The sequence below is a fragment of the Anopheles moucheti genome, chromosome 2, assembly GCF_943734755.1.
Source record: "Anopheles moucheti chromosome 2, idAnoMoucSN_F20_07, whole genome shotgun sequence".
Classification (NCBI taxonomy): Eukaryota; Metazoa; Arthropoda; class Insecta; order Diptera; family Culicidae; genus Anopheles; species Anopheles moucheti.
The window spans coordinates 43802157-43941936 of record NC_069140.1 but is presented as its reverse complement, the minus strand read 5'-3'; the positions used below and the strand labels follow the sequence as shown (position 1 = coordinate 43941936).

The 139780-nt window shown below is 43.3% G+C and overlaps 16 protein-coding genes across 21 annotated transcripts in view; 6 read left to right on the top strand and 10 right to left on the bottom strand.

The window, feature by feature from the left end:
* Positions 1–3971, bottom strand: part of LOC128307106 (uncharacterized) — a 7741-nt gene extending 3770 nt beyond the window's left edge. Inside the window, exons 1-3 of the mRNA XM_053044836.1 lie at positions 1493–3971; positions 988–1107; positions 839–919 (exon numbers count right to left, since the gene is read on the bottom strand). Coding sequence (XP_052900796.1) covers positions 839–919; positions 988–1107; positions 1493–3166 — 1875 coding nt within the window. The 5' untranslated portion in view covers positions 3167–3971. The remainder of the gene's footprint in view (positions 1–838; positions 920–987; positions 1108–1492) is intronic.
* Positions 3972–4374: 403 nt separating this feature from the next.
* Positions 4375–8296, bottom strand: LOC128310339 (uncharacterized). Of its 2 annotated transcripts, XM_053046962.1 has the most exons (6): positions 8112–8296; positions 7633–7796; positions 6000–7550; positions 5457–5926; positions 4759–5374; positions 4375–4724 (listed from the first exon to the last, which is right to left on the bottom strand). In XM_053046962.1, the coding sequence occupies exons 1-5, from the start codon at positions 8280–8282 to the stop codon at positions 4782–4784; spliced, it is 2949 nt and encodes a 982-aa protein (XP_052902922.1). In that variant the 5' UTR covers positions 8283–8296; the 3' UTR covers positions 4375–4724; positions 4759–4781. The 2 variants fall into 2 exon arrangements, with proteins under 2 accessions (XP_052902922.1, XP_052902921.1); XM_053046961.1 differs by having other exon boundaries at positions 4375–5374.
* A 624-nt stretch (positions 8297–8920) lies between these two features.
* Positions 8921–19867, top strand: LOC128307532 (regulator of gene activity). Of its 2 annotated transcripts, XM_053045407.1 has the most exons (9): positions 8921–9025; positions 10164–10324; positions 11351–11517; positions 13498–14103; positions 18323–18545; positions 18627–18944; positions 19046–19250; positions 19329–19493; positions 19605–19867. In XM_053045407.1, the coding sequence occupies exons 4-9, from the start codon at positions 13501–13503 to the stop codon at positions 19828–19830; spliced, it is 1740 nt and encodes a 579-aa protein (XP_052901367.1). In that variant the 5' UTR covers positions 8921–9025; positions 10164–10324; positions 11351–11517; positions 13498–13500; the 3' UTR covers positions 19831–19867. The 2 variants fall into 2 exon arrangements, with proteins under 2 accessions (XP_052901367.1, XP_052901368.1); XM_053045408.1 differs by lacking the exon at positions 10164–10324 and having other exon boundaries at positions 8924–9025.
* A 525-nt stretch (positions 19868–20392) lies between these two features.
* Positions 20393–24965, bottom strand: LOC128310131 (centrosomal protein of 152 kDa). The gene is made up of 3 exons (XM_053046684.1): positions 22614–24965; positions 21640–22533; positions 20393–21550 (listed from the first exon to the last, which is right to left on the bottom strand). Exons 1-3 carry the CDS (start codon positions 24792–24794, stop codon positions 21347–21349), a joined length of 3279 nt encoding a protein of 1092 aa, XP_052902644.1. The 5' UTR covers positions 24795–24965; the 3' UTR covers positions 20393–21346.
* Positions 24966–25519: 554 nt separating this feature from the next.
* Positions 25520–29276, top strand: LOC128297924 (O-phosphoseryl-tRNA(Sec) selenium transferase). Of its 2 annotated transcripts, XM_053033640.1 has the most exons (5): positions 25520–25636; positions 25701–25830; positions 25909–26823; positions 26886–27130; positions 29193–29276. In XM_053033640.1, exons 1-5 carry the CDS (start codon positions 25520–25522, stop codon positions 29274–29276), a joined length of 1491 nt encoding a protein of 496 aa, XP_052889600.1. The 2 variants fall into 2 exon arrangements, with proteins under 2 accessions (XP_052889600.1, XP_052889601.1); XM_053033641.1 differs by lacking the exon at positions 29193–29276 and having other exon boundaries at positions 26886–27175.
* Positions 29277–69555: 40279 nt separating this feature from the next.
* Positions 69556–70293, top strand: LOC128309825 (putative uncharacterized protein DDB_G0288537). The gene has a single exon (XM_053046307.1). The coding sequence runs from the start codon at positions 69556–69558 to the stop codon at positions 70291–70293; it is 738 nt and encodes a 245-aa protein (XP_052902267.1).
* A 5267-nt stretch (positions 70294–75560) lies between these two features.
* On the bottom strand, positions 75561–76258 carry LOC128296895 (general odorant-binding protein 72-like). Its single transcript, XM_053032418.1, has 4 exons — positions 76078–76258; positions 75948–76000; positions 75819–75854; positions 75561–75755 (listed from the first exon to the last, which is right to left on the bottom strand). Exons 1-4 carry the CDS (start codon positions 76256–76258, stop codon positions 75561–75563), a joined length of 465 nt encoding a protein of 154 aa, XP_052888378.1.
* A 734-nt stretch (positions 76259–76992) lies between these two features.
* Positions 76993–79247, bottom strand: LOC128309815 (uncharacterized). Its single transcript, XM_053046296.1, has 5 exons — positions 78534–79247; positions 78352–78472; positions 78177–78285; positions 77292–78108; positions 76993–77214 (listed from the first exon to the last, which is right to left on the bottom strand). Exons 1-5 carry the CDS (start codon positions 79245–79247, stop codon positions 76993–76995), a joined length of 1983 nt encoding a protein of 660 aa, XP_052902256.1.
* A 2772-nt stretch (positions 79248–82019) lies between these two features.
* On the bottom strand, positions 82020–84223 carry LOC128309805 (uncharacterized). The gene is made up of 5 exons (XM_053046285.1): positions 83972–84223; positions 83735–83894; positions 83407–83669; positions 83195–83327; positions 82020–83131 (listed from the first exon to the last, which is right to left on the bottom strand). The coding sequence occupies exons 1-5, from the start codon at positions 84221–84223 to the stop codon at positions 82020–82022; spliced, it is 1920 nt and encodes a 639-aa protein (XP_052902245.1).
* Positions 84224–85121: 898 nt separating this feature from the next.
* Positions 85122–88923, bottom strand: LOC128309796 (uncharacterized). Its single transcript, XM_053046274.1, has 7 exons — positions 88891–88923; positions 88514–88586; positions 87023–87072; positions 86764–86813; positions 86253–86303; positions 85799–85864; positions 85122–85528 (listed from the first exon to the last, which is right to left on the bottom strand). The coding sequence occupies exons 1-7, from the start codon at positions 88921–88923 to the stop codon at positions 85525–85527; spliced, it is 327 nt and encodes a 108-aa protein (XP_052902234.1). The 3' UTR covers positions 85122–85524.
* Positions 88745–90091, bottom strand: LOC128299308 (40S ribosomal protein S3a). Its single transcript, XM_053035226.1, has 3 exons — positions 89713–90091; positions 89249–89558; positions 88745–89124 (listed from the first exon to the last, which is right to left on the bottom strand). Exons 1-3 carry the CDS (start codon positions 90051–90053, stop codon positions 88966–88968), a joined length of 810 nt encoding a protein of 269 aa, XP_052891186.1. The 5' UTR covers positions 90054–90091; the 3' UTR covers positions 88745–88965.
* A 96-nt stretch (positions 90092–90187) lies between these two features.
* Positions 90188–90840, top strand: LOC128299309 (mitochondrial import inner membrane translocase subunit TIM14). Of its 2 annotated transcripts, none has more exons than XM_053035228.1 (3): positions 90188–90272; positions 90337–90576; positions 90651–90840. In XM_053035228.1, exons 1-3 carry the CDS (start codon positions 90270–90272, stop codon positions 90762–90764), a joined length of 357 nt encoding a protein of 118 aa, XP_052891188.1. In that variant the 5' UTR covers positions 90188–90269; the 3' UTR covers positions 90765–90840. The 2 variants fall into 2 exon arrangements, with proteins under 2 accessions (XP_052891188.1, XP_052891189.1); XM_053035229.1 differs by having other exon boundaries at positions 90227–90277.
* A 330-nt stretch (positions 90841–91170) lies between these two features.
* On the top strand, positions 91171–92091 carry LOC128309367 (single-pass membrane and coiled-coil domain-containing protein 4 homolog). Its single transcript, XM_053045735.1, has 2 exons — positions 91171–91316; positions 91520–92091. The coding sequence occupies exon 2, from the start codon at positions 91580–91582 to the stop codon at positions 91760–91762; it is 183 nt and encodes a 60-aa protein (XP_052901695.1). The 5' UTR covers positions 91171–91316; positions 91520–91579; the 3' UTR covers positions 91763–92091.
* A 207-nt stretch (positions 92092–92298) lies between these two features.
* On the top strand, positions 92299–93247 carry LOC128309366 (uncharacterized). Its single transcript, XM_053045734.1, has 2 exons — positions 92299–92773; positions 92841–93247. Exons 1-2 carry the CDS (start codon positions 92606–92608, stop codon positions 93066–93068), a joined length of 396 nt encoding a protein of 131 aa, XP_052901694.1. The 5' UTR covers positions 92299–92605; the 3' UTR covers positions 93069–93247.
* Positions 93248–93507: 260 nt separating this feature from the next.
* Positions 93508–94610, bottom strand: LOC128309365 (S-adenosylmethionine mitochondrial carrier protein homolog). Its single transcript, XM_053045732.1, has 2 exons — positions 94391–94610; positions 93508–94308 (listed from the first exon to the last, which is right to left on the bottom strand). The coding sequence occupies exons 1-2, from the start codon at positions 94457–94459 to the stop codon at positions 93511–93513; spliced, it is 867 nt and encodes a 288-aa protein (XP_052901692.1). The 5' UTR covers positions 94460–94610; the 3' UTR covers positions 93508–93510.
* Positions 94611–97555: 2945 nt separating this feature from the next.
* LOC128299769 (protein tramtrack, beta isoform) lies at positions 97556–118805 on the bottom strand. Of its 2 annotated transcripts, none has more exons than XM_053035842.1 (4): positions 118533–118805; positions 109892–110351; positions 108420–109569; positions 97556–100005 (listed from the first exon to the last, which is right to left on the bottom strand). In XM_053035842.1, exons 2-4 carry the CDS (start codon positions 110027–110029, stop codon positions 98873–98875), a joined length of 2421 nt encoding a protein of 806 aa, XP_052891802.1. In that variant the 5' UTR covers positions 110030–110351; positions 118533–118805; the 3' UTR covers positions 97556–98872. The 2 variants fall into 2 exon arrangements, with proteins under 2 accessions (XP_052891802.1, XP_052891801.1); XM_053035841.1 differs by lacking the exon at positions 97556–100005 and adding an exon at positions 104234–105888.
* Positions 118806–139780: the final 20975 nt, after the last annotated feature.

The following is a 139780-nucleotide window of genomic DNA, read 5'->3' as shown; positions in this document are numbered from 1 at the left end:
ACTACGTGACCATCCGGTCATACGCAATAACTCTGTTTTTTATTGATCGGAAAGAGATCTGGTGTAAGGTTTTTTATATATTTAGCAGTGTAACGTTGTATTCCTCAAGGTCTTTCATTGACCTTTTTCCTCTTTAGCCCACAGTAGTGCCAGGTGTGAAATGAAGGAATAAAAGTGAACAACAGCAAAAAAAAACAACACGCAAAAAGGAAATTCAAACAGATGTTTGATCACTCCGTGGTTGAGTGTTTTTGCAAATCTTTTGGAAATGTCTGAAGCGCTGCACAAGAACGATGCAATGGCGCACAAACAGTTACACACAATTCCAATAAAATACGCACGTAGGCCACACGGCTGCTAATACCGAATGGAACTGAGCAACAATGACAAAGTGTTTGCATTAAACGATGGTCCGGGAAATAGGATGGAAGTAATGTGAAGATGCGGCAAAACCAACGTTAATACCATAACCTGGGCTAACGAACCATTCGTCTGTGGGGTAAATACACGAACGAGGAAGGTTATTTTGTAAGGGAGATATAGGAGAGAAAGGTGTGAGCGAAACAAAGATGGTGAGAGAAAGAGACCGCTGACCAACATCGTGCACGTGCGAGCTCACGTACGCATTTGGCAGCATGTTGCGCGACATTAAAATGTTGAGCAGTTCTTCGTCGCTACAAACGGATGCGCGTGTTCGGCCGCACGTGCACGTGCGGGTTTGGTGGCTACGCAGGGATAGCTTTTCCCGAGATGAAACCAGCCAAAACAGCAACATACATAAGAAAGCCAACCCGTTCCGTTGTTTTTAAAGTTCAAGTCCCATCACAAATACACATACCTTCGTTCGCTCTTTGATGTTATATCGCCCAAGTTTGCCATTGTTCTTCATCCGTTTGCAGTTGGTAATGACGGCGTCAACCTGCAGATGTGTCAGCAAGAGCGTGTTAAATATCTGAATTGGATGATTATAACATGCATTATACTTACGCGATTAATAAGATATCCTATGCTGCTGCAGCCTGGTTCCTTTCCACCAATCCAGGTAATTTTATCTCCTCGTATATGGCGTAAATTGTTTCCACCGCGGTTCGACACTAGCTGACCGTCCTGTGGAGGTATATTAAATGCATTCTTAAAATCAAAATGGCAATATTTAATAGAATTTCAGTTCAAAAAATGAACTCCTACTCGTAATCACAATGTAAATGTGCATGTCTACATCTAACCGAAGCAAAAAAAAATATTCAAGCGGCCAGCATTAAATGGAAGATAAGATAAGACGCCTTACATACAATTTTATACATCAGCAACGTCGTCATATAAAATACTTTTGAAATGAAAAGACTTTTTGACAAAGTTTACAAAGGCATATGAAAGAAATATAACTTAGTGTTGGTTTTGGGGAAATTCCCTCACACTAATTCTAAGCGATTCTACTCATTTGATAAAATGCACAGCAACTCCTAAATTGCAAACCTGATAATGTACTTACCCGAAACACTCCGGACGAATACATTCCGGTCACCTCGTCCAGCACTTGCAGACCGCGTTCCTGGCCAAGAAAATTGTCCAGCACACACACCCCATACTCATTCATATCCCGTATCAAACTGCGACAGGCTTCGTCCAAACTGTCACTGTCCAAATCGAACGCACCCTGGGTGGCTTCACCGCCAACTGAACTCATAACACCCACCGGTCCCCCACTAACATTAACACTCAAACCGGAAGCGGGTTTTCCATTCGTAACACCATGATTGGAAATTTGCAATGTCCTTCCCTTACGTGCATCCTGCTTCGCACCACCCAACAGCAGGGCAGCATCACTTGTATCCACCACTTTGGACAGAATGGGTCCATCAACGGCACTATTGGCCTGTCGGAACAGTGCGGCCAATTGTTGTTTCTGTTGCTGAGCTTTGGTTGTCCGCTGATCAAGCTGTGCCTGCTGTTGCTGTTGCGGTTGCTGTAGCAACATCACGCTACCCGATTGTGCCACCTGCATTTTGGTCGTTTTTCCACCGTACGACGGATTGTCTCGATCGTGCCCGCCCTGCACGTAATCACTTTCACAACCGTCACTTAGCACAACAGGGCCGTTTACAAAATTGTTATTATTGTTCTTCTGAAACGCAACCGCGTCCTGGCTAAACTCACTGCCAAAGTTGCGATTGTTGTTGTCCGTTTTCTGCACGTCCGCGATCACAAAATCCGACTCGAACAGTTGTTCCGGTGGCAGATGCTGTTCGGTACCGTCAAACACGTTAAGATTGTTTATGTTGTTGAGAAAATTGTTCTCATTCAGTATATGATCCACATCGAGCTGGTCAAGATCGGCGAGCTCTTCGGCAGACGCTAGCGCATCGATCGGGAACAACTTTGAAACTGCGAGCTCGTTCAGAAATTCATCGCCACTGTCACTACCATCGGACGCTATCATCGGTTGCTGCGTTCGCGCGCACGTCGTCTCTGCAACACCCGGAGTTAACAATCCCCCACCGTCATCGATGGCAGCAGTGCCAACGATGGTTGTTTGTGACGGGCGGGTAGAGGTGGATGCGATTGCAGCAGACGCATTCTGATCAACGGATGGCTGTGTGAGTGAAGGGTGCGCAGCGATGTTTACATTTGACGGCTGTGGCAGCAATCCACCGCTGATGGTAGTTGTACTGCAATCCGGCAGTAGCATTTCTGCACGTACACAAAAACTACCGTCGTCTGATGGTTGCGATGGCATGAAAACATTCGCCAACTGCTGATTTGAAGTCGGTTGCGGTCCTTCAGTTAAGGCAGCAGAATATACTACTGCTGCACCACTTAGGGTTTGTAGATTCTGCTGTTGCTGTTGCACTGAAGCGGCCGTTGGCTGTGGCAGATGATGTATCGAGCGGCATTCGGTCTTGTGCACCTTCCAGTCGATTCGCTGATGGTCAACCGAACAGTAGTACGCAATCTGGCAACGGCTACATCGGCGAAGCCCTTCGTTCACACCACATATCCTGCACTGGTGCTGAAAGTGACGATGCTGCTGTACAATCATGTTCGGAGTGATGGTTTGCTGCTGGTTCGCTTGCAAATAGTTTGTGAAACGATGTGGACCGCTGGCGCTATCTTCCATTGCTGTTGTTCCTGCGATGGGCGTTGATATGGGCCTTCTTTCTGGCATATATTCACCAAGCACAGAGAGACACAAACTAGCTCTAAACCCTTACCTATACACGCAGCACGTTGTTATGCTGCTAAAAAACACACGGAAAAGAAAACTACATACATCTTGACGTTTCTATCTACAACCCGCCAGGCACAGTGGGTACACTACTCACAAAATATCCACAAACAGCTGCCAGACGAAACGATTCGGATCGTATTCAAACTTTGTTGCTATTGTTTTGATTATCCAAGCAGCCAAGTGGATTCGGTGGCCTTGTTTGACATTTCTCGCTTTGCTGCACACCAACACTCCCTATTCCGTTTACACTGTTGCACTTCCTATGAGTGCAGAGACTGCACTATTCACACACACACGGGAGCATATAAATACTCTTTCTTTCCTCACTTTCTCCACGACTGTCCGGCACCGACCAGCCGAACAGTTGACCACAATGTGGCAATTTCACAATTTGACCGACAACGACCTTGCACGCACCACGCAGCCTCATTTGACTGGTTGTCCGTTCCGTATGCGTACCACTCTGTAAACTTCCGGCCTGATGTTGCTCACCATTTTCCACGGTATTACGCATCCTCAGAGCTCAGCGCTTTGCGGCCACGAGCATCTTTGAGATGATGGTGTCCTTTTGCCAGAGATATCGTAACGCAACATAAGTGACAGCGGCACCAGCAGCACTGTTGTTTGTCAATGACTTTCATCTTCCACTAATCACGCGCGGCACATACACTCGCTCGTAACCCGTTCCGCGATAGTATGGGCTGAAGATAACAGCAAACAGCAGGGCTCCTTGGAAGGAAGTTCCCCCTATTCGTTGCTGAAGAAATGACAGTGCACTTGAACTAATTTTTCGCCATCCATGCGAACGGTCTCAATTTCGCAGCACAGCCCCGACACCGTAACCAGTGCAGAAAGCAGGAAAATTGGATTCGATGCGTATGTGTGCGTGCCCTCGCTCTTCGCTGCAGCATTGCAGGGTTCGCATGTGGGTCGTTGCTTGCTTTTTTCGTATAAAACGATTCAGTTCAGTGCTGATTAACGGCTCTACAACGGTTTAAAGGGCAAGAAGTAAACAAAATACTACTAACCTTACTAGTAACAAGACATTCCCCACACTGTCGGTTTGCCAAGCAAGGCGTATTTTACCCACGACAAGCTTCATGTTCTCGCTTGAAATTAAATTCTTGGACACCGGTTCACCTGACATTTGACGATTCTTCCTTACGACTATTGTTTATTTCTTTAATTTCATTGAAAATTCTACTACGACTCGATAATCACACGACACACGGAGTGTTTGTGCGGTGCAGTACGCGTAAAACCGATCAATGTAGCTGCGGGTTCCATTTGCTCATTATTGCGCACCGGTTTTTGTCGCCTTTTCCTTTTTTCACAGTCCATTTTAGCAGACCACCTACAACAGTCAACCGTTTGTTTGTTTGTTTGTTTTGCATTAGTTTTTGCTTGCTTCATCTTGGAGGACTGAGTTTCAATAAATAATACTTATTCCAGGTTCTCTCTCTCTCTCTCTCTCTCTCTCTCTCTCTCTCTCTCTCTCTCTCTCTCTCTCTCTCTCTCTCTCTCTCTACTTCCGTTGTGTACTTCCCTTTCATTAACTACTTCCTAAACACGATAAACCACCGCTTAGCTTATTATAGTGCAGTCGATAAATTCGCCGACAACCGGTTGAGTATGCGAGCAGGAGATTATTGCTATTGGCGGTACTAACGGAGCCCAACGACGACATCGGTGCGTTTCCAGGTAGCCCGGGTGTTGCTACATTGCCCGTACCATGATGCAACTGTTGCGACGTCAAACCTGTACCACTTCTACCACCACTCCCAGCAGGAATCGCTTCTTGCTGTGGATTGGCTGTGATGTTCATCTTTGGATTGGTGGTGGTACCATTGTTAAGTGTAGCGAAATTGGGACCCCGTCCGACAGCGGACGATAGTTCCCGTGTGGGCATTTGCATCGCCGTAGCCGATGTGTTGGACGCGGTGGAAGTGGAGGAGGAAGAGGATGATGAGGGAAGTAACATTCGCTTCGCATCCCAGATTCGTATCGTGCCGTCCGCACATGACGAAACAAAATGACCACTGTCCTTGCTCCATGTGATGCAAGTAATGGCCGCTGTGTGATCTTTCAGCTCTGTCAACTGCGAACCGGCCGTTAGGTCGAAAATGCGCACTCGATTCTCCTCCCCTGCAAGATTCAAGAAAGGTTTACGTGAGGTCTAAATGTACCGGTAGTGATATAAATGCAGTTTCCCGTCGTAAAGGCTTACCTCCTGCAGCAAGATATTTCCCATCAGGGCTAAAGCATATCCTCTGAACCGGTTGCCGACAGTCGGTAAAGATACGCAACAATTTCCCGGTGGTAACACACCAAAGCCGCACAGACAAATCAGTCGATCCAGTGGCTAAATAGTTCCCGTTAGGATGAAATGCCACTGTATCGACATCCTGTGTATGGCCAACGTACATTTGCAGTGGAAACCGACGATCGGTAGACCACAAGCGTGCGGTTGTGTCACGTGAGCCGGTAGCAAAATACAGCCCAGTAGGACTTTCCGCGACACACCAAATCGGATGATTGTGTCCGCGGTATATTGCCCGGCACGTATAGTCACTACCCGTCCAAGCACGCATGGTACAGTCCCGTGAAACGCTTACCAGCAGCGGACTGGACTCGGAGAAGAGAAGATCCGTGACGGCATTGCCGTGTCCGCGCAAAGACAATCCACCAGTTTCGGAGCTAAAATGATATTTAAACAACATTAAAAAATGAATAAAAACTAACACAAACAAATAACTACCATGACACATACAAAGTGTTTTCCAAGCAACGATTGTCGAGAAATTGCTTCCAGCGTTCCCGTTTGGTAAGTCGCCGTTTATGTGGCGGTAGCAACCTATTCCCTCGCTTGATATCAGCTGGTTTACGCAAATCGAACATACTATCTATTCCATCGTCCAGTAGTGACGTGCCGTCTTGGCGGTATCTGTCCCCTTCCGCTATCCGGTACTCCGACTCGTCCGTTTCGTTGCCACCATTGCCACCCTCATCATCGGATTCATCCGATTCACTAAATCTACTATCACAGGAAGTCACATTCCAACAGCATTGCCGATCGCGAAAGCTGGCGTACGGCTTGCGGCCCATCTGGGTGCTACGGTTAGTCGACCAGAGCATAATGGTGGAGTCTTCGAACCCGCTCGCAACATGGCAGCAACCGGCATCGATCGCCATACTTGTTAGCTGTTGGCCAACGTTATCTAAGCTGTACACGCACAGTGGCCGCTGATACATGGACAATTTTTCTGCACTTTCCTGCAACCTTCGCAACCGTTCCTGACTGTCCATTCGCGGGAATATTCCATCCATACCAATGCTACCAGTAACCGGTTCGTCTGGTTGCTGCTGTTCTGAAATACCACTCTGGGTGGCTTGCGTGTCCTTAATACAATTACCATATTCGTCCTCATCTTCATCTTCACCGAGTGTTGCCGAACTGATCCGATCGTTCGAGATCGTACCGTTCTCCGCATCGAGCATTTTGTAGCGCAAATATCGCGCATTAAAACCATTCAGCAAAAGATAGCGTTCGTTTTCACATTCGGTATGTTCGGTGAAATCATACTCTGCTTCGGTACGTTTCGATACGCCTTCCGTTTCGGTTTCGTCTATGTCCATCGGTAGGCTACTGCCGTTTAGCTGCCCGTTTGAAGAGTTCGATCGGACAGCTAGTGAACGCCTGATCGTGGAATTCAGTTGTGCAACAGCCGTAGAAGTGTCCGGCTGACAGTCTACAAAGTTCTTGTCGTCGACCGTATCGAAGTAGAACCACGTGCGCAACGTTTGCAGTATAAGCGAATGGCCATGTTTGGCCAAGTACTGACGCATAGCAGCAATAGACTCGGAACGGAAACGTAACTGTGTTTGACAGGAGCGAAACTGCACCAACAGTGGTTCACTTTCGCAGTCCTGAAACCGTGCGATTTGTGACAGTTTATGGATCAATCTTCGGTGCGATTCGAACCGTGCCGAATCTTGGAACCGTACGGGCGAGAAAACGATGGCTGAACTGTGCACAGCTGCCGATGGCATTAGCGAACTCACATCTGCTCCGAGCGGCAAACCGTCAATGGTGCCGTTTAGTTTCTGCTGGTTCAACATGAGCAGCGGCGATGAACCAGCCGGACCGGTGATAGGTTCCACCCTACCCACCAACGGTGCATGTTTGCGCAGAAACTCGATTGCCGAGCGCCAAGTAACCACCTTCAACATCTCGATGTACAGATGGCATAGCAGCGGTGGGATAATCTCATTCAATTCCGTACGTATCGGTTCCGGTTGGCTTCTTACAAACTTGGCGAAGCTGTTTGGAGCAATTAAAAGTAAAACATGATTAATGATCGTGCCCGAGTGACGATTTTTTATAGATGGTTCTTAAAGCATACTTGGCAAAATGGGCTTCCACTTGGGTTATGTTTGAGTTTAGGCAGATGTTGGAGTACAGAAAACTGTTCACCATCGATGTATCGTTTTTGATGGCAGTGTTCATCACAATTTGCTCAGTTGATTGCGTGAGGATGAGATCCGACTTTCGGTAACGGTCGTTAACCTGGCAAACAGTAAAACGAACAATAATCAGATACATGCGAATCAGCAAAGTAAGTCACTACAGAAAATTTGCTTCTTGGTGTAAAATGCCGGGAATCAGCGAGCACCGCTGCGCTCCGGTTGCAGTCGACTCCAGGATTTAGGGTTAGCTTGAGCGCTAGATTGAACACCGCGCACACACTCCACTGTTCGGTGTACCCGGCGTAACAGGATCGATCAATTTCAACCCATAGAAACGAAGCGGTTCTTTGGTGGCGGAAGCAGGTTTATAAAGGTAACAGTACTCGGAATACCGCCACCCTGACGTTACACTTACACTGTAGTTGCGCGCTTTCAGATAGGATCCGACAAGGCTGCGAATCAGATCGGTTTTGGATTTGCGAGACTTGCTGGTGCTTCCGCTGTTGCTGCTGCTGCTGCTGCTGCCGCTACCGCCACCGCTGCTGCTATTAATTGTCGTTATTGTTGATCTTTTCGCATCAGCCATTTTTCCTCTGTGTGTTTTTCCATTCGTACTAACAAGAACCGCACAAAACAGAAATCCGGAACGCGGCTGGGCAAGAGGCAAGAGAGAAAAAAACAGACAACTGTCAAACCATCAACTCGATCTCGAAGTGTGTGCGTTTGGTTCAGGCTGGTGCATGTGGGACAATTTTTGCTAGTCGCGATTATTGACGTTTTGACACTAGCTCTCCCCAATTCATGACGAATGTTTAACAAGAAAAATAAATGACCGTTTATCATTGATTCGTTTGCACATATTACATTAAGCTGCCAAACTGCGGTTTCTTCTAGAACATTATGCATAAGTTGGTGTGTAGTGATATTGTTTAGTGGATAATATTATCAAATATGACACATGATTTTCTATTTGACAAGGAAATAGCAAATTTCGATTCGAAACAATTTCAAAAAATCTACCAAACGGGTATGCTAATTTATTTTACACCATTTCTCTAATTTTATATTTAATTTTCACGCTTTTCATACGCGCGAATAAGAAAATTCCACATTCAACAAATTTCGATGACTTTATGCTGTCAAGCTGTCTGTCCATTCTGTCGACTGGCGCCGTCCACGTTGAAAGCTCCGCGATGTTCCCTGAACAACAAAACGTCAAAGCAGAAGCTTTACTGAAAGTGGAAAGAGTTTCTCAATATTTTACGCGTCCAAAGTGTTACGTTTTTGGGTGAAAATACCTTGCAAATCTGGTGCAAATTGTTATCGTAGGTATGCACAACCGAGCATTGAAGCAGTTAGCACGAATTAGGTTCCGTTAATGCAGTGAAGTCGTACCCACAAAACGGGAACCAAATCTCCTTTCTTTGCACCAGTGAGTTCGTTGTCTTCTTTCGGGTAGCGCTCCATCGAATGTTGTACATAGGTGTGTGTATATGAGTGTGTGTTCCTCGCAAAGCTCAGTGAATGCAGCCTTCACGTTTGGTTAGGGCTGCGCGTCTACCTCTTGTGAAAATGTTTAATATTTCCTACTGGTAATCAATTACCATCCAGCCAAGGATATTCGTCGGCGCTACACGTCGAAGGTTTGCACGTAATCAAAATATGATGATCATCTCAAATCGCATGACCCCCGTATACTGTTATGCAGTTTCGCTCTGTTTATACGGTGTGGTAAATTACTGTAATTATCATATGTATGTATGCTCTCAGTGGCACTGTAAATAGTGAAACAATATCGATATTGTTATTGGCAGTGTGATTGTTGCTTGGGCAAAACAGCTACGAAAGGGGTTTGTTTATCCCTGTGCTATGTGCATAAAGAATTATTATCGCGCCATCTTTTGTTATAGGAATTTAGTGTACCCTATTTCATGAATTTGACCCTTACAAACTATCGCCTCGATTTCGATGGAGCATTCAGACAAATTCAGTCAGAATCAGATATCAAACAAATGTTATATAGGAAATGTTATATAAAAACTATAGCGAATGATACAATTAACTTTTGGGTGGTTTTTTGCCACCTCCAGCATTACAGACAAAACGGAGCAAACATGAATGAATTGGTTGGTGCTCGGAAGAGAAAGATTTTACACCCCCAATCGATGTAATCCCTCGCAGGGTACGGTGGCTCTTCGCCCTCGATGTATCATCATAGAATCATCGCACATAAAACCGGTTCGAGCAAAGCTGCACGCAGGCAACCCGTGTGGGGTCACAAATACATGCCCACCAAAATCCAAGGCTAATGTCGATTTTGGCCCCGTGCGTGCGTTACGCGATTCGTCTTCATTTCGGTTTCTAAAAAATCGCCATTCGGCTTTGTTTACTGTCTCTTTAGAACGAACGCCAATGTAATTGCAAACGTTTAACGGCACCATTCTATCTTTTCATTTACACTCGGTAGGCGCGAAGTGGCAATCGTCGGCGACAGTACGGACGCGGACTAGCAGCAGCGCATGATATCAACATAACAACGAACTCGACGCAAACCCTTCCTTTGCCGGCAGTGTATCGTACACATACACACACACAGGCGCACGTTGGGTTGGATTCTGATTTGACGAGGTTGGTTTGCCATTTGGTTAAACGAAATTAATCAATAATATTTCGCGCGCCTGTTAACGTGTGTACTTGCAGTGGCGATGCTCGTGTGGTGCGAAATCCTATTCGATTAACTCTCGTTTGCTGTGTGATAGCTGCTATAGGTTCAATTTGATGAAACGTTTCCAAATGATGTCAAAAACATCGCACGGCAGCAGCATAATAGTTCCAGGAATAGTTAGATAAACAAAAGAAACAAAAGACCAAATTTATATCATCGTTTGTATACACAAACCCACACTCATATATACAAACTGCCGTCTGCAAGTGTATGCGTGTGTGTGTGTGTGCGCGCCCGCGCTTGAGTTTACACTAGTGTTGGTGCATTTGTGTATGTGGTGGCAGTGTAGAAGAAGAATACGAAGAAATCGCTATGCTTTCTCTCCTATACGCAGCATAAATAACCTGCCCATTCAAGGATTCTTGTTGCATTGCTCGATTCTTCGCAAAGGTGTAAACGGAGCACCGTATGTATGTGTGACGACGGTATGTGTGCACTTGTGTGTAAAACAAAAAATTCTTTCCGCAACATGGTTTTTATGTGATTTTCCCACCCATCCTTTTTTCTGTGGGAAATGAGTGAGCATAAACCATTCATTCTCGCTCACACTGCCAGGATAACCTCTGGTCCGGCATCACCCAATCTTTCCCAACCGTCGCAGGTTGGCTGAAGGAAGAAAGGAAAAAACAGCAGTCGTGCTGTGTGGAAAGGAAAACTGTGTGTCGCGGTTCGGTGTGTGTGTGCAGGTTGATTATTTTTCCTAAGGAACTTCGCAAGAAGTAGTAGAGCAGAAAAAGAAGAGTTTTACATTCACGAGTTGTGCATAAAACGTTCTAACGACGAGAGTAAGATTAACAAAAAATGGACGCGTGATGTGGGAGTTTGTGGTGTTTGTTTCCGCGAATGAAGCATATCATAGCAACCACGGGAAAACATTTCCGCCAACCAAGAATTCAGCGAAAACTTCATTATTTGTTTTACATCTATAGGTTTGGCTGCCGTGTTTAAAATAGCTTTACACCGTGGGGGCAATCAAGGGGCTGGAGCGCACTGCCACTGGACGACAACAAACGGACACGAAACCAGGAAGCGGAAGCTGGACGGATTTAACGTGTACAGGATACAGATTTTTATGAATCGTGTTTACGAAAGTTAGGTAGGTTGTTCATTATATAGTGCAATCATTACCGCCTAGTGTTGTTTTCATTTTAGGAACCAGCTAAAGGAATGACAATAACATTCGTGTGTTGTTGTAGTGTGTATCAGATATCAGATAGAGAAATCATGTTTGGCTAACAGCATTAATATGGATACAGATAGAAAGGAGAGAAAGAAGGAAAAACAATCTGCCGGATAACGGTACACCGTATTAAACTGGGAGATGATAGCTTCGTTCTAGCGAGGATAGCATAATCTCATCAACAGTATACTTTCGCGCCGTCGATACCATCGTGGGAAAAGTGCGCAAAGAGATGCTGGGAGATATAAGGGACGGCTCAGGCATAGAGTCTCGTATAAAATTAATGAACCACAAGCCCTCATTAACTAACGCATTTTCCACGAAGCCACTAACTTGTTCTACGTCACATAAGTGATATTATACAAGCATGAATTTTTCTCTATGGCACATTAAAAAGAGGGTTTTTACATTACCCTACAAAGCAAGTGCAATCTGTGAAGATACTCAACATAATTTTATGAATTCGTGATAATAATTGTTTATAGCAAAATAGACAATTAGTTAATGAAATTATGAAAAATACGTATGCCGTTTTGCAAAAGAAGTGTGTCAGAATGGGTAGGATCAAAAAGGCGTCAAATTCAATTGGAAATCAATTATGGGAGAATAATTGTGTACAGTTTCAACAAAGGAATGATAGAAAAAGAAATAAGGGATAAACATGTCTCCTAGAAATCGTCAATATCATGTTGTGATGTTTGTTGGATGTTTGTTGTCTAAATATCTGCCTTCCGACATGATACGACTTAAATATAGTGGAGATCATCCTTGGCCCACAACACCCGTAGAGAATATTCTGATTATTACAAATCTTAAGAATTCATTGTTCTCCTCGGTAATTATAAGTAAAAATCTACAATGTGAATCATAGACCAGCCCGACATCGAGTTACTTAAAAAGGGATACATTCCCGGCAACAGAAGCGAGGAATCAAATCATAATATCATTCAGAGTGACGATATATGCTGTGCCTGCAGAATAGTGCTTTTATGCCGATGCCGATGCCGTTGCATAATTTGCATTTGTTTTGTTCGGTACTGTATATAAAGCTTAGAGGGCATTTTGTATTTGCTCAGTATGCCATCAGTGAGCAACTTGAAATGAGATGTTCATAGCATTAATGAAGAAGAAACCTTATTTTTAATTGGTACACAAACAAGAAGCTAGAACTGGCAGCCAGGAATGATTTAGTGTATTATATTAGCAGCTTGTAAATATGGGCTATGCATTTTTTGTCGATTGTCTTACAACACTAATGGTATGTTTTCCTTTTTCTTTTCTTTCCATTTAACACAAATATATGCAATCCGCCAATGAACCAAATGCTGGTGGCTAATCTTACGGAAACAATATCTGTGTACATTCACTCGATGGATGGGTGATTTGATCGATATTGTTGTATATGATAAACGAACCCCTAATACCGTTGATGATGGCGATGGATCATATTGTTGCAATTTCAAATCATCTTACAACGACCATCACACGATAAAATCCCAAACCAACCAAAATCGAACCGAAAACTAAAACCAAACGGACATTACTGATGCACACAATTGCTATACGCTGATCGTTTTATTTTTTTCTTTTTTTTGTCTTTTTATGATAATGTTGTGTTTCGATTACTTCGATTACTCGAAACAACACGCGCTTGTTTTGTATTTCATTGCCGCGTGACTTGTGATCGTATATTCTATTTCGTTTTTTTTCTTCTGCTTTGATTGCGTTTGCATTTTTGATATCGATTGCGTGTTCCATTACACTCCTTTCCATTACCCACATGACCGTACATACATTGTACATCGATTGTTGCGATCACGATAACCTAAATCCGATCCCATGCCGTATGGTGGATGTATTTGTCTGAAAACGCTCTGAATCAACTTTGGCAAACAGGTTATGGCAAACTTAAACTTCCAACAACCGCCCAGAAGCATACCGAGCAGTGTGTCCTTAAGTGGGAGAGGAGGAGGAGGAGGAGGTGGGGGAGGCAATAGCAGTGTGGTAGGCGGGGGTGGTGCCGGAGCGTTCGGTAGTGGTGCGTTGGCCGGTGCCGGAGGACATGTTACCCCAACGTCCGGTATGTTTCCTTCGGTGGTCGGTGCAAGCGGTGGCCCTTTCGGACAGAATGCCACCACTCCTTCCCAGCAGCAGCAGCAAAGCAATCAATCCTCTTCGTCGGTGGCACCGCTCTCGCCTAGCTCGAATGGTGGCAGTGGAAACCGGTCGGGTGGTGGTTCGGGTGTTATGGGTGGCACGAGTGGACCAAACGGAGGCGGCGGCGTAGGCGGTGGTGCGGGACTCGCTAGTAACGGGCCAAATAGCAGCCAGCAGCAGTCACAGCAGCTGTCGTCCACTGGCAACGCCTTGTCGGGTGGTGGCCGAAGTAGTAACCTGTTCGGTGCGGGAGTTGGCGGGCAGCAGCAGCGTGGCGGGGCTGGTAGTGGCACGGGAGGCTTCGCGGACCGAAGGACACTGTCCGGGCTCAGCGGTACATCGATGGTAAGTGATGATGAAACTAATCCTAATGATGCAGTTAATCCAACACACCTTCATTTAGCACACACATCCCACTATGATTAGGCACACGCATATCTTCTGCCGCTTTGTGGTTAGTCATTTAAACATTTAAAAATGCTCACGGTACCTTCTTACCGTATAAGATTTGATTTGTATTATTTTATGTTTTTCGAAATGAACAACCCGAGTCTCATGAACGTCAAGCAAAAATTAGTTCTCTCACTTTGCAAATGTGCTGTCGTCTTAGCTTCGATGTTGTAATGCTGTCTGTTGTATGGTTGGAAGATTATTATTATTTAATTTCTCTTCTATGGTTTGCATTGCTCGTTCCTTTCATTTACTGTGTAATTTAACAGTTCATCCATGGATACTTATATTAAATTGTTGTGTTATGTTTGGTTTTTGGTTCGGTTGGTTGGTTTTGGTTGGTACAAGGGATGGGATAAGGGTTTCTGTTTGTATTTTACTTTTTTTGTCAAAAAATTCATTCTACATGTTTGTTTGTCTTAAATGGTCCTGTGTATTTTTGCGTTCTTTTAATCGTGTTCCATCGTCATCTATGACTTATTCTACGGGGTTGATTACTTTATTATAGGAGGTATTGTAATTCGACGGGGTGATGACCACCCGTGAAACGGGTGGCGATGAAAACGGAATTTATTGAAAAAGAAAATTATAAATTTATGATAAAACCTTAATTCAACTGTTTGTTTGTTACCATTTTCATGCTTCAAAACAAAGTATTTGGTCTACATTGGTCGACGACTACCAAACCCGGTACCCCCCAAGAATAACACCTCCGATTGCAACCTGTGGCTGATTGCTGATCTGTGGACATCATAAAGCCCACGTTGTTAGAGCTAGAACGAAAACGATATTATTCTTTTAAATATCCGTTCCTGTTATCGCACGTAGAATTTTAGTATTGTATTTTATATATAGTTCAAAAATATGTTTTGGAAAAACATCAGATTGTTTGATGCGAAACAGTCATTTTGTTTAGCATAAATGAACGACTACGTATGATGATAGATAAGGTTGTGTAAAACCCAAAAACTAATATTGCGTTTAAATCGGACAATTCGTTTTTGAGTTATAGTGTCCACCAACATGAAAGTAAGCAACTTTTGATTGTCTGATAAACTAAAGAATCCAAAAAATACTACATTGTTTTACAATCTTTAATGTGGTAGATCGTAGAGCAGCATGCATTTTGTAGAACTTGGCGTTGCAGCTCATGTTTCAGTTTCAACCAATGCGTAGGCATGCAAATTTACTATAATAAGTTGTGTTTGTTGTTAACATAAAGGTAACCATGTTGAGTGGGGTAAATAGATAAGTAAAGTTCGCACTACGATCCTTAAGAACGGCGTATATTGGATTACCCCAAAATTCTGGCCGTGTGTTGCATTTCTTTGCCTGCGTCCTTCGCTACGTTTAGGAGCAACTTTTTTCGAGGTAGAAGAACAAAAAAATGACAACAACCAGACCTGTCCAGCAATGATGTACTTTTTGGATTTAATTGCTTTTATGCGGATGGTTTTAAGCATCGATCATAAATCGTTCAGTGTACCTGTGCCCGTCGTATGTCGTTATCCTGTCCCTGTGTGTTCACAGTCACATTTAATTGCGCCCGATGAAAGATTCTACTTTCATCATTCGTTGAAGATCAGATATAGGGAGATGAAGCAAGCGATCGCGATACGTATGCTGCGCCATTGTATGTTGCGTTGAAACAAATACACGCGCCGAGAAGAGCGGTGATCAACCTTTGCCGGGAAGCATGTGTGCGCAAGCGATGCATACATTTACATAGTGCGACCGCCACATACCCGAATTCCCTACCCTGCGATGTTGGCCGCGGGCGACGCATCTGCTTTCCGTATTTACGCAAAAGATTGAGAGCATTTCAGTGCGCGCAGAGTCGCGGTGCGTGTGCGTGATGATGTTGTCGCGGGTGCATTTGTGTTGTGATGCGCTAGTCACAGCGGCTAACATGACGCGAGACCGCACTGTGTGCGTGCTTTGTTGGGAAGAAGCGCCCGCGCATGAAGCATTTGTGTGTTATTCTCGCGATCTTCCCGCTGGTGGTGCATGTTTTACTCGCTTTTCAGAACCAATTTTTCACGGGTTGTGCCTAGATGCTGTGAATTCGTTGTGTTACGTCCTTTAATGGACATCCCTGTGTGTTTAATTTGATTAACTAAACATCTCGATAAAGTTAGAAAAAAAACACCGCTCTGGCTCGCGGATTGACCACATGAGTTCAATAAATGCATTCTTGCACAGACCGGAACCTGATTCACTCATCAAAACACTGTTCCCCACAAGTGCGTTTAGAAGCAAAACAAAACGCATCCAAGATCGTGCGCGGTGTGTAAATGAAATAAAACATAAATACGTCTTCCGTTTCGTTGTAACAGACGGTAACAACGGAAAAGCAGAAGCATAAGATTATTCCGTACCATCTCGCCTAATCTTGCTGCGCAGTTTTTTAATTTTGTTATTAAACGCGCCCCGTGTTTGTTGATGCGCGCGCGTGCCTCGTGCGTTTTGTTCGCTGTGCGCTTGTCTTCATAACCTAGCTTTTATTTACACCCGCGGTTGTTTTGCTGGTATTTTAGGACGAACCACACTTTCTCTGTGTGTGCGTGTGCGCGATCTGCACTGTCAAAAACAATTTTTGCGAAGGCGAGACGCAGTTTAGACGAAACCTTCACGCAGAGCTGTATCCTTGCTTGTTTGTCCCGGTCTCCGTGTTTGTGTGTGTGTATCGTCATCCGCTCCTTGTGGGTGATTAGAAAAGCATTATTCGTCACTTTTCCGGAAGCTTCCGGAAGTTTTCTGTCGACTACTGTGATTGTGTTGTGCTGTACTATTGTTCGTTTAATGAAGCATGTGCTCCACTCTGCCAAACGGAATGCCACACAAAGGATACTACCATCAGCGGTCGACACCTGTGCCTGGTTCAACCAGTGTAGCAACCATCGGTGTGGTTAGCACAGGAAACACTCTAGTAGGCGAAGGCAATGTAAGTGACTCATTGGAAAAATGGTAAAAGAATATCGTTGGGACGATCGAGCCGTGCAACATAAGAGCGCATGGATCAGTATTATGGAATACCGGAAGTGTTGAAGATGTGTGTGTGTGACTGTGTGTGTACAAATAGCTTTTGTAGGTGGTTTAACCAGAACGATGTAGATTGAAAGTATGGCGTCGGTAGTACGGTGGTGTCTCTCACGGATAGCAAAAATGGTGTTTTAGTAATAGAAAAGTATACATAAGTGGCGCTAAATCAATGTGGTTAATGTTTCTAATGTTCATCGTTTGGAATCAGATTTGGAAGTTTTTCTGTGGTGCGAGCAGTGAAAAGAAAAATAACTCACAGTGTACTTTGTTTCCTTGAATCTATGTCTATTACTACAACGTTTCATTTTATCTGTCCTGTACTCGTTGAAGTAAAACTTCTCGAAGAACTAAAACAAAAAACAAAATTAAAACCCCTGTGTTTATGGTGTGTCTCTTCCAAGCACTTTCTCCATTTTTTTTTATGCCATTTTGCATAGACTTCTAGCAACGCTTCCTATCTAGTTTAGTCTTATACCAATTTTGAATAGTTGAAAGTTCCGAGAATTGGCCAAAGTAAGACCATTTCTAGGAATATCGTTGGTTACCATGGTGGGATAAGAAAAAGGGAACCCGGGATTATTCAGTCACTGTTACCCCGAAGAATCGCTCCAGTTGTTGTATGGAAATCCTCCACAAATCATTTAAAATATTTACAGCTGGCACTGGCTACTATTGAAGAAAGCAGTGCCTATACAGATAAACCAAAAATACGGTGAAAATCATTCCCAGGAACAATTGTTTGATTGTGTCTCATTACAGATTAATAAGAGCGATCACCTCGTCGTTCCATTTACTGTCACTGTAAACAAAGTAATTTATGTAAATAATGGTAATTATTTTCTGGCTAAGGCAACCAAAATTGAGCTTATTTTGCTTGGTTAATTTCTGATTATAATGGCCGAATAATTTTTCCGATGTGTTTTTGTTGATACCAGGAATACGCAACAAAAAATAAATTGTGAATCATTTAGCAATAGCTTTCTTGTTTGTTTGGTTCTATATAAAGTGATATCAATATTTTAATCATATACATATTCGTTTATTGTTTTATTTTCATGCACCTTCAACACAGTCCAACATGGTTTCGTTCATGCAGACGCGAGGATACGGATCTCAAAGTGGGAATAGCCTCAACAACTACCACGGTGTGTTCGACGGTGGTGCGGCCGAAACGGTTACTCCGCCGCTGCTCGATCTCTCCGAGTTTCCTTCGCTCACGAACGCACGCGGCGGTCAAAACGATCAATCCCTGCCGCAGTCGAACGCGTTGCAACCGCCGGGCAGTAAACCGTACGGTAATGTTTTACAACTTCTGTTTGATCTGTACCCCAAAAAGGCCACGGAAGACTAACCTTTATCTCGCTCACTATTTACAGTTGGCATGGTAAAACAACCGACGTCCGAACAAATTGCGTTTACGATGTCGAACGAAGACTTTCCAGCGTTGCCCGGCACGCAGAACGCCGAAGGTAGCCAGATTGGTGCGGCCAGCCAGGGTCTGCAGGGTGTCCATCATCATCACCATCCGGACCATCACGGCGGGACGGACAGTTTGGGTGGCAAGGGTGCGGGCGGCAGTGGACCGGTGGGTAGTGCGGCAGGCATGGGCATGGACCTGCAGAGTGATTCCGGCAATTCCAACATTAACATGGACAAGGGGGCGATGAAACGGGGCGTACAAACATCACCCAATGGTTAGCATTTGCGGAAACAAACATTTCCCTCGGAAAAAAATATCTTTTGCTTATCGCAATTCGTGTTGCAACCCTCTTTACGCGACTTTACTACTCTGCAGGAACGGTAACAAACATCCCTGCCAGTATGGTGAACAACCAGTTCGGTATGGTGGGTCTGCTAACGTTTCTCCGGGCGGCGGAAACGGATCCCAACCTTGTGACGCTAGCGATGGGCCAGGATTTGATGGCGCTGGGGTTGAATCTGACCGCGGCGGAAAACCTGTACCCGTGCTTTGGTGGCCCGTTCGCTGATGCGCCTGCGAGGTAAGGACTTGTTGCTAGCGTATCGTCCCTGATCGATTGATTGTGTGTGTTAATTGAACCCCCTCCTTCTCGTCATAGACCTCAGGATATCGACTACCCTGTACCGCCCGAGTATTTGATCAACATGTCAATAAGGGACAAGCTGTCGAAGCTAACGCTGCAAAAGTATAAGGATGATCTATTATTTTATTTATTTTACACGAACGTTGGTGATATGATGCAATTAGCAGCGGCTGCCGAACTGTAATTCAACCCTTCCAAGCCCAACACCTATCTGTTTGCATCGCGCTAAAGTTTTCTTCTTTTCTTTTCTTATTTCGCTTACCATTCCACGCACCACACACACATACACAGGCACAGTCGGGATTGGCGGTATCATACGGAGGAGAAGGTGTGGATAACCCGTGTGCCCGGCATGACACCGTACGAAAAGAATGGCACAACCGAACGTGGCACGTACTACTACTTCGACGCGCAAACTTGGCGACGAGTGCCAAAAGAATTTCAAGTGGATACAGTGAAGTTAGATAAATGTCCAAACATAAGTGCTTACGTTACGATGAGTGGACAGCCTGTATAATATTTATTAATTTGTAATTAAACCAGAAAATCACGGTCAGAAACTTTGCGCCTTTTTGTATTTGTATGTTTTGGGTGAAGTTGAGGTGTGATACAATGCCGAAAAAATACATAAACAGTGACGGTAACTGGTTACAGCTTGACGAAACTTTTGCCAGAGAAAGTATTCGCGATACATTCTGTTTTTTGGATAGTGTCCCAGGCTCTTTAAAATTGTATACTACCATATGGGCAACTAACAGAAGAATAATAGTTTTAGTGATTCTTATTCCATCATTTTACCATATAACGGAAAATTAGATGTTTCTTGTATTTAGGAAACATTTTTAGGTGGATAAGTACGGTACAAGCCTGAAATAGGCTTGATAACCATTATGGGGTCTCTGTTATTAGCTGGTATGCTGAGTTAACAGAAGGGAACACTACCTCATTGATGATGTTGCGCACGCTCTCTGGCTTTCCAAAATTATTCTTTGTTCTGGAAATGATAACAAAAATGTGCCAAAATAATATTGAATGTTTTATATTTAAAGGGTAGTTTTTAAAATAATTGAATCATCTATTTATTTTATTTATTTAACAACAATTTTAGTTTTGCGCAACTTAATTTCGAAAGAGTGTTGCGTTGGCTCATGCCGGGCTTAATGTATCGAGAATTTTTTAGCACTGTGTGGAGCTGTTCAAGAGCATTTAAAAAAGTTTGTTTTTATTCTTTATGCGACAATGCCAAGCGCATTTTGGAGGTAAAGGTTGTTCATAGCGATCAAAGACTTCTTTTTTGTAAGGGAACTTAATCCGTAAAAAAAACTATGTCTGAACAGGAAATTTACGGACCTACGTGTTGCGCTTTTTCGACACGGATTATCTCCAAACCGAATGAAATTGCCTTCGATTGATCAGAGGGTACGACCGCTAGTGTCATAGAGAACTTTTCCTATTTCTCTGTAAGCAGTTGCTTTGCATGATGAGTGAAAGTCAGAGAGAAATAATTTGGAGGAAAACAACAAACATGATAGAAGCAGAATACATAGCCTTTTTACTTTCAACAAGACTGTTTAATAAGCGATTAAAATTGCGTGTTTTACTACATTCTGTATAGAACGCTACTTGTTGTACTACAAGCACAAGGCAGTGTGATTGTTAATAGAAAATATAAATACTATTGGCAAAATACTTTTATCATTGTCTCCCCCCACGCTTACATTTGGAGCACTTTATGGTGTTGTCAAGCGTTGCATCTCTTCATACACTTTCATAAACTCTAGGGTCACCGATAAGCATCTATTGTAGATACTTTCGGTTTGAAGCTCGCATCGCGTGTCCTAATCATCGCTTTGTTTTAGACCTTCGTCAACCGTTGCACCGACTTCCAGCAATATTTCTACCCATAAAAACGAACGGAGGAAAACCAAAAACGATTATTTATCCGTTTTGTTGTAAGGCAGTTTGTTGTTAGTATATACAATAATATCGTCATGATTTCGTTTATACATTCTCATTAGCCTAACGATTGCAGTTCATTTTAACTTTTCCGCCCCGATACGCTGAAGTTTCAATTCGTATTCGGCTTCCAGTGTTGCCATCCTTTCGCGCAAGCTTTGTTCCTTGCTTTCCAACGTTTCCTTCATGCGGGATTGAACCTTTTGTAGCGCTACATTATAACCCTCTTTGATGCGATCGTACTCCTTCAGCATGTGCTGTTCCTTATCTTCCGCATATTTCTAGTAAATGATGCAAAAAGGAAAAGAAAAACAGAAAATGTTACTTTTTAGACTCTCGTACATAAGCTCAGTTGCTTTGGTTTTGATACCTTGTAGTTGAGTGCGGTTTTCTTTGCAGACTGATGCTTTTCTGTCACCAAATCGAGACTCTTCTGGTACTCTTCTTCGACCTCCTTGAACCGATCGTTCATTTCCTGTTCTCTCTCGTGGAACATTTTTCGTTCGGCAGTGATCTGAACAATCAGTTTTTCCATCGATTGCCGTTCGCTGGCAACCAGTTCCCGTTTTTCCTGCAGCTCACGCTCGAGAAACTGTACCTTCTTCTGTCCATTCGCGAGCTCCGCCTTGTATTTGCCCATCAGCTCCGATTGCTTGTCAAACAGCGAGCGTGCTTCCGTGTCCTTTTGTGCCAGCAGTTCGGACATCTTTTCACGCTCCGTCACAATGGCACACTTGAGCACATCAACCTCCTGGTTGCGTACCTTAAGCTCAGCCACTCGATCGTACAGTTCGTTCTTGAGCGTGTCGATGTTTTCCTTGAACCGATTAAACTGGGCGAGGAATTTTTCCTCGATTTGGTTAACCTTCCCGGCGTACACCTTGGCCACCTCTTCGCGCACCTTCTGTTCCAGCTCACGCAACTGGCGCCGTGTTGCGGGATCCTCGAGTGGTGGGGAACCACCGATCAACTCATCGTCCGTACCGACGCTCTGATCGCGAGAAGATACTTTCCTCGGTGAAGTGGCACTATCGCACGTGGTGCTGGAGGAGTTGTTTGAAATTTGGGTCCGAATGATCTGCTCGAACTGGGCCGCCTTTTCCTTCAGCTCGTCTAACAGTTGATCGCGTTCTGCCTTCAGATCGAGCCGTTTGTGGAGCTCGCTTACTGTCGCGTGTTGATCGTTTAGCTGAACAGTCAGTTCGGCAATTTCACGCAGTTGTGACGAGCAGCTAGATTGAAGCTTCAGATTTTCTATTTCTAACTGCAATAAATAAACAAATGGTGAAATAACCATTATGATAGATGAAGCATCCCCGCAACCCACAGCAATTCCTCCCTTACCTTTGAGATCTGTGTTAACCCATCAATGCACTTGGTGCAACTGTTGCTTCCAGTAGCAGCAGTGCCTTTTCCTTCTCCCTTTTGCGTGTTACTATCCGTGCTGCTCGCCATTTGCTTCAACAGTTGCTCATGGTCCGTCTTCTCCTTGTCTAATAGTTTCGCCAATTCGCTCGCCTTCAGTTCGGCCAACTGGAGAGCTCGTTCGAGCGAAACGGCCTGCTCTTGCAAAACCGCAATCTGTTTTGCACTGTCCTGTGATCGCAAGGTGGACAGCTCCCGGCCGAGCTCTTCTTTCGCTCCGCACATCTCTATGTACAGCCGTTTCAAACGATCGCACTCTTTTTGGGCGTCCAGCAGAAGAAACTTTTGCTTTTCCACTTCCAGCTTTAGTGCAGCAACGGAACCGGTTTCGTTGGTTAGCGTTACACACCGTTCGGACAGCTGTTTGTTTTCACGATCCAGCAGCTGGATCCGTTCGTCGGCTTCGAGCTTTGCTTGCTGTAGTGTGAAAATCTTATCCTCGAGAAACGCTTCCTGTCGAAAATCGCCGCTCGATCGTCGACGGTTTGCGCCACCGCTACCCGTAGTTATCGATCGTTCGTTATTTCTCTTCGAGCTCGTTGTTTCATCTGCTGTTAGCTTTTCCAGCTCTTGTTCTAATATTCTACACTTGGAAGCGAGCCGGAATGCTTCCTCCTTATACTGGTTCATCTGCACCAGCGTTTCACTTTCGTCCTTTTTCAGCTGATCTAGCTCGCGATCTTTCGCCTGCAGATTTGCTTCCAGGTGCCGTATTAGATCCCGCTTCTCCTTCTGTCCCGTCATACAGACGCGGAGCTCATTCTTAAGCCGTACCACCCGATTATCGCTATCTCCACCACCATGATCACGCAAGCTCGGTACATTATTATGTGGCGTGCTACCGATCAGATTGCGCTGCGCAAAGGTATACCCGCCCGTGGTTGTATCAGCATTGAATGCCCTTTTGTCACCGCCCGCGGGTTCTTCCTCTTCCCCTTCCGGCTGCTGACCGCAATGCATTATGCTATCCATCAGTTCAAGTTCGGCATTCGTTTTCTCCAGCCGATTAGTAAGGTCGTGTATGGTTTGCTGCATGCCAGACTGTTCCTTCTCAAGCGCCTGAATGCGATTGCGCAGTCGCAGCCTTTCCTGCTCGAAATCGCCCTGATTTTTGCTCTTAGACAGTAGGTTCGAGCACTGGCGCTGCGAGTCCTCCAGCTGAACCTGCAACCGTTGCACGGTTTCCGACTGCTCCACCAGCATGGCTTCGCGCGATTTCTGTAGTTCACCGTAGCGTGCCTCTAGCCGCCGGCAATCCTGCTGCCGTTCGTCCAGCTCGCTGCGCAGATTGTCGATCTGCTGCTGCATCATCGCCACCTTTGCGTTGTGCCGTTCCTCCGTCTGCTTCAGTAGTGCGTCCGTGTGGCGATCGGCTTTTTGGGCCGAATTTTGCTCCAACATCCGGTAGCGGTGCAGACTGTCCTGCAGCATCATCGTTTTCTGTTCCAACTCACCCACGAGTTTCACATTTTCGTCCTCCAGGCCGGATACCTTTGCGCGTAGCTTTTCATTCGTGTCTTCAGTCTCGGATATCTTTGTCTTGCTCTGCACCAACAGTTCGCGGGTCTGATCCCGTGTCATGTTAGCCCGATCCTTTTCCGCTTGTTCAATTAGAAGCTTCTTTTCCAGCTCACCCATTTGCTGTTCGTGTCTGTGGCGCTGCTCGTACAGTTCTCTCGTAACGTGCTCCAGTTCACGGGTTTTCGACTCGAGCAGTAAGCGTAATTCTCGTGCAGCTGCACCACCGTAATCATTCATGGGATGCACTTGCCCCACCTGTTCGGCTGCATTCATCAGCGGAATTGAGGACATTGCTGGCAATGGGACAGGCGGGGCTGATGGCCGTTTGCTGCTTCGCCCGGTATCGTCATCGTCATCACCATCGGAGTATCGATGGGTGAAGGAATCAAGCGTATCGTTGTCGTCACATTCCACATCGTCGAATGCATTTTCCAGCTCGTTAGCCAGCTGCTGTTGAAGACGCTTTTGATCCTCGAGTATTTCTTCCTCCTCCTGGGCACGCTGCTTTTCAAGTGTACTGTTGTTAAGGTTGATGCTAACTCCATCGTTGAAAATAGATACACCCGGTGGTCCGTTCATGGTTTCGATGCAGCACTAGTTGCAATAGCCCAATTTTACAATGTGGATGCGGATGTCGAGCGCTGACGAACAGTTTACGATCTGCAGCGAAACATTTTGATAGCTCGCTTGCCGGTCAAAGCAACGTTCACGAATTTGCGCAAAGTAAACGATCTTCTACAGCAGTTCGTTATGCACGCGTTCGACCTTGAACTTTGGGAGAGGGAACACGATAATAAATGACCGGAATGTTTCCTATCTTCTAGCGGGTGAAGATGTAAACAAAAGAAAAGTATTATTGCTACTCGTCCTGGACTTTTGTTCTCCCGCTGCTCTTCTTCTCGTTGCTTTTCAAAACTTTGATCGTGTATTTTACGTCAAACTCGCGTCCTTTTGTAAGCAAGGTGGTTGGAGTGGTGATAGAACCGAGGTTAATACAAGCAAAAAACAGTTAGGTTCATAAATGGGCGTTCCAACCGCAAAAATAACCTGAAATATGCGAAAAATTTTAAAATATAGTATGAGATATGCTAAATTACTACGAACGGAAAGAAATAGTAAAATTATAATCGTATTTTTCCAAGAATAAATTTCTACGCCTTGAACGTAGCGTACTGCTCAGCCCTGACACTTTAGCCTCCTATGTGACAGTACTTGAAATGAAGTAAACAAACATTCACCAACTTGTGGTCAGCCGGTGTTTTTTACCGGTTAAATAAAACACTCGAACGAGCTATTTCATTCCAATGAATGATACAACGATAAAATCTATTGCAAAGAGCTTGGTTCCTGAAAATTATTTGAGCTTGGCGAACGATGCACGCGCGGAACGTGATAAAGCGATCAAACTACTGCTTGAAAAGGTATGCCATTTACCCCTATAGAGTACATATTCCAACCACTCACTGATGAATCTGTATTTTGCAGCGTAAATTGCCCGTTTCGGGATGGAGTGAAACGATGATTGAATATTTTGTTAACGAGCTAGCGTTGCTGGATAGTAATAATTTTCCTTCGCGGTGCGGTGTAGGTGAACGGGAAGGACGTGTGATTTGTGGTAAAACGGATCATCCTCTGGAGCAATCGCTTTATGCCTGTTCCCATTAAACAAACAGATTTCTTTTTTGTCTTGAAGATCTCGTACGCCGGAGGCATTTTAACTTTTCCCATGGAATTGGACGTTCCGGAAACTTAACCGATGCACAACCGAAAGCGGCCGGTTCCACGATCATGGCCAATTTAACCAATAGCCTAGTGTGTGATTGGATCAAATCGATTGGTGTTCCAAATTGTAGCAAGGCTATCGTTATTCCTTTGGCTACTGGCATGACCATGATGCTTGTTTTGCGAGCAATTCATTCCAAAAGGCCAACCGCACGATACATCCTCTGGTCTCGGGTAGACCAGCAGTCCTGTTTTAAAGCCATATTAGCCGCTGGCTTGACGCCAATCGTTATCGATAGCTTGTTGGCACGGGAATGTAGTGTAACGGAATCGTCACATGCTCAGGATGTTGATTCCAAATTTTCTACTGATCTTCCAGAATTTGTTTTAAAAATTAAAGAACTCGGTGCAGATAATATCTGTTGCATTGTGTCTACGACAAGCTGTTTTGCGCCACGGAGCAGTGATGATATAATCGAGCTGGCCAAGCTCTGCAAAGTGCACGACATTCCCCACATAGTTAACAATGCTTACGGATTGCAAAGCTCATACTTTACTCACCAGTTAAATCAAGGCGCCAGGATGGGAAGAGTCGATGTGTTTGTTCAGAGCACGGATAAGAATTTACTTGTTCCAGTAGGCGGTGCGGTAGTGGCAGGATTTACCATCGATACGGTTGACGCTGTTGCTCAGCTATATCCTGATCGTGCTTCCGGTGCGCCGTCGTTGGATGTACTTATGACACTTTTATCACTGGGCAAGAATGGCTACGAAAATCTAATGAAGGAACGAAAGAAAGCACACGAGATGCTTTTGGAAGGATTAACAAATCTTGCCCAAACTCACGGTGAACGCATTTTACCCTGTCGCAACCCGATTTCTATTGGTGAGTTTAATGCTGTATTTTAGTACCTACTTAGTATTAATCCAATTCTGCTTTCATTGCAGCAATGACGCTTGCATCGTTCGAAGGGAATTCAGACCGTCTGGAAATGATTGGTTCCATGCTACTGAAGCGTGGTGTATCCGGATGTCGTGTAGTGACCACCGCCGACAACAAAACTATCGATGGTAACACTTTTCTTCGATGGGGATCGCATAATTCGGGCGCATGTGTGCCTTATCTTACGGCGAGTGCCGCGCTGGGTATTAAGCCACAGGATATAACAAATTTCCTAACCAAGCTGGACGAGGTTTTGTGTAAGTATCGCATAAAGTATACAGGTGATGGAAATTGAAGAACAATATCAAGAACTAAACTGATTTCTCAACAATCTTAAGTATTGGTTGGTCTGGATTACTAATTTACCGATTTATTTATTTACCGAGAAGAGAACAAAATAATGATACTAATTATGGTAAAGTTTACTGAAAGAACTGGGAAAAATAGTAATAATCGAGTATTCTCACTATACGTAACTGTTCGGAACAATCACCCAGTTTCTGGGAGTTGTAACATTTCCATCCGAATCCGGTGAACTTTATTAACCATCGCCACTATCCTCTCCATGCGTACCGAACGCACTGATGCTGAACAAAAGCGCACAAAACAATGCGCACACACGACTGTAAGCGAATGCCCCACTGGTAAACTTCTGCCTCCCATTACCGTACAGTCCGGTATGCGTGCCTACGTAGAACCTTCTTTTTTTTTTCATGTGTTTATATATTTCTTAACCCCTCAGTAAAGTTGCGTCTTCAATGCCATTTTAAGTTGCTTCGATCGATCGCGTTCCAACACGGCACAGCTGATCCATCCACACACACACACAGTGAACTTTTTTCGCCCTTCCGATAGGGGGCCACTCCTTGATGGAAGATCGTGTATGGGGTTTTGTTTCCCCTATTTTACCCTCCCGGTTCGTACATCAAGTAGGCAAGATGAGAGCGGCAGAGACACGTTGCTTTTCACCTCATTCCATGGGGGTGGAGAAGGGGGGAGGGTTTCGATTATTTCGATCGGACAATTAGAACCGCTCCCACTTCCGGGCGTACCGTATGACGGTTGTGTACTATACGGCGTTTAGTTTTGCTGTCTAGTCCAGCGTACTTCATGGTAATCGTTTAGCTTCACGTTGGCACCAGGTAAAACGGGTTTATTTGTTTGTTCCACTTGATATGGCGGAAAATTATTGAAAATTCTAATAGCCAGCTTAGCTAATATTTTTATAGAGAGTGGCTTTATTCGTTAAAATTGTTTTAAGGGCGCAATTTTCCACAAATAGATGACAGTCCTTGAATTTCTTGTGTAAGAATATTAGCTTACTTCTAATGTTGCGCTAAATGAAACTTTTCAAAAGAGTGGTAGATCAAGCACCTTCAGGTCCTTTTTGCCAACTGAAGACCGGGGGAAGATGGAGATCTTTGATAATTCATGATTTTTCAGAAATCATTAACCTACGCAATAGAGATTCAGATTCATTCATTAAGTTCAAAGATTAATTTAGATTCTTGAATCTGAATCAAATCCACCCAACAGTACTTAATTCCCAATATTAAGTTGATATAAAAGCAAGTATAATTTTTCCGGATTAAAATATTCCTCTTACGGCACAATTCTTTAGGTTAGGTTTAGGTTAAATTCAAAAGGCAATTTATACGCTTCCGGTCGGTGCGGTCAGAAAAAGCAGAACCCCTGCGACGATTGATGATTCTACGCCGGTAACGATCGGCTTAACGCCAGCCATCAAAAAAGGCGCCCGTCGGTTTGTCCACCCTAATGAAGATTGATGGATCGATCATTCTGGACCTGACCGCTTTGATCCTGGGTTGTGTTGCAATTTTCCCTCCTGGAATCGTTTGCAATCCTTATGTAGCGAAAGGACCTTCCTGCTATAGCAGAACGATGACTAATTCATTTGTAGCTAGATTAAAGATCATGCAAAAGGTGTTTTGTATCGTGTTAGTTGTGTGCATCTGCCTTACTGTGTAGCAGAAAATGGTGTAGGAAATTTTATTGCTCACTTTTTTGTTTGAAAAATCGCTAAAGGGTATCCAAAATTGCAGGACACGCGTGCTGTAGTATCAGCTTTTGAATTTATTCAAAATTGCTTGGAGTCGCACCAAATTGCTGGAACTGGTTCTTTACTTTTCAGTATCTTACGGTAATGTACTACTGTGTAGAAGTATACCGATCATGCGAGATGGTATAGATCATATAGAAAGTTTATAATTCCCTTTCTTTTTGCTGGATCAATAACAAAACTGTTCCAAAAGCCCATTGAGCGCGTGCTGCAGCTTCATTCCTACCGTTAGCCTGTTCTGCTTTCCAGGTACTACAATATTTTAATGACACGTGGTACGATCATCGTTCCTCGTTATCGGCTATTAAAATTTTGAAAGTCATTAAAGCGCCCGACGTCCATTGGTGTACAAATTACAGCGCCCGGAGAGTGTAGTATGGTGTGAGAGCGCCCGTGCATAAAATGTATCCACCACACCTTGGAGAAGATGCACCTGCCATCCGGATTTTGGACGTTGGTATCGCGTGCCCTTTGCAACATCAGGTGAGCACGCTAGTAACCACATTTCACAGGCACGTTCCTCCAACCGTGGACGATTTGCAATTTCATCCGAGCTATTTCGGAGAACGGCGGTCAGATGGAAAAGGAATTATGCACCAAAAAAAAAGACACATCTTCGAGTTTATTAAGCTTACATCGCATAAGCTTTCAACGTGGTGTGTCTTTCCATCGTAGGTGTAGCACACAGGCAGGACATTTCTGTTTTGCTAGGGTAAACTTTTGTAAATTCCTTTGCCTTTGATGTACGGTGCGTTTCGTTTTTTTTCGTGTGTGTTCCGTTCCATCTGCCGAACCGATTCCATTGAAACAGGTTCGTGTTAATCATATCGACACACACGCACACACCAGCTCTCGATCGCAAATGCCGCGTACCCGAAAGCACAATCAATTTCACCAGATCGATCTGGCGAAAAGTGTCGAATCTTCCCGCTCGCTACAAAACCAGAAACACGTAAAACTGCTGCCAGCTGCCCAGTGTTGTACAGCAATCCGGTGTACGATTAATAGCGTTATGATAATTGACCGAAAGCACCATGTGGCTGCTGGTGCCGCTCGGTTCATTCTGCTGGGTGCAATTAATTTTGTCACCGTATCGTGTGCCAATCGTGGTTTTGGAGGTTTCGCTTGTTCGCGAAACAAACATAACAATTAAAAGCGAACCAATTCCACCGTTATTGCGATGCCAGGTGTTTGATTTGTTTGTCATTTCTTTGTTAATTAATTAAGTGATTGGTTTATAGAGTGCGCCATAAGAAGGTGGCAATGATTTAGATTTTTTAATCATATTAGAACGAACTATTTATTATTATTAAAATTGTTATATTACGTGATATATTTGATTAACAGTGTTGTACAAAAAACAACAACAAACTGCGCATTGCGTGTTTCACGACACGCAAAAGGGCTGGTTAAGCTTTCAGGACGTTTTTTTACGTCAGGATGATCTGTATTTTTGTTTTATTATTTACCAGTTTTTTCGTATCGTTTTTTTTTTCAAATAATTACTCATTTAAATTATTTGCAGAGGAGAAACCCTTCACACGCACATGCACACCTTCCTTCCGTAATCGGTTTGCGGTTTATTCGGTATTCTTTTTGGGATCGCTTCGGGTGGCTCTTCTACCGTTGCACCGCGAAAGCTACAGCAACAAGTTGCACCATCTTCGGTCCCTTAACTTTACGTTTTACGCGCCCTCGAAGATGCCGGCAGCTGCAGATCAGTTTTTCCCCCTTCTGTGTTTTGTTTTCATTCTGCCATCCCCAATCCTTCAAGCTGTTGCCAGCAAAGCGAAAGCGTACCGAGTTTTGTCCCGACACTGCGCTAAGGGTCGAACAGTTTTCTCCGTGGTCTTGTGTTGTTTTTTTTATCCTATTGGGCCGAATCGTTCTCTTTCTTACCTTTCCTGTTTAATGGCAAGCAAAAGCGATCGAGAAGACTGTTTTTTCCCGGTTTCGTTTGTATGTACTGCTGGTCAACCTCAACTCCCGGTACCCGGTGGTTGTTGATTTTAACGAAAAAAACATGGTTGCAACCCTCCCTCGTCCTTGATTCTGTCCTTTCAACGCGATCCTCTACCTTACCTTTCGGTAATGGTGGTGATGATTATGATGACGGTGGAACCGTCTGCCGTATGTTTAAGTCCAGGTCCACCAGGCACTTCCTGCATCTGTGTTACCGTGGTCCAACGGACTCGCTAGTTGCTACATGTTGCTTCAGTAAGGACGGGCCTTTTACAAGCGCCATCTTCAAACTGTGGCAGCGCTTACAGACGGATTGCTTTCGAATGACGCCTGTACTTGTGCTGCACCCAACTGATGGATGTGGGTTCAAGGGAAATGGGGTTTCGTGTGTTAGAATGATAGCACTTCCTACTAATTCTTCCGCTCCTTATATCCAGGCACTTTAAAACATGGATAACTCTCGGACTCGTTGATCGGCAGACGGGCGATCAGTAATTTTAGGTTTTTTTTGTCGAGATCACGAAGATCTAAGCGTTATATTAAGGTCAGGACAGGTGGATATTTGGTTCGGGAATTGAATAAGGAATAAAGGCGTCTTCTGTGGGGAATTACATTTTTATTTCATCACTCAAAGATATGATAAACAAGATATGTTATATAAAGAACAATTCACAATTTTATTTCCAAGAATAGGTCACTCAGTAAATTGTTATTACTATTCATGAGTTTCTGTCAAATCCCGGATTCTTAGCCAAAGCAGCCAAAGTCTTTTGAAGCAGTTGGCGTTTGTTAAGCCATTTTCAATTGACAACAATAAACGTAGTTGTTCCACATCAATGATCATTAATATTGTAGATCGTTGCATTTCCAATGAATAAAGTTATAAGGAATCCCATTTCAGATCGATGCAAGGTGTATTTAAAGGCAGTATTTTCAATTGAATAAGAAGCATCCGACTTCCACATACGAGAAATTAATCCTGCGTCTCGAATAACTCCTAAATAGAAAAATAATCCTCCTAAATAGTCTGGTTTATGGGTTTATGATTGGCCCATTAAGAGTAAGATCATTGAGTAAAATCTGTACAACGTGGGGAAGGCTATGTATTAAATAGATTTGATGGCAATGGTGTGGTATCGTTTATGTTCAAATGGGTCATAAATATCAAGACATGTAACTTCCACATGGTTTTCTTTTGTGAAATTGCGGCTATCTATCTGACGATATTTTATGATGAAAAGTAACACATCTTGTGATAGCTTTTATGTCATAATCAGGGAACTAAAGAGCATTGCAGTGCAATACTTCATTCAATGCATCCAATTCATCATCCAGCTATTCAGCGACTCGGAAGATGTTATTGCACCTTTGCACTGTTTGACATCTGTTCGGAGCCTCGTGGTGGCCAGCTGTTTTAGGATTTTATTTGAAGCAAAACGAAACACGGCGTACCTATCGATCGAGTGGCAATTTTGTCGTAATTTTTGCCTTTCCTTTCCAAACCGTACCAACCTTGTTGTTGAACATCTGCCACCGGTACGGTCAGGCGCCCGAAGCACAACCTGAGCGAGGATCTAGCAAATGCATTCAATCGATCATTTCGCTTTTGCTCTATCCGGCAATGGGACAGTAACACCCAATACTCATCGAGATGATCACTCTCGCAACCCGCACGTGAAGTGTGTCGCAAATCTGTACGATCTCGGCGGAGGCACACGCGGGATGTATGCGGTGTATTCTTCCAGCACTCCGTTTTCCAATCTACAAAGCAAACACGAAACCCTCATCCTGGGCTTTGGCACCAACAAAAAAAAAAGAAGAACCTTAAATTTCGTTAGATACCTGGTCGAATCTTCTTGGTGCTTGGGATAATCCGGGGAGATGAAAATCTGGTACGAAGGTGGTGTTGGGAATGTTAGAAATTTGATCCTCCGGTCTGGTTCTTTCAAGACATCTTCAGCATCGCCACGGCCAGAAGTACCTCACCTACCATTGGCCTATCGGAGGCTTACCGTGATCCGCTCACTTGGCCAGCATCCCGAAGCATCCTTAAGCTATTGGACCGCATCGTGTCCAGCAGGATGATCTTCAGGCTGTGGATTTACCTTCGGAGCAGGCGCAACAAAATCAAAACAGGCAAACAAAGCCACGGACTCCAGGAAAACGGTAACACGAACCGAAACCGAGCATCTAAACCAGGTACGCGTATGAGATACCAAGTGCAAGCCGAGGTACGATCGAGGGACACACTTTCGGGGAGGATAACAGACAAGCGCGAGGATAACGGATATCGCTCGGCTCGTATTTCCAGGTGTTTTCTTTCCTTTTGAACTAACTGCCATTGGGAATTCTGAAACGCAGCACCATCGTCCGTTAGAAGGACCCCGTGAAGAGACGTGATGCCAAGAGGACAGGTTAGGCGTGGTTCTGTACCTTGTATTTATGAGACCACCGCAAAGGATTTCTGCGATGGTCTTGTTTTTGCAAGCTCCCGTACGCAAACGTCCGCTTGGGTAGGATTCCGGTTCTTCTGTTTAGGGGATTGGTTGATTTAATTTTGCGCTGTAAGCGTACCGAGGTCTGTGTTGCTGTTACCGGTTCCGGTACGCTCTGTTGCGGATTGTTATGGTCCTTGCCGTGCGTATCGTACGGTTGATGAGGTCCTGTTTTGCCGCAAACGCAGCTATTTTCCGACAATCAATCGTTTCCATTTCGTCACAGGTTTTGTTTCTCTTTTCATTCGCTTCTTACTCTAACACGCATCCTGGAAGTAGTGCGTTGAGTTTGGGTACAAGCACAGCTAACTACAAAATGTTATGCTATCATTTAAGGATGCGGCCTTGAATTTGATTAATTGACCTTTCAAATTACAATTAGACACCTAACACAATTACTGAGTGCAGGTAAAGACAAAGATTAGTTAGCATACATTAATTTTACCTGTGTTTCAAAGTTAGTCTTTTTTCTTTTATCTTTTCTCGTCTTTGTTGGCAAGTCTGACTCTGAAGTTCAACGGATTAGTGTTTAACTCAGCATATTTATTCATCGCATTAATTCGTTTTTGATGTAAACTTTTTTATTATTCAAGTAGAATTATAAAACTTTTAGAGATTATAATAATGAGCTTTATTTTTATTTTCTGGCCTAATGCCCTAGGGCTCTGCCAATTGTTATTTTACCTACTTTATTTACTGCCTCTAAAGGCAGTCCGGACATAATCGAACCGGATTGAAAATAGAGTTAACACGTAATCCCAAACATAGTCGGTCGTGGCATCAAATTTCACTTAAACAGTAATTTACATTTCTATAGAACTATCTACCAATTCTTGTACAATATATTTTTTCCAACGCTTTTTGCATGTGTTTGATGCAATTAAAAATATGTCAAACCATCTGCATCGATCTGTTTAAACAACATTTGGATTGGAAAACATTTAATAATGTTGCAAATGTTTCTTTTTCTATAAATTTTAAATTTCCTTTTTCAAAAACACCGTGCTGGTTTGTTGTTATTGTTTAATCATTCAATCCATTCTTTCCTGTTTGTACCGGAAACAACGATCTCCAACATCTAGCACCACTAACGATCGTACAATTTTATGCTTCCAGTTTTTGAAATCTCTAACCAGAGGGACGTGGACAAACAATCAAATCAAAATTAAGGGTGTCAACTGTGTATGCCTTCCCGGGGTCGTCCTTACGAAATGCGACCAAACGAAACGGAACAGCGAAATGTTCTCAAATCACCTGGAGGATCATTCAATTGTACACCGTTCGGAGAGTGGTTCTCCTAGGGGTTTTGCTGCTGTGTGCTGGTGGGAACACTGAGCATAACCCAATCCGGTACATGCCACTGATGGGCCTACATGAGCCCTTTGTTGCAGTTAGGGCAGTACAACTATTGTACGCGTTCGGAAGTTCTACCAAGACAAACGATTCATTCGGGCATTGGGCGTCCTTACGGAGGATACCGAAATTAGATTGCAAAGCAGCTTTGTGGATCAATAAAGGTTCACTTTGGCTTCTACTTAGCGGAGGGTATGAGGGACCCTACCGTACGGATCTTAACCTGCGTGTATGAACGCACGTAAAGAAGCAACAAAAGCGAAACAAAGAAAAAACCTCTTCCTTGGGCCTTGTGCTAGCAACGGAAGAGCGTATATAATATGTAAATTTCGACCATTCTTATGATAAATTGAAACTGACATCTTCTCCGACTAAGGGTTTTTGGGATCTTCATATCGTATACGTGAGGCAATGAGGTGGACTTCTGCATGCGTTTCCGTTCATTTTGTGTTCCGTCATCGTACGCTACATAATCCAGCCCGTGTTTTTTTTAGTGTATTCGCGGGGAGCACATGAAAAGCAGTTTTTTTTACGATCACTTTATCAGTCTCTTTTTGTACATCGGCGAATCTCTGGCTCTCGAAACGAAACTAAAAAAAAAATGGACAGAAGCATCAAAATCGAACTCATAAAGGATGTACCAGCAAAAGGAAGCTGCTCGTTTCTCACGATCGTCTCTGGTAACACGAACGTACCCATCCCTCCCAAAGGAACTCGCTTTCACGTGTCAAGGATTGTCTACTATTGGGGCAAGGAAAGCAGCACAATAAGGCGATGCGTTGCGATAGAAGTACGGCATGGATGGTGCGTGAGAACTTACTCCTTTTGTGGCTCCTTCACGTGGCGCGGGACATCAGATCGCAAGATCGCTAGGAGCATTGTGTCCTGCATTGTGGCAGAGAGCGCATTTCCTTTTCTCGTTCACGTTACACGCTTCGGCGCGTTTCGTACACGAATGTTGTAATGTTTTGTGGTGCATATTGCAGCAAGAGGAAAGCCCAGTTGTTTCTTGGGCCCGAGCTATGCCGAGTGGTTCGTATTGTATGCTTTGTGTGGCCGCTGGGGAGAGGGATGGTTAAAGGTTTACGCATACACTTTTTAACCGGGCACAACCTGGTAGATTATGGTTTCGGGTTTTGCTGAATGAAGCCCATCGGGGTATGAATGAGTATGAAGAACCACTATGAATCTCTGCTGGGGAAACCGCCAAGATGCATTCCACCGCACCGGCTTGTGTTTTTATTTCTTTCTTTTTTTGCGCTGTTGTTGTGAATTGCACGCACAGAGCAGTATTAAATGTAGGAAATGCATCGAATGTGTTATTTGTGCTAAGGATTGAAGGGAAGGTATGTTCCCTCCCATTTTACCTACAAAAGCCGGTTCCATTTTTAGGTGCATTTCTTTCCCACTTCGGTAGACACAACTTTCGTCACACAACGTGTGAACTATTTGATGAGCTATAAATTGTGTGGAACAAATGGTTGATACGGTTTAAAATTGCCCATTGCGCTTCTTTGCAATTTATTAGCCACCATAAGTTTACATAACTCTCTCGCTAATAGCATTAAAAGTAATTACAAAACGGTACAGGAGGAGATTTATTATATTATTAATGTTAAATTAATGAAAACATAATTATAATTGTGTTCCAAAACTATAAAAATATATTAAAAGGGTTTTAAAATTTTAGTGGTCTTTGTTCGAACGCAACTACGATTTGCCGAGATAGATCTTAAATCCTTTTCATTTGCCTAAACTTTAGCAAACTGAAACTAATTCTATTTAAAGTTTTCTAAAATAAAATATTAAACATTAGCTTTTAGTATGACACGTACACTGTTCACTTTAACATTACAATTGTTGCATTTGATAGCACACAAGTCAGATATCGTAGTGTAGATACTACATCTACTACGGTAGGTATACCGTACAAACAGTATGAAAGTTTAGTAAGTAATTTTGATAGTATTAATAACTATTTTTCATTTTATCTGATCATTCATCTGATGATCACCAATTAAAGCAGCCAAACAATCGTATGTGAGGTTTGCTTAATCAAATGCAACAATTGTGATATTAAAGCGGACATTACGACGTACGAAATAAGACAGTTGCTTCTAAGTGCTTTGCTGGTTTATCAACAATCAAGCTTTGAATATTGATTTGAACTCAAGTTATTGAAATGATACGTCAGATTCTGTGGGATTTCTTATGTTATCAGATTTCCTATAATTTTGCAGACAAACTTCATAAAGCAAGTTTAGATATTCAGATTGTTCAGGGTCATTCCCGAGATGTCACCAAAGTAAAGAAATAAATCTGTGTCTGTTAATGCTTCAACAGCTGCAAGGACTCCAAAGCATCCAAACATAATACCATTCAAATTATTTATATTTCCACTCTATCTTACCCCCTTTTCTACCGATGGCCCAATAAAGAAAGCGCACAACGCAACCCCGTCCTGGATCAGTGTTCAAAACTGTGCCGGCAAAATTAAAAGAAGTTTTGCACGTGCGTAGCTCTAACCGTGTACCCCTTTCGCATTACACCCGATGTTTCGTGCCATTTTGCAAGGACTGTGTCCGTTGTGGATCAAGCGCGTAAAAACAGTGAGAGATCAAGAAAAATAGGGACAGTTTGTGTTTGGAGGTCGTAGTGTAGGTTTTTTTTGTGTTTCTTACCTCGTAACGAAAAATTCTCACTTCCTTCCTTGATTGAGCAGCACGCTAGTATGCTAGAACGAGACCCAGTCACCGGGAGGGAATCAATTTCCCATTCCAATGCGTCCCGGAATGTTTGCTTCATCTTTTGAAGGGTGAAATATATGCTGACCTTGAAGCGTTCGTTTGAGCTTCGCGTATGCGCAAAACCCGTACAGCAACCCGTAAACTAACGTGGTGCCGGTTACCGGTCGGGGCGCGTTCTTCCTTTTTTTTCAAAGAAACAACATCCTTAAAACGGGAAACGGTTTCATCGCATCGGGAAAATTATATCACCACAACAAAACCCCGTAACTGTACGCGGTCCTCGTTTCGATATGATTTTGATGGCACCAGGACGCAATGTGGCCGGTTCGGTAGGATGTTCTCGGTAGGATCGCCTAAATTATGCACAGCTCACTGACTCATGCTCATGCTGTGAAATGCTGTGGGATTCCTACTTAACGTATCGTGAACTGTACTGTATGTAAATTGTTTGAGATTGTTCTCCTATATGGTCATTTTGTAACAGATGATTAATTTGTAATACGACATAGGTGAAATAATGCAAAGTTTTTAAACAGAGTTTCAATTCAATAACACAACTTAACCATTCCATAACAATTTACTTGAATAAATATCTTCATTTTTTTAATTATTTCATGTTAAAACCAAAGAATCTTCTATATTGTCATCGCCTTAATCCTCACACACGATTTCTTACGCACAGTTTTAAATAGGATTTTACGCTTCAAATCATTCGTTTGTAGAAACTTCACAAAAGAAGATATGCGTCTACCAAGCTGTATCCCTAAATCCCTCCCATTGTAGCTGACCAATTTCACAGACCAACACTGTTTAAGCATTCCAGCCCCTTTCACATGACAATTGTTCTAAACTTTATCTTATACAGAAGGGAACGTTAGCATGGGAGTTAACAATTGCGGAAGATTATTTATTGGTCATGCATTTCTCATTACACTAACGCTGCTTAGCACCTATCGGTTATTGTTGGGTATTTTTGGCTATAGCCGAAAAGGATCGCCCGCTCAACGATCGGTCCTGCAATGGGAAATGAAATTGAGAAAGTTTCAGTTTGGTTAGTGTGAAAGTGCTCTGTTTTATTCCCATTTTCCAAACTAATAACCTAAATCATCGCACAACGACTGATTCCCATGATGATCGATGATAACTGAACGATCGATTTTACGATCTGTTCACGGGTTATTTTAAGGCTGTGGTTTTATGTTGATGGTCATAAATTCTAACAAACACCACATAGAACACGCTTCCGTGTATGTGTCATTGGGCTAAACCAGTAGCCTGAACGAGTATGAAAGCATCCCCTCAGTAGGGATGAAGATTATTCTACCAGGCCGGAGGTAAAAGGGCAAACGTTTGATTGCAATCGTATCGTTTGTACTCAAGTGAATCACAAGCTGAAACCGTCGTGTGTTCCGTCCTTAGGGGAAACGAACACGCAGAGACCGATTCAATCATCCCCTAGCTGGCGGAACGGTTTTATTGCGCAATATTTTATCGCCCTTTTTGACATTGAGATGGTGTTGGGAGGATTGTGTTGGAGTTAGCTACTTTTATTTATTTTCAATGGAATTAGCGAGTATTTCAAAACTTTTCTTTAAGAATTACCACTGAAGTGTGCAACAACACAGTTCGTTATGATCTGGAAATGATCTTGTTGGGAAAATATGATACCAACTGCCGGTTACTGTAAGAAAGGATTGGCTGTAAATGTAAGCATCCCGCTACGTTACTTAGGACGAGGGATGCCTGCAGTGTTACAAATACCATCGCCCGGTAACGAGCACAACAAAAAGCAGCAGAACGAAAAGTGGCTAGTTGTGAAAGTGATTGGAAGACCGCCTGAAGAAAGGGTTTAGGGTCTGGGTAGATCGAAAAAAAGGATTCAGGAATCGGGTACGGCGATTATCACTGCAGCCATTGTCAGGCAAATGAGGTGCTAATTAATAGTGCACATTCGTCAGGGTAGCCCCCGTTGTGTACCTTTACATCCTTTTAGGTAAACGAAGCATCTTAGATCATTGATTGTATGATCGCTCTCCCGTACGAAGGATTCCAACACAGGCACTCATTTACAGAACCGGATCCCTTAGTCTCCTAGAATTTGTAGAACTTTTGCAACAGAAATATGGTCTTCTGTTTAAGAATCCCTACCTAGTGAGGGGTGATACATTCTGACACACGACTAATAACAGTGGCATTGCGGAAGGAACTTTTAGCAAATAGTCAGATTAGTAGAAAAGGCAATGTGTTGCTTGAATTTTATTTTAATCATAAAATAGCAACTTAACTTTAATCCGAATTAGTATAAAAAGAGTTTCCCAAGAAGTGAAGTTATTCTTACATATTATCAATTAAAAGATTTTGAATTGAACTCACCATTTTCAAGGGGGTAGTACATTCTAGCAACTTAGATTGATCTAGACGAAAATTGTCGGAATTCGTTTAAAAGATGATACACAATTTTAGTACATTGTTTTCTGACTATATTTTTTTTAAATTATACATTGTGCAGTTCCTTTGCTCGCTCGGCGGATTTGCTGATAAACTTTCTGCCATCAAACGTAGAATTATGTGACAAATGAACACTAAACATCATTTTGGTATTAAAAAATTCAGCTCTAAAGTCTAAAAATTCAGCAGTGTCTAAAATACAAAAACGGACATAAATGCTTGCACTGAAGAGTCACTTTAAGGAGAAATAAATGGTTACGTGGGGTGGCTTAAAAATTTATGCAGAACTCACTGCGGTTAAATCATATTTGTTATATAACATCTTGCAGCTTAAACTATTTTGCTAGTTAGAATTTGAGTGAGTCCTCGCAAACACTGCATTGCTTTTCAACATATAAGATTATATTGGGTTATCTCATGCGAATAAAGTTTACGATACAGTTAAGTTAAGGTGGTAGAGGTGTACAGAGTGTACTACCCCGTTAATGCCCCTCTTTTAAATTATAGAGACGTCATAAAACAAAAAAACCCGAAGCTGAAACGAAAACCGAATAGTTTTTTTTCCAAATGGACATGACCTTAAACGTACTATAAAACAATGTTTCGTTGCTAAGGGACGTTTAGAACCGAGTTGAGACTAATAAAGATGGTAACTTTCTTCCTTGTTACGTTTTCTGTATGACCTTACCGTCGACATAATACTAAAACTGACATGAACTGGTCCATGCAGAATATGATTTCCGGCAATTGCTTCCATAAACTTAAATTCCCAAAAATTAATTCCACCAATAAATGCTTGCTTCTCGCTCGTGTAGATCATATGAAGTTTTGTCCCATTTGATGATTTATGGTCCAATAGAGTGGATCGTTAACTTTTTCTCCCAAACACTGCCGCTTCGGTGCGTTGGCTTTTAACAGGGGGCAAAAGGATCAAAAATGGAGTGCGTAGAATGTGTGACCCCCGCACAGAGATGCAACACCTTCAGGAACTATGCTCGTGCATGCCAAACGAGATCGGCTTTATGGCGGGGGTTTTTATAACAGCAAGAAAAATCCTCACCTACAGCATGTCCCGACGACCTGAGCGACCTGAGTGAACATCCACTGGGGTACCATTAAAAGAAAGAGGCTGCTATATTTCCTTATGCACGCGGATGGATTATTGTTCTTTTGTGCGCATTTATGCACGACAAGCAAGCATATGCGACACGTATTTTTGTTGCTGTCGAAACGAAAGGGGTGTGATAAGTGAACAAATGAAATCCTTCTGCTTTTCTGTGTGTTTAACACGATTCACTGTGCATTTCGAAAGTCTCGAATGCCTGTACGTTTAGCAGCTGTCTTTTTTATTACATATTACACACTCATAGGTAGGCAGAAGCAAATTCCAACCGATCCACGTTCAAGAACATACTACATCACACAAACATTCGTATACAAGCATGTATGCATCAAGGTGGTAATAAGAACTAACCCTTTCACGCATTGGGCAGGTGTCGTCATTAGTTGTGAGCCTTTCTGGCATTTAACATAATGAGAATTCGTCCCAATGTGCCGTTTGTGATGAAGTGCAGAAGTTGAACTGTTTGCTAATAGCTCAAAGGAATTTCGCTTGTTATGATTTTGTTTTTTAAATGCATAATTGGGTTTTTCTAAATTAGAATCAAATACATTTAATCATACCCCAATATTTGATATTAATGTCATCATTTTCATCTTCTCTTACCCCAAAAATGGTTTTTGGTATCCGGTGAAATGCGTACATGACGATCGTTTGGGCTTTCGATGGACACCTTTCCGTTGCTTCTGCAACCGGCACCAGCAGTTAACTTCACCCTCTGAATAACCTTATTCCGGCCAGAACCGGAGAGGCACGGGTCGATTATGCAACTAATTGGTCGGTGCCCGGTGGTCGACGATATGTGCCAGAAGTGTGTTATGGCCAATCAACCATGAAATGGAATGGCCACCGATCATAACACGCCGGGGCCCAATAATCCATCCGAGTGAAATGGTCCGGTACGATCGGAAGTGTGCGAGCTTTCAGCATGGGCCGGCAGACCGTTGTGTGGCGCCAAACGGTCGAAGGAAATTGTAAATGATTAATTAGGCACGGCACACGGACATGTTTGACCCGATACCATCACCGAGGGCTTGCGATGCGGTGGTTCAAACAGGTTCGATACGATATCGCGGCATAAACGGGCGATCGGTCGATCGTAACGATCAGGAAAAATGTTGTAATTAGATCATTCGAAAGAGAAGTTCATGCGTTGCCACCTTTTGCAATTGTGACCCTTTCTATCGGAAATAGCTGAATCGCTTCATGGAAGGGTCGTAAATATTTTCTTTATATTGTATTGCTTACTTGTTGTACTACTTAAATACTTATACGATTGTTTCGTATAGGTTTAGTAAATTTTTTTTTCTGTTCTTTTCAAGGGGTGTTTTGGTAATGTTTGATGTTTTTACTCTGGTATTGGTATAACCACAATTCAACCGTGCTGCTGCATACTTATTCCAGCCGACATGCTTTTTCTTCTTTGATATATATCTTCTTTGAAAATTTGGATATTCAACGAAACAAAAACCCAAACCAAAGCCAAGGTGCATTAAAGCATGGCGGACCAAAGTCTTCCAGCAATTGCACTAAACTCCAAAAAAAACCGCACACACACACTTATGTCGCCCCACGCAACATTAAACAGAACAACCGTGCATATAAAACATTGGATCGTAAACCTGCTCACCTGCATAATTCCAAGAAGTAATATGCTTTTTTGTTTCGTCTTCACCCGCTAGCTGCTATCACAATGCGGTTTTTTCTCCAGACTCCAGGCAGCCCCATAGCGTACACCTTCGCGCGGTGCGTTCCATTTGGCAGGGGCGCAATATCCTCCAATTGGTAGAACCGACACCGAAATTGTACCGTGGCCATGATCATAACTTTCAGCAGTTTGCTTTTCTTTGGGCATCTTTTCTTACAACCCTTCTGCAGCGGACTCATCGGACCGTTGCGATCCTCAGCCACCAGGCAGGGAGGGCAGGGCAGAAAACAGTGCACAAAGAAAGCATCGATCGTGTGTTCCCGAATGCTCCACCCGAGCCCCGGTGATGGTTGCGTGCCCAGTTTGGTGCGGCTCAAATTTGGCCCTTGTGTCTTTAAGCCACCCTTTGGATGAGATAAGAGACACGGCAGACCCCGCGCGCGCTGATCGGTATGGTACGGCATTATGTTCGAGCGGTACGTTTAATGTTCTGTGTTTGCTGCCGCACCGAGTAGTAACAAACACCTTCTACGGTGAGCTGTCGATTAGTGTCGGTGTTGGTAGTTGTCTTTAAGCAGTTGACCATCGCCGCCCAACTCGTAAGCTTTCCGAGACAACTCGCCTAACACGCTTGGTGTGAGTTTACCTGTCTAGAGAATGGAGAAGATAATAACATAATAGTATTGTGAGGCTTGGACAGCATATGCACTTTTCATGTTATTGAAACAGTTATCTTCAATAGCAGAAAAAGGTCTCCGTTTGTACAGGAGTGCTAGTAATAAAATGGATATCTAACGTTAAAATATATTACATTTTGTAAAAGAAGATACACATTGAAAAATATTCGTTTACTTGATACTTGATATAGAACGATGAAGATAAGTACTACCAAAAATCTCAATATTAGCAAGAGAAGGACGTAGTTACCTTTGAGTTATTGTAAAACTATCGTCAATACGAAATATTGAAGTTATCTATACGCAGATCTGTTAATAATAGGCTTATTATAGGCTTATAATAGAAGATATAAAGGCGTTTTAACTACCCTCAATAACAGTGGCCTCCACTAACCAGTGTTCTAAATATCAATAATATCCGTATGGGTTCACTGCTTCCCTGAGCGCTACTGTTCTTTAGATATCTCAAAACCACATGGTTCCATTATGTTTCAGAACAATTCAATGTTTTTGTCAACGGACAATCAAAACATGATGAGATGAGTATTGTGATGCCAGTTCAGATTACTAGTTTGTTACGTCATTTGTTTAATATACATAACTCCTACATTGACATAACTGACACATAACTCCAAAGCCCAATAGGAAACGATCTCCTAAACAAAACGTTTAATTCATCAACTTCTAAGATTTCGTTTAAGTAATTGATATACATAATGATGAAAATCCGAGCAGGAACACTGCCTGATACAACACCGATGAGCAAGTAGGATTGTTCAATAATAACTAGAATAAGTTATAAGTTTTAATAATAGTAATAGTTACACTACCTCAAAGTTCTATGCTTTTTGAGGTTATTTTTTTATCAAAGAGGTCTCAATTTTGATTCAAATGGCCAAAAACTGATTATCGAATGGCGAGATCCAACACTGTAACTGTCAGATGGGAACATAAAATTAATGTCAGTTTCACCATAGGAACCTGCCAGATATTCAGATTTTTCCGGTATTAATAACTCATAAATATCAAGTTAATATATTAGCTTTTTGCAATATTTTGGAATATCTTCTCAATTTCGTAGAACATGTTAGTAGATCGAAATTCATTCTTTGGGATAGTCCCAGGTACTTGGGGAATGTACATCAACATAGAGTCCTTGGATGTTTTTAGACTCACTCCTATTTTTTCTTGGCTGGTTTGTAACTATTAGCGACTGTTCTCCCAAACTAATTTGTCTTTGGGCTCTTTGACATTACCGAAACGATGCACATGTATTAACTGCATTAGTTCTACATCTAGGAAACGGAATATGATATTTGGGCCGATATACGATTTAGCCTTGACAAACGTTGTAAAACCTTCACTTTGACTTTGCAGCAGTGAAAGCACGGATAGGTACCCAAAATACAAATGCTTGTACTTTGCCTGGTGCGAATTATAAACGGTAATCGTAATTTACTCTTGTTCGTAAGCTGTGCCACAATATATGCCTGCAGAACCTTTTCTACAAAGGATTTTCCTCCCCGTAAAGCTCATACTGTGCTGCACTGTGTTCCGTTTTTATGGAACACTCGCCATTAATCTTGCCCTGGGCATCCCATTTCCATCTCGGAAAACAGGTACCGAGCCGGTACTTCGGAATTGTTTCCTTTGTGCTGAAATAAAATATTGTAAATATTCTATCTGCATGCAGTTTTATAGTCCCTGTATCGTGTACGCTAGCCTTGCCGAATGCCGGTTTTACTCAATAATCCGCTTCGGTAAAATTACCCGTAAGGGTCGGATATGGTATGCTGCTTCAGAAAAAGAAAAACACATAACGTATTCCGGTACCTGGTGGGCACCTTTCCCTCTGTCTCCCCGGTGGGCATTGAATTGTTTTCGGAATAAATTGACTTCGATATTGCACGGGACGACCTCCAAAAATTAAGCAATTCCACATGCCAACATTCGGCAAAGTCAAATCACAGGCAACACCCACTTTCTAATCTATAATCGCATGAGATGAAAGGTAAGGTTTGTGCCATGGTAAGCATCACAGGTGCATCTGATGGGCTCGCTTGACAGCCTAGCTGCATGTGCATTTCGCTACTGGTGGCCCAATCACATGCTGCTCGGCCCCGCTTGTTCCGTAAAAGATGCTGCAAAGGTTTTGTTATGAGCCCAGTGGAAAGTTTCAGAAGTAATTAAGGTTTCACCTTGTACCTTGGTAGCAGCAGCTAAGCTGCTGCAATGCCGATTCCCGTAAGGTTGCAAGATTGTTTCAAAGAACTCTCATCTCGTCAAATCTTATCGGCTCTCGCACGTCCACCCCATCGAATTGGATCGTCCACCAAAATAACGGGACTGCAGATTGATCTGCGGGATCTTTAATGGTTGGAGGTAAAAATCCAACCCCAGCCTCCGCGTGGAAATCGTTCGTTTTCTTGCGCTGCACTCGGCAGCATCCGGCCGCAGACACTCACCGGTTAGTGTCCGAATACCCTGCACTGCGGTAAATCTTTCTGATCTGATAATTTCCTTCGATTTTCTTCGACCGCCTTCCGTGGCAAGTTCTGCACCCTGTAACCTGTAACTCATTCGAAGGTTTGGATGGATATCAGCAACATTCACCGCGTCATCATCACGGCCGGGAACAGTGTGTGCGCGCGCGTCATTATCGCATCTTCAACACCGGGTTCATTGGCCAATGTCCATGGGTCCATGTTTGGACCAGCGCACTATTTGTTGCAATTGCCGTTGCAACAAATGCTGCAAAGAAATAGCAGTGATCGTGAAAAATAAAACTGAAACATCAGCGAGACCAGCTGACTTTGCTGGTTGAACGTTTGTCGGGATACACCACAACCATAATCATTCGGTGCTGGTAGAATGTTAAGACAGTAAGAGAGAGAATGTGTACCGCGGGAAACAATTTGGATCCGTGTTGCATATACGACGCAATATTACAGCTCGGGCCAATATGGAAAAAGAATTCTACATGAATTAATGATTATTAGTTGTTTAAGAACCCCAAACCAAACCCGCTCAATACAGTATTTAAAAAAACGAACTAACAAAATGAATGCTTAATTTCTTACATAAACTACGCTACGAACAAACATCCATGCTCTATAACCATGGTAAACCATTAAACCGATCGTCGTCGATCGACCCCCGTGTTGTTGTCTTTACGTTACGCAAAGGATACGTGGATCAAGATTAAACCCCAATTTCTGGGCTCCAAGTTGCTGTTACTCTGCCCCAAAAGCTGCTGCTTCCCAGCCGATCGTTTAGCTGCACAGCCCCAAGAATGCAGGATAATAATGTGGGTACGCTAAACATCTGCCTCAATAAACAACGAACCGACCCGAACGCAAAGTGAACACCAATTCACCTTCAACCGAACCCGAAAAACAAAAACCAACCCGTAAACTTGAACATTCGCAAACCCGACCCCGGCTTTTGTGTACGCTGCATGGGGAGCTTCTTTTTTGTTTTTGGGGCTGGTTTGCCTTGGAGAAAGATTCTTTCGCCGGGAGCCTTTTTACCCGGACCCTTTTATCCCCAGTAATCGTTAGCAGAGTTGAAATAATATCCTCTACGTTACCCCGGTAGTCTCTCTACAACAGGTGAGAAGAGTGGGATATGTACGGGTCCCCTTTTCAAACCATTCAAGGCCCTCGTCAGAGACCCAGAGATCCAAACGTCCTGGGATCATTTTGGTTTGGTTGGATTGGGTTTAGGATCTCCACTCCAGTGTTAGGTGAAATCGGTGTGTTTAATGGACCGGTTATACTTAAAAAAAAATAAGTTACCCTATGCTAGCTTATTTCCGACAAAAAACTGTCTAATTTTCGATTGGGTTTGTTTAAGAAGGAACATTTCTTGTTTCTCAAAGATTACGATGGACATAAACATATTACAAACATTATAAGAACAAATCAAGTCTAATACCGTTGTATTCGTGCACTTTTTATCCTGTGCCGGCTCGTCTATTTCCGATTGATCGTTCAATCCACCCTGACGAAATTGTGTCTTCATATTATTTTCTTAATCCCATTTTACCGTCACTTTGACAACTTCGAAAAGAAAATCACCCTAAAAATGCTTCTGTCAAGGAGAATCTCTCCGAAGCACATCAAAAGACTGAAAGAATGTGTGGCGCAACAAGTGACGAACCCGCGCCCGAAAAAAAATGGTGCTCTTGCCCACAGTGGGAGGCCCGGAGGCAGATGGAGGAGTAATTTGGCAATGGAGAAACCTTGCACTGACCACCGGCTGTTGCTTGCTTGGATCCACTGGACAACTCCGGGCAACAAAGGCTGCTGGTCGATCATGAAGGAAAACCCAATCCGCAACAGGATGAGCCATAACTCTTCGGTTGATTTACTTTCCATCGCATGGTTGATCTTTTCATTGCATCTCAGAATGTTGTTCACGTTTGTATTTCTTTTGGGGAAAAACCTTTTTTGCGGAGGTGTATTTAATAGTTTTGTAATAATAGTTTGCTAAACAAACGAAATTTTTATCCTATCGTTGTTATTAAAGTTTTTTTTAATGTAACATCAGTAGAATTTATGAAACTGAATTTATTCCATGTTATCGTTTCAACGGCATTGAAGCAATATGTTAAAAATTTCATGCCACTTTAATTTATTTTACTTTAAATTTGTTACTACCACAAATGTTGTACCACAATCAAATCATCAAGTCGCATTGAATGGAACAAGGGACAAGGTGGATTAGGTTGGATCCCTTTTTTCCAGGTCCCAGCGTCAGGTGTTTCCGCTTTATTTATTTTTGTTTTGTTCCTTTATCCTCTCCATTGAAATACTCGCTCAACAGATTGTTTACTGGCTGATATCCTAGCCGGTCTGTTGGGGAATGCATTACGACTTCCGTTTGACAAGAGCTTATGTAAAGATATGTAAAATTTTTAGATATGTAGCTTTTATTAAATTTCGAAGCATCTGGCAAGGTAAATGGTAAGACTGTTTTGAATTCACATTGTTTCTTTTTCTCCTTGAAATGTTTCATGAAACAAACTTGAGGTCCATCAGAAGCATCTTTTGACCAACGGTACAATAAAGTTGCCGTTCGCGGTATACTGGAGTCTGTGCAAAAGTGAACAATTTAAGCCCGAGAGTGCACTTTCAATTCACCCATGTTTTTCTTCGAGACAAGAACTTCTCCCTGCCTCCTTTACTGTCCACAAAAGGTGGATAACTATTCAACCGTAACGAATGATCGCAATCGACTTCTGCTCAATATCGTGGATTGATTGCCTGCTCTCTCGCTGTTGTGTGTGTGTGCTGCTGCTGCTCTGTAGAGTCTCATTGCAGCACTGCAAACTGCAATTGACGTGGCAAGCCGGGGAAGAATTTTCTCGATTTGTGTGTCGAATGTGACGCCGTGGCTGTACCGATCACTAGAACAAATCGAACTTTACTTTGTTGGCCGTGTGCATCATCCAGTTATAAAAATAAGATCCTTTAAAGTAAAATTCTTTTCTAGTCGATTTGTTCAAATTTAGTAGAATGAATTTTTTGTTTGTTGGAACAATTACCAACCGAGGATCATTGTCCAATTAAGAGCATCGTTTTAGAGACCACTTCACCAACCATCAACTGTACAACTGTCTAAATCGCTTTACAAGAACAAGATAATACGCCCAAAATACATTCGTTTGGTTGAGTTTTGCTGAAGACAGTTAACATATTTGGGCGTTTGTGCCCGGCAGGCACCGCCACACACTTAGCATAGTAATTATTTCGTAAGATAATTTCCAAAACAAAAGCAAAAAATAACCGGGAAACCTCCAACAGTACTGATGGCGACGCCAAACCAAACGACCGACCGATTGCTGAGGGCCCTTCCGATGTGGACCTTCAGGGCTATGTAGCGTCGCGCTATTTGCTGATGCTTAAGCTGGCTGCCACTTAAACACCAAATTGGAGCCACTGCAACGAGTTCCGCCGGGCGCACAAAGACTAAAATTATCCTTCAGCAGCATTGATTGCAGCGAAAATGCAATCAATGGATGCTGCAAGTCGTTGGATTCTGACAAGAGAGGCAGACGTTTCTGTGTGTTGTGTATATTCAGGTGGTACACAGACCAGTGTGATGCATTTCCCTCGGTTTCGCTTGGGGCTTGAGAACAAGTTTAACAACGGTACCTGATGTTATTCGTAAGGTGTAGAATAACGTCTTGAATTTCTTTTTGTGACATGAAACAATTTTTGGAAGGAAAACGCACATTTTAATCGATAAACAATGATTTTTAAAACACCGCGCATTATCTATATATATTTGAACAATGGTTTTTAATATTTGTTCATTTTTGCCATATGTTTTGGTTCTACATTTTATGAGATAATGATAATGCCAAGCTTGGTATTATAGTACCCCTAAGCTGCACAGTAATAAAATAACCCTAGAGTTGGAAATGACCAATAGACGATGTAACCTTTGAATGCTTCCTGCACTTCGAAACCCAAATATGAAATTGCAATCATCTACCATAAACAGGGTGTAAGGGAATATTTTAATCTCCATAAAACAACTAGCCGTGTAGTTATGTTGTCTAGTAAGTTTTGAATACACTCAACATATTAATGTTGTCAACATTTTTGTAGTAATAAACGTGGCTCGCTGTACTTAGTAAGGACGAAATATCTTGTTCAGGATAAAACACGTTCGTTCCTGTTCAATCGTGTATTTTGATTCGGTCCTCTTTTTCTTCTTCTTCTCGCCATCTTCATTTTACCAGACACGGTAAGCAACAGATGGCAGTTGATTTACTCTTAATTTTCCCCTTTCTAGGAGCTAACAAAACCATTCCCTGTTCCCTGTTACTCTCCCAGCACTTCGGCCAAGGATACGACCGGCAACATGGAGCAGACTCGTCCAGCTAGAAATGAGAAAAAGATAAAAAAAAAACAAAACACAAAAGCAAATGGATCGCAGGGCAAGGAGTGACACACAAAAGCAGGCTCAGGTACTTGCGCACACGCACGCACGCGCGCGCGCCCTTTTGTGCTCGCTTTCAGCGTAGCAGCTGCTGCTCTTTCCTAGACATTGCTCCCGGTTGCTCAACAAAGGAAGTACATTTCCTCCGGTCACCTCTTCTTTCCTAGTATGAACTTACTTCTTCTTCGCCCATGCATGATCGCCGATTTTGGCCACGTGTCGTATGTGTGCTGCGTGTTTTTTTTTATTTGGAGCCAAAACAAAACAATTTCGGTTGCCATTTTCCAAGCGTAAAGAAGCCAGACATTCCGTGAAATGGTCCGATTATCATTCGTCCACTATGACCACACCGAATAATGCATCGATTGTGCGTGATCGTCTTCTGTTTCGACAGAACTTCATTTGGAATTTGTGCAAAACAATCGAATCCTTGTTCTGCGGTGCCCCAATGCTTGCTTTGTTTTTCAATTTGCTTTCAAACTAAACAATAGTTTTCTTTCCCGGGATTGCAAAAATAATATCAACAAAGGGGGCTAAAGAGATCTATTATGCGTGTCATCACTATAGCGATGTGTTCTAAAATGCCCTATTTTCGTGTAGCGTGTGTCCAGATAAAAGATAATTTTCTCTGAAAATTTTCCTTCAAATTGTCCAACATAAGGTCGGCTCCAACGCATTTACAGTGAAGAAAAAGTTAGAAAATAATCAAATGCAAAGGTGACCAGGACCACCACCGCCACTACCGCTCATTTGCTAACGTTTCCTTTCGCTTTTCTTTGCACCGTTTTCTTACCGATGGTACCGATGAACATCTGCCGCAAACTTAAACCCCTAAGCGAGAAGCCCTTTTTTGTTTTCTTTCTCAATTCCACGTACGTTCTTCCATGCGTTCGCCCTTCGCGTTTGCATTGTCGTTATTTCCTGTCCCAGGATCTTGAGAAAAGTTTGCGAACGTATCTGCGCGCGTGTGTGTGCTGTGTCACGAGCGTGCTGCCGGCTCGCGTGTGTGCGTATGTGCGTTCGACAAAAGGCGCATTTTTGAGGTTGCGATTGTGTTCGTGTGTGCAAGGGTGCTTGAGGTACGACGCGGCAAAAATCCTGCAAAAGAAATGGTCACTGTGTGCGTGAAGAAGTTTGCATCTAGTTGGCACTGTTGGCAGGCAATGACTCATCCGCTGTATCGGTTGAAATAATCGTAATTTCTAGGATATTTGGTGACTTTTTCTATTCCACTCCAAACATCCTGCTTTGATGGTATTCTGCACTCTTTTTAATGTTCTACTATCAACACAGGACCATTCTCGATAGCTTTGAAATTCATTGTGTTTCTCGTTTGATTAACACTCACTCCACACTATGCAAAGTTTCTTATTTCATCGTGTTCGTTCATTTAAGTCACCCTCCACCGTTTTATGCTCAAGGTCAAGGTTTCGCTGTGTATGAAGGGCTACAATGTTTAGAACTGTTGCATCCAACTGTTGTAGCGCTGCTAATAGGGCACAACGCGCATTGTTTTGATTGTGCTACAAACATAAAAATTCCTTAAAACAGTGGTACACTTCTCAACACACACAGAACCACGTGTTGGTTTGGTTGCGTAGTTTCTAACCCCAAAATTTTCTTTGTTGCAAGGGAAACAACTTTGATACCGTCCGGCCAGGCAATCCCTTGTCTGGTTTGTTTTTTTTTTTTATATTCGAATGTTAAAATGATGGGTGTAAAAAGTGTAACGGCTCGTTCCGTACACCCTCAAACACAGCAGCACTAGCTCATTTATTTATGGTATCGTAGTATAGAGGCTGTTTTAAAGCATGTTTCCGGTTTCGGTTGTTTTTTTTTGTTACTTGCGTGCTTACGCTTTTAATAAACGCATATGATAGATGAAGATTTCATAGCAATTTATATGATGTTGGATGGTTTTAGCTGTCGAAAAACAAGACTTAGAAGAATAGGTCATCAATCAGAAAATGATAAATTTTAGTAAAAAGCATAATAACCGTAAGATACATACCAAAGGCTTCCCAAATAATCGAAATGATCAGGATCGATTTTGTTTTTGCTTATTTTGATTACATATTTCCAAACTGCCCGAAATCTTTGCCCAAATATCGGCAATGTGGCGGCATGTGGCACACAAAGACGAGAATAGATACCACACCCAGCACATGATGGCGAAGTTGAGGGAAATGAATTTTAGCACAAACGAGATGGTGGTGGAGGCGGTGGCCAAAAAGCAAGCAAGCATGAATTTTTATGCTACCCTTCAGCAAAACCTTCGGAACATGTTTCACTCTTTTGGGAGAGAGAGAGAGAGTGGGCAGGCTGAAATCAGATCGTACGATGATCACGGAAGGATCACCTTGCTACAGATTTTCGGCAACTCTTTATGCAAGGGGTGTTTCATGGTTGGGTATGTGTGTGAAAAGCTCACATGAATACAAAAAAAAACCCAACGTGTTTGGAAACTTGTGCTTTTTATTGCGAATTGTTCTTGAATAAGCATTCCAAAATTAAAGGCTTTCATGCAAAGTTACCATCGTTGTGGCCTTTTTTGAAAAAGATGGCATGAACATCAATCTAGGGTTTTGTATAAAAAAGTTCCTTAAGTAAATTTCCTTTCATTATTCGTGTGTAAGTCTCAATTTTTTGCATACGCATCAGCGATGTAAAGCAACGTCTTTTAAGTACGCGTTTTGTGTAACATAACATCTATCGCTTGCCAGTGGAGGTACGCGTTTTGATACGCATCTGCACAAACCGAAGGACCACTACTGTGGTCGGCAGAGAAGCGGGAAAGCGTGCAGGAACCCGCAGACCACTGCACTACTCAGAAGGGTTGGAAACAAAAGAAACTTTCCGGGTAACACGAAAAGGAAACCGTCACCAGAAGAATAAATGGTTCGCGTTCGGTCTGGAGGAAGTAAAACGGTTGGAATGGGTGCATGCGTGTGTGTGTGTGTGTTTGCGTGCGCTTGTGCTATTGTTCCCGGTAAACGTGGAGGGTTCGCACACTCTTGTAAGACGCCCGAATATTGATGCTAAGTTTTGTAAAAATAAAACAAAAAAACATGAAAACTCAAACAAACCTAATTTTGTATGGTTTTGGAATGACGTAAATTAGTAAAAAAGTATATTAATTTCTACTTTGGCTGAAATTTTAGGGTGAAAAGAAAATGAATTTGTGGTTTTTTTGCCTATTCTTTAATGCAGTGACACCAAATTTAATACAAATTAATTGAAAAATTATTACTTCACCAAAACTTGAACCAATTTATCCAAACAAGGAAGTGCAGCGAGCCCTGTCATTATGCTTTGTGAGTGTGTGCGTACAGTTCTAGAAAATCGGGAAGCATCCGACGAAATCAGTGTGTGAAGAAGAATGAACAAAAAACCGTTCTGTGTGCGATTTGATGAACCGCCTTTGTGAAAGTGTGTGCGTTTATGCGTGCGCTATGCTGAAGATTCTGCGGTACGTGAGAACAGGATAGCACGCTCCGTGCGACAGAAATGCCGGTTGGCGTTGGTAGTGGTGCGATCGTACCATGCTACGAAAAAGTCCGTTTGTCGCTGCACGATCGTAGGACTTGGGCAGTAAGTTCATTTTCAACTCAGCGGTCGCTGCAGTCGGACGGTGTTCTTGCTGATGCGTGGTACGGCTTGACTGGATAGTGAGTTTTTGTTGCGAACCTCAGAGAAGTGTGTGGTGATCGTTTGTGAGAAGCGTCTCGAGTCGAACGCAGTGTGAACACGGTTTTGTAAGACAGATGATTGGAAATAAGAACCACCACGCTAGCGGAGAGAAGATTATTATGATATCCACTTGGTGAAGATTACTCGAAGTGCGAAATTCCCACCCAAGCTCTCGCCCGGTATGCGGAATTTATAGAAGGTTCAAACATTGTAGCCTGTACAAGTTAGATGAAGATCATGCACTGTACATTGTGTCTGAACAGCTCTGTGAGTCATACTTCTCCATGAAGACAAATTAACAGCCGGCATTGCTGCGGTGTACTGTGTGATTAACGCGTGCGAGTAGCAAATTAAGCTCTCCGATGTTCTTGTATGGTTAGTGACATTTTATGTTCGAAATCCAAGTGATTTGCCAAGAAGTTCAAGGCACCGGTACACGGATACACCCAACAAGATTAAAACTATCGTGGAGTGAAGCTAGAACCTTCGATAAGTGCAACACCTAGTGGAAATATAAGTGTAGTTCAAGTCTGATGTGTGTTCAAAGTGGCAACTGAGCCTGCCGTAAATTTCAACTTGTCCCGGAAATTCAACCTACTGCGCCTGCTGCATACGCATGCTGTATTCACCAGCGACTGAGTACGTAATTTTAACCATTTACTCATAATTTTTGATTGTTCACACGATGGTGATTAGTATTGATTTGTTTTAGGATAACATTTTTATTAAATCTTCTAAGTTCTGGGTATTTATTGGAGATCTGGCCGTGATGAATTTAGTTTATTTTATAACATCCCTCTCCCTGTTTCGTCTCTTTGTGTATCAATAACTTCGTTCCTAAAATTGAAGGTGCACGCTAGCGCGGCTCCATCGGTATCTCAACAGTCCTTCATATCCCGAGTTATGCGTGCTTAGCTTACGAAAAACGTGAAATTCGTAGCGTTTGTTGCCGCGCCTGCTTGAGATATTTTTCCTCTTGTCGTCTACCGACATATTGCGTCCAGAACAGAAAAAGGCGTTCGATCGTAGTTAGTAGGCAGTGCGCTTCCGTTGTGTGTTGCCCTGCCAACAGCAGCAGCAGCAGCAGCAGTTAGTGCGCAAAGCCCCACACACAGTGTGAGCGAGAGGGACCGATCGACGCAATATCGTGGAAAAATGGCGTTGGGGGGATGTGTGTATATAGTTTAAGTGAAAAATTGTCGAACCGGAACGGAACGCAGCTCCGGGGACGGGTTTTGAATCATTCTTTTATTTTTTTTTTGAGTTTGTGTAGTTCTCGTCCACCGGCGGTCCCCCACGTCCACCACACCACATAACTCCCTGCCCCACGAAATGCGTTTCCCTATACAGTATGTGATCGCAACTTAAATGTTTTTTTTTCTGGCTGGATCGTGTGTTCACTTATTCCTTTTATTCAGCGAGCGTCCGCATATTTCTTAACCGTAGAATTGAATTTGATGGTTTGTTATTTTGGTGTTCTTCATCGGGACCCTTCTGTTGGACCATTTAACTTCCCAACCGTCGGATGATGGGGGATTTAAAGCAGATTTTCGAGCGAAGTATTGTGTGGCATTCTAGGAAGTAGCGAAGGTCTAGGCTCATTTGTGATCGATGATTAAAAGAGCGAAAGAGAGAGATAGATAGAGGAATAAAAACATAGGAGTGTAACTTCTCCAAGTGTAGAATTGTTCGTGCTCTTTCTGGACTGTAAAGTGGGTAACTTTTTGCTTTTGCATAATAATTTTAATTTCATCCCTTTGGAGATGTGAAAATAGAAAAATCGTATTGAAATGCGATTTAACTACATTCTATTTTTAATTTTTTGTCCCATACTTGTGTGGGTTTTATAATTGGAACATCCGGAGGCGCATTGGTTATCGTGGTTAGCGGAGGACCCGGTCCGCCACTACCTGTTGCTTTTTTATACACCAGGGTCGGATTGGAGAACGTTGCTCGAAGAATCGGTAGGGTTTCATCTGCAAAAAGGCTTCTTTCTTCATTCAACTGGTCTGATCTGCAACTGTAATGGAATGCAGGACTTTTTGATAATATATAGCGCTCTAGCTGTTATTTCTGACATTTTCACTTCAGGATAGTTAACGAATGATAACATATTTCATTCAACCATCGATCTTACGCATCTTTTCAAACGGGTTCCCTGAGCTCTCTGCTTTTTATATCACATCGATTGTGTGAGCCGCTGAGTGCGAAGGAATAGCAATAATTGTGAGGTGTGGTGTGTAACGTCGCCTCTCCTGGCCAGTTGGTTGTCGTTCCCTCCAGCAAGAATCGGGGTGAAGTGTGAGCGGTACGTGATTTCTGAAGCGTAACGCCGCTTCTTCTGTGTGGGGCTTTTCGTGTGTTTCATTCCTGCATTGGGGAATGATTACCGAAGATCAACGCATATTCACCACACTTGGTTCGTTTTCTTTGAGTTTGGTTCATTTTAGTAAGCCCCTTTTGTAAGTTTTGCTTCATTTTGGGTTTGGTTATTTTGGTTAATCATTTTGGGCATTATATGAACGAAGTTTCCTACTCTAACGCATGCATATTGGGATCAAGGGCTTCTCCAAGGGCTCTTTTGCTTTGGCAACGGGCTATTTTCGATAGTACGTGGGTGCGTGTTGTACAAATAGCTTTGAAAGTTCGTTTTAAAGTTGTATAATCAGCTGCTGTCACTGCTATCTGTTGATGGAGATATCGATTGGTGTTTCCACTAGCAGCAGCAGCTGGCCATAGCCACTCTAGTCCTCATATGTTTGTCAACCGCGTACGGTTGTATAGGTTCAACTACTCTACTTCACCTCACCTACTTCTTCTGATCGTGAAGGTGTAACAGCTGTCTTTTCGTTTACGGTCTCAGTATCTTGTTTAGTTTGTTTATTTGTCACACATTCGTTGGAAAGTATCGTGCGATAACATTCCTCAACGCACAATTTAAAAAGTGAACCAAACTCGTAACATCGACGTTTTGTGGTGTGATGACCAGTTGAAGAATTAAGAATCTGTATTAATTTACGCTACTCCGAAGATCGTCATGCGGTGTGTTGTTCCGTTTTTATGTACGGTTGCAAAAGTACCCCATCGCTGGTTGTCCCCAGGTTGGCGAAGATTTTCTTCGATTAACTGTAAATATGTAAATCGAACGGATCGCGTAAACAAGGTCGAGGAAAGAAAACGAGAGAAGAGGTGACAACGTATATATACCCCGCCGTTCAGCGAGTGTACACGCGATCCCCCCGGGGGGTTATTGAGAAGTGTGGAAGAAAGTGTGTGGTAGATGTGGGGCGGACGCATACGATTTGTCCCGTTTTTCATCTCTGTCCGAAGATCATCGAACTCTCGCGGCGTGTCGAGAGCAATCCGGATGGATGGTGGTGGCGCTCTGTGCGTTGCGCCATTGAGTGTAATGCAGCAAAAAAGCGTAAAGACGCATGAGACACCTACTATTAGCGCTCAACACTCGCGTTTCCTTTCCGCGTGTTCGAGTGGTGCGCGTTCCGGGCTCCAGCAGCAGAGCCTGTAGGAAGAAACACCGCTAGTCATGGCCCTCCTACCCCCCTTCACACACACACACACACACACACACACACACACAGGGGGTGGAAGTTGTGTTCCGTCCCAGAATCGATTCAACAATTTAAGGAACAGAACGATCTTCACGGGTTTTTGTCCGATTGTGTCCTCTTTCGCCTACTCTCCTTCCTGCTGCGCACCAGAAGACAACCAACGGGATATTTGGACCCTCTGGCAGTTGGAGTTTGTGGAGTAGATGCTGTTCTGAAACCAAAGGTAAATACACGCATCACTCGGGGGAGGAAGAGAGAATGGTGATCGTTGTGTGGTGGTGATCCGTGATGTTGTCGTAACTAACTTCGACTCTTGTTGTTCCGATGGCAATGGAACCGCGTGCGCGCACCCCACGTAATCGATCGCGCTTACGGTACTCTCCCGATCGCCTTTGCCTTTTCACAGCATAGCGAGAAAAACGACGACCCGTGAACTTTATGGTCATGATAAGTGAGGGAAATGAAGCTTTAAGAGAAAGACCTTAGGAAAATGGGGAAAGATACAAAAGCGAACGGTGTGACGCGGAACGAGGGACGGTTTAAATGAAATTTTACCATTTTCAGCACCGAAGAACTGCTGTGGCTCACATTTTACGCTATTCGAAAATGGGCAAATAGTATGTTAATTAATTATGGGGGAGGAGAGTTTTTCCCGATGAAGCTACTCGTATATTTCCATCTGGATCGTTGCGTAAATGGGACATGGGAAATAAAATCCTTATTGCTCCAATAAAGATGATTGGAATTCTCAGATTTTGTTTTGATCCTCTATTCCAGAAAAGAAGATAAAAATATTTATTATCATGCTACCGCATTTCACCTAGACCTTTCAGTAGTAACAATTGGCAGGGTTCCCATCTCCTTGGTGTTGGGTAAACGCGAATTAAAAACATCAATAAACAACTCTTTAATTGAAGGTCAACGAAGAACTTTAACCGAATTGCTGTGAACAGTCACCGAAACCTTCCAATCCCAAATGAAGTCACCAAATCTCGTTCCGTTGCTCATTTCAATCTGATCGGCAGTCGTCGCCTGATGTGTGTAACTACAACCGGGAACACCGGGTCTCTGTTTGCTCTTTGCTCACTCGGGCGGGTGTAAACTCGAAGGTACTGTTAGCCATAACGGCAAAATGTGCTCGTACGAGGGTGCGTTCGCGCGCGTGTCTTTCTTTATGTCGCAGAGCCGTGCGTGGTGGCACCTTACCCCAACCAACCCAAACCTTAAAGTAACGCGAAAAACGGGAAGTCTCTCTGCATCCCTCGATCTCGCGCGAACAGTCAAAATCTTTGTCGTCCAACTCTCGATCTTCAAAGTTTTTTTTTTTTATTCGTTGTTCACTGCTTGCCGATGCTTCTTATGCTTTCGCTCGTCTCGTGTTCCCCGTTTTTGTGTGTGGTGTGTGCCATCTCATCATCGCGACCAAAGGTGTGTGTGCTCCTTCCCCGATGAGTGTGTCCCGGGTCCCGGTGTGGTTTTTGGGGTGGAAGCAGACGCGAGAAGTGGGTGAGAAAAGGTGCTGACCTGAACCCCGTTATAAAAGACGCGTGTAACACGTTCCAGTCCGGGGGGAAGATCGTTGAATTTTTGGTTGATTTCGTTTTTCCTGCTGCCGGTTTTGGAGAATCCAAAATACCCCTTTGGCTTTGGTGGCGTTATGCGTTTGTGCGTTTGTGGATAGAAGGCAATCGATGGGCTCCGGCCAATTGATGGGATAGAGGATTCTTGACGATATCACCGTTACAATACCCGCCGTTGATGATGCGCGGCTGGCCTCCTACCTCTCTGTCCTCTACCTTTGCATCACTCTTACGGCACTAAAGCGAATGAATTGAGATAAGACATTGATTGAAGCGAACCGTACGGTGTTAGGTGTTTAGTCCGGTGCTATCCGGCGAGTATCTGATCTCGAGACGGAAGATCTTCCATACCGGCATAGATCAGGTGCATCCTTTTGTGTATTAGCACACCAGATGTATGCGGCTAACCTTAAGAACTCCCATGACGACGGAATGTGTTTTACTCAAATTGCAACGGAAGGGAGAAGTTGGGTAAACAGCAAAACGAGAACCAGTAGTATCCTGTTACAATCCAGCAAATCTTCTCAAAGGTGGTACAGAAAGGTATCCGATTACAGCCCATCAGCTTCTGGGTGCGCGCGGACCTTGGACCTTCGTCTTGATGACAGCAAAGCACATTTAGGAACCATTTGAATGTTTTGTCTTGGCCCCGGAAGATCACGAACTTATCGGTGTGTCGCGAACCGCGAGCAGATCCAGTTTTAAGCGGAACATAAAGCCTACAATGTTTTTTTTTAGATTAATTAAAATGTCTTTACGAAATGAAGGGAGAGTTGGAATCAAATTCTTTTGATTAACTTGTTGTACAACTTACGCTGGGAATTGAATAACATTGGATGCTGTTGAAGCAGCTAAATAATATAATCAATTTGAAGTTGCATCTGTGTCTTTCACGTATATCAGGTCTACGCTTCGGCCGAGATGAGGGCAATGTTGTGTATCTATGACTAATATTGCACTTGTCCCGGCCTATGCGTGGATGTGCCTGACAATCAACAACGCGGCGGAAAGGCATAGTGTATCTCGTCCCAGCTGTAATTCAGAATAATAATATGATGTTAGGAAACAGCTATCCAACTTTAATATATCACTGACTTATTTCTTTAATTAATTGCTTAAAAGCTAATCTTTAAGAACATTTTCCTTTTATTTTAAGAACATCACACTCGTTTTCTTTAGGGGAAAGTGTCTTTCGGACGAGGTTTTCTCAAGCATAATATCTCGGAATTGAACGTTTTCTTTCGTTGGCATTGAAGTTTTGCCTTAAAGTTCCCACATTATACCGCGATGGGGCGGTGTTCGCATGAGTTAAGCGGAACTGAAAACGAAGGCTTCATTTTCCATGGACTTTCGGCTTCTGGAACTACTCGCCCTTCCCCCTCGGGTCTTATGTTCTGAGTGTGCCTATTGTTTCGAGCGTGTGAATGTTACGATTTAATATTTTAGCTCGTCTTCCTCTCAAGATACTTGTTTGTTCCTTCCAAAGACCATCCATCCTGAGATGTCGCTGTTATGTTGGCTGGCTAGGGTGGGTGTTGGTACTGGGGTAATGTTCTGTTTCTTGGGGTGTGTGGCGTAAAGATCGTAACACAGGTGTGTGTGCGCGCGCGCCTACATTATCCCTTATAAATCGGTGCGGTTGAGAATAACTTTTCCCGACTTTTCCTTTCTTTGCCCTTTGTTTAGGAAAAGCCTTTCCCAGTTGTGAAGGTTGGGAAAATGATGAAAATCGAGTTTCGGACAATAACAGAAAACGCAAGTTCTTTTGCCTCTAGGCATTCATTTTCTTCCTGTGATGAAGAAAGCAGCGAAGTGGTTTGTTTACTTTTCTCACTGTGGAACAATTTCTCTCGTGTGTATTTCGTTTTAGTAGTGAAAGTGGGAAAGAACTGATAGGCAATAAATAAGTTTTTTGTTCTTAACCATGAGCAATCAAAGATTGACAAGCAAGAAATTTTGTGGAAAATTAAAGGGAGAATCGAACGAATATTTTATAACAATTGTTACAAATTATCAGTGACCCAATTGGAAATGGAAATTTCAGAAGAATTTTAGTAAACAATTAATGATCCTCGGAATTTATTTAAAAGGGAACTATAAAATATTTGAACCTGTTTCATTTCGTTTACTGCCAGTGCTTGATGATGACATCAAGTGTAAAATGATCATACATATAGCGAGGCAATTCAATTCGCTTGATCATTATTTTAGCATGCAAAAGAGGCAGGGGATCTGTTGATCCTGCTGTTGGTGGCAACAAAAAAAGAGCAACAGTAAAAGTCCCAGCAATAACAGTACACACAAGCACATTGTGAGGAAAGAATCAGCCCCATCCCCATGTCAAACGGTCGTTGAACTATTTGCGAGACGAGCAACAAGTGGGACCATGGTTGAAACGTGTATTGCAAAGAGCAGCTCCCCGCGTTCAAACCCACCCATATAGGTGTTCTCTCTAAGCTCTAATGGTGTACTATTCATCATCAGCATACGAGACATCGTTTTCTTGCCATCGTCGTTACTCCTCATCGTAACATTTCCATCAATCGAACCTCAGCAAAATGACGTGAGCAAATCATCATCAACTGTTGACAATCTATAAGCAAGTGAAGCGCGCGGGAATGTTAAGAAAAAAGAGCTTGCGCGTGGAGTTGAATGTGCGGTGCAGCATCCAATCCTGACGGGGATATAAGCATAGAACCGTTTTCCACCGTCATCGTTTTGTTATTCATCGAGATGATGATGTACTGGAGAAATTGAGAATCTCTGACAGAGAGTGTGTATAAGAGAGATTGTCAAAGATACACAAACGGATCGCAAGAATCGAACATTAATCAGCAATTGTTAATTTGATCAAGATTAACCGGCCACCATCATCATCATCATCATCACCGTGATAACCATCATGAGGTATAACAATAAAAGATGTAAATTGCTTTCGATAGGGAAAAAGCTCATTCTTACATCAACAGGGACATATTCGCATTGTGAATGCATGCAAAGTTCAGTGTCCAGTGCTATATAACTACTCAACATGAGCGCGTGCTTATTTGGTTAGTCATATTATACATTATTTCTTTCGCAAATAAAGATTTATGGCACTCATCATTAAAGGATCCGAACGAGCCAAGATCAACATAAACATACAAGGACTAAGGTAAAGATTGAGGTGTGTCATGCAAAAAGGCAACACCAAGCATGGAATCTCAATCGATAGAAGAGTGTAGAGATCGCGATCGCGAACCTGCCTACACATCAACTCATTGAGGAACTCATTGAATGGGTAAAAAAACACAACAGATCACCATGCGTGTTCCGTTAGAGGTTAATCACTTTTGTCTGACTCTTTCCGTTTGGGGTTTGGATGGAGAGAGGTTACATAGCGGTACCCATCACCCCGATTGGAAGCAGAATTCGTTCCTGTTCTGTATTGTTTGGTTTTGTTTTTTAAAATGAGAATTAATGTTGAATATCAGCCTGTTGGTGGAGGGTATGAATTCTATTGATTACAGACTACTTTTTGTGAAGCTTTGTCTCATATTTGGCGCAATGAGATTCAAGCAATAGAATCAAAAATATTACACGATTACACACGGCTGTTGAAACTTAACCTGGCTCGGTGTGCGAAATTTCGGACTAACAATGTTATGTCGGCAACTTCGCGCGCACCATCACACTTCCAGCCCCCTCTCACTATCGTCACCCAATTCGAACGCGGAATTATGTGATTGTACGAATTGTTTGAAGGATTGTGTGTGGTTGTCGGGTGGTGTGCTGTGCGTCCACCCTCCATACCACTTCCTATCGCCCCCCATTTTAGACTCCCCATTATCCGGTCGGGTTGGCCTTAACCTTACCTAAGGCCGAAGCCACTGCTTTCCGTTGCGAGAGTGGTGGCTTCTCGTCTCGCGCGCGTACACAATGATGTTGTGTTCCATCAGTCGTCCAGTACCATGAGACGATACACACGGCCAACAATGCAGGAAGAAGGAAACATCTACTAACGATCGTTCAACACACACACACCAGCGCATATTATACATTCACCGGCCGAAACTCTGTGCGCGGAAAGCAATAAGCGCGCACGCGGGCGGCGATACTTTTCTAGCCGTCTTTTCCCCGGTCTCTTCACAAACAAACCACGGCGGGCGCGAGAGCGCGGTCCATTACAACGTGCGCGCAGCACCACCATTTCACTGTCAAGGTTTGTGGGTGCTTCAAAGCGTTGACCTTTTTTTTTTTTTTGGTGCAGTCGTTGTGTACCCTTTTCTAAAGCGGGCCCAACCAGAGGAAACAGAAATATCTGGTGATTTGCCGTTTAACTTGCTTCCTTCATCTCATCCTCCAGACGCGGCCACAAACATGTGTCAAACATTTGTCCCCTCGAGGTGTGTGTTGTACCATTAACAAATGGTGGCAAACAGTTATTTCTGGGTGGTGTTTCCTTAAAGGGGTTTTGAAATGATGTAACAGTTAGTGTCTTGCAAAGCATCAAAAATGTCTGGGACTTGTGGGAACGGTTAAGGTTACTTCCTCTAAGAAGTCTTCTACATCATCAGCTTTCTTTCCTAGGAAATAGCTTCTGCTACTCCTTCTAGCAACTCCAGTACAGCTCTGCAGAACGCGCATTTCATAACAACTTCGGTGTAATATTTCCTTTGTATATGTTCTCGGTAAACGACACAAACAGCTGATTGAGGGAATGTTGGAAACTTTGGAATGTTTCAAGGTTTGAATGATCATATTATCAGGTGTTTTGTCTTGTCGACTTGAGGATGTTGCAAGATCAATTTTAACCTAACCGTGTCCAAGCCAGAAATACACGTAATGTGCAGTTCCAACGGCCATTTGCCTTGCTCTCCAACGTACCTTCATATTGATAAGTACGAAAAGATCGCTGCATACCCAAACCTTTCAAACGTTTCAGTGTGGGGACGGCGTGCTTTAGTGCATCCCTCGCGGAGGAGAAGTCGAACGCGATTTTCTTCTGATCGGTATTTGTGTAACGGTTTGCTCAAGAATACTTGGGGGCTTTTCCCAAAGCCCCTGTTCCTATAGGTCCCATGTTTGGTAGGCGAGATGGTGATCCTAAAGAAGACCCCCGGGTGGGTGTGTGTGGCGGCGGTGGGTTCAACCTGTGACGTTGGAAAGGCGTGCGCGTTCTCGTTGCGGGCACACACGGCGGAACCCGTTAAATCCGGTTTAATTCCCCGACCAAAGGAGAAATATCGGTGCCCAAGAAGTGCCTCTTTTCTTTCTGACGGTGAAAAACCATGGATTTTTATACACCGCGCGCTCGCACTAGTTTGAAGAAAGTCGACGCTTTCTGGTGGCCCCAAAGCAAAGCCAATACACAGCAGGGGAGAGGAAGAGAAAAGTTCTTTGCTTTCGTTTACACCACAAAGTCCCCCCCCCCCCCTCCACGGCCAATGATCATCGCGAGATTCATGCATTCGGCGACGAGATCCGATGATGTTGATGGTGGTGTTGAGGAGGAGAAGCAGTCGAAGGAGGAAGACTGTGTGGCGCATTTCAAAGCAATATAAACTAAAAACTGCTGACAGAGTCACGTTTCTGAATCAGGAACTTGTGATGTTTTAGGATGAGGAATGCGGGGGGTAGTGGTGGTGTTGTTGGAGTGGGAGGAGAGTGGTCCAGGGAGAGAGAGGGTGGCCGACAAATGCGCTGCTGTGCAAGCAAGTTTTCTTGCTAGCATCAACACAACAGTGTGTGGTGATTGTTCTTCGTATGTTTGTTACACAATCATCCGCGAAGAGACTTGCTTTGAGAGCAGCACCAGGCCAAAGCGCCTGGTGCTACAATAATTAAGCCCGAAGGAACAATTTCTTGTTGGCTCTCCTCTCCAGTTACAGGGGATGATCGTTTGTCGAATTAAATCCTTCTTCTGATATACAATCACAGTGCAGCGACTTGCACTCCCAAATCGGTTGCTGTTTTCGGTAGAATGTTATTTACTATTACAACCTTAAACTCTAAGAGAACAAGCTGAATACTCTAACCGGGTGCAATGTTGTTTGTTGAATGCACTTCGATTTAAATAAAATGTATGATTTTATGCTCTCTACCTCTTACGAGCGATTTATGATCATTGCTTGGGGAGTATAAAATGCTTCTCGATCGCGAACTCTCTGCCTCTGCTGCTAGTGTACACAACCTAAAACGATCTTTACCCGTTGGGTACTATATGAGAATGATGGCGGGCCAGCAGTAGTGCGAGCTTTAAGAGGAGAGATCCCTTTCAGAAAGAAGGTGCTGTGTGTGCAGTTCTTTCGATAAACTAGCGATGAAATTGTTTATTCCGGCACCCCACCGGGACCCTGACCTCCAGTACATCCAGAGATGGCGAGATGTGTACTGGGGAAGAAACATACGCGCGCGCGCACGCCCCTCCCGGAAAAAGAACTTACTTCGCGAATCGAAAAAGTTGCATTAAGCAAAACAAGAAAGCGGCCACTACTGTGTGTGATGAAGGTGGTGCCGATGGGGGTTTCTGCCGAGTCTCTGTCTCCGTCCGCTGTGTGTAATACCGATTTCATGACGCTGGAATTATTTATGACGATGGTGGAGCAGACCCCGGTCCTCCCCCTCTCGATGTGTGTCTTCGCTTTGCCGCGGAGTAGCCAATGTTAATTGGAGGGAAGTAGAAGGTGAAGGTCCAGGAGTCTGGAATAGGAAGAACGAGAAAAGATGTTGGTGGTAGACCGTGAATCCATTTCGTGGCCACCGGGGGGACTCCAAAGTGAGCAGAGTGGAGGTGAGGTGATCGCTACTTGCAGTTAAGGAACAATGTCCGGTAGAGTGTCTATGGTTGATGTTCACTGGAGCAAAACCTATAATACCCCCGGTGGACGGAGCGAGGCCGTGCTTGCAAATAGGATAGAATAAAAGCAGTTCTTCTTCTACCAACCATTCGTGGGTTAAACAAAGAAATAGGAATTTTACTGTGCTCCGGAATCAATTCTGTTCAACAAATCTGCGTTGAGAGGGGTGAGACACGATCCCCCCTCCTCCACACGTTGTTGAACTTTAGCAGTGTTCTTTCGCGCTTGGGCAGTATTTGGAAGGAATTGAAGAAATAGACTCTACAAAATCCATTCCCCTCCACCAGGTGGAGATTATTAGAAACGATCCTACCGTTGGGTCCACACGCGCGGGGCATAGCAACAACGTTTCCAGTGCGAAGATCAACCTCTTCAGGTGTTGTGTGGTGGGCGGCAAATGCTGGATGTGGAAATTGTGAAGTTTCTCGAGGTGAATGAAACTATGTCGCGAATTGCTTAGCGCGGGGACATGGTTCGGTCAATGACACACACCGGCGCAGCAAGAAGTTCATGACCAACCACCATCGGCGGTTTGAATGCGTAATCAATGTGGAAGGAAGTCCCTAGTGTTCGACATCTGAAGAGAGATCAGAATTAGACGGTACGTGTTAGAATGTTTTCGGGGTTACTTGGATCGAGCTCCTGGAGCACAACTCCATTACAAAGTAACTAAACGTCATCGCATCTCTTTTGCTTGAATCTCGTCGGTGGTTTTACTTGAAATATGGAGTGATCACCAGGGGAGCGGAAAAAGCATTTGCCAGTCGCGCGCAACAGTTGACATACAGACATTTTTGTGGAAACCTGTTTTCTTGCTGTAACCCAGCAGACTTTGTGAAGAGGATACATCCTCGGAGGCGCAGAGAAAAGTGCATCCTCGCCACACCATGCGCGCACGGGGCAGAAGCATGTAAAATGCACCGGGGGCACAACACCATACACACACCCTTGCTCTTTTGTGCGTTGTCCCTTCATACGTAGGCAGAACGATCGTGCATTCTCCCTTGCAAGTCGCGCTTAAGCTGTCCCCGGGGAGGCGGAGTGCAGTATTGCATGGGACGTTACTTTCCTGTCCTGTTTTTATTTTTGGCTGCCGTCGACCGACTGCGCCCTGCTGCAGTTTTGTGTTCGACTGGAGGAGGTGGAAGGCTCTAGCGGCAGACGAATGGAAGTACCGTTTTCACACAGGAATGAATGAACCCGACTTGTCTCTTCTTGTGGTGTGCAAATGGTGTGATGCCAGCAAATGCCATCATCTCGGCAAACGCCCCACGCCCCGACTACCCAAGCACAGAAGTATTTCCTTCCTTTGGCTCTGTGGGTACATTCTTCCTTCGCCTTTATCTCGAGTACTGTTACGTAAGGAAATGCTCGCGGGGAGGGGTGTCTCGCAATTCTCCTCTGGTGGTAGTTTTTTTTTTCCTTTCGTTTCCGATCGTACATAAACTGTAAGCCACCCAAACTCTGTGGCTCTCTCTCTCTCTGTGTGCGGCATCTTGCCCTTGAATCGTTGAGGATTTTTTTCGTTAAAGGTTGTGCGAATGTTGCACACTCATTTTACTTGTAACCACCACCCTTCAGAGAGAAGCGGGGGAACTGCTGTTGTGTTGGTCCTTATTCACATTTTCCACTATGGGTGGTAAAGGTGAACGACCTAACTGTAATGATGCAAGTGGAACGGATTTATAACACTTGCAATATATTCTCCATCGGTTGGAATACTAAACAATGTACAACATACCTGGTGTAATACTTCGAGAAAAATGGCTGTGTCTGTCTTAATCGAAACTATTCCGGTTTTTGTACATTACATCACATTGGTATACTTGTAGTACTAATGTTTACCATACCATATACGTGCGTAACGATTTTCTTCCCCGGCGTGTCCCCGTACTATCGATCGATCATTAGAGAGACTTAAATGGAAGCAGAAGGAAATTGCGCAACACTTACCACACACACGCGAGAGACGATCGACGAGGCGGGGGGTGGGTTGTGCACAGTAAATAGTGGTCAACATATTTTAACTTTCTTTGTGATGGCTAAGCAGTTGCCGCTGCTGTGGAAGGAACTATTTTCCTCGTGCATAATTAGTGCATCAACGATCTATGAGTGCTGCACGAGTGTTTTTATTATTTAATATAAAATTGTTTCGATTTTAAAGATAGTAATAATGCAACAGAGAGAGAATATTGATATAGTAATAGAACTTTTTTTTGGAGATTAAAGTGCTTGTACATAATGGGTACACAGAGAATTCTTCGGAGCAGGAGAACACAGACCCAAATATAATAAATAAAATATCATCCTCAAGAAGAATCGAGACAAACGATTTTTCCTTATGTCCACAAGGTAGGAAGGATACACTGAGGGGCTCGTTGTTATGCCAGAAGTAGCTCTTTTAAAATATTTGTTGAATTTTATGCCATAACTCGCTTAGTTTGGGAAGCGCGCGCGCCCGAGATCCCCTCACACGCAATTGTGGGAAGCAAAACAGGTTAGAGAGGTGAAGGTACTTGTTGAAATGCCACCATAATACAGTGTGCTCTGGCGTTGTTCCATAACAGTTCCGCTTGCTCTCTTGTGTGCTGTGAAGTTGTGTACTCCGGCCCTCCCCAGGACTCGCCGCGAAACACAAATGAGTTACGCGCTTGCCGTTGTGTGCTGCGTGTCGTAAAGAGAGGCTGGTATAAAAAGAATCCGACCGGCTGGTTAAATTCCAAACTGGTTTTCTGCTGATTGTCGTGCCCTGGGCCTGGTTTCCTGGATTGTGGAACCATTTTCGGGGCTCTGGCGTTCTTTTGGGTGTTGGTGTAGTTAAGAACATGGTGTAAACTAAGAAATATTAGCTTTTGTTAGGTTCGATTTTGACGTCTGGTGAAATATTTTAATTTTACATTATTAACTAATTTTTACTTTATTTCCCATTCACATTTTCAATTACAGAGCATCAACGCGTGTTGGAAACATAGTGATAGCAAAGGCCCCCTTGAATCGAACGATACTCCTTCAGTAAGCAATATTAGAGAAGCACAAACGCAGATAGATTAACGTTATTAGTCGATGTAAGGTTTATTTATGTGTATTCAAATCAAATCAATACCATTTTCATTTTACAATTTATTGCCTGCAAAGTTTCATTATATATGTAGCAGCATATCGGGGAGATAATTAAACTGTAACCGTATTGCAATAACTTCAAACCTAATTCAATCACACACCACTACCGCCAGTTTGTTGCGTGTGTGTGGGATTGTCGCCTACTATTCTTGATTTCCAATCATCCATTATTCCAAATCCCAATATTTATCTCATGCAACCAAATATTAGGATATAGTCTTGTAAGATTATTACTACCAGCAATAGCAGATAGCGAACAGATTTAAGATAGGTTTTAAAGTACTCATTCGCGCGTACGTAATTCATAGGCATTAGGACGAGCAGAAACATCCCAAAGACACAGAGACAGCTTTGTAAACGATTCTCGTAGTTTTCGCAAATCGATCGATACTCAAAATGCTACCCACAAGCCAACATCAGCAACAGCAGCCGCACCAATCGTCGGATGTGGTCGCGCAACAGCAGCAGCAACTGCAACAGGACGCCCAAACGCAACATCTTCTAAATGTGGCCGCCTCATCGTACACCACGGCCGTTTCCTCGAGCGGTGGTTACACCATGAGCTACCCGGTGGTAACCGGCCATCATCTCACCGAAAACAACAACCTGATCATGCACCCATCGTACGGCAAACCGGCGGCACATGTTGCCCATCAGCTGCCGCCAGCCTCACTCATCACGCTGCAGCCGGTACCACTCGAGGCGCACCATCATTCGGCACTGCACCATGTGTCCAACTTGGGACCACCGCCACCAGGAACACCTGGTTCTTTGCAACAGCAGCAAGGACCACCACCATCCCAACAGTCGACCGTCGTAACGTCGTTGGCTCCTCCGCCCGGGTCGGCCTCTCTCGGGGGTTTAATAATTGGCGGTGGGCAACACTTGCATCACGCATCATCACTGCAGCAACACCAGCAACAGCAACAGCAGCAGGCACAACAACAGGCACATCAGCAGCAGCAGCAGCAGCAGCAACAACAGATGGAACAGCAGATGGGAGTTGCATCCTCGAGTGCGGGATCTCAAATGCAGCAGACACCGTCTTCCATGTCGCACGCATCATCCATGAACGATCCCAACGGAAACGGTATGTGTGTGGTATTTTGGTGTGGAGTGCGTGATATCGGTTGACAAACGCAGCAAGAAGGAAAAGCAAGTGTAGAATTCTTATTCAAATTTGGTCGATGCGGTTTTTTACGTTGTAACACATCATACCTATTTCCACTACACACCCCCACGAACAGAGCACTCTCAAGCTCTACAACATTTCCTTGTCGGTGACGAGATGATCTGTTGATAAGAGAAAACTTGCCCCAGTGTGCTCAGTTCGTTTTGTGTAGAGGAGGTGTTTGATCTGTAAGATCAAAACCGTCATCACACCGAATGTAATGGCAAGCGAGCGCGTCCCTCTCTAATCTAACTCCACTTGACATCGAAACCTTTCCGCTCAGGGAATGCATGTTGGATGTCAATGTTTGGATAGCAGTGGAGAGAAGGACATAATTTAGTTTGTTATTGGTGGTGGGAGATGTATATACCCTGGGAGCACAAGAATCTTTCCAGAGTATCCTGTCTGGGCGCTAGCAAGGTGTGGCAAGGATGGCAACTCTTGTTGAGGTTGGTGCTGCAGCTGTGGAGAGATACATTTTAAACAACAGAACGCATTCTTCATTGGCCATAGACGACGATACCTGATGTTATGGGTGAGCAAGGGAATTCTGTGATCTTTTTCTATGGTAAGATGCATGCATGCTATTCAATTTGTTTCTTTTCCAGCATGATGATATTAAATAACCAGACTCAAGTTAACAATAGCAATTGTTTAACATTTTGCTCCTCCGCCGAAATAATCTCCATCAAAGACCAGAACTAATCGCAGGAATAGTTTCTTCTAATACTAAACTGTTATATACATGGTGCCGTCCAGAGTCAGTCAGGCGATTGTTGCTAAAAGGAAATTAAGACCATTTGCAAATTTTTATTGATCAACTTCCACCATTTCAAGACGCTTTTATGTTTGGTGCGTACCGTCTCGGATTCGTTCAGAATCGTGAAGTGTGTGTGCTCTGTTCTTCAGGTTAACGAATGCTTTAGGGGAATTCTTGTTCATGATTGCAAGTACTCTTTTAACTTCGGGTTAGCCTCCTAACGGAATCCCCCCCTGCGCTTATGGAGACGCTCCCAACGTGAGTGGACAATCTAATGTGAGTGTTTCTTTTTGCGCGGATATAAGGCTTACTAAGGCTAGCGTTTTTACTTGTGGGCTTCAGATGACTTTCAAGCCATTCTTAACTTCTTCAGCTAAACGCACGGGAAACAGAGACAGACAGACGGGAAAGAAGTTCTTCAGGGGCACGAACAAGAATTAAACCTAGGAAGGTACAGGTGATGATGGTATGCGTGGGCCTGGGAGGACGAAGATAAATACGCTAATTTTGCGCAACTCTCAATGCGTTTGAAGCCTGGTGCGCCTTTCTCTTCAAGTGAACGCACGAAGTTCTTGTACCTTGGATCTATACGGTATTTCCATATCGTTTCGATAGCGCCCAGGATTGTCGGTCTCTCGCTCTTGTGGACGTGAGTTAAGAAGAAATAGTTTGGTTGGAGGTTTTTTAGCAATATAAAAGATGGATGATTGCGAGATTTCGTACAGAACCTCCGTCATGGAAGTTCCACGTAAAACTACCGATACGTACGCACCTTTCTTCGTTGGGGAAGGATGAGAGAGATGATCTTGAAACGGCAGCGGGGTAGAAATTGGAGGCCTCCAGCCATGAACTTGTTTTTTTTTTCCTATACACTCTTCCTGTTCTTCATCTGGAGCGACCGAAGAGACGAGATCACCTCCTATTGCATCATTACTACTATTGAACCCTTCGTCGATCCCTCGTGGACCAATCCGCACTAACGAACCGCTTCCCCGTCACGACACCTAACAGCTTCCCTTCCTCCTTTTTTCATCGACGACGAGCGCGCTCGAGATCCCCGAATAGCGGGATATTGGAAAGGGGGGAGTTGGACTGTAGTTGGATGAATGTAAAAGGGCAACCCGCGGATTGACCCGAAACCGCAAACCAACAACCATCATCATCATCTTCCGTAAAGCATGGTATCTCTCATAGTTTCTGTTATTCCCCGAGACTCCTAGTGCGCACACATAAACGCACACGGCGAGATCGTGCAGCGAGAAAGCACCGTTAATGAAATAAAAGGAAATATCTTCACCGATGCAGCGGCAGCAGCAGCGACAGCAGAACGCGCGGCCCAGTCTCGTCATCCATTTAACCCCGTAGGCTCTTTATAGAGACCAAGCCTTTTTTCAGTAGTGGAGAGAAGAGAGTGGGTATTATGTCGTCCCTCGTTTCCCATTTACCCTTTTTGTCTTGTACAAATTTAAAGAGATTTCTTAGAATTTTGCATTTTATATGGTGCTTCTTATATTGCATGGCCAACAGCAGCAACCACCACAATGCCGAGTTGTTTTGTAGCCCGCGCATTTCGTGTGTTGTAACAGGAGAAGAGTGGAGTTTTTGTTGTGGTATGCAACATTTTCTAAACAGTTTTTCGCTTCCGTCATCCCTCTCCGCAGCATCGGCAAAGTAGGAACACAGTATTTAAAGTGAACTAACTGTCATGTAACCAACATCGTAACGTTATAACAAATTTTAATCTTATAATGTCACTAAAAGATCTCAAATCCAAATCAGATCACCATTTCTGGTTAGGTGCGTAAAGACAAAGTTCTTTTATATTTCTCTTCAGTTGTGTTGAGTTTGTTGTGATGCCCGCGCTACTTAAGTGTGCGCATCAGCCTTTTTGAACGAAAGACCCTATAATTTGTGAAATATTTCGGATACATTCAAAAGTCCGGACGGCAGGAGCACGGTAAATTGGTGATGGTGTTCTTTAAAGAGGGGATCTGCAGAAAAAAGGACTGGGGCAGTTAGATCTGCATGTTGCGAACAAAAAAAAAACAAACACGGCATCGAATACAAAGGTTAGAGAAACAAATGAGAATAGTTTGCTGCCGACTCTTCCTAAGCTAAGAGATATGATAAACGCGGAAATTAAAGATCTGATGTGAATTCTCCACCACCACATTCTACCGGTGGTTGTGGTCAACAGTTATGGGAGTTTGTTTAACAAGATTAGAAGAGAGTTTTCATAAGCGTAACTAAAATGATTAAATTTGGAGAGCCGTTGTTTATTCTGTCGAGTGATCGTTACTTGTGGTTTAGGGACCAGGTATCGTTCAAACTGCTTTTTATTTTAGCTTTTGTTTGAGAGTGTAAAAAATGTGATCTGTTTAAATCAAAAACAAGAAAAAACTATTCGTTTATCTACGTTATAAAAAAAGTATAAACAAAAAAAAACAACAAACTAAACAAGTAGTGATAGAACGGAAAAGAAATGTCAGAAAACAGATAGAAGACATTCGGAGCCCACTAAAAAACAACATTTAATTTTTAATTGTACATAATGGTAAAGAAACTTTGTTGCAACATAACATTCTTCAACCAATACCAACTTATCTAATCTATGTATAAAAAAGTAAAGCTTGTTATACTGTATTAATATAGCAAAACATGGAATGTGAAATGTTATAATGCATGTGATCTACTACTAGTGCGATGATCGGTTGTTTCTTAGTATAATGATTTAATTTTAAATTGCATGTTCTTTTACATTAGTTTAAAGCTTTTGATTTTACTCTTCCCCCTGGACATCATCACTCCATTTTCCTCCCGGAGGCGAAACGAAACGCAATGAAGACAAAACATAGCGATCGCGAAGAAAAACAGATCGATGAAGATCGAACCGGATGAAACCATTAACGTAACTGTTTTTTCTTTCGGCTGTTGGCTTCCCACTGACGAATTGTGTTTAGCGTGATGGCGAAATGAAACGATCGTGGTCCCCTCTATTTTGTAGGATGGTTTGATCGGGAGAGTTCTTCCCTTCTGGAACTGGACATGAGGGGGAGCCTGGATCGGGACGACTTCGCCATCAGTCACCCCGATTACGATTCACTTTGCTCAAATCATGCTGTGAGAAAACATATTCATAGCCGTACGATCGCTTATTCCGTCATTCAATTCCACATGTGTTCCCCTGTCCCGCTTTTTAATTACTTTGTATTGTTTCATAGCATGTGTGCCGTGCATGCTAAAATGTGACCAAATACTTTCGTTACGGTTCAAATCGAGATTCTCTTGTAACCATGTTGTGTTCCATGGACGTTCGTTTCGGTTTCGCAAAGGGAGAAAAGGAGTAAGGGGGTGCTGCGTTTTTAAGGCAAAGTTACACGGAAAAGTGTTGATATAACACGCATTTGATGAAAGGTGTGAAAGATGTGCATGCAAAATTATCTGAAACGTTAACTAGCATTTCAACATAACATCATGTAACAAAATTAATGCTTTTGCTAATTAAAACAAAAATTATAAATGAAAAAAATTGATTTTTTAGGAAAACAGAAGATAATAGAAAAGAAGAACAGACCTTAGGGCTCCGGATGTAGGTCGTGACCTGTGCATTATTTGCTGCTTTTTTCTATGTCAAATTGCACTTGTCCCGGCCTGCAGCTTTCCGCCCAACATGCAACGATGGTGATGTGTTTGGATAATTGATATTTAATTTTTGGTTACGATTGAACGGTTGATTAGGGTTGATATTAATTAAATGTTAAACATAATATAACATTAACTAGCATTCGTTAGGGTGTAGGATTGGTGTTGTTGGGCTCGTTATGGACCCAGAACATTAAAGAAAATATCAGCCACCAGACCCAATTTTTAATCATAAAATGCATGGATGATACATTCGACAGCCTGTGGGTAAAAATAACGAACGACAACGAAGGGACATCGATACCTCCGGACATTTCGACGGAAGTCAGAGCAGCGTATGTATAGGACAAGTTTAGTGAATCTACAATATAATGTATATGTAGCTTCAAAACTCGTTTCATATCTGTAAACCATCTCTCAATAATTAGTAGCAATAATAATGTTCCTTACCAGGAATTTATGGAAGATTGAATTTGCAGTTCTAACTTGAAAATTAAAAGCTAACTAATTAGAATTTTAAAGACATCTTAAAGCATATTCTTTCCTCCTAATGATTCATAACGCTTTACTAAACAGGATGCGAACATAAAAATAGCTACAACTCCGTTACAGGAAATCTGATTGCTAACGATACTTAAGATAGCGTTAATCCATAAAGGTGGATTAACCATAAAAACGTGTTCATTTATTGTGTTTACAGCACTACTTTATTCGTGTGTATGGCCTTAGAACAAATTTTACATCCGTAATGTGTTTACCTTTACTACTAAACACACATTTGTTTACCCTTAAACCATACTATAAATGCCATAACTCCAAGACAAACGGTTAGGGGAAAAAGAACTTTGGGCTAGCTTTGAAGAAACATTTGAGCAGCGTAAAGGCAACGTCACATCTGTCGGGAACATCATCAGCTGCATTGCGACAAGAATCAAGCCCTAGTCGGAACGGTTCCCTGTACACCTCCGGTAGTATGTCAATCTGCTTCGCGGCTGCCTCGTAATTTAGCTTACCCTTTTTAGACTTTAGAGACAACAAGATTTTCACCAAACCGGAAAGTAGTACAACACCTGCCGTTATACTTACAGTTTGCGTAAGATCCATCAGGCAGGCCACGTAACACTGGAAGGAAAGATAGGTCGAGTTGGGGAAGTTTGAGTACAGATTCTCAATTGCTGTGCGATGTGCGTAAATAGGGGGGGCAGCCGCATTTACCTTAAAGTCTTTATCGTCGGGAAAAATACCCTGACCGGGATAGTTGGCCATTTCTAAAGTGAATTGAAAATATACAACACCATTATAGGTCGGCAATGCGATGTATTCTGCTCAACTCTATGCCCTGTACCTTCGGAGATTTTATGCTTGTTCAAGCATATCTTACGCATTCCCTTGGCGATCTCATCCATGTCACTCAGTGTGATCGCCTGTTGGGCGTTCACTACTGCCGATGGTTGATAGCGAAGTAAGCAGCACCAGCAGCACAACGTCACCAAAGCAATAAACGGGCTGGACGCGTACCGAGTCATTTTCACGACGACGAATAAAAGCCAACTAGCTCTGCCACAAGTTCAAACGGAATGCCGTGCACATCCCCAAGAGTGTGTCTAAAATCCCGGAAATGCGTTCTGTTCCACTAGTGCTAAGTGGCGATTAACTCGCGAGAGAACATTCAATTATAGCAAGTTCCTTTTTTTCTGCAAATCATGTCACTCGCTGGCACATTCACCGTGCGAACACCGCGCAACGATTAGTGAAAGAAAGCAAGTAAACCGATCGAGTGTAGTAGTGGTGGGAGATGACAACTCGACTCGATCTCCTAGCCCTAATGATTACTTAGATCGATGATCATTTCAAACAAAACTAATTTTTGAATTGATTTTTGATTATGAAATTTGTGGAGCTTGCATGAAACTGAACGAGAACTGGAACCACCACGCGCAGGTAAGAGTGATTGATAACATTTTGCTATAGTAAATGATTGGTCAGCGACAGTTCAGCGAATGCACATCGTCATGTTTACGCGCCAAGCTGGCTAGTGTGAGGGGCAAGCAGCAATGATTTCACTATTTTACTGTGCTGATATACTTCTACTTTAAATTCCGAGACATAATGTTGGAATCTAATAACTTGATTTCGACTACACCGTGTGATTTGAAGAGAATTCTCCAAACCAGACTGATTGAAAATAGTGCAATTGAAATTTCTCTAACATGGTAGAATAAAACTATTCAGCAAGTAGTTCACCATCCTACCAATAAAACTATTTGGTGTGGAATTCTCTGGCCCGGGCCACGCCATTCCATCGCTTTATCATCAATTCCGCAATAAAGATGATACAGGCACAACCCTGGCCGAAAAAAAGGATAAAAAACGCTCCCAAAAAGTGTTCGATTGAAAGTGGTGTTGGCTCGTGTTCCTGCTCCTTAGTGCGTGCATTAGCAATGTTTCGTTGCACCGTCAGCCCAACGTGCCTTATGAGTGACTGTCGGTAGAGCAAAAGAACTAGTCCCAAGTTAGTTGTAGCTCCACTAAGAAATCCGCACTGCTAACACACTTTACCGCTAATTCCAGATAGTGTAAGGCACCGCATTGATGCACCTCCAGGATGAAGGCATTGAAGGCATCCTGCATTGGCCACACCTTGCTGCAGAACCCGTTCGTGTGATCCAGGTAGATCGGTTGCTTCAGTGGCTGTAGCAGACGGGACGCCTCGATACCAACCGGTGTCCCCAGGCCGTAGCTACCGTGCATCATACCCTCGATGACGTACCCCATTCTACGATCGGTGAACGGCAGCTTCTCGCGCACCGCACTGTCCGGTATGGCGACGAAGCTGTTCCGCATGCGTATCATTGCCGGTGTCGTCGCCATGTACAGCGTGTAGATCCACGCATTGCTACCGCCCGTCCATCGCATGTCGCGCTTCAGAAAGTCGGCCACCGTGTCGATCGACGGTTCGTACCGTGGCAGCGTCATGATGCTAGCGAGCGAACCGGCATAGCTGTTGCCGATCATGAACCCACCGAAGAGCAGCGCCGCTAGCAGGATGGTGGCGGCAAGCAGATCGTGCCGTAGTCGGGCGGACTGTTCGACGTACAAGCTGAACATGAAGAACAGTGCATCGAGCAGATGCTGTGCGCGTGTTTTATCCGGTGCCGGCGCTACACCGCGTGTGATTCGCTGCTGTGTAATGGTGACTACGAATACGGCCACCGTTCCGACGGTGAATGTGAAACCCACCGTAACCCACAGTGAGGGAGGAAACGAAAGGAACGGAAACTGCCAGGAGGGTAACAGTTGGGGCCTTGGCACCAGTGCCGTTATCATCGATATGCCAACCATTGAGGTGATGGTAGCTACCTCGAACCAGGCATGCCTTGAATAAAGGACAGCAAATTACTAATAACATCCGTAAAGGAGTTCAAATCGTGTAGGACACCTTACCAAGCCAATATTGCTCCCAAACCTAGATCGACGCGTCGCTTCACCAAATTACCCAGTATTGCAGAATATGATCCATTTTCCAGCAGTTCACCCCAGTCCGTTTCGATCACTAAAACAGAATGAAAGGACGTCAGTAAACACCCCAGGAAGACCACTAACACGTCGTGTGACCTACTTAGCTCCACGGTACAGTTGTGTCGACGGCAAAACTCCAGCGTCAGTATCAGTTCAAATCCATCCAACCACAGCTCGTGCGACACATCGTTGGCGTCCTTAGCATTTCCTTGCCCTATTGGCTATAATAATAGCAGACCATATGAAGCAGCTAGTCACCAACCTTCCTTGGTACGCACTTACCACTTTCTTAAAGGCGGTGCAGGGCACATACTCCACTGTGCTAACACGTATCCTTCGGCCCTTCATATCGCGCACTTTGTCTGGGAAATACTCCAGCCTGCTGTCGGACAGATTCGGTACGAACACTCCACTGCTGTTGGTGGTTAGTACGGCAAGTTGTATCAACTCCACCGTCACGCCTATCGGATGCTTTGGAAGCAGTTGTGTTGTGTGCAGCTCGAAAGTTGCTCCCGTTTGGTTGCCGGCATGCTTATCGACCGGGACGATAAGCAACACATTCACCAAAGATTCGAAGGTTTCGTTGTGTGCTAAGAGTGTTGCGCGTACTGACGGATTGAGGGACGTTATGGCGATCAGGTGCTTTGAAGGTGGTCTCATGTTTGCCTTCTCGTGCACCATGTTAAACTGATCTAGAAAGGGAAGCAGAGCCAACTCGCTTACGATGAATCTGGCACAGTTAGTGTCGACAGCTTGCAGGAGATTTGTCCGGAACTGATCATGCGATCTTGCAGTGACATTTACCCGATCATCGGTTTCCAGCACGATCAGTACCAGTGCTACCGGCGGGATCCCGGTAAAGTGAATCACTTCATGTGACGTTCGTATAAAGCAAACGGAGTAATGTTCTTGCTGGGTGAAATACATCCCCAGCAAATGGCTGAGCAGCAATTGCATGCTGGTGCTGAACGCTTTTGATACTGCAAAGTTATCCATCCATCCAAGTTATCGTGCGCCAAACACAACCTCAACTTTAAGAGTGTTACATTCGTTGCTTTGGTGCCTTTTTTATAGAAGGCTATGGTGAATGGGGTGACTAGCAATAAATAGTGCTTATACATGTTTAAGTACCATAACAGTAATAATATAATAGTCCTGCATTCTAACAATAAAATGACCTCTGCTCTTGTGCGTACACGCCCCACAGCAGCAACCGGTGGCAAGAGGTCCATGTTTCAGGTTGCTACAACCGTTAAATTATACGTAAATTAGTGTAAATCATATTTGCGCTTGGGTCTCTACTTGTTTCTGTACGCTTACGTACGTACAAGCTCCTTAAAGATTACGTAAGTAACTGCCCACAGTCGGGATTAAAATCAAACGGATTATACAATAGATGCGTGACCATGAGTAAAATGATTGTGCTAACAAAGCGTTCTACAATTTAAGTCCTCTAACGATCTCTCAGCTTTGTGAGACGATGGTAACATTTGTGTTGTAAATTGAAGATGTCCGACTAGACTAATTGGATTGGTTTGATGTCAATGTTAGCTTTTTTGTTACAAATAACTACACTACAACATAAATTGATCTACTTTAGATTTTCTACTGAATCAGGGGTCTCCATACTACAGACCGCAGGCGGCCGTGGAGGACCTCCAATACGACCCCTGCACACTATTGCGCTAAAGCTGTAATATTTTCAAACTCATCAACTATTAATTATTATAGTTAAACGTTAGAAATCGTAACGTTAGAACGTTAGAAATCGTTAGAACGTAATGTTCGCGAGGTGAATTGCGATTAACCAATGCAAAACTAAATGGTACGCATTAGAGTGAAGGGGGAAAAGGCAACACGGATCCTGCATCTCTTTCGTATTTTGCGCCATTCCGTCCGTCGAAAACGCTCCAGAAACGATGGAATTTTTGGTTTCCAACACCAAGAGAGCATGATCAACGAAGAGGTAGCACAAATTTCCGTACCACGTGGTATCATTTCATATGCTGTACCCTTCCCTCTAGTGATCATGGCGCTTGATCCGTCAACTGATCTTTCATCTCTTTCCGTTCGTCCAAACAGCACAGCGCGTACCATAAATATGCATAAGTTTATTTTTATGGAAAAAACAATGTGGAATATTTATGGAATATATTTATATGTGGAATCCTTCTAAACCCCCGGACATTCCATGACGACAAAAGATATAAATATTGCGAAATAATTGAACAATAAACAATGAATAATGTTTTCGGAAATAGTGTTTCCTACTCCTAATGATTAAAAAACTTACCTGTTGTACAGTTATGAGACGCACTGTAGGAACTGGATGGATGAAACGAGACGGAGGATTCTCGCCATAGTAGCTGAGCTATTTACTCTATTGATCGCTCTCCGGAGAGGGCCCTTGTTTGATATTATGTGTAACTAATAGCCAATAGCAGAAGATCTCTCATACTGATGATTTATCAATACCATCAAAGCGAATGATAACGTGAGTATGTGATATCAATATGTTATGTACAAACATGGCGGATCCTTGTGCGGATCAGATTGATGTTATCTCCTTTCGTGGATGCTCTCTTGGTGTCAGAAATCACAAAACCGGTCGCTTTTTGGTGGCTCCGATCGCATGCGCGGAGACTTCGACGAAAGGAAAAGCGCTTAAAAATAATATGCAATGACGACTGAGAGACCGTGCGCTCCTCTAGCTTTTGTAAGCTGGACACTAAACACTAACGGTGATTAATTTTTACCATTTTGCTCTCTGTTGCCCCCCCCCCCCCCAACAAAGATTGTCATCAAGAAGAAGAATAACCACGTGGGAATGTGGGAGGCAAACAGTACCGCGAGTCAATCTGCTGATATATGTGATATGTGATATTAACATCTATTGTACTACTCTTTATCCGTATCGTCGTATGCTGAGCGATGTCCACGTCCTTCGAGCACCGGCACAGCTCAGCTCGTCGGTGAAACTATATACTCAGTACATAATCGCATGCAATTATGAGGCGCGATCAGCATCTGCTGGTGGCGATGCTTTCTTCTAAACGCTTTTACGTACGTACGTGTTTATATAAAATATTTTGTGGACAGTGTTTTAGTGTGTTTATTAAAAGTTTATTTAATAGAATAAATAGTTTGATCTTCGGATTCGTGGTTGAGTTGAGAAAAGGGATCAACGGCGGAGCAAACGGTAGACGAAGTAGGTGGTCGCCTAGGGCCTCGCCGTGTTGGAGGCCCCAAAAATTGTGTGTAATGTGTGTAAAAGGTAATTACATAGGCTCCCCTCTCCTTATGCTAGAGGGGGCCCGAAGGGTGCCACAAGACACCCCGGGCGAAATTTGACCGCGAACTATCCGTGGGATGATTCAAAGTGAGTTCAGGGGCCTTCTTACTGCGCCTTTAGCTTTGCCGTCCAATTCATCATTTTTAAAATTAGAGGCCCCATTTATAATTCCGCCCTGGGCCTCCACAAGGGGATTGATCCTCCACTGGGTGTGGTGTGCTACGCACTACTATAGCCTGGTGTAATTGTGTATATTGATTGATTGCAATAAAGAGGATTAGTTGGGACATTCTATTACATACGAAAGTGGTGTTTGTTCGTTCACTTTAAACAGCTGATCACACACTGTGCAGGTTGAGTTCTTGTGACCCAACACTACTTCAGACCCGTCGGCTTATCAACCTTTTTGCAACAGCCGAGTACTAACCCGAAAATTAAGTTGATTAAAAATGAGTTTCGTTTGAACTAACTAACCATTACATTGAACGACAGGTCTTAAACTTTCGACCACAACTGTACCACAACAGTTCCGCAAGAAACATTACCATCCCGAGCGCCAACCCTGTAACCAGTATCAAAAGCGCTCCAGTAATGTTAGCTATACGTAGCGGTGTAAATTCATCACCGTCGCCGCTTTGGCGCGAGTAGCGTATGATTTGCTGCGACTTGTAGTTCAAATGCTTCGTCACCCCAAGCAGCTCCCAGTGGGCCAAAATGCCGAATGCTTTCAGCTCCAGCACCAACCGATCGTACCGTGCCCGGCCTGGCCACGTTTTCGTACACATCGCTACTACCCACTCCCAGTAGATGTCCTCCGCCATCATCTTCCGGTCCTTCAACGCGTCCAGCTCCATATGCGGGTAGGCAAAATGGCCATACTCCATCCGCTCGACGATGATGGCCACATCGCGATCGTACGCACGACGGGTAATCTCCTTCTCTTCCCACTCGCGAAACGTCTGCAGCAGAGTCCGCACGTCCGGCTGGTACGCCAACCGAATCGAATAGATCCAGCTCACAGTAACCCCGACCCAGGTTGTGCGAGTTTCCGCCAAATCGTGCACAGTGTTGATGCTTTTCTCGTACTGCGGAACGATCATGGTGCTAGCCAGCCCTCCATTGTAGCTGCTGCCAATCATGAATCCCGCAAACATGAGCGTGGCGAAGAGAAAGCAAGACGCCAGCAGTTCATTCGGCATCCGTACACTTTGCTCCATGAAGAATCCGATCATGATCAGCACCGAATCGCTGAACGTGTACTGCGTCGAATCGGTGAGCTGCAGGATACGCTTCCGACTGCGGGACATGACCAGTACGGCGAACGCACCGGCAATGAATGCGGCCATAACGGCACACCACAGTGAGCCGGAAAATGAAAGGAACGGAGTGCGCCAGTTGGCCACACTGTGCGGTTTGGCTACGATACACGTGCAGCCGGATCGCGAGTTGACGACACCGAAGGCAAGATGCCGAAAGCTGGTGTACCAGGAGTACAGGCCCGATATTGCAATGTCCACTTCTCCCTTGGCCGGAGCTCCTATCAGCCCAAACTTGGTACCGTTGTCGAACACGTCTCCCCATTCGGAAGCTGCGAGAATAGAACATGACGATAAAAAGTGCGGAGGTGTAGGTTGCTAGGTGGAACGCTTACCGATCATAACCTCTAGCGTACAGTTGACAATCTCACAGAATAGTAGCACCAACCAGACTTCTGTACCACTGAGCATTGCCGATACGTTTGCTTTCGGCGGCAGTATGTATCGCGCATTTCCTTCTCCAAGTGGCTGCAACAAAGTGACAAAATCAAAGATACATCTTTAGGCATACAAATTACACCACACCACACCGCTCAAACTGCGTTACCTTATCTTCCACGAATGCGTTCGGTAGGTAGGGAATAGTGGCTAGTCTCAGACGCCGTTTGTTCATGTTGACAAACTTATCCGGAAAGTAATTCACATTGCAACATTGCGGACTGGTACCATTTTGGGTGTCAACCACATCTATCAGCCGAGGACTGATGGTAATGGGGGCACCAGCGGAAAGGTCTAGTGTGTAAAGCTCGACACGACAGGATACTTTACCCGTAGTATCTACTGGTAGCAGGATTAATACTTCTGGAATTTCTGTAAAATGTTTTCATACGATAGATTTATCTCTCGCAAAGGTTTCGGCGACGTCCAATTAATACCTTCCACCACAAGCAATTGATTGATGGTAGGGAAAAACGAGGAGCGCCTATCAAGCACCACAAGAACTCGTTTCTCCACCATACGTTGTAATGCTGCTTCATGCACCGGACGAAAGGCTTCGAAAAAAGTGTGTGCCGATCGTTCGGTAACAATAAAGGACTGTGTAGTAAAAAGCAGAATATATGTCACCCGGAATCAATCAATTTGAATTTCGTTACAACTGCCTCCCTTCTTACCTGGCAGCCCATATTCACTGCAATACCAAGAGCCATCTCAAAACCGTCGTCCTCCGATTCCAGCACGATCGTTGGTATCGGTGAAGTGTGATAAACGGTGTCCTCACTAGCTCTAATAAAACACACTACGAAAAAGTGAGCGAAATAGTTCACGACGATATAATTAATCAGCGTATTGATGATTCCGGTACACAGCAGCCCGTCATCGTAAGTGTTATGATCGAGAAAGTACGTAAGATTTTTGACTTCCATTTCCAATGCGGGTCACTTCATACTAAGGAAAAGGTGGATGCGTAGATTACTTTATATAAAGGATGAACAAACGATCCGTCGAGTCGAAGGTGTAGTAAAAGGACAACAAATCATAATTTTTTAATGCGATTGGAAGATTTTCTCATTGTTTGTTTTAAGGTGTATCATATGCGGTTGGTCAATATGTTTGCTACGTTTACAGTCGCAGCAATAATTTTCAATACAGCGAGTGTTTTTTAATTGTACAATTTATCTGGAATCTTGTCCTTACACAAGTTTAAGTAAATCCTGAACATTAGAATGCTTAGAACTACGTACGTAATGCTAGTAATAAAATTGAAAATAAAAACGGTTTTATCATTACCTCCGGATGTGTACATTCGTTATTTAAACAACGTTTCGCACAGTAAACACGCTGCTGCGGTCAATATTGATTTTAATCTATCGTAATCGATTTTTTTTAATAGTTCGGTGATATATGAGGATAAAAACACGCAAACATCGCTTTTCATCATGGGAGAAACGTATTATATGCATTTATTTGCTTATTTTACAGTCATTGTAATGGCATAAGAAGTTCAATAGAACCGATATGTCCATTACATCTATGATCGATATGATAACTACTAACTATTAGGAACAAGGCAGCTAAATTAATTCTGATCCAATATGTAAAGCAATCCCTGTGATTGTAATCACAATCCAATTAAATCAGCACATCCTGCAATACTGTGTTGGGTTATAGGATTTTTTAGATTAAAATAATAAAAAGTTGAAGCCATTTCTGAATTCTTTACAAGTTAAACTGGAATATACATATTTATTTTATGTGTAAATCTTTTTAAACTTTTTCATTTTTTGTGACTTGGGCAAATGTTTCTTTTTTTTTAGACAGAACGATTGTATTCAGAAACAATTTCATTTTGAATACTGACCATTGACCAATAATACATCTACTTCTACACATTTACTTTCAAAGACTATCACGAATGGCACCATTTTTTTCACCTAAACCCTGTGTAACGTTTCGTTGATGTGCCGCATACTTATCACGCAACGTATTTTCACGTGCATAACAATATCGTTGCATTCTTAAATTAGCACAAACAAACTAGGGAGTTAATATACACGGCTTGTTACAGGACAGTTGCTTCAAAACTTTTTTTTACTACTACACATTGTTGAACGTGTACGTATGCGCAAGAAGATGTCTAATTTAGTTAAATTTTGTTATTACCTGTTTCTGTACGCTTTCCATAAATCCATAAGAAGAATCATCCATTATGATGCATCACATAAACTTATCTGAAAAGAAAGCATTGAAGAAATGTAAGTTATTATTTTATTCAATGATACCTGCAATCGTCAATGACCAGCTTTTACAAATGTATCAGGGCCATTATGACATCTTTAGTTGAATTTCTTTAACATCAAACTGCCGCAGAACGCAGCAGTGTGGTAGACGCCGAATAGAAATTTAACGCTCAGTCTCGTCATCTGTTTCATCACAAAATTATGTGCTTGGAAATCATTCCGATTCTACTTTTAAACTAATTTATTTACAATAGAGCTTACCTGGGATGCAATCGAAATCCATTAAACGAGACACATGTTTTGGGAGTGGTTGCATTTAAATGGTATCTGTAGAATAAAGTAACACAAAATAAAGTTTTATATTTTCTTCGTACATACAATTCATCGATTGCACAAGATCAGAATATACATCAGGGCCATTATGACATCTTTAGTTAAATTTCTTTTACATCAAACTGCCGCAGAACGCAGCAGTGTGACTGATGTGATTTCGAAGCTTAACCCTCAGTCTCGTCATCTGTTTCATCATGTGTCTTTGATAAATTGTATCTTCCTATTGTCGATACATGTAATTTTAAATTGTCATATACAGAACCGTTTTTCTTCTTTGATTTTTGATTATCTACATCCGATCATTCTTTACGTTTTTAATAAAATCTGTATTTTTTCTCTTATTTTTTTGAATATTTCAATGGACAAAATAGCTAATTCATACCTTTTGTAATACTCTTTGTGTAGCATTTTTCTGATTTTCAACGCTGCGAACCTATGAAAAGGATGAGAAAACAAACACGTATAACGATATTAAACGAGGAACAACGATATCTTGTTCATTTTTCTATTCAATAAGATAATTTAATACGTAGGAAATTGCGGAGCCAGTTTTCTTCATATTTGTGCCAAGAGAGCTGGGCCGGATAATCATACAAATGACTTTGAAATATCGTACTTGCAGAAAATGGAGCTTATTTTGACCTTTGAAGATGTTTGTCGTACATCTTCTATAAAAATTGAAACAGTAAACCTTTGAGAAACGATAATGAAAACAAAAATTAATACTTTTAACAAATTGGCTTCTTCGTAATTTCTAAGCTTTAATTTCAGTCAAATAATTTAAATTGCGTAGGTAATTATGGAACCAGTTTACTTCACGTGTGTATCGGAGAGAGCTGGATGTAATCATCATAAAAATGGCTTTAATAGTTTAAAATACAGATTATTCTTACCTTAGCTGTTGTTTGTCGTGTATGTTTTTGCAATAATCCACTTGGCGAATCTATGTGAAACGAGAAAAAACATTGGAGATTAATTAACAATTTCTAATATAATTTCTGAGTTGGTACTTTATAAACTTTAATTTCAGTAAAATAATTTAAATTGCGTAGGAAATTATGGAACCAGTTTACTTCACGTTTGTATCGGAGAGAGCTGGGTGTAATCATCATAAAAATGGCTTTAATAGTTTAAAATAGAGATTATTCTTACCTTAGCTGTTGTTTGTTGTGTATGTTTTTGCAATAATCCACCAGGTGAATCTATGTGAAACGAGAAAAAAACATTGGAAATTAATCAACAATTTGTAATATAATTTCTGGGTTGGTACTTTATAAACTTTAATTTCAGTAAAATAATTTAAATTGCGTAGGAAATTATGGAACCAGTTTACTTCACGTTTGTATCGGAGAGAGCTGGGTGTAATCATCATAAAAATGGCTTTAATAGTTTAAAATAGAGATTATTCTTACCTTAGCTGTTGTTTGTTGTGTATGTTTTTGCAATAATCCACCAGATGAATCTATGTGAAACGAGAAAAAAACATTGGAAATTAATCAACAATTTGTAATATAATTTCTGGGTTGGTACTTTATAAACTTTAATTTCAGTAAAATAATTTAAATTGCGTAGGTAATTATGGAACCAGTTTACTTCACGTTTGTATCGGAGAGAGCTGGGTGTAATCATCATAAAAATGGCTTTAATAGTTTAAAATAGAGATTATTCTTACCTTAGCTGTTGTTTGTTGTGTATGTTTTTGCAATAATCCACCAGGCGAATCTATGTGAAACGAGAAAAAACATTGGAAATTAATCAACAATTTCTAATATAATTTCTGGGTTGGTACTTTATAAAATTTAATTTCAGTAAAATAATTTAAATTGCGTAGGAAATTATGGAACCAGTTTACTTCACGTTTGTCTCGGAGAGAGCTGGGTGTAATCATCATAAAAATGGCTTTAATAGTTTAAAATAGAGATAATTCTTACCTTAGCTGTTGTTTGTTGTGTATGTTTTTGCAATAATCCACCAGGTGAATCTATGTGAAACGAGAAACAACATTGGAGATTAATAAACACATTTCTTATATAATTTCTGGGTTGGTACTTTATAAACTTTAATTTCAGTAAAATAATTTAAATTGCGTAGGTAATTATGGAACCAGTTTTCTTCACATTTGTGTCAAGAGAGCTGGGTGGGATCATCATAAAAGTGAAATAAAGGAGTGAACGTTTAAGTATTATCACATTACATTACATTACCTTTTATTGAAGTCCTTTTTCGCTGTTTCGTTTTGTGTCGATTCATCTGAAATGTAAAGAAAATCTAATTAGTATTTATAGAATGTTTCACAAGACGTGGAATATATTATGAAAAGGATTGCCATACATATAGCACATATTTACCTTTTTATATAATGTAAAAAGACTGCTGAACTGCTGAACATTTGTGTATACTGTAAGCGGCAATCTTGAGGAACCTGCAAAATCAAACAAAAATATATAAGATAACTATAATTTTTATCGCGACAAAATAATATTTGAGTATTTGGTTCAAAAACTTCAGACATTTTCATTTGTTTCGTTCATAATTACATGAATTCAGAGACGAGAAATAACATTTATGATTCGCTTCATCATTAGTAAGCAACTATCGTACAGAAGCCAAAATAGAACCAAACGAAATCAGTGTTCAACTCACCCGCCAATGGTAGATAAATAAACGAGTCTTCATTTTGCTCCAGTGATCCGTGGTAAAGTCCAAATGTAGATATCTGTATCAAAAAAGATAACAATTATGTTACATTCATTCCTAGGATTCCATTAAACGATACATACCGAAAACCGCACAGCAAATAATATCCGGATGTCCTAAAACGAAACAGATACCTGTTTTCTTTCCGACTACCAAACTAAAGCTACCAATAAAGATACAACTCTCCTGTTTACACAACGCTCTCGAATGTTGTATTTTTGTTTCCTCTCTTAATTGTTGTGTGTCTCCATGTTGCTTCCTGTCCAAACGCCGGCAACCCTATTCTTGTTGGAAATTATACTTTTGTATAAGCCAAACCACACCATAAACCCAGCAGATGAATGGTGAGTTGACATCTTTCACGACCCTTCCACCTAAACTACCGCGCGCGCGGATACTTAAACAGATGTCTGCACTGGTGGCTCGTAACCTTCTGGGCGGTCAACGACGACACCGGAAGCCGCACCGGTCGACACTTCAGCAGCCTTACCACCACCGTCACCGTGCAGTTCCATCAGACTGGACAGATCGAAACGTGGCTTCTTCAGTACCTTCACCTACAACAACACCGGGAAGCGAAGAATTCGTAACACGAACGTTAAAGCACACACTTGCAGGAAGCTTCAGCAACCAATTCCTGCCACTTGCACAACCGAAACTGCGGCTTAAAGCAATGCTTACCTTACGGATGTAGACATCGTGCAGGGGGTACACAACCTGGCATGCCTTCTCGATATCCTTGGCAATCGAATCGGGCAGCAGTTTTTCCACCACACCCTTCAGATCCGTGCTGGTGATCTCACGCTTGATGATGGCCGTCATCTTAGCGCGGATGTTCTTGATCTGCGAGTGTTGCGCGTAGCAGGTCTTGCGCTGCGACATCGAGTCCTTGATGGTGAATCCGATGCAGAACACGCGCAGTACGAAGCCATCGGTGGTCTTCACATCAACCGAGCACTCGATCAGGGTTTGCCATTTCTTGACCATGGATCTATGAAGCAAAGGAGTAAAATAGAATTAGCGATATACGAGACACATGCGCTTCCGCGGTTCGGTGAAAGCCGCATTTGTTGTCTATATGACGCGGCACGACCGCAACTTCACAAGCACACACACACACGCACGCACATTACTCCGGCACTTACCGCAGCTTGTCGGTCGTCAGGTCCATACCGTGGAAGTTGGTAAGAACATCACGGCCATTCACGCTCTCGGCCACCAGCTTGAACTTGCGGAAAGATCTCTCCGCATCAGGTTCGTTCTGCAGGTCGGCCAACGACACCTCAAACACGCGGCCCTTCAGACCGTCGGAAGCGATGCGCGTGCCCTGGGTACGGTTCACCAGGGTTTTTCCGACCTGGCGGTTCTTGAACATGTTCGGGGCTTTCACATCGTACCAGTCCTTGCGCGTGAACGGATCCACGACCTTCTTTTTCGAACCTTTCTTGCCTCCTTTAGAGACACCCTTATTTTTGCCGACCGCCATGGTTACACTTCACGATCAAAAAGAACGGAAGTTGCTGTTCGATGACAGCTCGTGACAGCCGCCAGCCACTGAACTGAAACTTACAATACTGTCATTTTGTGGCAGCTATCGCTTTGACAGGTTAGATGCTGTCACTTTCATCACATTGAGGAATGATTGTTTATTTTCTGCAGGAAAGCACGTAATCTAGAACGGATTGTGAAACCAGCTAAACAAATGGTAAAGTAGAGTATTTTTTCGCGCGGTAGTTTATACATTAACGGTACCTGCTATTTTGCTACAGACTTCTTCGATTATTCTGGCCGGTTTGGGCCTCGCTGTGGTTGGATACGGCGGAAGAGCACTCATGCGCCAAATGCCGAATGCTGCGACGAAAATGCAAGAAGCACTGAAAAACCTTCCGAAATTCGATGCAGAAATGATGGCCAATTCGAAATATTATCGGGGAGGATTCGAACAGAAAATGAACAAACGCGAAGCTTCCCTAATTCTCGGCGTAAGCCCATCAGCATCGAAGGGAAAGGTAGATATACGAACAGGTTGGTTTCAAGGCGTGAACAAGAGGGTAATCGAATCGGTTCTTCTACGTTGTTCTAGGTGAAGGATGCTCATAAGAAAATTATGTTGCTTAATCATCCTGATCGCGGTGGTTCACCGTATTTGGCTGCAAAGATTAATGAGGCAAAGGATTTCCTCGATAATGCAAAGTAAAACATCGCTTTGAGCTGTGGTTGAAAGTGTACAAAGAAACGATAGGCTTTACGATAAAATAACAAGGGTAGTAATATTTAAACTTGAATCAAGAATGTTATTTATCTGTTCAATCTTGTTCAATGTTATCTGTGTGCTGTTGAATCTGGAAAGATATGCTGCCTATGAAATTAAGTGTGCTGTTACGGTGTGAAAGGCACAGATATTGCCAAATGTTACCCAGATTTCACATCATATTATATATTTCAAATGCTATCAACAAACGCGGATTTATTGCAACAAAGCAAAAAATTACAAACAATTTCATCATCAAATAGTTTACAACAACATTTGTCCTAAATCTTCATTGTTCTAAAAGAGATTGACAGCTTCTCTGATTTTGTTTTCATTCAACTGACTGATGAAGTACAACACATCACAAGCAAGAACCGCTAGCCTAGAAGGAGCTCCGTCTATCCCAATCATAATTGCAAAGAACTGCCGAAAACAACAGCTGTGATACATTTACTGTTCTTCCAATCGCTTGTAAAGCTGAATTATTTCCTCTGTACGGTGAGTAGCTTTGTTTCTTTTAGTGTACTACATGCACACACCTGTAGCTGGCGTACCGAACGGTACCGGCATTCAAAAGATTCCAGCGTGGCACTCTTGGTTGCTTTCTGGAAGCATGCCCTAACATGACCAATATGCATTGTCCCCTCTCCTTATCAATCTTGATAGTGAACAACAATTGTCCTTCGATTATGTAATTTTAGACGGACATTCCACTGGTGCTTGGATAGACGATTCCGCATCGACAGCCAAAAGGGGACAAAATGCGAAAATTACGCGGAGGACAAACTAAAGAAACGCGCAAACAGCGCCAAGAGCGGAAGGAGGAAAATATGAAAATCCAGCAACAGATGAAAACAATAGTATTGCCTACGGTAGGAGTGATTTTTCTGTGCATAGTGGTGTACGTATTTCTAAAAACTCGTCCTCGATACGAAGAGCTCTAGTGAGGCGATGAAGATTTGTGGCAAGGAAATTCCTTGCGTATATGTATGTGTGTTTTTTTTATTACTTTTGGCGGGATGCGGACCATGGTGTAACCCAGCGTGGAAGGTTCTACTTACGTTGCAATATATTTAAAACAGATAATCGCAGCCCTCTGATCATACGCACAAAATGATTCTATGTACAATGTTTTGTGAATATAGCGACGGATTATATTTACACTCCAAATTTGTCCAAATTTTGTCTGTTATCCTTGTGGTGTAATCCGAAACTGCAACAAACCGAAAATTTTAAAAGTGAGTGAATAAAAGCAGAGATAAGAAATCCCAGCAACGGCCACGTTCTGTACGCAAAACAAACTGCAACACATTTTTGTTTATTTTATCGCACTCCACAAAACAAACAGAAAGCGAAATGAAATGCGAAACGCTGTGTCCGGGATTCAACACGCATTGGCCAAATGTCACTGTCTTATCACAAGACCGCATACGACGGGAGAGAAATGTCACTTTTCCATTGCATTACGATAAGATGCAATTAAGCAAGCGATTGAAAAAGAAAAACAACCCGTTACCGTGCATAAAGCACACACCCTTCTTCTCCAGCACAGGTAGCGCGGCAACTGCAGCAACAACACCACGCGAACCCTTACCGCGCACTTAATTGAATTAGAAGGCAACAGAGCACAAAACAAACACAGCTCACTTTGTTTAGAGAATTCGCACCGTTCAACGTGGGGTGCGCATAGATCAAGCAGGCACGGTATCTTCGAGCGGGAGATATGCAACATTGATCGTAGTTAACTGTGATTGTTCCTTGCGTAGTAAAAAAAAACAAAAAAAAATATGGATTCCACCGCTAATCAATCTGTTCCCAGTGTCACACTAGAATCATCCGTGCCAGTTACGGAAGGTATCAATATTCCAAAACGATATAACGACCGTTCGGATAATTTGTACTTCCTGTTCATTCCCTTGGCCGTTTTGGTAACCGTCATGTTACTTTCCGTGGTGGTAAGTACTATCACGTGCGATGGTTGGGTTACAAATGGTAATTAGCATTCTTTGTTTATATCCTTAGGTCTATTTAATGGCAAGACGTCGCCATAAAATACGGTCCAAGTACAGTTACGTTCCTAGCTTTAGTTTCGATTCGTCGGATCTAGATGATGAGCGCGAAGAACGCGAAACAGATCACCTACTGAAAGGCGGGAAACTTCGCCTGGACGAAGCTCCAATTGAAGATACTTCCAGTGCGAATCCGTTCGCTACAGCACGATCCGCAGGTAGTCGCGAGTTGTTTGCTTAATACAATTAAGCAGTGTCCCACTTTGCTCAGTTCCCCAAGTTCTGTAGTGTTAGAATAGATACTAGTGAAGGTTTGTGATACTCTATGCAGTAGAGAAAACTATGTACTGTAACACCAAAGAAAATGCGTTGGTTCGTCGTCGACCATCGGTCACGAGTTCACTGGAACGATTAGGAAATCATTCGATTATGCTACATAGTCCTGCGCAGGGTGGTCAGCATTCGAAACGTTATATCCGTCTGATCTTGTTTGTGATATCGCAGGGAAGGGATACATTTCATACGCAGTTAGGCACTGGGGAAGCAATCAGTTTTGTGTCTCATAACCTTATGATGCATTTGTTCATATACGGTGTTCGATTATATCTACCAATCCATTATTGAATTAACTAAGTGCTGCTGTGTAGTATTCTTTGGTTGATCCGTACCTTTGTGAAAGGATTTCACCTACCTTCATTCTCGTTCAAGAAGCGTAACGTTAGGTCGTACATTCCGAAAAATATGGCACCTCCCAGTGTTATCCACGTTACGCGAGGAACAAACCCAGCAAATACGCCTCTAATCCCTCGTTCTCTGTATATGTTGCGCAGTATTCGACCCATGCCACCCATCCGGTTACTTTCGAATTGTTCCGCTAGCATAATGCGTGTTTTTGCCACATCCAGTGGTGTTGTAAGACCGGCAGCAATCCCACCGGATATTGCTCCGCAGATGGCTACGGATAGGGGGGTAAGCGCAGTGCCAGTTGCATCTGTCCAGTGCTGCTTGAAGTACTCCCACAGCGGGAACTGTATCAGCGAAAAAGGCACATCGCGCATTACTGTTGTACCGAAACCACGGTACAAACCTTTCCGGATACCTTCGTTCCGGAGCGCACTGTACAGTATTTGCAGAGACGATCCATTGCCTTTGTTCAACAGAGCTTGCCGGCGTTGTTTCACAATTTCGATAGGTACACGGATGAGACAGGCCACAACTTCGGCGACGGCAGCAGACATCATATGCACGTACGGAAGCTGGCCGTGTGCAGCGTGCTGCCGTAGATGTGATTTCATAGTTTCGTACGTGCAAAAGAACAGTGCCGACGTTGGGGCACTGCCAGCGGCGGTCGGTGCAAGTCCCTTGTAAACACCACGAAACCCACCGGAAGCGACAAAACCACGCTCACTTTGTAAACGGGTTTTAATCGTATCGATAGGAAACAGTACAACATCCACCACTAGTCCGGCCACTCCACCCGCCTGTTGAAAGTAAAGAACCAAAGAGCTTGTGAACTTTTGTGTTCAATATCTGAATGTAAATTTATGACGGAAAGAACATTACTATCAATGATGACCAGTAAATGTTTTTAGCACCCAACGGTGCGGAGATTGTTGCTTCTTCCAATTCCATCGGATCGCACGGATGTTGCTTCGGGGATAAATACGGGCCCTGAATCTGTTACGTGCACTTAACGAGTCTGTGAAAGTGTTTACTATACAAAAATGTTACTATTTTCTGCCGAAAAGCGAAGATCCACACACCGGTCGCTAATTGTTTTCTTGTAAATTGCTCACTAAACCATGCCGGGCTCGTGATGTTTATTTACATTTGGAGAGAAATGTCAAAAAATTAATAATGAACACCATTCGAATGAACCTCGGCGAAGTCAAAACGCTTCGAACGTCCTCTAACGATGGGTATTGCAAACAGCTTGAAATTTGAACAGTGCGGTTCGACCAGTCGTTACTTTTATGTTGGATGGCACTTTATCATTCAAAAATGTTTGCGACTGCGAATAAAATTTTAATTCAAGTACACGATTATTCCAAGGCTAATTAGTTATATTTTTCAATGAACACGACTTATACACAAAAGAAAACAAGATGACCGATTTCCTTACGTGGCTTTCATTTTACTCTACCCTTACATTTGTTGTGAATATTTTTTATTCTATTTATTGCATTGATTTACACATTTAGGTATCCTTATTTCAAGTGCTTTTACAGCAACCTGTGTAGTAACTTTTATCACCACTTACTATCACCATCACCTAGTCTTACTATCATCACCACATCAAACTCGTTCTTATCGAAATAAATAATCCTCCCTCTAGAAGACGCTGTACATAGCTCAGCTTCAACGGTAGCCCCTTCTACGAGGTTTCCACGCACAACTCACAATTTGCTGTAACCTGGTGATGTGGTGCGCCGTGGTATAAGCCTCATTACGCGTTTACGCACGCCAACGAACTTTTTGCGCGACGATGCAATGCCACCAGTAATAATGCTAGACAGACCCGCCGCCTTACTGGCCTGTTGGCGATTAGTTTTGCCCAACCTAGTGAAAGATCCACGGCGCAACAGGTGAGGTGATTTGCGTGGTGTAAGTGGCTGTGAACCGTCGATCTCGAGTACAAAGCTGTCGTCGAACTGATTAAGGCACGATTGTTCTAGCAGGCAGGAATCACGCCGTACCGTTTGTCCAATAGTGATGCGTGCTACCAATGGCGAGGTGTTCCGTCTGTCGTTGTTGAGTGATCGTATGAGGTGCCTGGCCAACGGTGGTACGTCGGATGTCAGCTGCTTTTGCTTGTGTTGCTTCTTTGGTACAAGTTTGCCTCCACGAATCGGTGTCCGGAGCGGAGAGGAACGTTGGAAGTTGGACAGATCAGCCATTTTAATGCAGCACAACTTCGCTTGCAGCTTTGTGGGACTTTTAATAACTTTCCTTTCTGGCTTCCTGAAGATCTGGAAGATCGTTCGGTACGACTGCTCCACGGCGACTAATGATGCTGCATCGTTCGTAGGGATGTTTTAAACCAACTTACCAGGTATTTCATCACATCCTGACGGGGTAAAGCGAGACGAAACATATTGCTAACCTAGGCAAAACAAATATCGCATGAGAAGCACATTGAATTCTTTTTGTTTTGACTTCATTTTTCTGCCTTCCTCAGGATGTACCCGTGGTTACAGGCACAATTAATAAATACCTTTGAGCTGGACAAGATCGAACATGAACCAACGGAATACAATTCGGAGACCATCTTTCTGTCTCAGATCATTATGTGATGGTGCTGCTCCATTCAGAGTTTAACTGGGAAACGAAGGAGTAAACCAGGACGACACGTTAACCGGGACATTCGGTGCGAAAGATGCACACAAGATGCAAAAAAAAAACGCATTAGTGTCCGAAAACATACGGATCATTGGTTATACATGCGCATGCTTGTCCAGACTACCTTTAATTTTTTTAGTTCTATTTTGATCCCTTCGTTTACATCCACACCCACTTTTGCTGGATGCTGCTGGTGAGTGGTAGGTAGCGAGTGATGTTTGTTTGAATTATGCGTCATGCTCCACAGACACACCCGGGGCACACTTTATCTCTGGCGGGTAGATTATAGAAGAACCCATCAGACGCAGGGATAATTACGCTTTTATCTATTTAACACGTTCGTATGCTTGAATTGAAGTCATTCCAAATATCCACAGTCCGTATTCAGTGGAATAAAGCTACGCCATCTGCTGAGAACTATACTTTCATCAGCGTGTTCTGCGTACCCGTGGGCTTTGTCGTCTACTATTTTTGAATTTACCTTTAAAAAAATGCTGCCAAACAATCGCTGCATCAACGCAGTGCATCATTCAATTTCGGGTCACGAAGGAGTGAAAAGTCTCCTTTTTGATTAATAGAACGATAAATCAGTTGGTACAGCGAGCAGAGAAACTTAGGTGTGCAATAAAAACTAAACACCAAACCACCACCTGATCCGAACAACAACAGGGCCTCTTTAAAGTCAAGGTACTGATCTCGTCCCCATTGTGTACCTGTCATATGATCGTTAGCAGCCGTACTGTAATGGGTAAACACACCCACATCACGAAACTCCTTTCGATCCAAAGCCCAAAACGATTGATAACTCTTCGTTTCGTGCAATGCATGCCCTTGGTTGTTCACACTTTTATTTATCCTGCCCTCCAGATTGTAAGGACCACCTTACACACAGCAGCACTGTCGGTTGTTGTTTTGGTGCCTGGCCTGGCCAGTAGGGTTCTACTGTCCATCAATACATGAGTGGTTCTACCATCGAGTGTGTGATCGTGTGTGATCGGGCCAAATGATGGGAAATTCCCCTCGTTTGGGATCCGAAGAACAACCGTTGCTCGAAGAGCCAATTTAAACGGTTCGTAAACGGTTTCTTCTGCTGGCAAAGTGGGCAACAAATGCATTAAACGATCTGCAGTGGAAAGAATGCACTTATGAGCTGCACCCAACACTCACGCGCATACATATACTTTTGTTTCGGGGAGTTGTGATAATTTTTATAACAACACTCGTGCTACACCAATAAAACCCATTTCTAATTTAGAAAAGTGTATACACCATTCAGGACAGTAATGTAGAGGAAAATTCCACCTGCACATTGAAAAGAAAGCAAAAGTGCGATACCCTTATGTTCATTTTGCAGATTTATTGAGTTCAGTTTTTGTATTTCCTTTGATTTTGCAAATCCTTTTCAAACAATTACCTTATCGCTAGAGATACTACCAACCAGATAGGTATACTTTATTCTAGTTTAGCTTCTGCTAATTCTTTGATTTCTTTTATATCCATGCAAATATAATATTCCGCTGTATGCTTTGTAAAGATAAAATTGAGATGTACAAACAATATCATGGCGTTTAACGACTCGTTACTCTATGCGGAGTGGATTCACTGGACGCTGGAGTGTTGTGTTTTGTTAAGTTAACCACTCTTAAACTGAAGACTACTCTACGTTGTCTCTTTCATAAAGAGACGCAGTCATTTGTTTTTTTGCGCTGTATTACAAAATTCTAATCACTACAATATCGATTCATATTTCTTTAAACAAATTCCTTTCTATTGGCTAATAACCTACAATCCACTGGGGTGCATCTGTATGTAATGACTTATATTGTACAAGGGCTTTTGCTACCTTGCTGCTGTGAGCATCGTGCCGTTTCGTATAGTGTAATAAGTAGAAATTCATACGTGTGATCTATCACAAAAGAAATGCGAAATTAAATCTAACCAATCAAAACCAAATGCAAGTGTGTATGTGTGAGTAAGAAAAGTTACCAAATCGTACACTATGGCAGCTAATAGTTATAAGCTGTACTGATATGGCAGCTGTACGTCACTAAACACCTAAAGCACGTAAATGTAAATGTATGGCTGTATATTTAAACAAACTAAAGTGACCAAACTAACCTAAACGCCTTATCCTGTAACAGAGATCCATCGATGTTTAATAGTACGTATGGATGTTCTCCTTTTTCTGTAATTTAATGATCTGATCATTGTGCATCTCTCTTGCTCAGTCTCTTAATGTTCCGATGAGGCGCGTGGTCTTTTAAATCTAGCAAGATGTTGTAAATTGTGCTGCTTTCTTTTTTTAACCTCCAGTTTTAATGAGTTCTTGAAAATGGCACATTTATGTGAAGTTGTGCGTCGTTGCATCATTTCCTTTTGTACGACTCAATTCATTTTATAGCAAATGTTTGCCCGGCGAACGTGTTGTTCTAGCACATTTCCTAATATATGAAGCTTACAGACATGAATAATATATATACCTATCCTAGTTTATATCAATCCAATGGTTTAGTTACGTTTTTGTTTTGTTGAGCAGCATATGTGCTTATTTCTTTCTTTGTTGCTTTAAAAACAACTCTATTAAGAACACGGCGAGTCAAAGCGAAACTTGTGATGAGATGGCTTTAAACTGCTGTGAGCTTATTACTCCAGTCTGTACGATGAATTGTAAAGTAATGGTATGGTCCTGTATGTAGCATTTCAATCTCATTGACTTCCAACACCGTTTAAAGCAATGAGCTGCGCCGGAACAGTCGGAGCATCCATTTGTTTGGTTATGATCGGCTGCTGTCGGTTCTGCTCCTCAAGTGACTGACGTAGGCCTAGCTCCCGCTGTTGCTGTTCCTGCTGCTGTTGAAAGTGTTGCAGCTGGCGAAGGTTTATAGCATGAACAACGCTTCGAATCTTCATTACATCCTGTTCCTGTTGACGGCGTCGTTGCTCTTCCTCCAACTGTTGCATAGATACTGAGTTTGCGGCTTGATGGTGATGATTGTAATGCTGTTGTTGCGGTGGATGCATTTGCAACAGCGACGGTTCCTCAGGGTGCCGACGATACATGAACATCTTCGTTTCGTATGATTCATGCAACATGCGCAAATGGTTCTTCATTTTGTCCGGCCTCGAAAACTCTTTGCTACACACCGGACACGGAAACACCTTACGCTGTTTCCCTTCGTGGTACAGGAACGCGTGCCGCTGGAAGCTGTACTTGTTCTTGAACGTGCTATCGATCCCGTCCTTGTTGCACTCCATGCACTGATACATTCCCGCCTTGATCGTAGCGTAACGGAACAGATCAAGCCCCCGGACGGACATCTCCGTGAGTGCTTCGGCAGGATCGTTCGGTGATTGGGATTTGCGCGTACGGCGCTTCGGTCCTTTAGGACCAGTCTTTGGTGTACGGTGTTGTTTCAAATCGATTTCTTTTTTCAGATCATACGTGCTATCGATTGCACGACCGTTATCTACGTTCGAGTTATTGTCCGCTTGCATTGCCATGGGTGGTGGTGATGAACTATCATCTTTCAGCTCGTTACCATTCTGGTTTACTACTATCTCGTGGATATCCGATGTGCGACGGTGCTCGGTTATTGTGAGTTCCTGCAGTGCTCCCTTTCGTTGGAGCTCTTTCAACAGTGGAAATTTGAATTCGCGCAAAATTGATCGGTTTGATCGGTGCAAAGGTGGCGCAGGGTCAGCTATTACAAGAGCCTTTCCGTTGTCGCAATCCTTTTCTTCCTCAATAACAATCTCTGGATAGCGTTGATGATTTTTCTTCTCCAGATTGATGGGGAATATCGATAGTTCCGTTTGGAGGGATCCTGCATGCAACAAATCTAAAAAAATAACAGTCAATTAGCTTGATATAGTTTTTCATTCAATGTTGTCACGAAACAAAACGTTTTAAGGGTCTCTGAGTTAGATTAGGTTTACAGCACACTAGGCAAGAAGACTGATGCTGGACGATCTACGAATAAGCTGCATTGAACATCAGTTAAACAACGTACAAAATAGTACAGAGATCGTTAACAAAATCATCCCAACGAGTGGTATTAACCCACAATGGCTCGATAATGTGTTTCGGATATCAAACATTGGAATTAATCGGGGTTCTACAGATCGGAGCGGATATAAAGAAAACAACGAATATTTTCAATTTGATATTAATGTTTATTATGTGTGGTTTACGTGTCCGTTATTTCCGCCTAACAGTAATTGTTTAAATATATTCATATAATGTTCAGTGTGTGTGTGTGTATCCATTGTGCTTGGTTTTGGATAAAACATGGGCCTCAAATTAGATTGGAAATTTAAAACAAAAACTTATTTTAGCTTAGTATCATGTTTGCACAATCGTGCTGATCTCCAAATCCTTTCACAAAACGAAAAACAAAATTAAACATTTGATTTCATTCTATCCGTTTTTTTTATTTACACAATATGAGCACTACCTAGAACAGGGCTCGCTTGTGGTGGTGTGTAAAACAAATTATGTAAAACCGTGCACCGTTTTGGTAAAAAGGAAAGGAATACCTCGCAGAAAGGAAAAGGCAAAACAGAAAACAGTTTTAAAATACTTTTAATAATGTTGTGTGTGCGCGTTTGTTTTTGTTTTATTTTAATCTTATTTGGTGATTGATTCTCTTTGTTATGCTCTCCTTTGTTTGTGAATTAAAACTAACACGATATACCCCCCACGAATATGTTCGCTTATGCCTTTTATGTTTTTCCCTCGCCCTCATTCAGGAATATTGATTGCCGTTCCGGTACGATACATCCCCACAGAGTAAAATGTCGATCGCGAAAAAAACGGTTAACTAAAATTTAGTTTGTAAATGCTTTTGTTTTTGCTTATCTTTTCTTCTGTTTTGTTGTAGTAGAAATTTGAAGCAACCTTCCTTTTTTAGAGAAGAAACTACCATTTACTATCGCTTCCACACCACTGCGTCATCATAGCTCTATGTACAACCGAACTCGAGTGGAAAAGGAAGTGATCGTTTATCACTGTACTTTCACCTCTTACTATAGCTTTTCATTTAGTGTGTGCCATCATATACACAAGGCTAAATATAGTACCCTTAATACATTAAAATTGCACTAACTATTAGGTTTGTGTGTGTGTCTGTATTTTTTGCGATAGGAAATTGCATCGGTGCAGCAAGGAAAAGGGGATTAAGTTTAAACAAGTGTTTTACTATTATTGCAGCCATTCAATCCACGTGCACTTTGCCTCCCTTCAGAGTATGCGATGTTTCGAGAAACAAAGAAAAAAAAACGCTATTAACGCACGTGTCTGAATGAATTAGAGATTAGCTTGCGATCAGTACGATCTTTAAACTTTAAACTTTTTTTACTTTTTACTTTAAAACAATGGTGCAGGAGCATACGTACACTCGCGAACTAGAAAATGTATTGCAATGTGTTCTTTTTGCTAGTATCTTTAAACTCTTTACTCGCATGGTCTTCTCTATATGGGAGGACGTATGTATTATGCATATGGTAGCGTCCACAATACGTCCGCTAAAAACAGAAACTATATTAAACCATTATTGTAAAATGCACGCACGTCCCTTTAAACACGTTGTTTTACTTTCTCTCTTTTTCTCTTTCTCATTCACTCTCTCTCTCTCTCTTTCTCTTCTGTCTGTGTCTTGCTTCCATCGCCGCATGAGATACACAAATCGAGCGCCCACATGTTCCGGGGCTTTGTCCCGAACTAACATCTTTTTTACAAACAGAAACCGTACATATAACTTCAATGCTGGTGCTAAATTTTAAACAACTATGGATAGTTTAATGATAAGTTTTGCTGTTTGCTTGTATATAAATACTACTCACACTAATTACTATGCTAAACATTTGACCCTGCCCGCTACTATCTACATATTTCGTTATTATTATAACAAACATATTAGTCTCTCTCTTTTCAGTTACATGTTTACGTTAACTGTTTCTATGAATATTCGTGCGATTTGCCCAACGGAATTTTTCATATTTTTCCGCACATTAACTATCGGTAATTTGTTTGCAAGTTTGTGTGTTTATATGACCGATGATAAACGTGCGGGATTGTGTGGTGGTTCTTCCAGGTGGTGGCGTTGGTGGTGGCTACAACAAATACGCTCTAAAAATTACTATCTCAGCCTTTTTCATTTTATATATAATTCTATCCAAATCATGCAGCGTCGTCCACGTAAAAATATGCAACTGCATTTTGCAGTTTATCAATCTTTCAGTTTACTTGCATACATACTCTAAGCGATTCCTGCACAGCAAGATGAATGATGGTTTTGTAGGAGAGCGCTCTTCATGTATGTTGTGTTGTTGTTATCTCCTATTGATCTTTATCGTTCGCGCATAGAACCGATTAATTCGAATTACAAAAACCTTTGCTCTAAACGTTAAAAATGCAGAACATTGTTTGTTTATTTGAAAAGTTTGATAAGTTTACGATTTACCTTGTTTTTAGAGTAGAGAGATTGATACTGCTTCAAAACAAACACCGCGAACAGAACTAATTGATTGAAAACACTAATCAACTCTAGGAGCAAAGAGAACCATCATCACAGCAGTACATTTAAATGTTGATCCTGCATCAGAAAAGCTTTCGTTACATGACGATTCGCACGCGTTTTTAATGCCCTTCTTATACATACGCCTTTACCGAACGCGTGGGTTCATTGTTTGTGTCTTTGTTTCGTACATTACATTTAAATAACATAACACATAATACAAGCCAAGCTGAGACCAACGTAACAAAAATTGAATGTACAATAATAAAAACTGAAAAATAATAATTCTATAACGGTCACATGGTAACACACCAGACACAAAAAAAACGAAAAAGAACTGTTTCGCTAAGATCACCCACCAGCATTGACTCTATAACGACAAATGAACGAACGGCAGGGATCAACTGTTGCGAATATTCCACTGAACGTTGCCTATTCTGTCCCATATGTGTCTTTGCTATCAGAGGGCATCATAATAATTAATTTCGAACAAAAATAAAAAGATAAGATTTTCTAAAAATAAATAACACATAAAGAAAAACAAATCGATCCATCCTATGAACTAACACGGACGAGTAAATAATAATAATAATGCACAGATATTTCGTTTGGAGCACACGTTCGCCTCTTTCCTACAGTTTCTTTTGTTCACGTTCGAAAAGAGCTTAGCTAAACCATTCCATCTTTTGACAATGAAAATTACTTAAAAGAAATCACCTTGAAGTGTGTGGATCCGCACCCAAACACACCCAAGACAAAGTAGTAACCAAAAGTTCGCAATTTTCATTTCCGATTGTGTCAGAGCAAACCACTCTCGCAAGATGAAAATAGTACGCAACATTCTTAACGTGCGATCGAATGATCATTACAACCAACAGCAGCACCGTTCTATTCGGCCCGTTTCTCCATTGCATTCGCTTGTTATGTTTTTGGGGGGAAGACATTTGTGAAGCAATTGTTGTTTCCTTTTTCTTCTACTGTTAACACACAAGATATGCCCCCCGGTGGAAGGAGTTTTGTTGAGTTGCCTCGTATCCAACACACTCATTGGGTCACACATATATATATGCACAGCTTGGAAAATGTGTTTGCAAAACAAGAATATTACAAATAATTAAATATAATTACAATTAAATACACGCTTGTGTGTGCACATACAGAGAACTAAGCAAATCTAGCGGAGAATCTAGCAAAGTTGCCATTTGTAGCGCCCTCTCCAAAAGGGTGTCGCCAAATCTTTTGGTAAAGATTAATTACAGATAATATATATGTATATATATAAGGTAAATTTGTTTGCCAATATTTTCCACCCACGCACCGAATCCCCACCACTGCTTCAATCCATTTCACGTCGGTCTGTGATAAGGCTAGTGACTTAACGTACAACATTAAACAATTTCACACTTACAGGTAAAACAAAACAACTATTTAAAAAAAACAGTACAAAGGTCCGTCGGCTAACCTAACAAACTCTGCATTTTTCGATTGTCTCATGTTTCACGTGCTTTGTTGAGAGAGAAAGAGAGAGTTTAGATGATATCCTAACAAAAAAAAACTACAAAATACCCTTTTGAAGGAATGATTTTCCTAGCAATTCGTATTGCTAGTAGCCTACCGACTTGGATGTTGTGTTCCGTTCGCTAATGCTTTGCGGAGTCTTGCCGGGGTTTTGCGATACAATGGATCCAACTGTTATTTGTGTGTTCGCTGTTGTATTGGCTTTCCCTAAGAAATTACTACTAGCCTCTATTCTGTGGTTGGTCGTTTCGAAAACAGTCGTTTCCTTACCGGAGATGAACGGATTAACACTCCCATCTTAACTTACTCCTTCCGGTGTCTCCTACTGGCTGACGGTCGCTGTGGCTGGTTGGGCAGCTGCGAGCCCGCTGGAGCTGGACGAGACCGAACCGGTCGGTGAGTTGGCACCAGAAGAGGACGAAGTTTTATCTTGAAACTCTTTCTTGATGGTAATCGTCCCGACCGTGCTGCTACCGGCTGTTCCTGTTGTGGTGGCAGCCGCCGGCGAGGCTTGACCACTCCCGGGAAAGGGATACATGATGCGAATACCGCCGCTACTACTGTTCGTCCCTGGTTTGGGCTGCAGCCCAACAGCATTGATGATCGAGGCCGTTGTCACCGAGCTTCCACCACCGTTCGTCGACTCATTCCGGCTACCGAGCAGCGTTGCACTGAATGATTCCTCGCCACGGGAATTGCTTCCACCACCACTGGCTGGCGACGTCCCGCCCGGTCCAATTCCCGTCGTCTGCTGCTGGGCATACTCCTGTTTGTGGATAATCTTCACGTGCGCCGTCATATTGTCCTTGCGCGTAAACTCCTTCAGACAGAACGGGCACGGATACACCTTTACGTTGCGTTTGTGCGAGGTAACATAATGCCGACAGAAGTTGCTAATGTGCGTGTACACACGGGCGCACACCTTGCACCGATACACGTGGTCACCCTCTTTGGTACAGAAATCACGCACACTGCCCTCGGTATCGTCAATCACGGCGTACTTATGTGTGCGCGAACCACTATCATTCCCACTGCTGCCACCTCCCTTCACGGAGGGTGAGTTTGAGTTGGACCGTGGACTCGACGAACGGAGTACACTGCTCGAAAACATATCGTACACCTCGGAACCGATGCCGGAAAGGCACAGGGACGATCCGCCACCGGCAGCGTTCGTGGTTGAGATCAAATTTTCATTCAGATTGTTGTTCAGATTGTTGAGGATCGTTTGCGTGGTGGTCATGCCGTTCGGTTTCTTTGGTGCCAGTAGGCGGGTCCGTTTGTGCAGCTTCACCGTAGTTTTGTTGTTCGAACCAGCAAGAAAACCGGTCGCACCGGATGTTGTCAACGGTGCTAGTTTCGGCAATTGCAGTGCCTTCGTCGGTACAACCGAGATCTGTGGCATACGAGTTGCGCTGGTAGCGCCTACCAACTTTAGACCTGGTTTCGGTTGCAACGGCGGTAGGTAGCTGTTGCTGCTAATAGTCGTATCGACCGCTCCACTATCCGTGCGAGGATCGTATTTAAACTCAACCGGTTCATCATACTCGTCCAACAACAGTTGTGGTTCCATTAGGCTTGAGTTTAGCTCCCGCTCCTCATACTGATCGTCCTCAATATCGTCGTCTTCCTCGCCTCCCGTTTCATCCATCTTGTTGCACTTGTCATCATCCACAAAGGAATCTTTTGAATCTATAAAAGAAGACGAAAAAGGTACATAAGATCTAAAGCTGACAACGACTACGGACACAACTAAATATATATGTAAAAGGGCGGATGGATCAGGAAGAATGTACAACATATTATACGTATGCAAAAGGATGGAGAGGAAAAGAGAGAAATAGAGAGAAGTAGAGAGAGAGAGAGAGATAGAGAGAGAGAGAGAAAGAACAATGCAATGGTATTTCCCACATACTTGGCATTATTCCACTCTTTATGAAACTAATCACCACACATAACAGGAGTACAGGAAAGGTTATAAAGTTTTAGTAAGATAGTTGAGATAGTCATGACATGTACACAGAGAGATATCTATATTTACATATATATATAGAGAGAGAGAGAAAGAGAGAGAGGGAAAGAAAGAATTTGTTAATACAAAATAAAAATTATTAAACAAAACATATACAATTTCCCAAACCGCTTCAGCTTTCGTGGCAATGATTTAATTTTAGGAGGAGCTGTTGTGTTTCGCGTTTTCCTTTCCCCTCGAGTATGTAGTAATAAAACGTGCGTTCTTACATATATGTGTGTATTTACGATTGCAATTGCAAAGCGTTAATAGTAAACAGTTTTCTGATACCATAAATCTATAAAGCGATACTAACATCTACGATAGATAGAGAAAAAAAGAGATAGCATAAATAAATGAAAAGTAAAGCATAAGTGACTTAAAGCTTACGATTATTGATTATTTGCATAACAATGAATGTGAAACAAACGAGAGCAAATGATAGTGAGTGATTTTTTGGGGTGAGAAACAATGGGGTTACCGTTCAATGTGTTTGCTCTAACGATCTACAGAGTTACAAATTGTATTACACGATCAGAAGTAAACTGGGAGGAATTTTAAAGTCCTACTATCCGGCCATGTATGAGGCCAACGTTCTCTGCTAGTACTAATTCCCCAGTGACCAAATTATACTTTTTTTTTAAATTCTATATGGCATAACATGCTAATTAATCATTTATTGCTTCTCCAATCTGATCATCTCGTTCGAATTGAATTGAAATTAACGGAAAGTTTACATATGTCCGAACATCGAGCGTGTTGTTGTACTTGTTTACGTTATTTCCAGGTACTTTCATCTGCTAAATCACGAGCCTTCTCTTCGTTAAATCATTCGATCCATCATAAAGCATCAGCGGCATGGGAAGGCTGAAACTCACCTTTTCATGTGTGCTTGTCCGCGATTTCGGCACGGATATGTATCTATCATATTTTTATATTTTTTTCGCTTAACCTATGGTATTGTGTTATATATGATTTAGCCGATTTACTTATGCGAGCAGCTACCACTAGCACTAACCCGAAGCATTGAACATAGACAGGCTGTATTATTTGATCATCCATTTGTTTTGATTTTTTTTAAACTTTTGAACGCCACATATACATGTATAATTATTGACAGGATTTGTTGAATGAAGGGACAACACACCAACACGCAAATGTGTAAAATGAGCACATATACATAAAGCAATGTATCGTACAGCGAAGCAACATTAAACTGCATCTCTATTGCAGCGATGCATTCAGAACCAATTTTCTTTTGTTGAGGAATAGAGTTAACAAGCTCTTTTACCTTATTTTATAATATGACACACGGGATGATCGTAATATGAACGAGATGAGTCACATTCTGAGAAAGCAGTAGTAGTAACAGTAACTGCTAATAACATCCCTTTTAGCTGTTCCGACCACTTCACAGTATATGTCAGTTGACATTTTTATAATGTTATTCTTTCCGTAACCCTATTCATAGGTAAAACTATATGTTTGAATGTGAATATGTATATACATTGTTAGTACATCTTACAAAGAATATTATTGAGAAAGATACTAGAGGGTAAGTCATTTCCAAAAAAGAATCAACTTCAAATTACCTAATACACATAATGTATGAATTCAACAACGGAATACTAAATATGTCATGATATAATAACAGTAATAATATCTCGTACCCAGCTGATAATTACGTTTACTAGTTTATATGTACATTTAGCGATAGAAATGATATTTTAGCTATTCTTTTCGTCATCAAAAGAAAGAATTGCAACGCAACTCAACAGGAAGACTAACGGATGTGACAACTATCCGTTAGGATTAATCTCAGATAATTGCTGCTCATTCAATTTATCGCTTCCACAAATTTACAGACGAAAGCTACACAGAACACAAACAGCAATGAAAAGGATGCGTGTTTTTACCTTACGCCAAATCAATATACTATTATAGATCAAAGAAGCAATGAATAGTGAGGTAGTAAGCTAGCATATTAGCTCCCCCTGCTAACACACATTTTGTATCCCGAATCCGGATGAAAGATACGATCACCGAAAGCCGATCGCGTGTGCGTATGTTTGTGCGAATTGTTATTATAATATGCAGTTTATCTGTGTGTGCGCGATGATATACTGTTCTGTGTGTTTTGCGATTTGAAATTGCCCAGGGCATTACACAGAATCGTGTAAGTAATTCGCTTGTGCAGTGTGTGTGTACTCACCGGACATGTTGCTGTTCTCGCTAGTTGCCATCCGGCTTCGTTTGGATGCTCTCGATGGCTTAGCCAGTGTACCGCTACTATTGCCACCTTGTCGTTGATGCTGCTGTCTACCGGTACGATTCGAGTTAGCATTATGTGTTGCATTGTTGCCGGTGGTAACTTCCAAAGATTCGTCCAGCGATGGTGTGGTTCCGCGAGGTTCATCGCCCGTTTCCAAATCGTCATCCTCAACCAGCTCATCGTCATCCATTTCCTCATCATCGTCGTCATCCATTTGTTCCGATTTTTCGTGCATTGGAGTGTCGCAATCCTCCGTACGGCTGCTCACAATACGCAGCTGCTGATCATCATCGCCCGAGTTGGAGGCACTGGAGCTGGCAATCTTCACGTCCATGATATCCATCGAATTGCTGTCGTACTCTTCGCCGGCGCCACCATCAATAAAGTTACTACCGTCGGTTTCACCTTCACCCGCATCGCTTCCCGACAGCTTTCGTGGGCGGCCTCGTTTGCGTTTCTGTTGCGAGAGGGCCGTACCGAGCAGCGGGTTCGTTTGCAGCATCGCATTGCTATTGCCACCTTGATGATGTTGCTGCAGCAAACTGTTGCTGTGGCTTCGGGTGACGATTCCGGTGGACGAGAGTAGGGGAGGAAGTTGCTTCAGATGACCGGTACCGGTACTCTGCACCTGACCAGCCGCGGTCACAACACTCGATGCAATCGAAATACTGTTGGATGCTGGAGAGCAACGGTCTTCATCGTCATCGTCCACGTGCGTTACACTGTCTCCGCTGCTGTTCTTCTGTGCGGACGCACTCGGAACTGCGTTGGTAGCAACGGCACCAGCACCTTGTGCCGCACCGGATGCGGATGAAGCTACCGTCGAGGTTGTTGTTGTTGTCCCGGTGCTCGTTGGTGCAATCGGTTTATCGTCATTCACCTCTGTAAGACCCTTTATCCGGAGGCTTTCGGCCACGCGCAGAAAGGCAGCGAGTCGATCCTGATCGACGGACACCTCACCACGGTACATAAAGTCCAGCAGACACTTCATGTCTTTGAACGGAACGTCGCGCAAGATCACGATCGGGTGCTTCTCAGGATGGCTGACAAAAAGCTGCTGGAAGTAAGGACTGCACGCGGACAGCACCATCTGGTGGAAAAATGGAAAAGGAAACAGATGAGTTACAGGGGGTGTCTTCGGCTTTACAGGGTTTTTGGTTTCCTACAGGCTGTTGAAATTTAAACATTTGTTAAACAATTTCAGAGTGTCAATCGTGTGCGGATAATTCCAGCCATATCCGATCCGGGCCCACATTCTTGTGCTATTGGATGCACTACTAATGATTGCGATAATGCACTCCGAAATTACTTCGATTCCGAGAGATGAAACCAAAAACCCTGTATCACAGAAAATAAGGCTTCCCTTTTTTATTATTTTTATTGTTATAGATGCTCAAGCGTTTGCCATTTACCTTATGTGCCTTCAGGTGCTGACCTTCAACGGCCAGCGTCACATCGATGAATGTTTCATCGTGCAAGAGCTGGTCGAACACTGCGAGCAAGTTTGTCTGGTGGTTGTTCCACCGGAGGCAAAATCTTTGGGATGCCATTTTTACTGTTTCGATTTTAGGAGTTCCGGCTATCTTCCTAATACTGTGCCGCGACGACTAGAGCAATCCTGTTCAATCTATTATATGCTCTTTTGCCCGAGCGGTGGTAAATTATTCCCACCGTTAAGCGAACACACAACTTTTCTCTTATCGTTGCTGCTCTCTTGTTGTTGTTGATGGGTTGTCCCCGTTGTCCTTCGTTATCTTTCCTCGACGTTTAGCAGGCAAGATAAAAGCTATTATCGCTTTGCGCTGTATTGTAGACCAGCAGCTTGAACTTAGGGGTGATTCAGTCTTTCCTGTTCGCTTGGATGTTTGGTGGCTGGGGATAATGAAACAGAGAAACAAACAACACATTATTATCACTTGGTAACAGAGTTTTTAATTAAAAAAATGAAGAAAAAAAGCAAGTAGTATGCGTTGAGTTGTATAATTATATGTAAAAGTAATAGACGTGTTCAACAATTAGAAATATTCATACATGTATTTTCTCCCTCTGAACTAGTGGTGTAAGGAAGAACGATTGAGTGCATTGGAATCTCCACAAAGAATTGCTATAACTCATTCTTGTTCAACTTAACCCAGAAGTATTATAATTAACTCCGGAATGTTATGACTTTCTCACTGTGAGTGAGTTGATAATTCCGGCAATCGAGCATCGAGCATCGACAGGAGTAATTCCATCACTACTCTAAACCTACTTGCTTGCTCGGTATGATGATTGTGGAGTATTGTTGACGTCAGACAGTGTCGAACGAGATAAAACGCAGACGACGCACGCCCAGAAACACAACCGCTGGGCGGGCGTAGTACAACGTTCATAGACGACAAAAGAAAGAACCACTAAAGAAGACTAGCAACGTGACAAAACGCACCCATCTCTGACAGGCAGATAAAACATCATTAACCGTCATTGTGGGGGCTACACTTCCTAACATAGGTCTCCCCCGCCCTCCTCAACACAGCAACGCGCCCTAACAATATGCCCTTCAACAAATTCAAATGTAAAAGCTCTTACGTAGCCCACTCCGGAGGCTCTTTACGGGCTGTAAACTGCGGGGGTTATGCTCCCGTGTACAGGATAGATACAGAGGTACTGTGTGGTCAAAGAAAAAAATGAACGTTTTTTTTTACGATTGATTACGTGTTATTCTAACGTAACCAACAACTAACCTTCAACGAATATTAGCACGCTTGACTCTAAAGGATCAATTCCTACGCTACACAAATCACTAGATCACAGTTTTATGGAATAGCGGTAGTAAAAAGTCTCCAAACCGCATTAGCATCCACAAAAGAGACACTTCGCTTGGGTTGGGTTTTTCTTCCTACCGTTATCCCCATAAAATTACATCAACCCCGTTGAGAGGAAACTGAAAGCCTGGGAGGGCATCAGGACAGGCAGTATAGTGAGGGGGCGGGCGACAATGTCCTTCAGTACCATTTAACAACTACTAAACTGGTCACAAAGCTGTTTGTCGGCTTAGAATGGGGTTTTTTTCCTATGTTCCGTCACACCGCAGACAAAAAATGAATACTGCTAAAGTGGAGACCCTTTGATAATAAGAAGAGAAGACCCGGTGGTGCTAAGGTGCGGCAAAAGGAAGCGGACAGGAATTTGCTGTGAAGCGGTACCGTCGTTTGGTTTTCTGTCTACGACCGAGGCTAATTTATTGTGGTTCTATGGAATGCTCATAGAGCTGCCACTCTGGTTGGTAAATGGAATCTATTTTATATTGTGAAAATACATCTATTAGCACAGAGGTTAGGTTAAAATTATGATCATTAATGTATTGCAGAGTGTCGTAAAGCTGGGGACACGTTAATGTTTGCAATCACACAAAATAACCTATGTTCCTGCACCTGTGGATTCAGGAATGTTAGGAGACAATGCGGAAGCCAGCTTCAATCAAAACACACAATTGCACCTTAAACAACTTCTTGCAGATGAAGGGAAAACCGCATGGAAAAGAAACCAAAAACACAACAAGATTTTATAAAACACGTGAAGGGTTGCGAAAAGCAAGATCGCGTCCCTTTTTGGACCATCATCATCATCATCATCATCAGGCCGATTCAAAAACACGACGACGACGACGACGACGACGCCCATGATCATGACCTTCACAAACCTGTCAAGCTGTCAAACCGATTGCATATTTATTACCGCATCGTCACATCTTTACCGCTCTCTTCCTCATTCCTTCCTCCCACTTGGACTTTATCGCACGTCGTGCTGTCTTACACATCGACACCGGGGTTCGTACTCGCTTGCTCTCTCACTCTGGGTCGCGCACAAGTTAATGTGATGCGTAGCAGAAGAGCGATGATGCCGTAACACCACGGACGCGACGAACAAGCAGCAACAAAAACTACCGCAAAATTACTACTACTTCAAACGCGTGAACACGCGACTACTGTCCCACTGCCCCAACGACGATCAGCGCATCCGATCCGACAGCAAACGCGGAGGTGAGTAATACCGGAGCACAGGAAACAGAGTTTCCCCCATCCAGTGACAATATATTGCATCTCAGTTAGAAAAATACCCCATTTCATGCTTGAAAATCAAACAACAAAAAACGGAATCCATAGATAAGTTTTACAGGTTTCATAAAGAAAACAATGACAAATGATCGTGGTTAGGTTGTTGAAAATGAAACACACAAATCTATGACTCAATTTGCATAATTTTATGCAAAGTTGATGATAATTGACAAGTTTAAGACACCTCGAAATGGTTAAAAGGAATATTTGTGTCGGGGGGTTTTTTTTGTTGTTGATTTTATATTTAAAATTGATCACTACTGGCCCGCGAAACTGATCGAACCATATGTTTTGTTTATTTATATCACATGCGGAAATATCTTATGGGGGATCGATAAAATATGGCCTTATAGGAGGAATCTGGACACGCAAAACCCACTCAAACTGTTTGAGAGGGAGAGGGAGAGAGAGCAAACAATCTTGCTCTTGTGTTTACATTACACAATTTGTCACAAAATTTTTATTAGTCAAACTGGGCTCTCAAACTTTTTGAAAATTTTACCTCATACTAAAACTGCTAGTGTGTTTAATTTTTATTGCTCTCTCTATTTATTTTAAAACAATCTTTGGAAAATATAAGTTTAGGATAGAAATGGAAGAACATGTACGTGCTAGTATAATTACGCCGTCCTCTCATACCTTGCCGGACGGTTTCGTCATCAGCTCCTGTCAAGAAAAACCTGAAACAACTGAAATTCCCACCTTCGCACGATGTATAATGTCCTCCCTGGAGCTGTGCAAGACACACAACAGGAGCCAAAGAGACAGAAACAGGAATTCCCAAATGGTTTATGCATATTTATTCCGATCGGTTCTCGGTGGGCGATATAATAACACGCAAAGAACACAGCTGACAAGTCGCGCACCATACACACGAGGAAACATACAAACGACATCGAAAGGGTGGTTTTATTTTCTTGATTGTCAAGCGCTCTCGCGGAGTTTAGGGAATATTATGAAACACATTTAAAAGGATAGTGGAAGAAATTTATACCAAAAGTAACAACATGAAGAGAGTACAACGCTCCGTGTTTGCCATGGTGGAACTATGAGCTTCGCTTTACATTACGCTACCTCGATCCACCACCGAACCAAGGGCGCTTGGGAGATGAACGCATTCATTATCAAACCAACACCAACGCATTCCGCGCGGTTAGTAGGGGATGATCTTGCGCCGCGATCTAAACAGTCGTATTCACTGGAATACACAGCTCCACGCAATAGTAAGCAGCAGCAGCATCTGCGGCACTACCACACAGATAATCTAACGCAACCCCCCGATCGTACACATATCGGAACACATTTCCACCCCCGCAGCTTTTTTATCGTGCCGATCGTTGTGTTTGGAATAGCGCATACAACGCAACGTTGAGAATTGAACTGAGACACCTCCGCGCAAGCAAAAACAAAAAAAAATGGGCATGTATGGGGGGTTGTGTTTCAGCGTTTCTGTTTCCCTTTGCTTTCGCTGGTGGTTGTGTAGGTTACGGTTACGGTTACAGTGGATAGAGTTGGATGGAAGCCCGGTCTGGATGGCTAGATGATGCTGAGACACAGCTCTCCTAACAAAAACCGGCCAAACCCCATCCCAGTTGCCTACACTTGCATACGGACACATTGCGACACACAAACATTAAGTTTGCTTGCTGCTCTTCCTACACGGGTGCGCATTTTGGGTTGTTGTTGAGGAGGAGCTCGACGAGGATTCGATGGCGAAACTATACTAGCATTACGAAAAGGGTTGCTTCCGTGAGCTCATCTCTCATGAGCAATGATCTGGAGGTTTCTGAGCACAACTGCTCCTGGTCTGTGCAAAAAAACAAAACGATCGATCCATACTGTCCCTTAATCCGGACTGGACGACTAAAGGACTGAAAGGAGTAAACGGAATTCCAATCGTTGAATGGAGAATTTTAACTGCGGGCATGTAATTACTACAAACTAGCAACTGCATGTACCATTATACCTTCCCCTACGCGATTGTCACTGAAGTTGTTTTACGACTTAATTGCGGAAGTGTACACACATACATTGCGAAAAAAGCAATTTTCTATCATCCCTACACGAGTGTTATCCATAAAAAATACAAAGTTTCACCGAGCTTCAGTGAGGCGGCTAGTGAGATTATTTTAAGCAAAAGAAATCTGTAAGCTATGTTACTACTTAGGCGAATTGTATCATCCACTACAGTGCGTAACGTAACTATACGACATCTTGTTGTTCCATAAATCTAGATCATAAATCTTCTTCCTTTCTTATCATTCGTTGGACTTTTCACACCCTCCATACAGTAAAAACAATGAAGGGATGCCAACCAACGGCGCCATTTTGTATTTTCCGCCTGCATGATTTTTCCTGCTAGCAAATGGGGAGAAAAAGGGTGTGCGAGAGAACTGCGCGAGAGAGAGAGAGCAAGAGACAAAACAAAGAGAACACTTCCCCTTCCAGGCGCGCTTAGAGGAGTTTCAACATTCTCCCCTACATATCCGGGGAATACACATCGTTCCTCGATATTGGTTGGCAAAAGGAACAGACACACACGGACGTTCATGTGCGCCCCCCCTATTGTGAGTTCCGTTCTAAATGGTGTAGGGAAAACTAGTTAAAGGGTTGGAACAAGGGTCTGGTATGGTTAAAACAGGACGGAAGTCCTTTGAAGGAGATGAAAAACAAAATGGCGACGCAACAGTATGAATGTGACATGCGCAGTTTGACGAATTGCGATGAGGATGACTCGATTGGTTTTTATCCTTTTTGCGCTTTAGACAGTGAGGCACAGTATGTAAAGGAGATGTGTGGTAATACATTTCCGACTTCCGTATTCTTTTTAGAAAAGCATTCGCCTAGAAACCTTCTTCCATACTACATGTGATACCAAATGCAGCAATGGCCGTTTTTTCACTTGGGGAAACCTTCAGTTTGAGAGTGTCGGCAAATGTCAGTTCACGTACAATTAGTTCGTCCCATCATCATCTTGGCTATTTACCATCTTCAGCAGTGTTGGGTCCGTAGCGAACGCTAGTATAATGTAACTACTACACCACTCAGTTAAACACCCCCAACTACCCCTATAATCACCCGCGTCTATCGCACAGGATGCCTTTATTACCCATACAATTACGCATTACAGGGAAACACACTCAATGCAAGAAAAAGGTTCGTGGGAAGGTTAGGCTGCTCGCAGGCGGCTACCTACTCGCTACTGCTGTTTCTTTTTCTAATGTTTTGCCTTCGTTTATCTGGAGCCCAACTCCCCGGCCGAGGTGGCCGCCCCATGCTCCTCGTTTTGCGGGCCGGCCTGGAGCCGCTGGCGTGTTTCGTGGGCCGTGGGATGCGTGGGACGGGAGAGATTTTCAAGCACTCGCGTGTACTGAGGTGATGCGGTTTTATACTTTGGGAGAGAAGGCAGGTATTTTACTGCATCGCGAGCTCCCCACAATTTCCATTCACCCCATTCGATCGCTCTCTTTCGCACCCTCTAAAGCTGACGCAATTTGCTTCCTCTGTTTTTCTTTCATGTTCCATCTCTCTTGCGTTTGAAATGCATGACGACGAACGGCGTATATGCGGGGCTCTCAACAGTTCAAGGATCCAGCCACAATCTCACCATCATCTGTTGCTTGTTAACACTTTCATGGTGCTGTTGTTAATGTGGCACACGCATCACAGAGCTTTGACTATTTTTCGGCTGCAGTCTGGATTTTTTACGATTGCTTCGAATGTCGGAATATCCTATGTTGTCGTGAAAAAAATCGAGGTATATATAGCTTTTTTTAAAGGGTTTTCTTTTGTGTTTAACAAATTACAGCTACAACCATACAAAGGTATTTGCTTAGTAAGGACAAGCATTTAAAAGAATCTAAAACCAAGCGTTGCTTCCCTTTTTGCTTTACTTTGCCAAATTGTGAGAACCAATCTGTTCTCCCGTTCTAGTTAAAGAACAGGACCCATTACGCACGCCAGTGAGTGAACACGCCAACAATGAACAAGCGAAACCGCAACTTGTCCTTGAAGCTACAAGGGAAAAGGTAGTGGCGGGATAGGCACGTAATAAAGTCGCATGTTTAGTTAATAAGGACGATTGGAATTCTATAAATAACCCCGATGACGTCTCACACATATCGCAGCACATCGGTGTGTATGTTTTCCCCCGTCAGGGATTAAAAATGCTCCTTGCAATTCAATCTAATTAAAATGAGGACACCAAAGTATCGCCCACACACAGAAACACACGCAACTCTCATTCGAGGACAGAGTCGAGTGCGTCACAGAGTTGCAACCGAGCTCACGTGTATTCATTCCTGCCCATCTTGGATATGGTTTTATCCTGCCACATAATACCGCTGGACACAGGCAGGTTTAGCGGGCCCTAATTGGATATATCCTTTCCGTCGATGTTAGGACGAAATGACAGTTGGGTGTAGAGAAGATTCGGTTTCGCTTGCCCGTAAAGGTTGCCGGTATTTAAGCCAGCAACTAATGGCCAAGGTACTGTTTGGTAGCGCGAGTCCTTGAAGGGCTTCCGAACACATCCGCCCCACGGTTCCTTTCGTGTTACTTTTGCTGTACGCTGACGCAGCCCAGATGCAAATGTTATACGATAGTTATCCTTTTTGTCTTGTCCAACAAAACTCCCCTTACTCCAGAACCCTCAAAACGCCACTCGCCATACTTCCAGCAACGCGTTAGACGTTAGCAGTGAGCCACATCCTTTGTACGACCGGTCATCCTGCCGTCCTGTCAACCATCCTGGAGTTGGTAGGTATGGCTTCTCCTCGGGTACGTTTCTTGCATGTTAACACAATCCTATTTGGGCCTCGTGTATTTCTAAAACATATTGCCATCAATGGTGCTAGTGCAAAATGAGCAGTAAGAAAATTTAATATCCTTGACAGAAACAACTCCCCTTACACATGATGTTCGTTTAGTAAAGAAGAAGCTAATTTATAGACAAGATAAACAGTCATCCCTCTTATAAGGAGTTTAATCCGTTCCGGTGTACATGTTCAGAATGGCTGCGCTTGATTGCGTAGTTTGTTTTATCTTCTGCTTCAGAATCTTTGTACTACGCAGCAGTAACTTAATAAATTCTTCGATAGAATGATCTTCGATGCGCTTCGTTGGAAATTAACGAAATTTCACAAGTTTAGTTAGATATTTTCGTAGCATTAGCAAATTCCATCGAAAGGAATATCCACCAAGCAGGGGTTGATTGCACTAGAAATGAAATCAAGTTAGAAGATTTCCCAACAAAAACACTTCCCCACAACGACAAAAAATAAACCTTCCTTGATATTTCTCCCCAGTTCCAGAAAACCCACACATACACAACGTGGCAAAACGATACCGAACTGTGGTGCACCGAAAAGGCATTGTGGTAAGAAAAACACCGCTACAGGGGTAGCTACGATCCAAACATGAAATTTGGATTTTTCGTGCGAATGGTTTATTTCCTGGGAAAAAGAGGTTATCGACCGCCCGCGCAAGGGGGGTGAGGCAGAAAAGTATTATGAGGAAAAAGAAAGTTTAGCAAACAAATACTTTGAACGGCTCCACTTGTTTGCCACTACCACAAACCCGGCAGGATCCAAACGGGGGAGGGGGGAGGGCGAGTTTCGTTGGTAGTTTTCCGAACTCACTTTCTTAACACAGCGTGTGGATCAATCTATGGAGAAAATGCATAAGCAGTTGCAAGACATTGTCACAATTTTTTAAAAGCATCTTGCTGATGCTGCTGCTTACTTTTTCCACTTATTTCTATTGATAACACAAAAAATAGGATAACATTATTTCATTAGATACGTCTTTTCGTATCACTTCAACGAGTTGAAAACTCACTCACAAAAAATCGCAATCGTAATCCTAGCGCCAAAATAAAAAATCACGTAAAAATCGAGAGAGGGGAAAACAGTACCCGCACACACAGCCCGATCACAATGAAATAACTGCCACGTACCTATTTTTCCTAACACCGATAGAGGACGCTATTTTTCCGTGACTCCTTGGATGTGAATTGGATGCTCGTTCGGCAGTGTGTGTTACCACCACCACCACAACCGCGTGTTGACTGCCGAGAGACCACCGCAAAGCAATTTTCCTTTATTGCACCGCTGTCACAATGGGGATGCAAATTGCTTGCTGTAGTGATTTTTCCTTTCGAAACCTCAGACTGCTGCACACATCACCAAACCCAACACACACTACCACACTGTTTGCTCACACCACTTTACCCCCCGAGGTGAAGCGAGGTTTTGCTATGCTTCTTTACCTTTGCACAACACCACAGTATAGTGGTACAGGGTGGGGGGCGCACACTATATTTTTCTTCTTATTCTTCCGAATTTTATCACACACTCGGCAGACTTTTAAATGATTTTCGTCGACGCGTAATCAGCGCGCCAAAATTTTGGCCACACTGTTTCTTTCTCTTTGTAACACACCGCGGCAACACTTTCTTGCTGGCCTTTTATCCGTGTATGTCATCGGTATACGCACTTCCGCACGATTGATGAAAGAGAATTTACAACGCACTGTGTGCCGAACAATACACTGCCATTGGCCACACACAACTGCACCGTTGCGTTACTTAGAATTTTAAGAGACCGCGGCAGCAGAATTTGCTTTCTGCGTTTCACAATGAGTTACGATTTCACAATAAAAGCTCGCTTAACGCCAAAACACCGACACCGACACGACCGGAACATTCACTACGAAACGGAGGACTTTCGGACATGATGGTGACTTCTTCGCATCGCACCAACAAGAACGAGAACACACAAGTCCATCCGATGACTGTGCTAATTGCGCGAATCAATGAAGTAGTGTCGGAATGGGACATTCAACAAAATCCAGCGAGGGTTTTTTTCTTCTCACAGTATGACGTCACTTTATGTCATATCCATCATGATCCCGGAGTGCGGTGAGAGCAGTAGGCCACAGGAAGGTACATACGCGGAAGAGGTGTGTGTAATCGTTGAAGTTTTAAGCAAACAGAAGCTAAACTTAAGTAAGGAAACACCTCAGGAGCCTGCTGACAATACCCAGTAAATCACACACTCCGCACCATCGCCACGACGGCACAGTATAATTCACGCACAATCTCACACAAACACACATGCGATCGTGAAATAGTAGTAAACCGCACCCAGCAGTACGGGGAGGATCTTGGTCTCGCTGGCTTCAGAACGTCGCGTACCAGGAATGCACACGTCCTAATCTCGCTGTTGGCAATTTCCTGATTTACTTGACAACTTGCGGTATGGAGTCTACCTTCAAGTGGTACTTTCCACACTCCACACACCCGTCTAGAATCTTTTCCACGTCGCTCCACGAGAGGGTGTCATGCGTACCAGGCGACTTACAGTACACTACCGGGCGCAAACGGGCGGTTTCTTATCGCACTAATTCACACCACTATTATCGCACACACACACCGGTGGTCCGATAGCGACTGACTGCACGCGTGCAAAAAAACTCTACCCACACACGGTGCGATATCGGAGCGAGAATCCAGCACGGGCAATTAAAACGTTTCGTGACACACACTGTTTTGACTTCACACACCGATAGTCGATTACAGGCGAAGAGAATAAAAAAACACACTGTTATCTCTCCTGATGGATGACGGTGTGTCCAGCTCGACGCGCCTGTTCTGTATGTCCTGTAGCACAGATTGTGTGCTTGATTTTCTTTCCACTCTGTTCCGTTGGCCTCCACTCACTGGCGAGGCTCACACACGGGATCTGTTCGTACCCGTGCTGCAGCGTAACGTGTTGCCGAGTCCGCGTCGCACGTTCGAATGAATAGGGGTGTGTGTTAATTTTAGCTAGCCGAGCTTCTCTCCAAGTGCGCCCGCACCCGCGCTCAATTCCCGCCGTCGCGTTCGGCAACCCCTTCCACAAACACACACACTCTCACACGCGACTTTTGTTCGGCTCGGAGTGTGCTGTGCGTCTCCTTCGCAGGGATCTGTGTGCAAACCCCCTTCCCCACTGAGACACGATCGCACCAACACCACTAACACGTACGAGGCCCCGAATGCGGCCCCGGTCGCCGTCGTGTGCATAGCGGCACACGCACACACACCAGCGCGCGCACACACCGTATCCGACAGCTCCTTTTTGTTGGATGGACTTGAGCCGACCACGCACATTGCGATACAATCGGCGCGAGAGCTGCTGCATGCCGCTGCAGAGAGTAAACGAAAGAAAACACAGGAGCGCTCACTCCCTTGCTCCACTCTATTCAACCAGCGCGCGTATACTCTCGCTCTATCGCAATGCGTGCTCTATCTCCTTTGCGCATCTCGTCGTGATCTCTCCCTCTCGCTCTCTCGTTCCCACTCATGGGGAGTAATCGGGAAGGAGAATTCCTTGAAGCTTCCGTACAGAAGAGTTTCGACTTGTCGCAACACGCGTATATTTGTCCCTGCTGCTTGGATTCGGTTGGGTGCTGGGAGTGTGTGTGTGTAAGTGGATGGGGTGGGGTTTTTTATGTTTGTTTCTTTTTCATCGAAGGAATGGGGCCCAAGGAGGACCGAGCCGAGAAAGGGGAACACACAGGAGTAGTATGGTTAACTGAGATTCAAACGTGGTGAAAAGAGGACTTCGGACGACCAACGTGGCGTAATGTAGATTTGATTCAAAATTCCTTCCATTGCCGATGGCTTACGAGCAGGATTATGTTTTGTATGGAGACAGCAATGCAAAATTCCCTCGGCAAGTACTAATACGATAAGCTTTTAGTGCATGTAACAAGAATACTTTTATCTACCACAATGGCACATTAATGTTACGCACTGGCAGTGGCCAGCATTAGTTCCGTGATTGACAATAGATTTTCCTTCCATTTCCTCGAATGGAATTGTTTTTGTTCTCCGTCGTACTACTCAACCGAATCACGCCCTTTTGCAGCAATCTATCTACTAAATTACCCTCACCCATACACGCACTCTTGCTCCCAGCAAACCACTACGCGTGCATCGGCCTCACACATGCAGGGGATACAATACAGGCGCCCGACTCGCTTCACACCAAATCATCGTCATCCGAGGACAGAATTCTGTCGATCCGCAAGTGGGACGGCGGTGTGTGTGTATGTGTGCGTGTGTGAAAATGGGGATGGGGATCTATGCGGCACTTGTGTGCTGCTGTTGGTTGTGTTTACTATCCGCGTAGGGCTCCCCTACCATCCCCACACATACACACACAGAAAGTGTTCCCTCCATCATTCCCCATACCGTCGTCAATCTTCCGCACTCTGCAGCAAATGAATCGTCGCATTTGGATTAGCTTGTGCGCTCTCTCTCTCTCTTGCGTTCGTCTGCTCCCATTCTCTGTGCATGTCCCGAATGGCGATCTAGTGTCGCTTTATCGTGCCAGTGCGAGTGAGTTGGTGGCTTACGACCCGCTTCCCATGAAACCTACCCCAAATATCCATACCCCCTCACGGATATGGGTTTCGCTTGTCTCTACATCTCGTCGTGCGCTACACGCCACGGCTCTTTTTATGACTTTTCTCGTCAGAGTTTTCCCACCCGCCCCCTCTTCCTCAACTTATTATTTGCAGCCCCCAGTGAAAAAAAAAAACAAGGGGCAGCGATTTGCCTTTTCTGTGTATCGTGGACTATAGGACAGGAAATGGTGTGGACATGAGCATCGGGTGATACTGATCGTTTGCATTGCGCTTGCTCTCAGTTTGCAGAATTTTATCCTGTTTGTCGCACGTTCCGGGCTGTGTCCCGTGTTTGGATCGATCGTATCGCTACGATCAACTGTTCTACACCGGCAAGTGTTATGTACCCAATCGGTCGATTGGGTAAGTTCAGCTAATTGCTGTATAACGTCCGTAGGCGAGCTTCAATCGCATGGAGAATGACGTTGCTCATATGACACATCAACGCACATCATACGGGAATGAGGAGGATTGCGTGTCTGCGGGGCGATTATTGTCACACAGATTACTTCCATCGGGGTAGATCTCTGCACCACCACTATATACTGCATTAAATTTATTACTAAAACTTCGCATCCAACTAATTTCTGGCCAGCTATACCCAGCGCATTATGAAAAAATAGTAGGCTTAGCTTAGAATTAATGTTGCTTCTCTCAGATTTCATCCATTGTGGTCCGCACCAGGATACAGATGTTGTGTGCGGTAGTAGGAAAGCAGAGAAGCACAACAATTGCATTGTATGGACGAACATTCGCTATCAATGCGGCAATCCCATCGCGTCATTTCCCACGCACACAACGGCATCGTGCACATACCGCAATCATTGAAAAGGGCACGTAGTTGTGTTTGACTCGTTTTTTTCCTTCATCCCACTAGCGAATGATCGATCGAGGGGGTGGGGGATGGTTGGGAGTTGCCTTTCCTGGTGCACCCGAACAAAACTCCCTGTTTCGTAGCCGTACGTGTACTAGAGTTGTGGCCAGATCCCTTCCTCGGTTTCCATCCTCATGTCCTATTTCTCGCAAAATGTGATATCCCAGCGATCTGCAGCGGGCGGTAGCAGCGCAGGAATGGGACGAGAATAAATTGTTTTGCCCACGTCAGCTCAACGCACACACCGTTAAACCGAACGTGGGTACCCTAGGGGGTCGAACGAGTTGTCAACTTGCTGCCCTACCGCATCCCTTCATCCACCCTTTCTCCTTTGCCCTTGTTCTATTCGCCTTCTATAGCTCCAAACGTTCGGAGACCGGAAAGTGGACACACAGCAACGCTTATTGTTTGTGTCTAACGACGCATAAAGCGGGCAGGAATGGAAGTGATCAAGGAAGCGAGGAGTAGGAGAGGCGGATGGAGCAACCAGCAACAAAAAAAAATACAACAAAACAAAAAACGGTAAACACAACGCGTTTGCTCCTCCGCCAGAGCATCCTTTGATGGTGTTGGAATAGATCGAGCGAAGTCAACTGGATCGTGACTGTGTGGGTCTGTGTATTGCCAGTGTGATGGCAATTGGGGATGTTTCCTTTCCGTCCATTCCACCCCACTCCAACTGGAGCAAGTGGGAAAAAGAAAGAAGGAAAAGTGTGCGAGCAGGAGAAGATCGCGTCGGTTGTGATTGTGTTGAGGTTTAGGAAGTTTGGGGTGTAGTTCTAGGAGACGGATCAACCCCAAACCCACCCCAGTCCACCCATCATTTGTAAGGCAACACATCAACCTTAAGCCTGTGTGCGTTTCATTTTCCATAGAGAGTTGCTGACGAGCCGAACTGGAAAGCGAACCACCCTAGGTCACGGGGTGGGGTTTCGGGAGGCGATATACCGTGGAATTAGAGAATTGTTCGCAAGTGGCGCGAGCGAGCGGAACCGAACTGCCACCACCGTTTGCGCGTGTAGTGGAGCATTTGGTTGGAGAGCGCTTCATCGCCGCACTCGATCGAGCTAATGATATGTGTGTAGAAGCGAGCGGAGCTAGAAAATGTGTGCTGGAAGGAAGAAAACGCGTTGGAAGTTGCTCTTTTAACTAGCTCTCTCTCACCCCAAACGGCGAGCGCGTTCGTTTGCTCCCCAGTTTGTTTTTTTATTGTTGCGCTCGCTTGTCCATTTGTTTGCGGCTGGAAAGGCAAGGAATAGGAAAATGGAATAAAAAAACATCAACAGCAATCCGCGTATTCCCATACACATAAATAAGACCGATCTTCCATTGCATCGGCATGGCAGAGGGAATTAGAAATCCTCGATTGCTCTTGCTTCCTTTACACAAAACCCCTCTAATTTCTACGATCGTTCAGGAAAGCGATCGCACACACCAAGCAGTGACGGGAAAAAGAGTGTGGCATAGGGGCGCCGATGGCGGGAACGGAGGGTTGAGAGGTTTTCTCACATTTTTCCAGCTCCCTGCTCGGTTAATCGGAGGTGGGGAGTGGAAGTGAAAGGAAAGGTAGAGAAACACTCGCATAAGTATGCTTATGCGGGGAGGGGTGGAGGGTGGTAGAAGATCACAAGCCGCGGATTGATTTTCTATTTCTCATCAGCTCTTTCACCGGGCTAGTGTAGTGCGCTCTCCTTCTTTCCCTCGTTGGCAACTAGCAGGAAATGAGGATCGTACGAGGAGGGCTGCCCTATTTTCTGCTCCCTTCGCTACCCTTAGTTTCAGAAGGAAAACGAATCTTTTTGCCACGGCTAGGGGACCGGCTTGATCAGCGCAACGATTTCCAGATGTGAGTGTGCTGGGAGCTGGGGAGTTGTGCCGGAATGTGCCAATGTTTGCGTGGGGAGCAAACGGAGGAAGGCAGGAAGGATGTTTTTCCTTCCCGGCTAGTTCTTCCATCCATGTGTTTTCGCGTGTGTTCAAAACGGACATGAATGGATTCGATTGTGTCCGAGTATCTTGGGCGTCGAGGTTTTCAAAACGGCTGAAGTAATGCTGCATTTGTTTGTACCTTATTCTTGTCCGGGATTCAGTTCATTTAATATGGCCAAAATTTAGAATGATTCATAGAACTTTTACTCGATTTATGAAGATTCGTTTAATATAAAGATTATTGAATCTTTGTTTTTTTTTGGTTAATCTTCAAGTTTCGTTTTCTTTTTCATTTAAAAAAAATCCAGATTCGCAAATATCTAAAGATAACATTAGTAGGAATAGTCCATAACAGTTGTATTTTATTTGCACTTTCGCGTATTGCAAACTGAAAAAATGCTTAGAAATGTTGAAAAATGGTCTCATTGTGGCAGCTGTAAATAATATAATGCATAACGTCGTGAATCGCCAGCGATTCAAAAATCTTTTAAGCATCATGAGAGTCCATAGCACAGAGATTAAGAAATATTTAAAGTGATTCATGAATCTTCAGATTCAAAATTCTGATGGATGATACGTGGATCGCCAGAGATACAGCAGTATTTTGGAGGAAACATTAATCTTTCTGTCAGAATCTACAGAGAATCATGAATCTTTCGCAAGTTGACTCATGATTCAAACGACTCTTCACTAAAGATTCTTTAAACACAACACTAATATGATCCGCTGGATGACAAAGTGTTAGAAAACTTCTGTTTCCATACATCCATGCATTCATTAAGAATACCCGTTCTGCCCGATAATGCGCCCTAATAGCCCTCATTAACGATCCTTCGAGCAAGATGCGTTAATGAATCAATTATGATCCTTTCCTTCTCGCAGTGACATTACGGGATGTTACACCAGACATGGCGTGTCCGTCACGTGACCTTACGCTGGTTATTAACCGGAAGCCGAAAGGTTTTGTTCCAATCATTTCCACCCCTAAACACAAAACGTAATGATTGCGAATGTCTACCAACAAATGTGTGACTAATGTGGTTTTAAAAATGGGATTGGATAGCCTAACGCAAATATTTGTGCGGATTACCGGGCGACACAACACAGCCGAGACACGGTAGAGAATTTGTCAGAAAAACGGATTCTCCGGAAGGGTGTTTATTGTTGTGTAAAATCGAACATGAGTTCATCATCTTAACTTTTTAAACATACGCACACACAGCCACAGGCATTTGCTTGCAGTTATATGTGGCACCTTAAGCTCATAAAGAATGACGCGAACTCACAGACGGGAGGATACCCAAGTGACTCATCCTTTTCCATGTGTGCCTTTCGTACGCAGCTGTACGCGATAGGAGAATGTGAGGTTTTAAAAATAGTCTCGCCTTATAATATGTAAATCCTTCCGCAAAAAATGACATCATCGAAAGTAGGGGTGGGTTTTGGCTTCAGGGTCAGTGATATGGGTGAGGAATTGGTGATAGTTAATAGTAAGCAGCACCGTAGAATGGACTTGGAATGTAATTTTTTTGAGGGTTGTAAAGTGAAGCAAAATCCAAGGAACAGATTCTGAAATAAACGTACCCTGCGCACGTACGCTGTCAAGTCGGAAATGGAAACGCAGCGAGCCGCGTATCAATTACGCCAACACGGGAAGTTACAGACGCTGCTTGCCTTTGCCTTTGTCCTGCGCTGGTAGTAGTGTAGGTAGGTTACTACAAGTTCACACACGCACGTACTGCTGGTACTTCCATGCGCATCCCCACGATCGTGCGGCATGGCGGCTTATCTCGTGAGCCAACGGTGTCGTTTGTCGTCGGGGTTGTGTTTAATTTAATCATCTTCCCGACTACGATAGCTCTCCTGTCGACACACACCCAGGAAGAAAGGAAAAAAAATGAGAATAAAAGGCACACACAAAAACGTACCCGAAAGATCCCGGCTGGTGGCCAACGGTGAAAAGGAAAGCGCTCGGCTTATTTGCAGTTCTTACGCTACCTCCATCCCTTCAGCTCACCACACTGCGTTTCAATGATCGTGCACTTCATGCGTTTCGCGTTCGAGTCGCTTTGTGATGCTGTAAAAGTCTGCGCTTGCGCACATTTCTGATAAGCAATCTAGTCACCGCTGTGGTGGTGTTCGTACAGCGTGAATCCTCCCCAGTCATCGCTGGCTCGATTGCCTTTCCTGGCTGTGCACATGCTCTCTTATGCCGTGGATGTGTGTGCATGTGTGTGGAATTAGTGTACGTGGATTGGTGTTTTTCAAACGCAAATGTACACTGCGCATGTGTGTTCGTGCATATCCTGCCAAAAGAACAACGACCCGAAGGGGGTGGAATGCATCTGCGGGATCCACGGGAAGGGAGTTTTTAAATTTAAAACATCTACCAAGCTGCGTGAGATGAGAAATGCCTGAATAAATGTGAGCGTTTGCGGCTCACGGCTCCTCATTCGAAACATTACGGACTGTGATTAAGTGTTAAATGGGCATACAAGGATGTGAAAATAATTTGCTATGTTGTTTGCCATTAATAAATCCAGAAAGTTTCTTAATGATATGAAAAGGTTGTCACATAAGTTTAAATTATTTAAAAATTAAAATTATATTTTTTATGGCTTAAAACAATGGAATGTATTTAATCGTAAACCGCGTGCAAAGTTCATGAAATATTCCGTTCTATAGTCATCACTCCGCGAGAGGATTAAAACCTCAAAAAATGTTGTCCGATGTGAACGTTGTTAATATATTTAAACGCTATTTAATATTTTTATAGAAAATTGTGGACATTTTTGATTTTCCACTAGCTTCAACAGGGCGATGTTTATGATTAGAGACTGAAGTGATTAGAGGGATGATTAGATACTGAGACTTTCAGAGGTGTCACGCTATACCTGCTGTAGGGTAATCTCAAACATTTAATATAAAATACTCATATGCACATCATATGAGTTAGCAAGCTTCAGGATGTTCATTTTCGTTCACCTTTCGAAATGTCACACACAAGCGACACCAGCATGGGGATCGCGATCTCTCCCCGGCTCGGATCGTCGAACCACGCAAAAAAAAAGATTTCACATTCAGTGAGTTTTATTTTTATCCAACACTGTGCTACCCCCATTCTGTGCCGCGTACGGAAAAAAGGACCAAACGGCAAAGAAATTGAAGACACCGATGTGTTCAAAAGGAAGAACGAAAGGCGAATACCGAAAAAAAAATATCCAATTTTTGCTAAGAAAGGAATCCGTTCCGCTTTCCAAAAGGACAAACCGAAAACGAGGCTCCACCGCAAAGGAGCCACGAATCACGTTCACCGCAGGCCAGTTCAGGTCCTTGGAAGGGTGAGAGAAGCATGTGTGTTTGTGTGGGGAACGGCAATTAAGCGGAAAGGAGCCATCCTTGAATGGAAGCCGAAAGGCTGAAGGTTGAATTGGTTAAATTACTTTGAAAGACATAAAAAAGCAGAACGAACCCCACCGTTTTTCCTTCCTATTTCTTTTGCCGGCATAGCACTGCGAACGATCCGTTTTGCTCTCGCGCATAGCCAGCGTGTGTGCTGGCGTCATCTCGTGCAGCCGAAAAAGGCAAAAGTTATTTTTGAAGGATCCACAGACACAAAAGGCCCCAGCAAGGGACTCCTCGCGTTTCGTTCGGGCTGGTATTGTTTTCTTTACCGGGGTGGGTTTGACCAAAGCAGAACAACAACAACAAAAATCATACTGTTTGGCTTTATTTCCACCGTTTCGTTGGCTGATGATGAAAAATGATACTCCCATCGGGAGTACAAATGAACACGTTTTCATTCAAATGTACGCCGCGAGGAACATCATCTTTGTCTGGTGTATTCACCTACAGTTTGGGAAACATAGCAATATTAACGATTTTGAAATTATGTACGCCATAAAACCATACTCAACGAACGGATTCTGTCAATCGTTGAAAATTGTTCTCGCACAAAATGGAAGTCCTGTTGTAAAACATTTAGCTAATTAACAAACGTTAAGTTTGCTTCGAACAAAAATATTCCTACCGCCGCACAACACATACACCGAAAAATCACGGAAATGTGTAAAGAAACAACGAACAGCAATAAATGTAAACGCAGTCTCCGCAATGGGGAAAGAAAGCAATGAACAATAATAATAATAAATAAAAAAAAATCATCATACACATCCCCAGCATGGGAGGACACAGAAGAAACAAGCAGGAGATAAAAATGAAGGAACACTAAGGAGGTTATAAAAATATATAAAATAACGCGAAAGGATGAAAGAAAAGGAACAAGTGAGAATGAAACGTTACAGCAGCAGCAGCAACAACAAAAAACCACGACCCAACAGAGCAAATAAAGCAGAACAAAAACCATTGCAATAAAAAAGGAAGAACGAACAAAAAAACAACACACATTGCAAAATGCGATGAATATGACTCCTGCAAAACCAATCCCCACGGGGCAGTGGGGCCATCCCGGGGGCCCCTGGGAAGGGACATTCAGCGGACGCCATAAAAAAATTGATGGCAAACGAGGGGAGCACCGAGATGGTAGTGGCGGTGCTCGAAACGGATGAGTAAGCAAAACAAAACCGCAGTGCAAATGCGCGAACTCAACGGAACGGAAGAAGCATACTCACGGTTCGCGTTTTCAGCGTCGTTTTGTGAAGGATTTCGGGCGCACACTTGTGTGTGCACAATTGAGTCTGTGTGCACGTGTGGTGAGCGAACGGAAGGAGAGTGATTAAATCTGCTGCCGTGTCGTAAGCAGCGGGCAAGATGGTTGATGATGCCATCTTAAGTATCTTAAAAGGATCGAAATTGAAAACGTTGTTTCCGACGACACATGAGTACGAAGAAGTTAAAACAAAAGAATGATGCTTTTTTAAACTGATATCAACAATACAAGTTTGATAAACACTATATAAAATCAAACAAGTTTCGCGAAGAACACCGCAAGTGTCCTGTTTCGCTGGATGGAATCTTTTCAAAACCCCGTCAAGCAAGACAATGCCAGCGTTCTACATGGCTTCTGTTCCGTGGTTTTTTATATGAATATATATGTGCGTATGTGTGTAGTGGTCTCCCTTGTAGGACAGCAACCCGCCCCATCATCCCCACCCACCCGAAAGGGAAGGACAAATTGAAGAATCATCGATGCGCAAAACGAGAAAATTAGAAAAAAAGGAACCGGCCAGACCGTGACGAATGCGAAAATTCGTTTCACCAAGCCCTTGTTGAACTGAAACACCCCAGCCCGATGGGGTGGAATGGGAAGGACGGGGTGGAATGGTAGGAAAACGAAGAAAGGGGGAGGAGGTATTATTTGCCATCGTTTCGATTCCTTGATTCCTTGCGAACGGGTACGATCACGCAAACGTTATCCCTTCCACATAGCTCGCTATCTCACAAACATAAACGCGCGCACATACATGCAAGGAACGGATACACATTGTGTCGTAAAAAAAAACAGATAAACATGTAAAATGATGAATGAGAAAAATCGGTCCAAATGAAGCCGAAGAATGGAGCATCCTCTGGGATCCTCGTTTATTTGACCCAGCCCTGGGGGGGGTGGGGGGGTAAACTGATACCAGAGCTGTTTAAACTGAGCATGTGCAGCAAAGCCCTTCACGGAGATCAAGGGAGAGAGAGAGAGAGGCAGAAGGGGAAACAGAGAGAGCGATAGTCGTGGAGCACAACACTCGTGATCGTTGGAGTGTGTGGATCCATCGAGTGGAACGCATTCTTCCTTCTTGTCGCGATCGTACAACATTTTGTAAGTATGTGTTGGTGATCGCTGTGCCCACGCGAGGCAAGTAGACGAGGCTGGGTACGGCAAGATGGCAAATTAGGGGTGGGTAGTATATTCTACTCAGAACAGTAAGGAAGTGCGCAGCACTGCGATGATGCAGAGGGAACCAATGCTATATACGCCGCGTTCGCTGCTTTATCGTTTATTCCCCAGGCAAGGCACTGCTGTGTGGTAGTGTGCAACGAAAGGGACAAAGTCAACCGAAGGTTAAATTGTAGCGATGAGCTGCAGTCGAGTTCCGGATGGGGCCAAACCATTGCGTAGTTCGTTTGGTATTGGAGAAATGCATAAGAAGGAACGCTTTGTGTGGGGATATTTGAAACTGACATTCAAACAGGAGCAGGATATAATGTTTCTAAGAAAATGCAGTTCGAAAGTATGACGAATGGCTGAGCGAGATTAATCTAAAAAAACTTGTATCAGAACCAGGATATAATGTTTGTAATAAGATTTGGATCGAACGCAATACGAATCTCAAAGCGCACTCCGTCCAATAATTTTGACTTTGGTATCTAAAAGGGCACTGTAGCCATTACCGAATGCTTTATACTGATGGCAATAATATCCTTGCCCAAAACGAAACAGCAAACAACATTGAGTCGGTAATTTATTGCCTAAATCATGTGCTAGCTCGCTTGTGTGTATCACCAGCTAAATGAGGATCACTTATGGCGAACGTAAACAGTATGAGCAGCGAATGAATAATTCCTTCCTTGCTGTTGCTGGACGCTCCCCAAAAAGGATTGAAGATTTGAATAAATTAACGTCAAACAAACTTCACACACGGCAGCGAAAGAGGTTTTGGAGGTGGTAAAGGTTTGGAAGATGTCAATGGGGAACTGAGGAGTTGTGGGGATTTGCCTTTTTGGCGCAAGGATCGGCGACTAGCGCTGCTTAATGTGGAGGAGGATCATGTTTTGTTTTCGCTTTCCGATGTGTCGTCCCGTGTGCGTGGGTACTCTCGAACGTTTCGGTACCGTTTCCTCGCTCAGTGTGTATATTTTATGTGTGCTTATTTGCTTACCGGCTTTGGATCTTCGGTCGTTCGTTTCGGCCACTGCCCACGTCAACCTCCAACCAGGAAGGGGACTGGTGCGGTGATCCGATTTTGGTTCCAAAAACCGTTTGTGAGTGGTGTGCCTTTATGGGGAGGTAAGCCTTTCGGGGGTAGGGGGGTAGGAAGAAGATGGGTTGTTAGAATTTTGCGCAACCAAAATCGTTATTCCTCGCACATTCGCTCGCACCGTCACATATCCTTTTGCGGTGCGATGCGAGGCGAACGTTTGGCAATTTGAATATTTATCCCCCAGCCGGAATCGTTGCGCTGTCCTTCTTCCTTTTGCAGCGATGGAAGTGTTTGGTGGTGGGGAGTTTGTTTTTGCGCCATGCGGGCAACGTTTTATCACCCTCTCAACATCACCCGTGTGTGGCAAATGACAAAAGTTGGCGCAAAAGCCAACACCAACACGCAGCGTGTATGAAAATGCCATCAAAACGATCATCATCCCGACTCCTAATGTCCGATCCCTGGGAGATCGGTACGGACGGGCACCTTCAAATTTAAACGATCCGTTCCCCATATTGGGCAGAAGGGAAGAAAATAAAAGTAAAGTGAACAAAACGAAGAAAAAAACGTCACCATCATCACCAAGCGGCGGTACGCGTGCTTTTGGCTATGGTTTATTCGCTTTGCGTTCATTTTATTCGCTCGTTCCGGCCGCCAACGCATATCCATTTCCGCCTAATGTTCTCCTCAATGTTGCCGTGCTGTGTTTTTGCGTGTTCCTTCGGTTCCAGCTTGGCAAGCTGCACACACGGGGGAATCACGTTTTGCTCTTCAGCTTCAGTCTAATTTGCAGTCCTTGAACTGTGTGCTCTTAAGATAGAATGCAAACAAAAAATTGTTTTTCTAGAAGCTTCGTGCCATAGTGGAAAGGATTTCTTCAACACCCAACAGGGGCGAAGAGATAAACAAATGTTCCAAAAACCTTGCACGCCTGCCTTTTGCGCGAACATCCAGCCTGTTGACTGATATAGCTATTTGTGGTTGGAGTTTTGCTGAAGTGCAAAACATTTTCTATGCTGCGCATGTGTTGGGGACCCGCGAGTGAATTCTTCCGGGATGTATGTGGGCGTCACACGTCGTGCTTGTATCTCAGATGGCGTCACCGTTGGTAGCAAACGTTACGGAGCAGGACAGGACAATTTATGCGCATGCGATATTTGGGGGTAAAAAAATGAACTTATGCGAGAAGGGAATAATTGCAGCAAATGTAGTTTATGAGTTGAACGTGGAAAAAATGCCGAATGACTCGAGCGCAATCGTTTAATTATAATCATCATCGCTTGAGGAGAGATGGACAATCAAGCGTATGCATTTTTGCTACAGTTGTCGCAAATATCTGTTAAGAATTTAATTAACTACCTACATATAACCCAATTTCCGCCAAAATAGTCAACTCATCCTTGTACGATTTACTCATTATTCATATTTGCTAACTCGAGTTTCTTGAAGAATAGCGAAACAATATGACCAAAAGGGCAAAATTAGGTTAGAAAAATACTCGATTTAAGTATTTTCTTTCTAAATATTTTCAGATTTTTCTTTTTTTTTCTCTTTCTTAAAGTTGTCATCTTTAATGTTGTTTGTTCATAATTTAATGTTAAACGTTTTAATGTTTTTTAACGCCATCTGTTTTTTTTCATAATTGCATATAATGTCCAATGAAAACACTTGTTATCTATAATATGACTATGTGTAAGGTATTTTTATATTAAAATCTTTGAAATAATCTTTTTATCAAAGCTTCTCTGTGTACATCTCCCCTTAATTAATGAATTGCTTAAGATTAAGTAATAACATTCATATATATTTTCTCTCTTCAGAATTCATCATTTGACACATAGTTTGTATATTTCAATCAGGCTCATATGAGACAAAACAATAAAACCATTCGTAGAACATTAAAAAATACTTCCCTTTGATCATTGCATCATCAACAGTGATCCTAATTCCCTCTTTGCCTTTGCCGAAGTGAGGCGTTCCTTCCGTGTCAATGTCCTTGCTTGTTAATGACCGGCAATGCGTTGCCATTCCCACGTACACCCTTATCTATACTCTCGGGTTTTCACTATGCCCGATAGAGTCTCACGGTATCGTACGTTCAAAGGCACACGCATTTTCATGAAAAACGCCTGTGTACCGCCAGTACACGGGAAAACCCGTGCAGGTGTTCTATATTTAAACCTCCCACCCGAGGATCACGATCATCGGACGGTACTACCGGGGTGTTGTGGGCGGATGGGTAAGGGGGAGAGGCAAAAAAGAAAACCAAACACGCTCAAGATCGTTCGGGGCCGTTTTCCTCCTCGCAGGAAACACGGGAAACCGTATCCGGCTGTGCACTGTTTTTCCCGAAACGGCAAAAATAGAACGATCGCCGAAAGATTCTGTTTTGCTTCCAGTCTCGATGACATCCTGCCGGGAGCAGTAGCATCTTTTGTAGTTTATGTCATTTTTATATTGATTTTTTTTTCGTCATCTTCTGTCTCGATGTAGCATGCACAATGTGGTAAAGAACGATCGATGGTGAGTTCTGGTGGTAACGTAGCATGGCCGTATTACGCTGCAGGAGCTGTCAACGACCTCGGCAGGAGAGAAAAACGTTTCCCGACAGACGGAGCTCACATGCGGTCTGTGAGTTTTTCTCTTGTTTTTTTATCCGCTTTTTTGTACGATGCGGGAGTTTCTACTCGATATAGTCCTTTCCGTTCGGACACCCTTAACGATTGCTTTGATTTGTCTGGAAAAAATAGTGGGTTCTTACCCCATCTGGGTTGATTGGTTCGTTGGTTAATGATGAAGCTTCTAATGGGTACCAGCAGCTCATTGGCCATGATAACAGCATCTTTGGTGTACAAAGAGCATTCCAGCCAGTAGGAAATGGCGGGATGGGATTTAATTCGGATGGGAGATAATGCAGCAACTTCGGAACGCTGCTTGGACCACGAGGCCCCTCGAACGATCCTTATTCGTGTAGCGTTCCCCTAATTTCGGTGAAGGATGGTGTTAAGATTATTGGTCTAATAATAAACACCCCTTTTTTCGATCGCATTGCTGCTTTGTTGGGCATGTCTAGTGTCGTTTTTCAATCAACAAAATGTCTACAGCAAGAAAGGTTTTCTTATGGAATGGTATGGTATTGGGGGTTATGGGTTATGGTATTAACAACAAACTGAATATAATTTGTTTTGTTATGCCATTATGTTTGTTATGTCATTCATTCATTGAAATTGTTTAATATGTTAACTCAATAATATTTGAATTCATTTTGTACAAATGTACCAAATGTCATTCCTTATGTCTCCTTTTCGCTATCGCTTATTTTGCTTATTTGTTCAGTGCGTTATCGAAACTAATCAACATTTGCAAACGCACCCCCTATGGCTATGGCTAAATTGACCCCAAACGATACACATGCGGGATGTGCCCTTAAGGACCACGAGACAACAAATTGAGGACGATCGTCTAACGCACTAAAAGGACCATCAGCAGATCTTCTCGCAGTGCGAAAGAAAATCATGACACAACGAAAGAGGACGCCTCACATGCAATGCAGGACCCTGTTAGGAAAAGTCACATTAAAAAAAAACCCGACCGGTGCTAGGCTATAAATAAGTGAATAAAAGCTGTCGGCAGATTCATGCTGGCTGCTTGAGCTTGGTTTCGATACGCTAGACGGTCGAAACTCCGTGAAAATGTGGGCCCTTTCAGCGTGTGGGCGCAAAAGGAAAAATAAACCTCATACGGACCATTTCCACGAGGGGAGCCGAAGCTGGTGCTGGTTCAGTTTTCGAAATTCGATTTAATTAATTTTAATCAAAACGAACATTGGCGGGGTGTATGGCTGCGGGAAAATGGCCTTAACCGTCTCCGGCTTGCTTGGGTTTATGTGGAAGGGAAGAGAAAAAACGAAGGGCGGAATCGAAAATCGTCAGGCGGGTAAATGCCGGTAGTTGATGGGTTTTCTGGTGTTACCGGCAAAGTACACACGCGTTTAGGACTGTTATTGGTGACACGTGACCAAATCCTGTCGTATGTTGGCAGAATTTTAGTCTACTCACTGTCCCTCGAAGATGATTTTGATATTTGTTGAAGAATAGTCTAAAAAAGTTATTCCTTACAAATAGTGCAAGCGGCTTAGTCTTCACTCAATATTAGTTTTGGTAGAGAGATGGCCAGTAAATAGGATAAGTAGATCAGGACCTTCTTCCTTTTTGTCGGCACAACAGCCTCTGGAGGTCTAGGGCCTGCCACACTTCTGGCTTTCGTTGACTTTATTTACCCAAAAGCCGGATAGTCAAATCCTGTGTACGGAGGATTAGTCCGGATGGGATTTTGGACCAGTCCTGTCGTGTGAAGACCGACGCCACTACCAATACACCACCGGGTTGTCCCAGAACAGGACCTACAAGAGCTAAATTAGAAGTAGATTGATAGTATCTCAAAAAATGTATATGGAGTCCTATCAATACTGAATATGAGGGTTCACTACTTGGGTCATTTAATGGTGTTTTGGATTATTGCAGTTGAGATTATCTACTTGGCATCGAAACTCATTGAAGAGTCACTTTATAAAGGCGGCCTTTTAATTTGGAATGAAAATTGATCTTTGTTACTTGCAAGTTCCCAGGTGGAAAGTAGAAACACTCTATACAAATCGCGCAAATTTCTCACCCAAAATGTAACCATTCCTTTCACTTACCACTATTTTTGTTTGTCCTTTCCAACGTTCGGGATGGCTATGCAGGCAGCTTACCGAATGCTGGTTACACATTTAGCAGCAAACCGATAACTGCTTGCACATGTGTTTGTATGCTGCGCGGGACACCGCAAACCATCTGGGAACGGTGGAAAAACGGCGTACTCGCTGGTAAACAACCGGAAGATAACGCGTACCACGGTCTACGGTAGTTTGCCCACCACAGCCCGCCTCGTATCCCGTTATCGGTCCCGTTGCGATGCATACACACATGTGCGTGTGCTTTATTTCTGTAGTTTTGTTAATTTGTTTTCTTTTTCGCCCTCTTTTTATTGCTCCGGGTTTGGGGTTGCTCACTCCTTGCTTATCAGCGGCCACCGATTCCTTGTGTGGGGTGGAAAGTAGCACGGGCTGTGTGCGTACATTGCATCGAGTTTAACCGACAAAAATAAATGTTTCTGTCAAACGGTTCGATGCAAGTTGCATTCGGTTGGTGTGCATACAGGATCGGTGGCAGCGAAATTCAAACGATTGGGGTTAGTTAGTTCCATATGCTCCATCGGTGGGGGCCGTGGGTTGCATGAATGTTGCACAATCTGCTTCTCTTCCCATCGGAGACCCGTATAATATGGACCCGCGCGAAGGAAAGAGTGTTACACTTTACCATAGTTTATATGTACGCTCAAGTCCTGCGAAAGTACTATTATCTTTAGCCAGGGCCTGTAGGGGTCGAATGTTGTTATGTTTGTCCCTTGGATAAAAAATAAATACTGTAACCACACCAGTACCTGTAATTGTCTACAGTTACTCTATTCTAATGTTCATCCCTTGAAAGTAATGTTTGTAACTTGGACATAAATCTCAGGTTTGAGTCAAAATACTTCAGAACCGATACGAGAAACGAGATCCTCTCGCTGACCGTCATCTGACCTTGATCAGCAACATCAATCAATCGGGACTGGAATTCCGTTGCTTTATAAGCTCATAAAATACAATCGAATATTCCCCAGTGCCTCGTCTGATGAGACGTGTTACACTTTTTTAAATTTCTCACTCAAAGCCTTTTCTGTTTGCTTCCATCTTCACCACGCTTTGCACACATTATAAGGCTTTCGATGGTTGAAATCATTATGGCACCTTGGCCTATTCCGCACACATCCCTATAGACACGACGCATGCTAATGCTGCGAGTTCTTCGCTGGCGCTTCTTGCCTCCAAAAGGAAACAACACCGATGTGGGTGGGCAACGTGCTTCGATGATGAAATTCGACAAACATTTTGTCAGCTCGTCTATTCCACCGGGTCAGGTGCGGTCAGGGAATCCATACACAGCGTTATGTTTGCTTACTCGGGAGCTGGCCAAAAAATCCTGTAGAAAAGAAAAAAATAGAACCAAACCGATCACGGAACTGATGCGAAGGAAGATCTGTACAGATCGTTCTAGGATCGCGACCTGAAAACGGTGGTGGGGAGATGTGGGAAGCTAATTAAATCGTGAAGCGTTTCCCATTTCGGAAGCACAAGCACATGAGCAGTACCGGAATGACAACATCGTCGTCACGCTGTAGTAGAGCGTTTCTCGGAGCATCGATCTCGAAACCGCAAAGCTTGTCGATCCCAAGGAACCAAATCTTCGCTAGATTCTTAAGGTACGATAGATGGAAGTGGGACGGGGGTTTTGTTTGCATTGCTTATTTAGCGTTTTGAGGGTAACGTCCAAAGATCGGGACAGAAATCGGAGAGCTTGTTTTGTGTACATGGTGTGGAAATCCTCAACAGAAACCACCATTGTGCACGTGGGGAAGCATCTGAGCTTCTGGGCAATTTTTGGAGGATATTCTTCATTCGCAGTCCATGACCAGGACAGCGCACATTGTAGCATTTGACAAACACTTTAGATCGAGCACCTCGGGCTCTGGGGGTTTTTACGACTTTGACCTCGCCATGGCTACCAACGCTTGCGATCGGTTGGTTCCGAGGAAGCAAAAGCAAAAGCGCAGTGAGTGGAGGTTAACCTTTGGTCTCTACCACAGCTAACCGTAACGCTCAAGTCAATAAAGCAACTCCCCAAAAGAACTCCCCGAGCGGTCACTTCGAGGGTTTGGTTAGCTGAAGTGTATTGTTTTCGTAGACATGGCCACGGCACGGCGCGTACATATCACCCAGGCTGCCCATAAACGAGGTCTTCATGTCAGACGTCGTATCGTGGGGGTTTGGCGTTACCCTGTGCAGGAGAACGTCACGTACTTACGTGTTGGTGTTCCGCCGGAACTCATCGTTGTTTCCATTGAATTATGGTGAAGGTTTCAGCTGCATCGCTAGGCTGCCGATTGCGTTGTTTTGTTTTGCGTATGTGTTTGTATGTTGATGATTTTGTACATTTTCCCGGGAGGTTCTAGGTTGCCACTAGGTACTCGGAACCGGAGCATGGACTTGCCACGGAAAAAGGTTTGCAAATATGCTTTTCTGGATGATTGCCGACAGTGATTGCTTTAACTATAAGTCTGTACTGAATGTCCGTGAAAACAGGTCCGGTGTGTTCTTTTGTTTCATAACTTTGCCATTGAGCAGTTGGAGGAATTTGGAAAGTATAGTCGTTCGTATAGAAACAAAAGCATCTTTCAACAAAGTGTGGCGCTTGAAATTGCTTGGTTTGCTCGAAAAAAAAAAGAAACGTTACGATAAAAGAGTACGCACACCGTCCGGGAATGTCCCGTGGTAGGGCTGCACGAAAGGAACGGAATGCAAATTAAGCAACTTTACGCATACGGCAAACCCCCGGGCCGGCAATGGCTTTTGCCAGGTTCTCGCTAACTTCTCTCGTGCGCATATCCCACGTCCCCATCCCATAGCGCACACGTCGCTATTCTTGTGGTTGCGTACCGTCACAGTGTCGCGGTGGTGGTGTTGGTGCCAGATAGACCCGGGCCGCGGCTCGTAAGCTCACACACCATTTTCGCATCGTCGTCGCTGTTGCCGGTGCGGAGTAGCAAACAGTTTTCGGTTGCTTGAGTGTGAACCCCAACCCTCCCCACTCGTAGAGGGATGGATTGGGGATGGGGATTTTAATGTCCCGAAAAACCTTGGGGTACAATCGGGAAGGGAAAGAAATTGGCATCGCATGGTGATCGCTTGTGTCTTTTCTTTCTACGACGTTGTACTACGGTACCGAATGTGACCAGGCTGACAAAAAAAAACGAAGAAATATGACGCCTGGAAAAAGACGTATTATTGTTGAGGAACGCGAATGAAAACAAGACATGATTTCACATTTACACAGCGTCTTACACGGTACGCAAGGCTCCTTTTGCGAACAGCGGACACACAGCGTCTCCCGTGGGGATGGACGCGACGAGGTGGAGACATCGTTACTCCCTTTT

Excerpts from the sequence above, each read along its gene's own strand:
- LOC128310339 (XM_053046961.1), bottom strand. The coding sequence starts at position 8,282 with ATGGCTGATGCGAAAAGATCAACAATAACGACAATTAATAGCAGCAGC. Across the intron at positions 7,797-8,111 it reads TGAAAGCGCGCAACTACAGT|GTTAACGACCGTTACCGAAA; the intron begins GTAAGTGTAACG and ends ACTGTTTGCCAG. Across the intron at positions 7,551-7,632 it reads GTGGAAGCCCATTTTGCCAA|CTTCGCCAAGTTTGTAAGAA; the intron begins GTATGCTTTAAG and ends TGCTCCAAACAG.
- LOC128307532 (XM_053045407.1), top strand. The coding sequence starts at position 13,501 with ATGGCAAACTTAAACTTCCAACAACCGCCCAGAAGCATACCGAGCAGT. Across the intron at positions 14,104-18,322 it reads GGCTCAGCGGTACATCGATG|TCCAACATGGTTTCGTTCAT; the intron begins GTAAGTGATGAT and ends CCTTCAACACAG. Across the intron at positions 19,251-19,328 it reads TTCGCTGATGCGCCTGCGAG|ACCTCAGGATATCGACTACC; the intron begins GTAAGGACTTGT and ends TTCTCGTCATAG.
- LOC128310131 (XM_053046684.1), bottom strand. The coding sequence starts at position 24,794 with ATGAACGGACCACCGGGTGTATCTATTTTCAACGATGGAGTTAGCATC. Across the intron at positions 22,534-22,613 it reads GGTTAACACAGATCTCAAAG|TTAGAAATAGAAAATCTGAA; the intron begins GTAAGGGAGGAA and ends TATTTATTGCAG. Across the intron at positions 21,551-21,639 it reads AAACCGCACTCAACTACAAG|AAATATGCGGAAGATAAGGA; the intron begins GTATCAAAACCA and ends ATCATTTACTAG.
- LOC128297924 (XM_053033640.1), top strand. The coding sequence starts at position 25,520 with ATGAATGATACAACGATAAAATCTATTGCAAAGAGCTTGGTTCCTGAA. Across the intron at positions 25,831-25,908 it reads GGAAGGACGTGTGATTTGTG|ATCTCGTACGCCGGAGGCAT; the intron begins GTAAAACGGATC and ends TTTGTCTTGAAG. Across the intron at positions 26,824-26,885 it reads TCGCAACCCGATTTCTATTG|CAATGACGCTTGCATCGTTC; the intron begins GTGAGTTTAATG and ends CTTTCATTGCAG.
- LOC128309825 (XM_053046307.1), top strand. The coding sequence starts at position 69,556 with ATGCTACCCACAAGCCAACATCAGCAACAGCAGCCGCACCAATCGTCG.
- LOC128296895 (XM_053032418.1), bottom strand. The coding sequence starts at position 76,258 with ATGACTCGGTACGCGTCCAGCCCGTTTATTGCTTTGGTGACGTTGTGC. Across the intron at positions 76,001-76,077 it reads CAAGCATAAAATCTCCGAAG|AAATGGCCAACTATCCCGGT; the intron begins GTACAGGGCATA and ends AATTCACTTTAG. Across the intron at positions 75,756-75,818 it reads TGATGGATCTTACGCAAACT|TCTAAAAAGGGTAAGCTAAA; the intron begins GTAAGTATAACG and ends TTGTCTCTAAAG.
- LOC128309815 (XM_053046296.1), bottom strand. The coding sequence starts at position 79,247 with ATGGATAACTTTGCAGTATCAAAAGCGTTCAGCACCAGCATGCAATTG. Across the intron at positions 78,473-78,533 it reads GCACCGCCTTTAAGAAAGTG|CCAATAGGGCAAGGAAATGC; the intron begins GTAAGTGCGTAC and ends CTATTATTATAG. Across the intron at positions 78,109-78,176 it reads TTGGGAGCAATATTGGCTTG|GCATGCCTGGTTCGAGGTAG; the intron begins GTAAGGTGTCCT and ends CCTTTATTCAAG.
- LOC128309805 (XM_053046285.1), bottom strand. The coding sequence starts at position 84,223 with ATGGAAGTCAAAAATCTTACGTACTTTCTCGATCATAACACTTACGAT. Across the intron at positions 83,670-83,734 it reads TCAATTGCTTGTGGTGGAAG|AAATTCCAGAAGTATTAATC; the intron begins GTATTAATTGGA and ends AACATTTTACAG. Across the intron at positions 83,132-83,194 it reads TACGCTAGAGGTTATGATCG|CTTCCGAATGGGGAGACGTG; the intron begins GTAAGCGTTCCA and ends CTATTCTCGCAG.
- LOC128309796 (XM_053046274.1), bottom strand. The coding sequence starts at position 88,923 with ATGTCAACTCACCATTCATCTGCTGGGTTTATG. Across the intron at positions 87,073-88,513 it reads TATTTATCTACCATTGGCGG|ATTCACCTGGTGGATTATTG; the intron begins GTGAGTTGAACA and ends CGTTTCACATAG. Across the intron at positions 86,304-86,763 it reads CACGACAAACAACAGCTAAG|GTTCGCAGCGTTGAAAATCA; the intron begins GTAAGAATAATC and ends TCCTTTTCATAG.
- LOC128299308 (XM_053035226.1), bottom strand. The coding sequence starts at position 90,053 with ATGGCGGTCGGCAAAAATAAGGGTGTCTCTAAAGGAGGCAAGAAAGGT. Across the intron at positions 89,559-89,712 it reads CTGACGACCGACAAGCTGCG|ATCCATGGTCAAGAAATGGC; the intron begins GTAAGTGCCGGA and ends TTTGCTTCATAG. Across the intron at positions 89,125-89,248 it reads ACGATGTCTACATCCGTAAG|GTGAAGGTACTGAAGAAGCC; the intron begins GTAAGCATTGCT and ends GTGTTGTTGTAG.
- LOC128299309 (XM_053035228.1), top strand. Across the intron at positions 90,577-90,650 it reads CATCAGCATCGAAGGGAAAG|GTGAAGGATGCTCATAAGAA; the intron begins GTAGATATACGA and ends ACGTTGTTCTAG.
- LOC128309367 (XM_053045735.1), top strand. The coding sequence starts at position 91,580 with ATGCGAAAATTACGCGGAGGACAAACTAAAGAAACGCGCAAACAGCGC.
- LOC128309366 (XM_053045734.1), top strand. The coding sequence starts at position 92,606 with ATGGATTCCACCGCTAATCAATCTGTTCCCAGTGTCACACTAGAATCA. Across the intron at positions 92,774-92,840 it reads TCATGTTACTTTCCGTGGTG|GTCTATTTAATGGCAAGACG; the intron begins GTAAGTACTATC and ends TTATATCCTTAG.
- LOC128309365 (XM_053045732.1), bottom strand. The coding sequence starts at position 94,459 with ATGGAATTGGAAGAAGCAACAATCTCCGCACCGTTGGGTGCTAAAAAC. Across the intron at positions 94,309-94,390 it reads TTTACTGGTCATCATTGATA|GCGGGTGGAGTGGCCGGACT; the intron begins GTAATGTTCTTT and ends TACTTTCAACAG.
- LOC128299769 (XM_053035841.1), bottom strand. The coding sequence starts at position 110,029 with ATGGCATCCCAAAGATTTTGCCTCCGGTGGAACAACCACCAGACAAAC. Across the intron at positions 109,570-109,891 it reads AGCACCTGAAGGCACATAAG|ATGGTGCTGTCCGCGTGCAG; the intron begins GTAAATGGCAAA and ends TTTTTCCACCAG. Across the intron at positions 105,889-108,419 it reads CGAGAACAGCAACATGTCCG|ATTCAAAAGATTCCTTTGTG; the intron begins GTGAGTACACAC and ends CTTCTTTTATAG.